This window comes from Magnolia sinica, chromosome 8 (genome assembly GCF_029962835.1).
Source record: "Magnolia sinica isolate HGM2019 chromosome 8, MsV1, whole genome shotgun sequence".
In the NCBI taxonomy this organism is placed as follows: Eukaryota; Viridiplantae; Streptophyta; class Magnoliopsida; order Magnoliales; family Magnoliaceae; genus Magnolia; species Magnolia sinica.
Window position 1 is genome coordinate 20,935,603 of NC_080580.1, and position 105,433 is coordinate 21,041,035.

Below are 105,433 nucleotides of genomic sequence, written 5' to 3' on the forward strand. Positions count from 1 at the left end.
CACACATATATATATTATATTTAATATAACATTATATATATATATATAACATATATTATACATAATACAATATTATATATATATATAACATATGATATTATATATATAATATAACATTATATCTATACATATAACATATATTATATGTAATATAATATTGTATATAAATATATATATACACACACACACACACATATATATATTATATTTAATATAACATTATATATATATATAACATATATTATACATAATACAATATTATATATATATATAACATATGATATTATATATATAATATAACATTATATCTATACATATAACATATATTATATGTAATATAATATTGTATATAAATATATATATACACATGCCAGCACACACATGCACCCATACACACACGCGCACACACACGCACGCAGCAACACACGCACACACGTACACAGTGGGCTCCACCGTCCAGGTGGACGGTGGAGATAAAACACTTACATCACTGTGGGCTCCATGTGGGGCCCACCATAATGTTTATATTTCATCCAACCCCTTGATAAGGCCAGTGGGCCTTAGATGAAGGGTGAAAATAAATTTCACCCTGATCCAAAACTTCTATGGGCCCAAAAAGGGGTTCCAACGGTAGACACTAATTCACACTGTTTCTTTTGATGTGGACCGCCCGAGTCTTGGATCGCCGATTTTTGGGGTGGGCCCATGTCGATAGTGGCCCACCCGATGAACGGGTTAGATGGCACATAAACGCCAGCAGTGGGGCCCACGCCTAGGCCGTGGGTGGTCGCCGATCAACGCCCGCCCGGACGCGGGCGCAGGCAGCGCCTGCACGCTGACAACAGCAGCAGTAGCTGCTTCTTTATATATATATTTTTTTTTGGTTTTTCAGAAAATCTTCAGATTTTGCAGGTGGGGTCCACATCCAGTGAATCCGCTCCGTCCATTGTTCTTCTATGGCTCACTACGAGCAAAACAAGTCCAATATTGGACATATTTCAATGTACAACCCATCAGGGAAGGTTTCGATGGTGAAAACCACCTTTTGGTAAGGTATGGCCCGCCTGAAGGTCTGATGGATCCCACCTCCTGGCTCAACGCCTAAAATCGTCTTAGGAAAGGAATGAACGGCACGGATTTAATACATACATCAAGGTGGGGCCTACATGAGTGGGCCACCCAAAGCCTTGAACCAAGCTAGCATTTGTGTTTTCCCCATTAAACGTCCAGCGTCCAGAGACGCTGGACGGTTTGCCCTACAAGGTGGCCTGCTCAGGTGGGCCACCACTGATGAATGGTGTGGGTAGTACACATATAAGGTGGGCCCCAATAAAATACATACTACATGGTGGGGTCCATTCAAGTGGGCCACATAACCTCATTAACATAAAAGAAAAAAAAATTAAAAATAAAAATAAAATAAATAAAATAAAAGGTAGAGAGATAGAGAGTGAGACCGTGTGATGGAGGGACCCCGGCACTATGGGCCCTCCCTTGCACTAAATCATACATCAAGTGGGTCCCATTTTATGTGGCCCATTAAAATTAAATCCAACGGTGGAGATCCCTTCTCCACCAAATTAAATGGTTTAGATGACCCTAAATATACAAGAAAATAAACATCATGATGGGGTCCATGGAGAATGGCCCCATCATGGAATGATCATGATGATCCAAGTGGGCCATCGGCCACATCTTAGGGTCCAAAGTGAGATCCAAACCATTGATCGGTTGGCCTCGCTTGGCCCATCTTAAAATATGAGAATCTACTCTATCAAGGCACCCACCACTTGATCTTCTTGCTCCCTAGGCTTCCTTGGCTCCTTGGGCTATCCTTTGATTGTGGAAGATGAGAAATGGATGGTTGAGATGAGAGATGAAGGGGTGGGAAAGGTGGACCTCACAAATGAAGTTTTCTCACCATGGGGGACTCATGGTGCTCTCTCTTGGATTTGGATTTTTCTTTTGAAAAAAAAAGAATAAGAGAGATAGTTGTAAAGGGAGGGAGAGAGAGAGAAAGAGATGGGTGATGGAGTGATGGGGGATGGTTTGGGTTGAAAATTGTGAAAAGGTGTATGGTTGTTGTTGAAATTTGGAAAAGAGGAGTGGTGAGGTGGAAAGAATGGTGGACTTTTGTAAAAGGTAGGGATGGGTTGATGTACTTGAGGTATGGGATGCTTTAATGGTTGATTGATGGGACTAATAGTAGAGATTCCCTCGAAATCCGCAACGCGCGGTGTTTCTTCGGAATAAACGCTGATCGGCATCTTCTTGCCTGGTTATCGGTTCGGTGCGCAAGTCACGGCGTTGGAACCGCGGCGACGACGCGGTCGCTATGATATAACTTTCGGACCAAGCCGACGTCGGTGCGCGGGACCTGGCTTAGGATCGTGCGCAAATACCGAATACGGTGCGAAGGTTGCCGGAATTTGACCGGAAGGACCGCGGAAGCTAACAAAATGGTACGGATTAGGAAAGTATCAATAGAGCTCATAAGCATTAAGTTTATGATTACAAACTATTTACTAAATTCAATGCATAGGGATTATGAAAAAAAAGAAAAAAAGACAGCCTTGTAAGCTATTTCTATGCTTGTGATGAGAGTTCACTCCTAGAACACTATTTGAGATATCATTAATGAATGATTCTGCATTCCTATTTCACAACAGCGCGTACACATGAATGCAACGGGATGGAAGTTTTAAATAGGGAAGCCTTTTATAAGACATTATAAAGGGATACAGTGATTATAGGAATGCTTCATTGGCACTTATAAGTTTCTTTAATTAAAACACCAAGTTGAGTTACAAGTGTTTGTAATACATGGAAGGGATTATATCGTTAGTTGTTAGTTTATGTATGATCCGTACCAGTCGTTTATTAAATCTGAGTATAATGATGACTTGCTTGCTTAGATTATAGTTGAGAATAGTTTTAAAATCATGTTCACTTTAAAGTATTTTTTCATGTCAGATCCAAGGTGAGTCATTTTCAAATTTCTACCGGTTTATGAAATCAATTTTGTGAATAAAAATAAAAAATGTGATAATTTACATATGGACTAAGTGAAGAATGTTAGAATTGAACTCTTCTAGGAGTGAGCCACATTCATACGTAGGGGAATTGGGTCAGGTTCATGGGTCTACCATTTTAAAACCGATTAAAAATATAGTAAGCTCAAGTCAAGTCAGGCCCACCAACCAAACTCGGCTTTAGATTGGCCTCGTCGGGTTGGCTCATGTCCATTAATTTAACTCTATTAACAATGTTATATAGAATATACCAACTGTTGCACTCCAATTCAATTAAATTGGACCACTTACGCGGCCGAGTGTCTAGATTGGATACACGTGTGTGTGAGTAGAATGCACAAGCGTGATAGAGTTTACTTAAGGGTTGATCAAATTGTTGGTGTCCCCCCTTTACCGAGACAGATAAATTAGAGATTGGGATCAAAGATTTAGAGTCCTTCTAGCCAACAATATTGCACTCCATTCAGGCTACTAGTGAAAGGAAACGAAGCTAATTCTTCCAAATGAGTTCTTTTTGCCTCGTGACAATAGATGTGAGGATATGGCCTTAAGGACTTATTCTTTCACTAACACTTTAAATTTAAAACACTTTTCAAATAAACAAAGATACATATTCAAATTGAATAAGATAAAAATATTACCGATTTCATTAGATATTGTAAAATAATATTCATTACCACCGACAACTTGTACGACAACCAAATAAATAAACGAAAATGAAAATAGATAAATACCTGATATGCCTATTGAAATAGACGATTCGAGGTGAGTGTAATCAACTAAAATTAAACTTAGAAAGAAGATCACGATCTACAACTTAAGGTTGCAGAAAAACTATTCTACTCCTAAGGTATTATAGTGGAAGCCGCTAGGCAGTAACTAAATTAAGCTAAGCTATGATAAGAAACATAAATAAAAGATAGACTAATGCGTTTGGCATAAGGTTTCGAGCTCTTCTTTAATTGCTTATTTTATAAATCATTGAGGCAATGAAACTCGCACTAAGATTTCTTTATTGCTTCTGAATTTTTTGCACTCACGTCTTTGGCTTTTTGGATAAAAAAGTCTTTTCGAAAAATCTGAAAACTCTCAGTTAGGAAGGACTTCGAAAAGTTTGCAGATGAAAATTTTCAAATTTTCACTCTTATATGTAGATACTTCCCTATATGACTCGTACTACCTAAAAGAACATCTTTCCTTAAAATCCATCACAACCATTCATCAAAGCAACTTGGTTTAGATCACTCAGTTCATGACTGTTGGAGTGGTATTTGATACCTACTATAGATATGTTATCGGCGATGGACTAGATCCGCCAGGTTAAGATCTCCCATCCTTTTGGTTCTAATGGGGCCACGATTATTGGATCGGATCACCCCATGTGACCTTTAGGTAATCTCTTTGTTTCTTCTTGATCCCCTTGATGAGTGGTCTAGACCTGTCCAATACTAATCTATTACCAGACATATCATATCCTTCTTTGAGCATGTCGCTAGTTCTTTCTATTCTCATTGGGGCATGGTTGTGGACCCAATTCGGATTATGTATATGTTTCTCTTGATTCAGGTCTGAGTTGTGGCTGAGTTCGCTTGGTCATTAATTCAATCTAAGGAAACTTTTTGAACACTATAATTTTTCAAAGCATCTCTGGAAAACTCTCTTTGGAAGGACCGTAAGAGATGATCTCATTGAAAGAATCATTGCCAGATTTATAATAATATCTGTTCTCTTGGTGGGTCTCTTATAAACATGGTAAACATGTTGCATTACTAATGAACATGATAATCTTGGCCACATGGCATATGATGATTCGTTCCCCTAAAGGGAAGTATAAGAACCTGTGCTTTCAGGTTTACAACAAAATGCATATTGCCCAGGGAAACACAAACAAAGAGTATGTTTTATGCCAATTACAATTATGTGGTGTGGCTTATGATTGGCCCATGTTAGGGCAACAAAAATGGGTGTAAACACTGACTATATATCACCAGGCACAAAGTGTTAGAAAGAGAAAAACTTGGGTGCTATCTAATCCATCCATCAAGTGGTCCCGGTCATGTAAATGGTTTAATTTTACCTGGACACCCTGCTCCACCTCAACAGGAAGCCAATGTGAGTCACTTAATGGTTACACAATCGGATCGGATTCGGGGCCCCAGAGACTCAACAAGACCCGAACCGATCAACTTAGGTACAGGTGCTCCAGGACCCGACCCGTTTACTGCCCCGGTGGAATGTTACACTCACAAATGTAAAGGTTACAAATGTCCTCCGACGAGAAATTTCTGCATCATTGGCCATCTGCTACCAGACCAATATTCTATATCACCGAACCCTGAACCCGTGGTCATATGGACGCCGATTGCCTGCCACCTCAAAGTTCAAAGCTAGGTGGGTCCACCGTGAAGTTTGTGAGAAATCCACTCCGTCCATGACATGAGCCCAAAAATGAGATAAATACAAAACTCTAGTGGGCCACTTAACACAAAACAGTCAGAATTGAACGTCCACTGTTGAAACATTCTTGAGGCCACATAGAAGTTTTGAATAAAGCTAATATTTTTATAATTTCCAACTCATTTCAGTAGGAATGACCTCGCGAACGATTTGGATGGCACATAAACATCACGCTGGAACCAGGGAGGTTTCAGTAGTAGGCATTTCCCTGGGAGACGGATTGGCTACTCCCCCTGACGCCAGCCCCTTGGCTAGTGGTCGGTGCTCTGTGGGCCCCACCATGATTTATGTGTTTCATCTATTTTAACATATCATTCTATGGCTTGATACAAAATATTATAGGGATATAAATCTTAGGTGGACCACACCACAGGAAAACAATAATGATTAGATATCCACCATTAAAATCATCCTAAGGCCCATTGTACTGTTTATTTGACATCCAATCTTTTGATTAGGTCTACAGACTCCTCAGATGAAGGGAAACAATAAATATCAGCTTGATCCAAAACTTTTAAGCCCCCAAAACGTTTTTAATGGTCAACGTTTATTCAACACTGTTTCCTATAACGTGGTCCACTTGAGATTGCTATATACCACATATTTTCTTTCGTACTGTAAAATGATCTATAAAGATATATGTACGGTATGGATGAAACACATACATCATGGTGGGGCCCACAGAACACCGACCACCAGCCATTGGCCGGTGGCAGGGCGAGTAGCCAATCCGTTTCCATTTCCCCGCCCACTTTATCCACACCGTCCATTCATTTTTACACATCATTTGAAAAATTTATTCCATAAATGAGGCAGATCAAAGTCTTAGGTAGACCACAGATTAGAAAAACAGTAGTGATTGAACGTTTACCATTAAAAACCTCTTAAGTTAGACTGTAATCCTTGTTTATATCATGTCATACGGACCTGGATGAAGGCAAAAACCAAGTACCAGCTTGATACAAAACTTTTGTAGCCTGGATGACTTTTTAATGGTGATAGTTCAATCAAGACTATGTGGCCCACTTGAGATTTTAATCTACCTCAGTTTTGGGTTCTTATCATAAAATTATCTGGAAAAATTGATGGACGGCATGGATGAGACAGACACATACATCATGTTGGGGTCCACAGATCACCGACCACTAGCCATTGGCTAGTGTCAGGTGGAGTAGCCAATCCGTTTCCGTCATTTTGGGGCTCATGTCCGCACATGAGCCAGCAAAACGAATGGACGGAGTGGATTTCTCACAAACATTAGGGTAGGCCCCACCTAGCTTCTGACGGCAGAAACTTCCGGTGTCGCAGGCAATCCGCGTCCATACGATCATCTCCCGGTACGGACGACTCCGGGAGGAGCTCTATACTACGAGAAGATTGGTAATCTCTCATCCCAGCAGAAGAATGGTGCAGATTCATGTGAACCAGACCCCAGAAGAGCAGTTCCTCTATGAGTGCCCATGCACTTCCAGAATCGATTCCCTCACACGCGATATCACCCAAATCTACAACCTTCAATCCAAAATCCAACGCCTCGTTCTGCGAGTGGAAGAACGATTGCTCGCAAATAGCAAAGGTATGGTGCTTCTACTACCTATCTCATTCTGTACACCCCATTATTTCTTTTCTATGCGGATGAACTGTATTTGTACTAATTTAATGCGATTTTAGGATTAAAAGAATAATGGGTTTTTTTTTTTTTTTTTTTTTTTTTTGTGAATCTGTGTTAGAATGAAGAAAATGGTTATTAGATATATTTCTAGTAGTCAATGATCCAGTATAATTGGGTAAATTCTTCTATGAGAGCCAGATGGGCCCACCTACCTTCATGATTGGCCGTTGGATTGGGGAGGACCACTGTAGTGGACTTCACATGGTCCTAAAATCACCATGGTTGGATGATCAATGAACAATGATATCCAATTAAGGGAGTTATTTGATACTCTGGCAGCGGCACTTGGAAATTGTATTTTGGCATACACTAATTTGAATTAAACCAAGTAAGTTGTGGAATCTACGGTCGCTAAGACAGTCCCAAAATCAGATTGGTTGAACAGTCATAACCTCTTATTCAGGGTCGTTTGTTCGTTGAAATAGGACGGTTGGGTGTTTTTAATTTAAAAGTGGACAATCAATGTTCACCCATCAAACAAGCTTAATTTTTGGTTCATGGTACATCTAAACTAGGATCCATGCTTTGGAAAGTTTATTTTGAATTACTACTATGCCGGATATGCAATTTCTAAGAGCCACTGCCTGAGTATCAAAGTTTTTGTCATATAAGGGCATGCAAAATTGACAGTAAGGCCGTTTTTGCTAATAACTTCCATTTTTCATGGCCTTAATTAAATGGTTCTGATCATCACATCATGGTGATTTTGAATCCAATCTTCTGTGGGTGATTTACCTACTAGGTAGCTTTCTTTGAGATAGTTGACAATCTGGCGTGATGGGTTTCAAATGTGTCGTCTCTTAGGAAACATTAGCCCAACTATGGTGACCCATAGCACATGCAAACTGGAAAGGTTTTTTTTTTTTTCAAAAGCTATAGGTGAAGACATCCTTTATAAGCCTTTCCCACTTTTTTTGTGAACTTTCCATGTGCGATTAGCTTTCCCACAAGGAAAGGCCAAAGCAAGACTTGAAGTTGTTTTGTAAACTGGAACAAAACATGAAAAATACCAAGGCAACTTTATAGTTTTGAAATACACTAACAATAAGTTGGACGCTTGTTTTGGAGGATTTTGGTAGTGGATTATGATAAGATGAATTCATAGAGGATCATTACTCTTATGTTTACTCCTCTACTAGATATATATGTTTCCATTTAGAGTTTATAGGATGAGATGGATGAGTGGTAAAATAAGAAAGGATAGAATTAGAAACTATTGCATTCAGAGGAACTTTGGATTAGCACTAAAGATGAGGGGAAGTAGACTAGATGGTTATGGCCATATGCAATGGAGACAAAAAACTGCACCAGTTAGGAGTGAGCTTTAAAAGGGCAAGGCCCAAAAGGATGTGAGTGGAGGTAGTAAGAAAAGACTTGAGGACTATGGTTTTAACTGAGGACATGATCCATGAAAGAGCGGAATGGTGGAACACTATTTGTGTAGCTGACTCCAATTAGTTGATAAGGCCTAGATGATGATGATGGTGATTTAAAGTTTATAGGATCATCGATCCGAGGATATGCGTTGTATACTCAAGCTTTTAGTTTGTACAATTGAGTCCCATGGTTGAGTGACCCAAGACACACTGGTCTGTTGGGCTCCATTGCAGAAGGATTTTGCCCCAAAATTCTTGCTAGGATAATCCTATCCTTTCAATCGTCACATGTAAAAAGAAATTTTCTTTTTTCTTTTTTCTATCAACAATTTGAAATAGAAAGTTAAATGGAGAAATAAAGCAACAGCTTATGTTTAACTAAAAAGTGGCCCAGGGTCAATGGCTATGATCTTCCAATCTGGAAGACTTTTGGGGTACTGTTGGTACATGGCACTGTGCATTAGACAAACAATCTGGATCACTGAATTATGGCTCCACTTTGGTGTTGTATTGGTGATACATAAAAATATGCATTGTATCACTAGATCCAAAAATCGATATGTTTAGGAGGATTATATTTAAACTGTGAAATCAAGGATTTTGTTATGAGTAAGGACATGAAGAATGATGTACATTGCTGTTAAAACTAAAATAAAATAAAATTTTAAAAAATAAAAATTATGAACATCAAATAGAGAAAACTAATGATTTGTGTAGTTTGATTTAAAGGGATTTCCTATTGAAAGGGTGGAAGTGTAAAAAGAGGAAGGAGGCCTAGTGTTAGAAGAGTAAAAAATGGGCCTTGATTGCTAAACAGTGGCGGGGGTTCTGATTTGAGTGTGAAGCCCTTGGAGATTGTTAATTGCTAGTAAATATGGGGAAAGGAGAGGTTGGGTTCCAGAGATTGTGGTAAGAAGGAGAGGATCTTTCATCTGCAATGTTATTTCAAAATATGGGGTGAGTCAATAGCTGTTAGTGAAGTTTCTGTAAAAGAGTGAGGTTCAAGAAGCAAGAATGGCTCAAACAATCTTCACAATTGATGTAGAGCGGGTCGCGGATAGTTTCATGGCCAAGATGGATTAGAAAAGGCCCGATCGACGACAGAAGTGATCCAGACTGTCAGACCTTAGATCGGGCGTATCTCGCAATCCAGAATGAGTTATCGGGCGTAAAATGTATGATTTTGGGGTAGAACAAGCTACTTTAGCCACCCAACCTGGCTACGCCGGGTTGTGCTAGCCGGATTTGCAAAATACCCCCGGATTGACGGTCATTTCCCTATTTTAATTCCGTTTTTACTATAAATAGTAAGTTTTAGTTTGATTATAACTCTTCATCCGTTGGGCTTTAGGAGTTGCGCCCAACACGAAAAGAGCTTAGAATAATTAGGAGAACAGCTTGGCGAAGCCAAATAGGACACTTACTATTTTTGGCCGAAAACCTTGCGCACTAGTAGACATCACAACCGTCTAGTTTACTATTTATAGTAAGTTGCGAATTCTAGGAGTTTTAGTTATAGTCAGTGTTCGAGTTGTCGATATCGCTACAAGTTTCGCTGGCCGGAGATAAAGATATAATATTGTTATCGCCAATAATATCGTCGATAACCGGAAATGCAGGAAAAAAGGGGGAAACATGGAGAAAATGGTGGAATTTTTCAGTGAAACTTTAGGACATGCCTAAATACACATATTTACATATCCAGGAATGAAAAAATTGCAAAAAGAATGCATTAAATAATAAGTTTCCTTTTAACGGGGGCCAAAAGGCATGCGTTGTAGTAAGAAATCACTCAAATAGTAACCAAAATGAGTTTTTATAATACAAATGCAAGCTTATAGATTTTTATTTGCCTCATTCTTTGGTTCATACCCTAAAATGATATCTAAAAATGGATGGACGGTGTGGATATAACGCATACATCATAGTAGGGCGCACAGAACTTGGTGACGTCACTTTAGTAGCCGACTCGCTACTCGACATGACAATATCTAATCTGCGTCCGTGTACACCGGCGATTTCGTGCCGAAAAGGATAGGCTACTCCCCCTACCACTAGCCTGGTGGGTGGTGGTCGGTGCTCTATGGGCCCCACCATGATGTATGTGTTTCATCCTTGTCATTCATACATTTTTACAGATCATTTTAGGGATTTATACAAAAAAATGAGAGGGATATAAATCTCAGGTGGACCACACCATGGGCAAACAATAGTGATTGGATATACACCATTAAAATCCCCCTAAGACCTACTGTACTGTTTATTTGACATCCAATCTATTGATTAGGTCATACGGACCTAGGTGAAGGATAAAAACAAAGATCAGCTTCATCCAAAACTTTTATGGCCCCAAAAAAGTTTTTAATGGTCGACGTTCATTCAAAACTGTTTTTGTAATGTGGTCCACTTGAGATTGGGATATACTTCATTTTTGGTCTGATACAATAACATGATCTAAAAAAATAGATGGACGGCATGGATGAAACATGTACATCATGGTGGGGTCCACAAGGCACTGACCACCAGCCATTGGCTGGTGGCAGTGGGAGTAGCTAATCCGATTCCGTGCCAAAGGAAGCGGACTGCGTACTGAGTAACTCTAAGCGTACTGAGTAAACTCTGTGGGCCCCATCGTCGTTCATGCGTTGTATTAACTCTGTCCATACATTTTATCATATAATTTTAGGTCTTTAATCAAAAAATTAATCATAACCAAAGCTCAAATAGACCACACCACTTAAAACAGCGTGAATTGAAGTCTACCGTTGAAAAGTTATTGGGGGCCCACAAAAGTTTTAGATTAAGATGATATTTGTGTTTTCCCTTCATCCATGTCTGTGTGATCTTATGAAAAGTTTGGATGACAAATAAATATCACTGGGGGCCTTAGAAAGGCTTCAACGGTGGAAATCAATACTTCCATTGTTTCCTTTGATATGGTCTACTTGAGATTTTGATATACTTTGATTTTGGGCTCAACCCTTAAAATGATCTAAAAAAAACGGATGGACGGCGTGGATAGACCACATGAATTTAGAGTGGGCCCAATAGAGTTTACTGAGTACCATAAGAGCGTACTTAGTACACATCCATGCGGGAAGGCTTTTGCAGGAATTTCCTGCGCTGGGATGCTTAGGTGGGGCCCAACATGATATTTCCAAAAAATCCACCCCATCCATCCATTTTTCTAGATCATTTTAGGACTTGATACCAAGCATCAGGTGAATCCAAAACTAAAGTGGGCCATACAAGAAGGAAAACTGTAGAAAGAGTTTGCTACCCTTTAAACCTTCCCAGGCTCCACCTTGATGTTTATATGCCATCCAAACCGTTTATAAGTTCATTCCCATTGAGATGAAGTGAAAACACAAAAAGTTTAGCCTGATACGAAACTTTTGTGGTTACATGAATGTTTAAACGATGGTCACCAATCTTCACTGTTTCCTCTCCTGTGACCCACTCGAGTTTTGGATACACTTGGTTTTTGGGCTTATGTCCTAAAATGATCTGAAAAAACGGATGGACAGGGTGGATTTTTCAAAAAATATCATGGTAGACCCCACCTAAGCATCCCAGTATGCTAAGGGTGTGCGTACGCAATCCACTTATTTGAAATGGATGTGGATTAGCTATTGGCGCGTAGTGACTAAGTTACGTCACCGAGTTATGTGGGTCCCACCATGATGTATGTTGTGTATCCACACCGTCCATACATATGGAGGTACCATTTTAGGGCATTAGCCAAAGAATGGGTCAGATCCAAATCTCGAGTGGACCCTACCACAAAAAATAGTGGACAAAGTGATGCCTACCACAAAAAACTTATAAGGGCTACAGAAGTTTTCAATCAAGATGATATTTGTTAATAACCTTATTTAATGTCACTGTTAACTTATGAACATGTTGGATCTTAAATAAAATAGTCCACTGGACCTTAGGAAGGTTTCAACGGTACGGTCACTCTCTCCACAGTTTTCTGTGGTGGGGTTCACTAAAGCTTTTGATCTACCTCATTCCTTGGATCATTCCATAAAATGATCTCTCCAACTGGATGGACCGTGTGGATACAACACACATATCATGGTGGGACCCACAGAACTTGGAAACGTTTCAAAGTTATTAGTCGCACGATTAACCTACGTGTACCTAATCTGCGTCCCCTTAAAATAGGTTAAAAATCGAAAATCCTTCCCCAAATTCCTCCGAAACCGAAAATCCCTCCCCCTCATTACCAAAATTTCAAAAATTTCTATGAGCCTCTAGATTTTTGTAGCCCTGCCAACGGGTTTCGGGGCTGGCAAATCGGAGAAGTCGCCATTTAAGGATCTTGACGGAAAATGCAATTTTTTTTTGGGGATTTCTCTCTTCAAATCGATCAAAGTGGGAAAAAAAACAGGTATTTTCTTCTTCTTCTTCTTCTTTTTTCTTGGATTTCGACGATTTTATCGCCGAAAACTTGGTAAAATGGGGTAGTTGGCCGTCGATATCTAGAAAATATCAGAAAATTGACATTATTGGCAATATCTGGAAGAGAAATGAAAAATTGGGTTTCGGTTTCGCTAAGCCAGTGATACCGATATTATCGGCGACAATTCAATATCGTCGCCGATAATTTAAACACTGGTTATAGTTTGCTTCTAATTTCTCTCCCATTACTTGGTAGCCCTTTTTAAATGGCTGTGAACTCATTATTTTCAATCATCAATGAAATTGTGAATTTATTAGAATTTATTTCTATTCTTCTTGCTTTCTTTCCTCGTGGATTCGAGAAGTTTCTGTGAGGAGTCCAGAGAAGCTCCGTAGATTCGGAGTAATTATCCTTGAGGAAGACGATGATCGACCTCATCACGTTCATCCCTGCTTCAATTAGTATCAAAGCGAGGATTCCCCTTGGGCCGATGACAAACAACGAAGGTATGAGCCAAAATCCTATGGACGATGATCCAAAGATTCGTTGTCTTGCGGGAAGAATAAAAGCTTTCCACCGAGAGAGTCAGTTGATCATGTAAGGGCTGCAGGCAACCCTCGACCGTCTTGCGGATGCGCTACTTCCACCCCGAGCCCTAGACGGTGCTCCACCGCTCGTGGTTGCTGTATGACACAACCCCGATTTCCGTAGAGCACTACCAGTGGCAAACCATAGGGCTACACCAAATGATTCAAGTTCTAGCGACGATGACCTTAATGAAGGCTTTGCCCAACGACCAATCCATGGAGGCGATCATCTAGATCGTGCTGAAAGAGACTATCGAGGTAAGGCTGAACTTCCTAGTTTTAATGGTTTATTACGCATAGAAGATTTCCTCGATTGACTAGTCGAAGTAGAGAGATATTTTGATTACATGGACGTGCTAGATCATAAAAAGGTAAAATTGGTAGCATTTAAATTAAAATCTGGTGCTTCTGCATGGTGGGAGCAATTACAACTCTCACGTGCCGGTCGGAACAAGGTGCCCATCTCATCATAGCCACAGATGAGACGCCTTCTTCGATCATGATTCCTCTCCAGTGATTATGAGCAGATATTATTCCAGTAATACTAGAATTGCCGACAAGGAAATTGAACCGTCACAGATTACACTGAAGAATTCCAGTGGTTGGCAACACGAAATGATCTGTCAGAATCTAAGTCACAGAAGGTGGCACGATTTATAGGAGGGTTACAATCGACAATTCAGGATCGAGTTCAGATGCACCCGGTCGGGACCGTGGATGAAGCAGTTCAGTTGGCAGGTAGGGCAGAAACACAGCTTGTAGGAGTCTCGAATCGGCCTTATCCTTTAACTCGACCCCCCATAACAGGCCCTGCGCAGGATCCAGTGTTGGCATGATGAAAAGAACCAGTAGGAGAATGTCTTCAACCTCCCGCGATCGCAAATTGTGATATTGGAAGCGGCTCGTCTAGGCCTCAACGAGTAGCACCCACAACGACGGGCCCAAGTAGGATTCTAATTCCTTACGTTCGGCCAAGGTCAAACAATGTTTACCACTATGGCCAGCCGGGCCACTTATCAAACACTCGTCCTCAATGTCCTGCAACACACTTGGCCATAAACGAAGGGGGCACTGAAGGTGAGGCCGCAGAGGAAGACCCTGGCTTTGATGAACATGAGCAAGCCACTGAGGAAGAAGCATATGACGATGAGTTGGTGGTCCAGGATCGCGGCGAATCTCTAGTTGTGAGGCGATTACTGTATACCCCACGGAAGGAATTACATCCACAACGACACAATATATTCCATACGCGGTGCACTGTCAACGGAAAGGTCTGTGATATGATCATAGACAATGGTAGTAGCGAGAACATCGTCTTGAGAGTGATGGTGGACAAGTTGCAGCTACCAACGACAAAACATCCTTCCCCATACTCAATTGGCTGGATAAAAAAGATAAACGAGACCAAGGTAACTGAACAATGCGTTGTTTTGTTTTCAATTTGCAAAAATTATAGGGATCAAATACTTTGTGACGTGGTCGATATGGAAGCATGCCATATGTTATTCGGTCGATCCTGACAGTCGGACCATGATGTGACTCATTGAGGATGAGATAATGTCTCCGTATTCGTCAAGAATAGTCGAAAAATAATCCTTGTCCCTATGGCACCAGAGAACCACTCTGAAGCCTCTAAAGTGGAGGGAAGTTCTCTCCTGATCATTTGGGATTTCATGGAGGAATCCAAGGAGACCGGTGAGGTATATGCCGTAGTAGTGAAGGGCGAGGAATCAGAACCCTCAAACATTCCTCCAAGTTTAAGACTATTGTTAAACGAATTCAGAGAAGTCTGGCCTAAAGATTTACCTGATGGATTGCTCCCCATGAGGGACATCCAACATCACATAGACCTCGTCCCTGAGGCTAGCTTGCCCAACTACCCTCATTATCGGTTGAGTCCGAAAGAGTGTGAGATACTTCAGGGGCGAGTGGAGGAATTGATCTGAAGGGTCTCTTGAGAGAGAGTTGAGCTCATGTGCCGTACCAGCATTATTAATGCTAAAAAAAAGATGAAAGCTGGCGCATGTGTGTTGACAGCCGGGTAATCAACAAAATTGCCATCAAATATCGGTTCTCAATACCGCCCTTGGACGACATGCTCGATATGCTAGAAGGGGCCAAAGTATTCTCAAAACTAGACTTAAAGAGTGAGTATCATTAGATTCATATCCAACCCAATGATGAGTGAAAAACGACATTCAAGATCAAGGAAGGGTTGTATGAGTGGCTGGTCATGCCCTTCGGTCTATCAAACGCATCAAGTACTTTTATATGTTTGATGAATCAAGTTCTAATACCATTCACTGTCCGATTTGTGATAGTATATTTTGATGACAAACTGATATATAGCCAGGATGAGACGGAGCACAAGAAACATCTTAGGCAGGTGCTGTAGGTCCTACAAATTAACAAGTTGTACCTCAACTTGAAGAAGTGTAGCTTTTTAACGGACAACCTGTTGTTCCAAGGATTTGTGGTAACATCCACGGGCATCCGTGTGGACGATGAAAAGGTGCGAGCCATTAGGGAATGACTGATCCTAACAAACATTCATGAGGTGAGGAGTTTTCACGAGTTGGCAACCTTCTATCGTCGATTTGTGGGAAATTTTAGCACAATAGTTGCGCCTATTACAAATTGCATGAAAAAAGGACCGTTTCAGTGGACCGATGAAGTCGACAAGAGCTTTCATGAGATCAAGCATCGTTTGTCCATAACATCGGTCTTGGTGCTTTTTAATTTCGACAAGCTGTTTGAGGTTGAGTGTGATACTTCATATGTCGAAATTGGAGGACTATTATCACAAGAAGGCAAGCTGATTACCTTCTACTGCGAGAAGCTCAACGAAGCCTGAAAGAAGTGGTCGATGTATGAGCTTGAGTTGTATGCAGTTGTTCAGGCGCTGCGACATTGGCAACATTATCTGATTCAAAGAGAGTTTGTTCTGTACACTGACCATCAAGCATTAAAGTTTATTAATAGTCAGACTAACGTGAATCGTGTGCATGCTAGATGGGTTGTGTTTTTACAGGAATTCACGTTCGTTCTGAAGCAAAAGACAGGGCAGCAGAATAAGGTGGCTGATGCATTTAGCTATCATGCATCACTACTTGTTACAATGAACAATGAGGTGGTCGGCTTCGATTGTCTCAAGGAGCTGTATGCCAAGAACGAGGACTATAAAGATTCTTGGATGAAGTGCCAAGAAGGTCATCCCAATGACCTTCATATATAGGACGGTTTCCTCTTTAAAGGGAATCGATTGTGCATCCCCCAAAGTTCTCTAAAGGAGCAGATTATTCAGGAGCTACATGGAGGTGGCCTCGGTGGACACCTTGGGCGAGACAAGACGCGAGCTCTTGTGGAAGAGCGGTATTATTGGCTCTAATTGGTACGTGATGTGGGAAAAGCCTTGCAACGTTGTCATGTTTGTCAGACTTCCAAGAGGCAATCTTAAAATATGGGCCTCTACACTTTGTTACCTGTGCCTAATGGTCCTTGAGAGGATTTATCTATGGACTTTGTGCTTGGTCTCCCACGAACACAACGTGGCATGGATTCTGTGTTCGTGGTGGTAGTTGTTTCTCCAAGATGACGCACTTTATCCCATGCAAGAAGACCCTCGATGCTACACATGTAGCGAATCTATTCTTTAGGGAGGTCGTGCGGCTACATGAGGTCCCCAAGACCATTACTTCTGATCGTGACACGAAATTCATTAGCCACTTTTGGCGGACTTTGTGGACTCTATTCGATACACGACTTCAATTCAGTGGCGCCTGCCACCCACAGACTGATGGGCAGATTGAAGTTGTGAATCGTACGTTGGGAAACCTCCTTCGCTGTATTCTAGGAGAAAAACTGAAGCAATGAGATTTGACCTTGTCTCAAGCAGAGTTTGCATTCAACAACATGGTGAATCGCTCGACAAGAAAATCACTGTTCCAGATCATTTACGGACAAGTGTCTCGCCACACACTTGACTTGATTCCTCTGCCCAATCTCCCAGGCATGAGCATTGTAGCAGAACATATGACAGACAGGATCATGGGCATTCATGCGGAGGTGTAGGCCAAGTTACATGGCTCGAACGAGAAGTACAAAGAACAAGCGGACAAGCATCGGCGACAAAAAAGTGTTTGAGGTGGGCAACCACGTTATGGTCTATCTGTGCAAAGAGAGATTTTCGACCAGAACGTACAACAAATTGAAGAATAAGAAGATTGGACCGGTATCAATCATCCGAAAGATCAATGACAACGCTTACGTTGTTGATCTTCCAGATGACATGGCGATCTCATAGACTTTCAACGTCGCGAACCCGACCGAGTATCATGAACCAGAGCAGGACAAGAACTCGAGGACGGGTTCTTTTGAAGTGAAGGGGACTGATGTAGAGCGGGTTGCGGACAGTTTCATGGCCAAGATGGATCAGAAAAGGCCCGGTCGACGACAGAAGTGATCCAGACCGTCAGACCTTAGATTGGGCGTATCTCACAATCCGGAATGAGTTATCGGGCGTAAAATATATGATTTCGGGGTAGAACAAGCTACTTTAGCCACCCAACCCGGCTATTGCGGGTTGCGCAAGCTGGATTTACGAAATACCCCTGGATCGACGGTCGTTTCCCTATTTTAATTCCGTTTTTACTATAAATAGTAAGTTTTAGTTTGATTATAACTCTTCATCCGTTGGGCTTTAGGAGTTGCGCCCAACGCGAAAAGAGCTTAGAATAATTAGGAGAACAGCTTGGTGAAGCCAAATAGGACACTTACTATTTTTGGTTGAAAACCTTGCGCACTAGTAGACATCATGACCATTTATAAATAGTAAGTTTACTATTTATATTAAGTTGCGAATTCTAGAAGTTTTAGTTATAGTTTGCTTCTGATTTCTCTCCCATTGCTTGGTATCCCTATTTAAAGGGTTGTGAACTTGTTATTTTCAATCATTAATCAAATTACAAATTTATTAGAATTTATTTCTATTCTTCTTGCTTTCTTTCCTCGTGGATTCGAGAAGTCTCTGTGAGGAGTCCAGAGAAGCTCTGTGGATTCGGAGTAATTATCCTTGAGGAAGATGGTGATCGACCTCATGTTCATCCTTGCGTCAACAGTGGACCCCACATGAAATTTGCACCCCTTGATTTTATTGTTAAAAAAGAAAAACATTAGCCTCTATCTTGAGAATAGTGTTGGAAATGCAGTGGTAAATAATTATTACCAATTTACATGTATTTACCATAGTGAATTAGAAAACAAACAGCCCCTAAGTGATACATCATTATCTCCAAGGGTACCACAAGAATACTTAATATATGCATCCTGTCACACTCAAATACACGTCAACGCATGCACACTGAAGATTGTGTACTCTGACACCTTCAAATATGGGCCAAATTTTTACAACTGTCCTTTTTTATGAGCCATAGATCAGATGGCTAGCACCCTCAAACCAATGTGCTTCTTTGCAATTATAAGCTATCCATTGCGAGCTCTATTGAATAGATGTTTCAAGATGGTGATTTGGGCCTACTTTCTTTCCCTGCTCCTTCTTGACTGTCCATTCTCCTGCTATTGATCAAATGGCTGCAATCATCCAATCACACTGATTTGTGCACCATGGCTTGCCCCTATTGGTACGAAACTACGAATGAATGGATTGTCTAGATCAACCAGTTGCTATTCCACGTCTCTTAAAAGCTTATGAGGACATTGGTAATGTCTCCATGAAGTTGATTTTAGCATTTCCATATGCATACATATACATACATACATAGATCAACCAGTTGCTATTCCACGTGTCCCTTAAAGATTCTGAGGACATTGGTAATGTCTCCATGAAGTTGGTTTTAGCATTTCCACACACACACACACACACACACACACACACACACACAGTGGTCACTTGCACAGTCCAATATATGGGTCTGAACCATCCATTAAGTCCAAAACAATTCTCATGGGTTACCATGAAAAAGTCACACTTATCGGATGATCCAATCCATCCTTGATTTGGTCTTACTTTTTGTAGCCTTCACTTTTCCATGCCATGGATGAGATGGCTAGGGTGGTTTAACAAAAGTGATTCTTCATAATCATAGGCTATCCATGATGGTCCCCAACTATTAGATCTAACAAATTGTTGATTGGACCCATTGTTTTAAATATCGACGATATCGGCCGATATATCCCACGATATATCTTGTATCCCATTAGTGCGATATGAAATGCACTAGTGCGATATATCCCACATGTTCGATCTAGTGAGCATTTTCAAATTTCCATGCTCTTATTTTCTGTAATTCATGTTAAATTTGTGTCAAATTGTTACAAATTCATGATTTTTCATGTTCTGCATGAAAAATCATGGATTGTGAGCTTCAATTTCGAGATTTGAAGGAGAAGGGCCGAGTTGTGAAAAATTGAAAAAAAAAATCAAAATTTAAAAATTTCTCGCGAATCATTTGCAATCTTTGTGTTCAAACATCACATTAAAAATGTTTGTAACCTAATCTAGTGATTCTTCTTTTGCTTTTGAATGTATTGCTTGTGTTTCCACATTTCTTACATTTATAAATTATATGAATAGATCGAATATTTTTGCATCAATTCAGTTAGATAACACAGAGATTAGGACCCCATACAAAGAAAACCTATTATGTGTACTTGTTTTTTTGTAATGTTTTGATTTATAAGTGTGTATTCATGTCTTTTTTAACAATCACCGAAGTTTCATCGAAAAATTCAACCAATTTCCCGATGTTTCCCCATGTTTCAAACAACAACGATACATTACACAATACAACTGATATATCCCATGCGGTAACCGATACATATCTGTATCTCAAGAATTCAACACATAATGCGATACCGATATTTTGAACACTGATTAGACCTATTTTTGTGTAAACAATCTTGATCATCCATGAGGCTAGTGATCAGATGGTTATTAATGTCATGTCAGTGCGATATTTACATGGTTGCCCATGAAACGTGTGTGGGAACCTAATAGACTGTCTAGATCAATTGCTTGAACTAAGTATCCCTAAAAAAAATTGTTGTCTCCTACAGATTTTGTACCTACCTTTCTAATAAATTCATCAAATGCAAATAAAGGGATATTAATAGATATAAAAAATAGAAATAAAGATAAATGGTAGCTTCAAGTCAATGTTTGATTGATGGACAGATGGACAGCAGAGAGTGTGTTTTTTCCCTTTTGGTATTGTATGTAGCTCCTATAGCATTATAGGTGTCATTTCTTGGTTTCCAGTACATTGGTTGCTTGAGGAGCTCATTCTTGATCACTAAAAGAATAATGCATTGCTTATAGCGTGCATTTTTTTTTTCCTCTCCTCTCTCTCTCTCTCTCTCTCTCTCTCTCTCTCTCTCTCTCTCTCTGTGAACATGCTATTTCATCTTTGCGTACTATATGTTTCTTTTTAATTTTAATTTTTTTCAGTGAAAGGACCATTCAACAGAAACAATGGACTGAATGCATTATATTTATTTTCAGATTGCCTTCCAGATGCTGCAATAGCTCTAAAGAGAGCCTTATCAGAAGCTAAGACTTATGTGTCAAAGGTTATGTTGGAGTCCTATGTTTTTTTTTAAAAATTTCAGTAGCTTATTGCATCTTGAAGAAGCATAGCTTGAAATACTTTAGGTCTATATTTATTCTGTTTTTTTCTGTTCAGGGCTTGGATTCTTACCAAACAATGTTGTTATCTAAAACAAAAATGTTGTTATCTATAAGGTATTATATGTTGGGGCGCTCTCACAGTGGCACGGATACTACCATAGCCTCACAGTGGTACAGGCGAGATGTGGCACCCACATGATCTTTCACACCATCCAACCCATTTATCTGATGTGCTGCCTCAAGAAACTCCTAAGGCACGGTACTCATCCCAATTCAAAACCAAAGTGGGCCACAAAAAAAGGAAAAAAGATAAGAGGGAACGCCAACCCTTGAGAAAACAGCCTGCTTTTTGGCCTGATCCTTCATCTGGCAGAGATGAAGGGTGTGAATGGACTGGATTCTATAAATAGAAAACAGCAGGCCGCACACTCTAGTCAATGGTTTCCCTCTCAGCATGTTCCATGTGCTATGGCCCAACTGAGTTTTGGATCGGGCTGATGTTCGGGGGCTGGGGGTTTTTTGAGGTGACATCTGATGGACAGAGATTGTATTCTGTGAACACATCACTAGGCCCCACATCTGGCAGGTACCACCATAAGGTTATGGTGGTACCAGTACCATTGGAGGTTGTGTGTGTGTGTGTGTGTGTATATATATATATATATATAGGGAAATGGTTCTATGAAGTCGACCTCATGGGAACTTCCCATGAGGTCGAGCTGTGTGGGCCCTACCATGATGTGTGTCGAACATCTATACAGTGCATTTGATGGGTCCCCTTTTGGTTATGAGATATCCCAAAAATCAGCCATATATGGAACTTAGGTGGGCCATACCATCTAAAACCATGTGAAGACATGCCTAAAACATGCCTAAAACATATAAAAGCACTTGGTTGTGCCCGCCTGATTTTTGGATGCAGCTGAAAGTTGGTCTGACCTTTCATCCAAGTGGGACACACACAATGGATGGGCTGGGTTTGTGAACCACATCTTGGTGGGGCCCAATTAATGATTATGAATGTTTTAATGGGAGGGTAACCTCTCTCAACTGTTGTATGTGGTGTGGCCCACCCAAGTCATAGATTGACTTGATTTTTAAGCCCATGGCCCACCATAGAATGTTGCATCTGACTGATGAGGTAGATGTTCGACACACATCACGGTGGGCCCCACACAGCTCGACCTCATAGGAGGTTCCCATGAGATCGACCTCATAGAACCATTTCCCATATATATAAATATATTTATATATATTACACACACACACACACACACACACCTCACATGGGCACTCGAACCCATGATCTCGGTGTTGAAATGCACTTCGTCTACCATTGAACCATTGGTTGTGTCACACCCCAGACTCGGTGACCGGACTCACAAGGAATCCGATAGCCAGTTCCGGCAGCAATAGCCTCCGTAGTACCCCGTTTTCGGTTACTGGCTTAGGTTCCAATCCTGGGATCCCACAAGGAGGATTTCCATAGCATAAATCTAATTTGATGGAGCATACCCAAGATCATAACACAGTAATCTTAGAAAGTAACCATAGCGCATTGCAAAATCCACTAGAAATTTAAACTTTTATAGGTACATAAGGCTCAAAAGGAAATACATAAGGTAAGAAAGGAAGAGAAAAGTTTGCAACGGGTCCTCAGCACGCTCCAATCCAATGTCCCACCGCTACTGCGTTGACCTAGGATCACCTGCATGCATCAATCGTGTATAAGCTTATAGAAAGCTTAGAGGGCGGTGAAGGTGTGTGACAATGGTGCTCAGAAGAAGATAGGGGAGAATGAATGTAGAAGGAAATATGAATGATACCAATGCCACTAGCCGTACTGAGGCTAAGTTATGAATGCAGTAAGTCGTACCGAGGCTATGCAATGCAATACATGAGTATTGGACGCCATACCGAGGTGATACAGCATAAGGTTTATACAGCTGATGCCAATGCAATGCGAAGTAATGCTAGTCCTCATATCCAATCCACATATCAAGTACAGTTCCATCATAAGGAATCCACCGGGGTCAAGTATGCTGCAGGATGACTGCCGCTCTCCAAGACCCGCACAGTCAAACAAGCGTAGGAGACCTCACTACCCACCTGTGGATAGCTAATCACTAGCGAGACTCGACGGTAGCGACCCATTTCACCAGCTGGTCAAACTCAGCCTAGCTATGCCCCCTCACTCAGGCGGGTAAGGCCAAACCCCATCTCAACCGACCTCGCAATAGTAGGAGTCGTGGCCTAACGGTATAAGGCACTCGGGCGCTCATGATTTCCACTCAGTCTCGGCATTGAGGCGTCTCCTCGGTACCGTGAAGGTTTAGGGCGTGTTTGGATCGCAGGCCCACTTCGTATTGCATTGTTTTATTATTAAAAAATACAATATCGGTCGTTTGAAATGGATTTGAAATCCGCTGTTGTACGTGGCGGGCGATTACAGTGCCGAACCAGAATAGCCTAGACATGCGTTATGTACGTACAGTACCAAGACATCGGGCAGTGCAGCGCTCACATTGCATTGCACCGCCTTTGTAAAGAGAGAAGACCTTCGTCCGCAGCATGCTTTGCTGGTCCATCTCTCCTTCCTGCTCCCTCGTTCTTCTTCTCCGTCTATCTCAACCCTCTTGCGACAGACTTGGATGTCATTACGGCCATATCTGAGATGTAGAGGCAGTTGTTAGCATCGTCTTCTTCGCTTACGTTGAAGATGGGATGTCTTCATTTTAGGTTGATTCTGCCATATATCTCCTTCACTCGCCAAAAATAGCTTACCCTAAGGGCAGAAGTGAAAGAAGGTATATGATTTTCTTCCCACTATACATTCTGGGACAACAGGTGATCATCGTTTTAAATTGATCGTATCCATCCTTTCATTGATGGATACCGTTTCTTTCCGTGTACCCTCTTTTAGAGAAGGGCCTATAGAAGCAGACAGATTGATCCTTATAATCTATGTTACATCCAGGATAGGCCTAATATTGGGTGTCATACTGTATGTTAGGTTGATTGACAGTTTGGATGAAACACATACATCGTGATGAGGCCTATATATCTACGACCTAAAATCAATGGTGAAATGAGATTATGTTGTAGACGAGGTCCATACCTTGTATTGTATGTGGTCTGCTTAACCGTTCATTTCAGTTCGATCCTTCAACAAATAGTGAATAAGCATATATCAACTGATTACATTTCCAAAGCTAGTCCTTCCCAAACAATCTGTTCGTCAACGAAAAGGGCGCTTAATACAGTCTAGATCCGCCGTTGTACATCTGCGGTATTGAATTACAATGCAATACAGCCCTATACGCGTATCCAAACATGCCCTTATGGTTTGTGGTTGGATGCCTTGGGGCAATGGTGGTTGAATGTCCCCATTCGGACCCCTCTAGGTCCATTTGTATCTAAGTATGGTTGAATGCCCACCTTAGTCTCTTGTTAGGCCCATCTCTATATTATTTAGGCCCGTAGCTTGTATGTTTAGTCTCGTGGGCTACCCCAGGTAAATGGGCCTCCACTAGAGGTTGTTTTCCTTATGAGGAATTTGTCAAGTACTTAGACCCTTCATGGTTAGGTAGAGAGTTCATCTTCACCTCATTGGCACCCCTATTCATCTTTATGGCCCACTCCCATACGCATCATATGCATTGTTGGTTGAAGAATGATTGGCCATGGTTGTACCATTGTGTAGGACATTTTGGTATCTCCCCGAGGGATGGAGTTTTCTCCTCTGGAGCACGATAGATGCTTGGGATAGATGCATGGGTGATTGTGTGATTCATGCATCTAGCATTGCATCGCATGTGGATATTCGCCCTTGCTTCATCAGGGCCGTAGCCTCCACAGATATATCGTGGATGGCCGTGTGTGGACACCGAAAATGATACTTGAGCATTTGGGATGCATAGGATGTCCCTGGGTGAAAGCCCCTAAGGGCGTGTTTGGATTCGCATATAGGGTTGTATTGCATTGTTATTCAATACCGCAGATGTACAATGGCGGATGTAGACTATATCGAGCGCCCTCTTCGTTGACGAACAGATTGTTTGGGAAGGACTGGCTTTGGAAATGTAATCAGTTGATATATGCATATTAACTGTTTGTTGAAGGATCGAACTGAAATGAACAAGGTATGGACCTCGTCTACGACATAATCTCATTTCACCATTGATTTTAGGTCGTAGCTATGTGGGCCTCATCACGATGTATGTGTTTCATCCAAACCGTCAATCAACCTATATTGATTAACATACAGTATGACACCCAATATTAGGCCTATCCTGGATGTAACATAGATTATAAGGATCAATCTGTTTGCTTCTATAGGCCCTTCTCCAAAAGAAGGTACACGGAGAGAAACGGTATCCATCAATGAAAGGATGGATACGATCGATTTAAAACGATGATCACCTGTTGTCCAAGAATATATAGTGGGAAGAAAATCATATACCTTCTTTCACTTCTGCCCTTAGGGTAAGCTATTTTGGGCAAGAGAATAAGGAGATTTATGGCAGGATCAACCTAAGATGAAGACATCCCATCTTCAACGTAAGCGAAGAAGACGATGCTAACAACTGCCTCTACGTCTCAGATATGGCCGTAATGACATCCAAGTCTGTCGCAAGAGGGTTGAGATAGACGGAGAAGAAGAACGAGGGCGCAAGAAGGAGAGATGGACCAGCGAAGCACGCTACAGACGAAGGTCTTCTCTCTTTATAGAGGCGGTGCAGTGCAATGTGGGCGCTGCACTGCCCGATGTCTTGTTACTATACGTACATAATGTGTGTCCAGGCTATTCTGGTTTGGCGCTGTAATCACCCGCCACGTATAACGGCGGATTTCAAATCCATTTCAAATGATCGATATTGTATTTTTTAATAATAAAACAATGCAATACGAAGTGGGCCTGCGATCCAAACACGCCCTAATCTACAAGGCCCAAGGCCCACATCCAATCCATGTACATAAGTCCATATAAAGCATTAAGAACTATGGGTCCAATCCATTCATACCACCATGGGCCAAAGGAAGGGAATCAAGGCCTAAAGCCCAAGTTCCAATGGCCATCAAATCCATGCATTTAGTTGGACTGAATGGGCAGCCCATGAGCACAAAAACATGGCCCAAAAATAAATCTAAGTTGGGTGAAATGGGCCTCACTATATCAGCCCAATAACTAGCAATTTAAGTGGGCAACCAAGGGCCCAATACCACCCTTATCTCAGCCCATAAGTCCATCAAAATGGTGGAAGTCAGCCTAACATATGGTTGGGCCATGCTGGGACATTCCAGCCCACACTAGGCCCACTAGGAAGTCCCAAAATCTGGTCTAAGTTTGGATCCCACAATGATCATCAATGGTGGCCCAAACATGCATTAATTAAACCGAAGAAATACTAAATATAAGGGAGCAATAATTATCCAAATTTCCTTAATATGATGGGCCCCAACATCTAATACAATTTCAGCCCAAAAACAGTGTTTATTTGAGGCCCTTGCTGGACTTTCAGCCCACCCAACTTCTTGGGCCTGCTGAAGTCTAAAACTTGTATAAATAGGTGGGGAATTAATCCCATAAGGGCCAGCAACATTCATAGGGGGCCCCACCAAATTAGAAATAGGGGTTTTGCCATAAAACTGAGTGGGCATGCTGCTGGACTGCAGGTCCAACAGTAGCCCAAAAAGGCAGGGGCATCCTAGGACTGGGCGGTCCAAGGCCATGGACGGCCTGGGCCAAACACATACAACAAGGTGGGCTCCTCACGTTCCAAGTGGGCCCCACAGGGGACGTTCACCTAGGGTGGACCCTTCCCACATGGGCCACCCATGGATGGGACGGCTGGGATAAAACACATACACATGGTGGGCCTATGGGCTAGGGACGGCCAGCCAGGTTGGACCTCCGCCGGCTGTGTAATATCATAAAGTGGGCCCCAAAAATCATGAACAAAGCCCCAATGGGGTGGGCCCAAAACTGCTGCAAACACAAAGAGGACATCAAGGTTGGAAGAAAATTTCAGCAATGGAGTGGGTCCAGGGCCTCTATAATTCTTGAAATTGAAGGCCAAGGTCCCTCATCATGTCTACAACAAGATGGAACCCAGAAAGATGGTCCACCTTCATCAAAATAATTTATGAGTTAAGGTTTTCTTGAGGTAATGTTGCTGGACTGCATAGCAGAAAAATCTGGCAGTCCATCATGTTGGCCCACCCTTTTGGAGGCTCAAATGGAGTCAGTTGGGGCTGAAATTTGGTATGCTCATAGGTGGGATATATACCTTTAAGAATCATATATTATATGGTATCAATCACCCTATCAAAAATCCAAAAATCAGGCCCCAAGATGGCCCAAAAATCTGTCCAGATAGTTCTGAACAGCAACATATATCTGATTTAAATAAATTATAAACACTATTTAAAAGGGGATTTAACCCCATAAAATCATGGTTTGGTCCACCCTAGTGGGCCCCATAAACTTCCAGACCATCCCCATCATAAAAACACCTTTGCATGTACCCCATTTAGGAGGATTTTGGGGCCACACGTCCAAGGGTGGACTGCCATGGGCGTCCTCCCACTTTGGACGGTCTGGATTTTGTTGGTCCACAAGGTGGGCCACACACTCATGATCAGAGATGAATTAACAAGAAAAGAAAAAGAATACAGCCACAAGGGAGGGGTCTCTGCCTCATTGAGGCCCTTCCCTTCATCATACATGCATACACATTTCACTATCATAAGATGTACAAGATCTACATGATCAAGGCTATCTACTTGGGATCTATGGTGGAGATGCAATCTCCACCAAGGATCAAGGGTCTAGATGACCCAAAGATCCCTGATCTAAGGAAGAAAAATGCATGAAGGGATCCATGGGGAATGGTCCCTTGCATGCAACATGCATGCAATGTATGATGGGCTATAAGCCACATCCATGGAGACTTGGGGCCACTACCACTACTTGATGGGCCCCACAAGCTCCAACATGAGAAGAAAGATGAAGAATAAGAAAGAAAATAAAGAAATCTGAAATTTGCAATGCATGTACACCCACTTAAGCAATCAAGCTCCAAAGTCAGACCATCTTCATCTACAAGCTCTAAGGAAAGTGGATCTATGGTTGAGATGAGTTGAAGAAGGTAGGGTTGAGAGGTATTTGGGGTAGCAAAGGCTGGAAATAAGGGGGAGGTGGTACGTTGGAAGGTTAACAAAGGGAGAGGAGAAGGAGAGTTAGAGAGAAATGAGAAGGAAATGGAGGTTATGAGGGGTTGTAGGAGAGTAATCATTGCTCTCTCTAAAAGAGAGCTCTTTGGTTAGAGAAAGCACTCATTAGCTAAGGAGATACAAACAATGCTCATAGGGTAGGGTAGGTTTGTAGCTATAGGGTTGTATGACATCATCCACTACATGGGGAAACGTGTGGAGCTAGGGTGGGGTCCACCATCCACACATCAATGGTCCATATCGAGCGTGGCCCATAACTTGTGATGTATACGTTGGATTCACGCACGAGACGCGATGTTGGAATCGTGGCGCCGATGCAGACACAATGGCATAAGTTTCGGGTCGATCCGAGTCGGGTCATCGCGATCGGACTTAAGGATGACTGCAAATACTATCCGTAGGTCGTGGGTCGCCAGGATTCGACCAGTAGGACCGCGAGACCTAAAGGAACGGCGTGTACACTTGGGTTAGGGTCTTAAGGTCTCCCCATCAACAAAGAAATTATCCTCGAAATTTACCAAATCCAGGACAAAAAAAGAATGCAGAAACACTATCATATATATCAATTAACAATCATAAGAGAAGGCAATGTATAGAATCATAAAACAATCAAGCATCAAATAAATGGGGATAACGCTATCTAATCTCGGCCTCGCGTTCCCAAGACACCTCAGCCTCGGAATGATGACCCCACTACACCTTCACCAGGGGAATGACCTTGGTCCTGAGAACCTGCTCCTTCTGATCAAGGATACGAATCGGCTGCTCGATATAGGAAGCATCCTCATGGACCTCAAGGGGCTGCCAATCAATCACTGGAATGATGTCCGACCCACAGTTCCTCAACATAGATACATGGAACACATCGTGGATCCCGAACGACTTTGAAGGCAAGGCAAGCCTGTAGGCCACAGCGCCCACGCGCTCGGTAATCTCGAAAGGTCCAATGAAGCTCGGGGCAAGCTTGCCCTTCGCTCCAAATCGAACCACGCCCTTCATAGGCGAGACCTTGAGATATACCATGTCCCCGACTGCAAACTCGAGAGGTCGACGCTGATGATCAGCAAAACTCTTCTATCGGCTCTGAGCTGTGCGCATCCTCTGCCTGATAATATCCACAACCTCTGATGTCAGCTGCACAAGCTCGGGACTTAGGAGACGACGCTCTCCAACCTCAGTCCAACAGCTAGGAGATCTGCACAGTCTACCATATAGTGCCTTAAAAGGAGCTATGCCGATAATCGCTTGATAATTGTTGTTGTACGCAAACTCTGCAAGGTGCAAATGCTCGTCCCAACTACCCGCAAAGTCAATCACATAGGCTCTGGGCATATCCTCAAGGATCTGATTGATCCTTTCGGTCTGCCTATCCGTCTACGGATGATAAGCGGTACTGAGATGCAAAGTGGACCACATCGCTTGCTGGAAACTCCTTCAAAACTGAGATGTAAATCTAGGTCTCGGTCAGATATGATCGAAACCGGAATGCCGTGCAGTCTCACTATCTCCTCGATGAATACCTTCGCAAGCCGGTCCATAGTTTAGGACGCACGCATCAGAATGAAGTGTGCCGACTTCGTCAGTCGATCGATGATAACCCAGATGACATCGTGACCGCACTGAGTCCTCGACAAACCCATGATGAAATCTGTCGACACATGCTCCCACTTCCAAACTGGAACGTTCAACGGCTGTAAGGGACTAAGGGGTCTTTGGTAATCGGCCTTGACACGCTGGTAAGTGTCACACTTGGCCACGAAGCTAGCAACCTAGCGTTTCATCCCCGACCAAAAGTACTGCCTCCTCATATCTCTGTAATCTTCGTGGAGCCCGGGTGGATGGTAAGTCTTGATCGGTGTGCCTCGGTCATTAGATCACTACGCAACTCTGGCACATCCGGGACACACAATCGGCCTCTGAAGTGTAATCCACCGTCGGAACCAATCTGCCTGTCTGACTGCTCCACGGATGTTGCCTCTGCTCGATACTCCTGAATTTCTGGGGTTATCTTGTAAATGATGGGGTTAAGCAGGTGATTCCACTATCCTCGGGTCCACTAATTAGATTATGGCATGGTGGCATGAAGGAAAGAAAGATGAAGTCGTTTCTGCAGGCCTCTAGGCAATATCGGGAGAACTTAATGGTAGGTTTTTTGAGAATAAGTGGTGCTAAGCGTCTAAGGTTGTCTTCAAAGTGAATAAATTAATGTTGGATTGGCATCGACTCCTACGCTATTGGGGGACAGCCATGGGGTTGTCATGGGGAATTTTCGGGGTTCGGCCTCTTTACTGTTCTTGTATGATGCCTTGTCATCTGTTTGTATAACTTTACTTTTTCAATCGAATCCTTGAAAAAAAAAAAGAAACGAAAGGAAGCGTGATGATTGATTTCCATGCAAAAGTTTTATTCCAAACATCTGATTGAGGTCGTGGAGGATATGGATATTGACAAAGTCTTAGGGCTCAACAATTTCTCTATAGCTTTCTTTAAAGCGTGCTGAGATGTATTGATGAAGGATCTGATGAAGGATCTGATGAAGCATTTGCTACTCTCGAACCATCATATGTGCCATCAGGCCTCATGGCTGACGGCTGAGCGCGTCCGCCACCACGTTCGCCTTACCCGGGTGGTACTGAAGGTCGAAGTCATAATCCTTCAACAATTCCATCCATCGCCTCTGTCGCATGTTCAACTCGGACTGCGAAAACAAATACTTCAAGCTCTTATGGTCCGAAAAGAAGAGTTCGAACCTAACCCCATAGAGATAATGCTTCCACAGCTTCAGTGTGAAGACAATTGCTGCTAGCTCTAGATCATGGATGGGGTAGTTCAACTCGTGAACCTTGAGCTGCGGGAGGCATACGCCATAGGCTTCCCGTGCTGTATCAGGACAGCACTCAAGCTAACTCTGGAGGCATCAGTAAACACAACACAACCACCACCCCCATCAGGAAGAGTGAGGACAGGAGCGGACTTGAGGCGGTCCTTCAACTCCATAAATGCCTCATCGCATGCGTCATTCTAGACAAACTCAGCGCCCTTCCGCGTCAACCGGGTCAGCGGTGCTACAATACGGGAGAAACCCTCGATGAATCATCGATGGTATCTCGCCAGACCAAGGAAGCTACGGAACTTGGACGCGTTCGTGGGCTGGCCCCATTGACGCAGTACATCAACCTTCGAGAGGTCCATAGCGACACCCTCTCTCGTCACTACGTGACCGAGGAACTTCACCTCATCTTGCCAGAACTCGCACTTCTCCAGCTTCGCATACAGCTGGTGGGCACGGAGGGTCTCAAGCACAATTTGCAAATGCATCACATGGTCCTCCCGAGTCCTCGAATATACCAGAATATCATCAATAAACACCATCACAAACTGATCGAGGAAGGGTCGGAAGACCTTGTTTATCAGCTGCATAAACACGGCGGGCGCATTGGTCAGTCCGAACGACATGACCAGAAACTCAAAGTGACCATAGCGCGTCTGAAATGCTGTCTTCGGAATGTCCTCTCGGACCCGAATCTGATGGTAACCGGAGCGCAAGTCTATCTTGGAAAAGAATTGAGTACCTTGCAGCTGGTCAAACAAATCATCTATCCAGGGAAGCAGGTATCGGTTCTTAATAGTGACCCTGTTGAGCTCGCGGTAATCCATACAGAGCCTCAACGAGCCATCCTTCTTCACGAACAATACCGGGGCTTCCCATGGTGAACTGCTGGGATGAATAAAACCCAAATCCTGGAGCTCATCCAACTGCTGCAGTTCCCGCAACCCCATCGGTGCCATCCGGTAGGGGGCCTTCGAGATCGGTGCGGTACCGGGTACCAAATCAATCTGAAACTCAAACGGCCGATGCGGTGGCAAACCCGGGATCTCCTGGAACACATCCGGGAACTCGCAAATTACTGGCAGCTGCTCAATACACCTTGCCACACTCCTCGACAATACAAGCCAACAAACTGGACAACAACTCTCCTCTGGGCTCGGCAACGAACTGGAATACTGGCAAGCCGGGAATATGAAACGTGACTGTCCTCGCGGCAGAGTCCAAGATAGCATTGTACTCGATAAGTCAGTCCATACTCAGGATGACATTAAACTCCACCATCGGAAACACTAACAAATCGGCGGGCAAGATCATATCGCCAACCAAAACCGGGCAAGAAGGGCAACGACGGCTCAAAACAACGGACTTCCCCAATGGAGTCAAAACGGCCCAAGCCTCAAATGCGAACTCCGACGGAATACCGGTCGATCGGCAAAACTCCTCGGCCACGAAGGAATGGGAAGCGCCATAATCAAACAGAACATGAACAATACAAGAAGAAACAAGGAGAATACCCTCAACAACTCCACCAGTAGAAGACTGCGGGTCCTGGCCCTGCGCCTGCTGCGTGGAATAGAATTTGCCCTGAGGTGGCAAAGGAAGCAAGCCTGAAGACTGTGGATCCTAATTCTGCACCTGCTGTGTGGCAATATATACTCAATCCAGGGACTGTGGGGGAGGTACATGTCCCCTCGGCTGTTGTCTTTGCTGCTGCTGCGGCCTCTGAGGTGGTCTGCCTGGTTGCCTCTGCTGCTGGGGAGGATGCCTAGGAGCGGGACTCTGATGCTATGCTCGTTGCCACTGAGGAGGATGGGGCGGGGGCAACTGCGGTGGCCTCTGCTGCTGCAAGGGAAGAGGGCACTCATGCCTCCGATGCCCTGTTTGCCCACATCCATAGCAAACACCAGAAAACGGCCCGGAGGAAGGAGCGGCTGGCTGCGTCGATGATGAAGCTGCTGACTGCGCTGCGGGCTGCCTAAACTCAAATTGGCCCCTCCACATCTGCTGACGGTGCTGTCGGGAGCTGCTAGAAGGTGCCCTCTTCTTCCAGTATCCGTCGGAACTCTGATCTCGGGTCCTCTCGGACATGGCCCAATCCTCCTCATATACCAACGCTCTGTGAACGACCTAATCAAACGTTGTCAAGCAATGTCCTACCACCCGACTGCGAAGAGCGGGACGCAAGCCGCTCACAAAACGGCGAACCTTCCGCTTCTCATTGTCGACGAGGTAGGAAGCAAAAAGGGAAAGCGCTACAAAACAGGCCTCATATTGGGACATCGTCATATCACCCTGAACTAGGGTCTCAAACTCAATCGCCCTCTGCTCTTGAACATGCTTGGGAAAGAACTTCTGGTCAAAACGATCCGCGAAGTCCTTCTAGGTCCAAATAAAACCTGGTCCGGTCATCCTCGATATTGATGACCACTAATGTCGGGCCTCGCCCTGCAGAAGGAAAGTGGCTAACGAGACTCTCTGCTTGCTCGGACACTGCATGGTGTCGAATATCTGTTGAAGTGATAAAGTTCCTTGATATACATTGATACACCACACTTTAACAGCTTAAGCTTTTGGAGTAAATGGTTGTTTGACAATATCCTCTCCACCTCAGTGCGCCACAACTCGGCGGCAGAAGGGTCGGGCTCACCCATGAACATCGGGGGATCATGCTGTCGGAACTCGCGGAATATCACGCTCGCTTGTAGCTGGTTAGACTGCTTAGGATCCTCAGGGACAGGCTGACGGGATTGAAGGGCAGCAGTGACGGCCTACATCATCTGCTGAAAATGCTCAATCCCTATGGGAACCGCTGGGAAAACAGGGGCGGCACTAGCCTCAGGTGGAGGCACAAGAGTGGCAGGAGCCTCAGGAATTGGAATAGCAGGCTCAGGTGGGGGAACAGGTGCCACTGGGGGTGGAATCACAACCTCAGGTATAGGGTCCACAACGGGTGGAGCAGGATGTGCTTGGGTCGATCGGGTCGCAGGAGTAGAATGAGAACCATGGCTATGGGCACCACGGCCATGGGCGCCTCACTTAGGCGGCATCGCCTACAAAATAGCAAGGACGATGGGTGCAAAGGGATTAGAATCTTACAGGCTCAACGGAATGAAGGGAATGCTCTCGGGACATGACTTGTCCTAAGCTCGTAGCAGATATGCAATGTTAACTCAAGTCATTCCGAGATTACTTGGTATGCTCTGATACTAACTCCTGTCACGCCCCAGACTCGGTAATCGGACTCACAAGGAATTTGATAGCCGGTTCTGGCCGCAACAGCCTCCGTATTACCCCGTTCTCGGTTCCTGGCTCAGGTTCTGATCCTGGGATCCCACAAGGAGGATTTTCATAGCATAAATCTAATCCGATGGAGCATACCCAAGATCATAACACAGTAATCTTAGAAAGTAACCATAGGAACGCATTGGAAAATCCACTAGAAATTTAAACTTTTACAGGTACATAAGGCTCAAAAGGAAATACATAAGAAAGGAAGAGAAAAGTTTGCAATGGGTCCTCAGCACACTCCAATCTAATGCCCCACCGCTACTACGTTGACCTAGGATCTCCTGCACGCATCAATCGTGCATAAGCTTATAGAAAGCTTAGAGGGTGGTGAAGGTGTGTGACAATGGTACTCAGAAGAAGACGGGAGAATGTAGAAGGAAATATGAATGATACCAATGCCACAAGCCGTACGGAGGCTAAGCTATGAATGCAGTAAGCCGTACCGAGGCTATGCAATGCAATACATGAGTACTGGATGCCATACCGAGGCGATGCAACATAAGGCTTATACAGCCGATGCCAATGCAATGCGAAGTAATGCCAGTCCTCATATCCAATCCACATATCAAGTACAGTTCCATTATAAAGAATCCATCGGGGTCAAGTATACTGCAGGATGACTACCGCTCTCTAAGACCCGCACAGTCAAACGAGCATAGGAGACCTCACTACCTGCCTGTGGACAACCAATCACTAGCGAGGCTCGATGGTAGCGGACCCATTTCACGATCTGGTCAGACTCAGCCTAGTTATGCCCCCTTACTCAGGTGGGTAAGGCCAAACCCCATCTCAACCGACCTCGCAACAGTGGGAGTCGTGGGCTAACGGTATAAGGCACTTGGGCGCTCATGATTTTCACTCGGTCTCGGCGTTGCGGTGTCTCCTCGGTACTGTAAAGATTTAGGGGCTTTCACCCAGGGACATTTTATGCACCCCAAATGCTTAAGTATCATTCTGGTGTCTACACACGGCCATCCACGATATATTTGTGGAGGCTACGGCCCTGATTAAGAAAGGGCAAATATCCACATGCTATGCAATGCTAGATGCATGAATTACACAATCACACATGCGTCAATCCCAAGCATCTATCGTGCTCCAGAGGGGAAAACTCCATCCCTCGGGGAGATACCAACATGTCCTACACAATGGTACAGCCATGACCAATCATTCCTCAACCAAGCATGCGTATGATGCGTATGGGAGTGGGCCATGAAGATGAATAGGGGTGCCAATGAGGTAAAGATGAACTCTCTACGTAACCATGAAGGGTCTAGGTACTTAACCAATTCCTTATAAGGAATACAACCTCTAGTGGGGGCCCATTTACCTGGGGTAGCCCACGAGATTAAGCATACAAGCTACGGGCCTAAATAATATAGAGATGGGGCCTAGCAAAAGACTAAGGTGGGCATTGAACCACACTTAGATACAAATGGGCCTAGAGGGGTCCAAATGGGGACATTCATCCACCATTGTCCCAAGGCATCCAACCACAAACCATAAGCTACAAGGCCCATGGCCCACATCCAATCCATGTACATAAGTCCATATAAAGCATTAAGAACTATGGGTCCAATCCATCCATAACAACATGGGTCAAAGGAAGGGAATCAAGGCCCAAAGCCCAAGTTCCAATGGCCATCAAATCCATGCATTTAGTTGGACTGAATGGGCAGCCCATGAGCACGAAAACATAGCCCAAAAATAAATCTAAGTTGGGTGAAATGGGGCCCCACTACATCAGCCCAATAACTAGCAATTTAAGTGGGCAACCAAGGGCCCAATACCACCCTTATCTCAGCCCATAAGTCCATCAAAATGGTGGAAGTCAGCCTAACCTATGGCTGGGCCAAGCTGGGACGTTCCAGCCCACACTGGGCCCACTAGGAAGTCCCAAAATCTGGTCTAAGTTTGGATCCCACAATGATCATCAATGGTGGCCCAAATATGCATTAATTAAACCGAAGAAAATACTAAATATAAGGGAGCAATAATTACCCAAATTTCCTCAATATGGTGGGCCTCACATCTAATACAATTTCAGCCCAAAAACAGTGTTTATTTGAGGCCCTTGCTGGACTTTTAGCCCACCCAACTTCTTAGGCCTGCTGAAGTCCAAAACTTGTATAAATAGGTGGGGAATTAATCCTATAAGGGCTGACAACATTCATAGGGGGCCCCACTAGATTAGAAATAGGGGTTTTGCCATAAAACTGAGTGGGCCTGCTACTGGACTGCAGGTCCAGCAGTAGCCCAAAAGGGCAAGGGCGTCCCAGGCCTGGGCAGTCCAAGGCCATGGACGGCCTGGGCCAAACACATACAACAAGGTGGGCTCCTCACGTTCCAAGTGGGCCCCACAGGGGACGTCCACCTAGGGTGGACCCACCCCACGTGGGCCTATGGGCTAGGGACGGCCAGCCAAGTTGGACATTCGCCAGCTGGACGTCCAGCAAGGCTCTCTGGTCCAGCCTGTTGGCCTCTCTAACATGGCCCAATGGGCCTCCATGATATCATAAAGTGGGCCCCAAAAATCATGAACAAAGCCCCAATGGGCTGGGCCCAAAACTGCTGCATACACAGAGGAGAGCAAGGTTGAAAGAAAATTCAGCAATGCATGTTGTTGTCCTGAATTTGGGCACTCCAATGGAGTGGGTCCAGGGCCTCGATAATTCTTGAAATTGAGGGCTAAGGTCCCTCATCATGTCTACAACAAGATGGAACCCACAAAGATGATCCACCTTCATCAAAATAATTTATGAATTAAGGTTTTCTTGAGGTAATGTTGCTAGACTGCTCAGTAGAAAAATCTGGCAGTCCATCATGTTGGCCCACCCTTTTGGAGGCTTAAATGGGGTCAGTTGGGGCTGAAATTTGGTATACTCATAGGTGGGATATATACCTTCAAGTATCATATATTATATGGTATCAATCACCCTATCAAAAATCCATAAATCAGGCCCCAAGATGGCCCAAAAATCTGTCTAGACAGTTCTGGACAGCAACATATATCTGATTTAGATAAATTATAAACACTATTTGAAAGGGGATTTAACCCCATAAAATCATGGTTTGGTCCACCCTAGTGGGCTCCACAAATTTCCAGACCATCCCCACCATAAAAACACCTTTGCATGTACCCCATTTAGGAGGATTTTGGGGCCACACGTCCAAGGGTGGACTGCCATGGGCGTCCTCCCACTTTGGACGGTCTGGATTTTGTTGGTCCACAAGGTGGGCCACACACTCATGATCAGAGATGAATTAACAAGAAAAGAAGAAGAATACGACCATAAGGGAGGGGTTCGCCTCATTGAGGCCCCTCCCTTCGTCATACATGCATACACATTTCACTATCATAAGATGTATAAGATCTACATGATCAAGGCTATCTACTTGGGATCTATGGTGGAGATGCAATCTCCACCAAGGATCAAGGGTCTATATGACCCAAAGATCCCTGATTTAAGGAAGAAAAAGGCATGAAGGGATCCATGGAGAATGGTCCCTTGCATGCAATGTAGGATGGGCTACAAGCCACATCCATGGAGACGTGGGGCCACCACCATCACTTGATGGGCCCCACAAGCTCCAACATGAGAAGAAAGATGAAGAATAAGAAAGAAAATAAAGAAATCTGAAATTTATAATGCATGTACACCCACATAAGCAATCAAGCTCCAAAGTTACACTATCTTCATCTACAAGCTCTAAGGAAAGTGGATCTATGGTTGAGATGAGTTGAAGAAGGTGGGATTGGGAGGTATTTGGGGTAGTAAGGGCTGGAAATAAGGCGGAGGTGGGATGTTGGAAGGTTAGCAAAGGGAGAGGAGGAGAGTTAGAGAGAAATGAGAAGGAAATGGAGGTTAGGAGGGGTTGTAGGAGAGTAATCATTGCTCTCTCTAAAAGAGAGCTCCTTAGTTAGAGAAAACACTCGTTAGCTAGGGAGATACAAACAATGCTCATAGGGTAGGGTAGGCTTGTAGTTATAGGGTTGTAGGTTTTCTAGAAACTCTAAACATAGGCATGACATTATCCACTATATGGGGAAACGTGTGGAACTTGGGTGGGGTCCACCATCCATACATCAATGGTCCATATCGAGCATGGCCCATAACTTGTGATGTACACGTCGGATTCACGCATGGGACGCGGCGTTGGAACCACGACGCCGATGCGGACGTAATGACATAGGTTTCGGGTTGATCCGAGTTGGGTCAACGTGACCGGACTTAAGGATGACCGCAAACACTATCCGTAGGGTGCGGGATGCCGGAATTCGACCGGTAGGACCGGGGGATCTAAAGAAAAGACGTGCACACTTGGGTTAGGGTCTTATAGCCAGCCCACGAACGCGGCCGAGATCCGTAGCTTCTTTGGTCTGGCTAGTTACTATCGACGATTCATCGAGTGTTTCTCCCGTATTGCAGCACTGCTGACTCGGTTGACGCGAAAGGGCGCTGAGTTTGTTTGGAGTGACGCATGCGAGGAGTCATTTATGGAGTTGAAGGACCGCCTCACATCCGCTCCTGTCCTCACTCTTCTTGATGAGGGTGATGGTTTTGTTGTGTTTACCGATGCCTCCAGAGTTGGCTTGGGTGCTGTCTTGATGCAGCACAGGAAGCCTGTGGCGTATGCCTTGCACTAGCTCAAGGTCCACAAGTTAAACTACCCCACCCATGATCTGGAGCTAGTAATAGTTATCTTCGTACTGAAGGTGTGGAGGCATTATCTCTATGGGGTTAGGTTCGAGCTCTTTTTGGACCATAAGAGCTTGAAGTATTTGTTTTCGTAGTCCGAGTCGAACATGCGACAGTGGCGATGGATGGAATTGTTGAAGGATTTTGACTTGACCTTTAGTACCACCCGGGTAAGGAGAACGTGGTGGGGGACGCGATCAGGCATCAGCCATGAGGCCTGGTGGCATAGATGATGGTTTGAGAGTGGCAGATGCTCAAGGATGTTTCGGAGTTCGACTTTGAGTTCGGTCTGCATTCTTCCATGTTTCAGCTTTCGAGGTTGTCGATTCAACCCTCTTTGGTTGCTAGGGTGATCGAGGCTCAGCAGACGGACGAGTTACTTGAGTCGAAGATCGAAATGCCGTGGAGCGATCTCACTATCTCCTCGATGCAAACCTTGGTTCCGATGGTCCGGGACATTACGCATAGGAATGAGTGTGCCGATTGTCCCGGACGTGCCAGAGTTGCGTCGTGATCTGATGAGCGAGGTACAACGATCGAGATTTACCATCCACCCGAGCTCCACGAAGATGTACAGAGATATGAGGAGGCAGTACTTTTGGTCGGGGATGAAACGCCAGATTGCTAGCTTCGTGGCCGAGTGTGACACTTGCCAGCGTGTCAAGGAAGCTAGCAATCTAGCATTTCATCCCCGACCAAAAATACTTCCTGGTCCCTTGCAGCCGTTGAGCGTTCCAGTTTGGAAGTGGGAGCATGTGTCGACAGATTTCATCATGGGTTTGTCGAGTACTCAGTGCGGTCACGATGCCATCTGGGTTGTCGTCGATCGACTGACGAAGTCAGCACACTTCATCGTGTCCTATGGATTGGCTTGCGAAGTGTAATTCCACCGTGGAGACCAATGAGAGCGCACGCAAGATTTACGCCTCTCTCGGTAGTTTTGGAGGAGTTATCTTGTATGATGGGGTTAAGTAGGTGATCCCACTCTCCATCTCAGTACCACTAATCATCCGCAGATGGCATGGTGGCATGAAGGAAAGCAAGGGTCAACCGGATCCTTGAGGATATACTCGAGAACTGTGTGATTAACTGCGGGTAGGTTGGAGAGTGAGTGTTTGCGTTTAAGGTTGTGCTTACAAAGTGAATAAATTATGGACTATTGGCATCGACTTCCTATTGGAGGACAGCCATCATGGTAGGAATTTTCGTGGTAGATCTCTTTTGTTCGAGGTTGGTATGATGCGTCTTGTCATCTGTCCCGAGCTTGTGCACAGACATCGAGCTGTGGATATTATCCTTGAAAAAAGAAAGAAAGGAATGCGCACGGCTCGAGCCGATACAAAGAGTTTTATGATCATCGGCGTCGACCTCTCGAGTTTGAGGTCGTGGAGGATATGGTGATAAAGTCTTCAGGGTCTCGCTTTCTTATAAAGCGTGGTTCGATTTGGATGAAGATCTGTTGCAAGCTTGCCTCTCGAACCATTCATATGTGAGCCTCGTGGATTGATCGAGCGCGTCCGCTGTGGCCACGCTTCGCCTTGCCTTCGAAAGTCGAAGTCATAATCGGGATTCAACAATGTGTCCATCCATGTATCTCGCATGTTGAGGAAGTGTGGGTCGGACAGCTCTTATGGTCCGAAAAGAGCTCGGATTGATTGACAACCCCTTGAGGTCCGTGAGGACTCTTGCTAGCTCCTATATCCTATATCGAGTAGCCGATTTACATCCTTGATCGGAATGCGTAGGTTCTCGGGACCAAGGTCATTCCCCTAGTGAAGGTGTAGTGGGGTCAATATGGATTGTTAAGATTTCCAAATCGAGCGATTCAACGGATACACGCTCATAAATGCCTCATTTGATGCCAGATTGGGTTGAGTTTTTGTCATATAAAAGTAGCTTTTCTTATGATTGCTGATTGATATATATGATTATGTTTTTGCATTCCTTTGTCCTAGATTTGGTAAATTTCCAGGACGAAATTTCTTTGTAGGTGGGGAGAGCTGTAAGACCTTAACCCAAGTGTGCACGCCGTTCCTTTAGGTCCCGCGGTCCTATCGGTCGAATCCCTATGACCCGCGGCATACGGATAGTGTTTGCGGTCATCCTTAAGTCCGGTCATGTTGACCCGACTCGGATCGACCCGAAACCTATGCCATTGAGTCCACATTGGCGCCGCGGTTTCAACGCCGCGTCCCGTGCGTGAATCCGACGTGTACATCACAAGTTATGGGCAACACTTGATATGGACCATTGATATGTGGATGGTGGACCCCACCCTAGCTCCACACGTTTCCCCATGTAGTGGATGATGTCATGCCTATGTTTAGGGTTTGTAGAAAATGTACAACCCTATAGATACAAGCCTACCCTACCTTATGAGCATTGTTTGTATCTCCCTAGCTAATGCGTGCTTTCTTTAACCAAGGATTTCTCTTTTAGAGAGAGCAATGATTACTCTCCTACAACCCCTCCTAACTTCCATTTCCTTCTCATTTCTCTCTAACTCTCCTTCTCCTCTCCCTTTGCTAACCTTCCAACGTCCCACCTCCCTCTTATTTTCAGCCCCTTGCTACCCCAAATACCTCCCAATCCCACCTTCAACTCATCTCAACCATAGATCCACTTTTCCTAGAGCTTGTAGATGAAGATGGTGTAACTTTGGAGCTTGATTGCTTAGGTGGGTGTACATGCATTGTAAATTTCAGATTTCTTTATTTTCTTTCTTATTCTTCATCTTTCTTCCCATGTTGGAGCTTGTGGGGCCCATCAAGTGATGGTGGTGGCCCCAAGTCTCCATAGATGTGGCTTGTAGCCTATCCTACATTGCATGCGAGGAACCATTCTCCATGGATCCCTTCATGCCTTTTTCTTTCACAGATCCCAAGTAGATAGCCTTGATCATGTAGATCTTGTACATCTTAATATAGTGAAATGTGTATGCATGTATGATGAAGGGAAGGGCCTCAATGAGGCGGAGACCCCTCCCTTGTGGCCGTATTCTTCTTCTTTTCTTGTTAATTCATCTCTGATAATGAGTGTGTGGCCCACCTTGTGGACCAACAAAATCCAGACCGTCCAAAGTGGGAGGTCGCCCATGGCAGTCCACCCTTGGACGTGTGGCCCCAAAATCCTTCTAAATGGGGTACATGCAAAGGTGTTTTTATTGTGGGGATGGTATAGAAGTTTGTGGGGCCTACTAGGGTGGACCAAACCATGATTTTATCGGGTTAAATCCCCTTTTAAGTAGTATTTATAATTTATTTAAATCAGATATATGTTGCTGTCCAGAATTGTCTGGACAGATTTTTGGGCCATCTTGGGGCCTGTTTTTTTTAAATTTTTGATAGGGTGATTGATACCATATAATATATGATTCTTGCAAGTGTATATCCCACCTATGAGCATACCAAATTTCAGCCCCAACTGACCCCATTTGAGCCACTAAAAGGGTGGGCCAACATGGTGGACTGTCAGATTTTTCTGTTGTGCAGTCCAACAACATTACCTCAAGAAAACCTTAATTCATAAATTATTTTGATGAAGATGAACCATCTTTCTGGGTTTCATCTTGTTGTAGACATGATGAGGGACCTTGGCCCTTAATATCAAGAATTATAGAGGCCTTGGACCCACTCCATTGGAGTGCCCAAATTTAGGACACAAACATGCATTGCTGAAATTTTCTTCCAACCTTGCTGTCCTCTTTGTGTTTGTAGCAGTTTTGGGCCCAGCCCATTGGGGCTTTGTGCATGATTTTTGGGGCCCACTTTATGATATCATGGAGGCCCATTGGGCCATGTTAGTGGGGCCAACAGGTTGGACCAGAGAGCCTTGCTGGACGTCTAGTTGGCGGACGTCCAACCTGGCTGGCCGTCCCTAGCCCATAGGCCCACCATGTGTTTGTGTTTTATCCCAGCCGTCCCATCCATGGGTGGCCCACGTGGGGAGGGTCCACCCTAGGTGGACGTCCCCTGTGGGGCCCACTTGGAACGTGAGGAGCCCACCTTGTTGTATGTGTTTGGCCCAAGCCGTCCATGGCCTTGGACCGCCCAGGCATGGGACGCCCTTGCCCTTTTGGGCTACTGCTGGACCTGCAGTCCAGCAGCAGGCCCACTCAGTTTTATGGCAAAACCCCTATTTCTAATCTGGTGGGGCCCCCTATGAATGTTGCCAGCCCCTATAGGATTAATTCCCCACCTATTTAGACAAGTTTTGGACTTCAGCAGGCCCAAGAAGTTGGGTGGGCTGAAAGTCCAGCAAGGGCCTCAAATAAACACTGTTTTTGGGCTGAAATTGTATTAGATGTGGGGCCCACCATATTGAGGAAATTTGGGTAATTATTGCTCCCTTATATTTAGTATTTTCTTCGGTTTAATTAATGCATGTTTGGGCCACCATTGATGATCATTGTGGGATCCAAACTTAGACCAGATTTTGGGACTTCCTAGTGGGCCCAGTGTGGGCTAGAACATCCCAGCTTGGCCCAGCCATATGTTGGGCTGACTTCCACCATTTTGATGGACTTATGGGCTGAGATAAGGGTGGTATTGGGCCCTTGGTTGCCCACTTAAATTGCTAGTTATTGGGCTGATGTAGTGGGGCCCCATTTCACCCAACTTAGATTTATTTTTGGGCTATGTTTTTGTGCTCATGGGCTGCCCATTCAGTCCAACTAAATGCATGGATTTGATGGCCATTGGAACTTGGGCTTTGGGCCTTGATTCCCTTCCTTTGGCCCATGTTGTTATGGATGGATTGGACCCATAGTTCTTAATGCTTTATATGGACTTATGTACATGGATTGGATGTGGGCCTTGGGCCTTGTAGCTTATAGTTCGTAGTTGGATGCCTTGGGGCAATGATGGTTGAATGTCCCCATTTGGACCCCTCTAGGCCCATTTGTATCTAAGTGTGGTTGAATGCCCACGTTAGTCTTTTGCTAGGCCCATCTCTATATTATTTAGGCCCGTAACTTGTATGCTTAGTCTCGTGGGCTACTCTAGGTAAATGGGCCCCCACTAGAGGTTGTATTCCTTATGAGGAATTGGTTAAGTACCTAGACCCTTCATGGTTAGGTAGAGAGTTCATCTTCACCTCATTGGCACCCCTATTCATCTTCATGGCCCACTCCCATACGCATCATATGCATGCTTGGTTGAGGAATGATTAGCCATGGTTGTACCATTGTGTAGGACATGTTAGTATCTCCCCGAGGGATGGAGTTTTCCCCTCTGAAGCACGATGGATGCTTGGGATCGATGCATGGGTGATTGTGTGATTCATGCATCTAGCATTGCATAGCATGTGGATATTCGTCCTTGCTTCATTAGGGCCGTAGCCTCCATAGAAATATCGTGGATGGTCGTGTGTGGACACCGGAAATGATACTTGAGCATTTGGGGCGCATAAGATGTCCCTGGGTGAAAGCCCTTAAACCTTCACGGTACTGAGGAGACGCCTCAACGCAGAGACCGAGTGGAAATCATGAGCACCTGAGTGCCTTATACCGTTAGGCCACGACTCCCACTATTGCAAGGTTAGTTGAGATGGGGTTTGGCCTTACCCGCCTGAGTGAGGGGGCATAGCTATGCTGAGTCTGATCAGTTCGTGAAATGGGTCCGCTACCATCGAGCCTCGCTAGTGTTTGGCTGTCCACAGGCAGGTAGTGAGGTCTCCTACGCTCGTTTTACTGTGCGGGTCTTGGAGAGTGGAAGTCATCCTGCAGTGTGTTTGACCCCAGTAGATTCCTTATGATGGAACTGTACTTGATATGTGGATTGGATATGAGGACTGGCATTACTTCACATTGCATTGGCATCGGCTGTATAAGCCTTATGTTGCATCGCCTCGGTATGGCGTCCAGTACTCATGTATTGCATTACATAGCCTCGGTACAACTTATTGCATTCATAACTTAGCCTCGGGACAGCTAGTGGTATTGGTATCATTCATATTTCCTTCTACATTCTCCCCTATCTTCTTCTGAGCACCATTGTCACACACCTTCACCGCCCTCTAAGCTTTCTATAAGCTTTTGCACGATTGATGCGAGCAGGTGATCCTAGGTCGGCGTAGTAGCGGTGGGGCAGTGGATTGGAGCGTGCTAAGGACCGGTTGCAGACTTTTCTCTTCCTTTCTTACCTTATGTATTTCCTTTTGAGCCTTATGTACCTGTAAAAGTTTAAATTTCTAGTGGATTTTGCAACGTGTTTCTATGGTTACTTTCTGAGATTACTGTGTTGTGATCTTGGGTATGCTCCATCGGATTAGATTTATGCTTTGGAAATCCTCCTTGTGGGATCCCAGGATTGGAACCTGAGCTAGGAACCGAGAATGGGGTACTACGGAGGCTGTTGCGGCCGGAACCGGCCATCGAATTCATTGTGAGTCCGGTCACTGAGTTTGAGGCGTGACAGGGTTGGAATCCCGAGCACGCTCCTTATTTGCTTATATGATACTTGATTGAAAGAAATGACATTTTTGCTCTAGTCAGCAATATCACAGGTGGGGTATTCCCTTTTGTAACCAAAGCTGTGGATCTGGTGGCTCCATCGTTGCATGGGCCATATGCCCTAATATCTCATAGCTGACAGATGAGAATGGACAATTGCCACCAATGGTTCACATTTAATGGAGGTCCAATTGGACATCGTGATGTCTCCCATCCATCATGGGGCCCACCATGTGAATGATTTGTATCACCAGAGGGGGGGTCCCACATGTATCTATTGGGCTGAGTGAATCTCTCAATCAAACATTGTGTCTCCTCATTTTCTCTATGTATCAACCTATCTCTCTGTGTATTATGCATTATGTATCACACAACCAACTGTTAAAATTCCGTGCATCTTATTTCAGGACCAGGTTCTACATAAAAAGCCCTTATCGCCTCATGTCTTGAAAGATCATATTCAAAACATAGAAAGGGAAATCATGATTAATCAGTCAGTGGCTTTCCTAGACTCTGATTTATTACAACAGCTCTCCTTAGGTAAGTCTACTACTCCAACACTGGTTCATGCAGTCAATTTCTACAAAGTATAATGGAATTATAGTGATTCACATGTATGCTCTTGATTTTGATTGGCACATCATGTGAACTATTAGGTCATATTTGGATACTCGTATTTCAAGGGAAAGAAAAGAAAACCTAATGATTAGGCAATGATCATTTCCATGAGCACTATTGAGACATGGATTTCATTTTTAGGGGTCTTGTTTGGATAACAAGTGGAAATCTCATATTTGTGAGACAACTATCACTTGATTTCTTATGCCAAAGAATCCAAACTATGGAAAAGTGCAATGATTTCTTTGTGCAATTCTCCCTTTTCTTTGCTATCCAAACATCTCAAACTGGCACATCAGTGGAAAACCTTTTCCATTTCCATTGATTTCCATCGAATTGGTGACATCCAAGCATGCCCTTAAGGCTTAATTTCTTGTGGTTTTGAGATGTTTTCCTCAATAGATGTATCTTCTTCTTCATCATCAATGACTATTTTTTAGCCATTCTTTTGATTGATTACTTATTTATCCATTTTATGTATTCTCGGTAGAGGGTATTTTGCCTATAAATGAAGTGTTCATTGTCATGGGAACTGTCTCTGGTATGGTTGATATGATCATTGCTGCGAGGATATGCAGCATTCTCAGGCTTCGATTATGTACAAGTAGGGCCCATGGATGGGAGCATCCTAACCCTTTGTTGTCTACAAATAGATAGTTAAGAAAAAAAATTAAAATAGTTTAGTTGAAAAAATGTGAAAATTGGAGGTTATTGAGGATGGGTCTACCTATGTTGAGGTCCTGTAGATGAATGGTTTAGATTATTGAAACATGGGCCCCACTTGTATCGATTCAAGGCTTGAGGATACTATACATATCCACTTGCCAAGGATATAGTTCCTCATTGGATCCGGTCTTAATCGTATGTTGGGGGGTTTCACAAAGCATCTCTCATGGCCCACTCTCAGATCACCATTATTTTTATCGTATTGTCATCTTTTCCAATCCAAGAGGAATGTTCACAAACATGAAGCTAAATGGACTGTGAGCTACCATCCACCTTGCTAGACATGCCAACATGTCTTGTGTACAACATTTAAGCCACCCAACAAGTAGCCCCATTGGCCACATCAAAGATCGCTTTGATGAGAATATCACGTCACATACACCCTTACGTACGTATCAAAGGAGGAGGCGAGCCGCGCCAATTTCCCTATGGCTAGGCGAGTACCCATGATCGTGCTAAAGACCCCATGTGCATGTGCGAGCATCTGGAAGACCCCACACTGGGAAGATGCACATGAGCTGCTTTATTGAGTGATCCAGACGATTGGATAGGAGGGATGCGACGATCGGGCCATTGGATCACATGGATCACATGATCAGGCCATTGATCGTTGATCGTCCACATCAGTTTTAGACTTTATCATATTTTAGGATTTAGTTTTTGATTATTTTATATTTGGACACATTATGAGTGTTTTAGTTGATTTTATTTAGACTAGGGCTATTTTCGTTAAAATTCACAAGACGGGGATTTTTGTAATTTTTGAAACTTCTTGAATCTATAAAAAGAGGGGCGTGTGTGACCTCTCTCCCATTGGATTTTGTAATTAAAAAAAGAAGAGAAAAGCTCTTGCTCTCTTCTTTCATTTTCATGCGATTTGAAGATACTTCCATACGATTTGTAAGGAAGATTGGTGCAAGGCTAATCTTCATCAATGGAGGTGGGAGGTCTCCATCTATCCTCACATCATTTTCTCTTTTCTCTCTCATTCAGGTATTTTCTTTAGATTCTTAATTCTCCCATCCCAAATCTTCTTTCTCCCAAACCTAACTTTTCCATACTCATCCACAATCCAAACCCTAACCGACCTAAACCCATCCTCCCACACCACACATGTGACCATACAACTACACATGTGAGTCTGATGCAGGTCAAGGAAATTAAACATGATATGCAAAAAAAATTCAGGCTTAAGATCATACTAAATTAGAAACAATCACACAAAATTCCACATCCCACACAAAAGTTCAAACACTCAATCAAGGGGAATCTTACGCGGATCCAGGCCTACACTTGTTAGGGCCGGATCAATTAAAATTATAGACCAAACAAGAATCAAAGGAAGGTAAATTCATCTACACATGCACAGAAATAATTCCCCTAATCCAAGGGATTCAGAAATTTCAACTCGGGGAACCCTAAGGTTGAAGAAAGGGCATAAAATTGGGGATTTGAGTAATTTAGGGTTAGGTTTAGGGATTTTGGGTGAAAGAGGAGTGAAAGAGAGGAGAGACGAACTAGAGAAATACCGTACGTGTGGATAGCAACAATGGTCCAGACGCACATGCGTGTGATCCTGACTACACGTGTGTGGGGCCCACTATTCAGAAAAAGGCCACCTTGGCCTTGGTCGGCCATGGATGGATTCCAAAACCCCCAAATCTCAACTCGATCTGACGCACGGTTTGTGTGTGGTGCTCTGTCGAAGTTTCAGCCCTCCTGCAGGGTCAGATTCTAGAAATTTGCTGTAAAGAGAAAAACAGCTGCAATAGAGGATGAATTTGAAGCGTAGATGATTGTAGGAGAAGAGAAATATGGATGGAAGGTGGAAGCGAGTCGGAATAGGTGTGGCTTGGCACCACTCTAGTAAGCCCTTCGAGGAAGGGAGAGTTTCGCACTCAATTGAATCTCCACAACTCAGAAATTTAGAGCAGAAAAACACAACAATTTTATTAATTTTCATTGAATCAAAAAGTTACAAGGGGTGCCTATTTATAAGAAAACCCCATACCCCAAAACTCGCGCCATGTGCGCAACCTATTACTTAGCGATAAAGTAAACAAAAATAAAAACTAATCAAAGAAATCTAAACTGTCAATGATATTCTAAATAACATTAATAAGCAAAATCTAAAATATGAGATTAATCAGACTAGTGGGCCATGATCATGAGATCCTATGATGAGCTTTATTTGACTCTCGGGCCCATTCTAACAAACCAAACTCAATCTTCTAACTAGGAGGCCTTCCCTGGATATCGTCATCGAGCCAGATCAACGGTGGGGCCCTTCTCCTTACGTACGTGCCGTTGGGTGGGGGCGTGCTTGTGTGCGGGTGATGTCCCCATCAAGTCTCCCCGACTGTGAAGATTTCGCCACTGGCGAAACAAAACTCCTGAACTGCTACAAGATGTCAGGATCAAGTCTCTGAAGTTCTTTCTCAGTGAACCACGTGTTGTTTGAAGCTGGGCGTGACTTCCATTTAACCAGGTACTTCTGAAACCCGCCGTCTGACGTTGAGACTATCTGATGGTCCAGAATATCCTCTATTTCCTCTTTGAGTGTGAGATGGTTAGGTATGGGAGGTAGAGGCTGAGAAGAAAGGTCGGGAAGAAGCCATGGATCAAGGGATAAATCTGGGGAATCAGGATGGGTGGGCGAAGGGCCGGACAAACTATCAACGGTCCCCTGAAAAGTAACTAGATCCTCCACATTGAATGCGGAACTAATTCCCATGGAATATGGAAGATCTGCCTCATACACATTAAGACCGTTTCGTTTTATAATTTTGAAGGGTCCAGCGCTACGCGTGTGTAATTTACGAATGACATCCTGAGGATACTGCTTGGGCCTAATGCGGACCATCACAGAGTCCCCAATATTGAATTCCTTGAAACGTTTATGCTAGTCTGCAGAAAATTTATAATGTTCATTACTAGTAGTGATCTTTCTCCTGATTTCTTAATGCAATGAATGAATGTGATGCGCAAAAGACTCTGCAGACTCTGATGGCGTATGGGACAGACATAGGGACAAGATCAATAGGCTTCCTAGGCTTATAACTAGTAACGACTTCAAAAGGACTTGGACTTGTGAACCTATTGACAAAACTATTGTATGCGAACTCGGCTTTGGGTAGTACGGCGTCCCATGTCCTAGTGTGCTCCCCCATTAAACATCTGAGCAAACTCCCTAGGCTCCTATTGACCACCTCAGTCCGACCATTGGTCTGAGGTGGTAGGCAGAAGAAAATTGGAGCTTAGTATTCATTATGTGTCTTAGTGTTTTCCAAAAGTAACTAATGAATCGCACGTCACAATTAGACACTATGGTTTTTGGTAACCCATGCAGTTTGACGACCTCACTAAAGAACAGCTTGGCAACATGAGATGCGTCGGAGGTCTTAGAACAAGGAATGAAGTGGGCCATTTTAGAAAAACGGTCCACGACAACAAATATGGAATCGTGTTTCCGAATAGTCTTGGGGAGTCCAAGCACGAAGTCCATACTGATGTCCCGCCAAGGGATGAATGGAACTGGTAAAGGTGTGTATAATCCTGTATTTTGTTTCTTCTGCTTTGCTAGTTGCAAGTACAAATTTGCCCTATAATTTTGGCCATGTCTCGCTTGAGGCGTGGCCAATGAAACCTATCCTCTACTAGGACAATGGTCTTGTCTCGACTGAAATGACCTGCGACCCCCCTTGAATGTAACTCCTAGACCAGAAAATCACGGAGGGAGGTGTGTGGTATACACAAGCGGTCACTCCTAAATAAATACCCGTCTAAAATCAAGTACTCACTACTAGCTCCTGACTGACTTTCTAACAATGACGCGTACATAACTCCAAAATCTGGATAGTGAGAATAATCTTCTTTGATGCGCTCGAGGCCCGTAACTTCGACACTCATGGAATTGAGTAACACGACTCGACGACTCAACGCATTGGCAGGCTTATTCTCTACACCGGCCTTGTGCTTAAGCACAAAAGTGTACTCTTGAAGGAATTGAACCCACTTGGCGTGCCTAGGGTTTAATTTCTTCTGAGAGTTCAGATATCTCAAGGCCTTATGATTTGAGAATAAGATGAATTCTTGCGGCAATAGGTAATGACGCCAATGACGCAGTGATTGCACTACCGTATATAACTCTTTGTCATAGGTGGAATATTTTTGTTTCGCCTCATTCAGTTTCTCACTAAAAAAGGCGCCAGGGTGCCCTTTTGACTAAGTACTCCTCCTATGCCAATTGCTGACGCATCACATGCGACTTCAAAAGCTTTTGAAAAATTCGGAAGTCGCGTGACTGGAGCTTCGGTCATCTTGATCTTTATCTCCTTGAAGGCCATTGAGGCTGCCTTTGTCTATTAAAACTCTCCCTTTTTTATGCAATCCGTGATGGGAGCCATAATGGAACTGAAACCTCGAATGAACCGCCTATAGAAGGTGGCTAAGCCGTGAAAGCTGCGCACCTCATGAATATTGCGGGGTTCAGGCCAATTGACGATGGCCTTGACCTTCTCGGGATCTGCCGATACGCCCTCAGCTGACACAATAAAATTTAAGAAGATAACACTACTAGACAAAAATGCACACTTCTTTAGGTTGGCATACAATTTCTCGGCTTTAAGGATCCCACAAACTTGCCTCAAATGGTTCAGGTGCTGTTCCTTGGTCATGCTATAAATCAAGATATCATCAAAGTATACGACCAGGAACTTCCCCATGAAGGGCCTCAACACTTGAGTCATCACACGCATGAAAGTGCTTGGAGCGTTAGTTAGCCCAAAATGCATAACTAGCCACCTGTATAGCCCATCTATCATCTTGAAGGCTGTCTTCCACTCATCACTAGGGCGTACACGGATTTGGTGATAGCCACTTTTGAGTTGAATTTTCGAGAAGATAATAGCATTGGCCATCATATCTAACATGTTATCAAGATGCGGTATGAGAAACCGATACTTGACTGTGATTTTGTTGATGACCTTACTATCAACACACATCCTCCATGTGTCATCCTTCTTAGGTGTAAGAAGGGTGGGCACGATTCACGGGCTCATGCTCTCTCGAATGAAACCCTTCTCTAGGAGTTCGTCAATCTGCCTCTTTAACTTAGCGTGCTCCTTTGGGTTCATTCCGTAATGAGAGAGGTTTGGCAGAGTCGCCTCAAGGATTAAATCAATAGCATGCTGTATATCCCTCATAGGGGGAAGCTCATTCGGTAGATCATTAGGAAAGACATCGCGAAACTCATGCACTACCTGAACGGCCTCAATGGGTAACTCTACACTAACCTCTGGTACACTCTCCCTAGCCACAAGGGCGTATATCTGCCTCCATTTCTCGCTCAAAGTCTTTGACATTTAGAATATGGAGAGGCTTGGGCTTGGACTTCGACTCTAATTCTTTCGAGCCGCTCACACCACTCTGTGTGGTAGACTCCTTTCTAGTCGTGTTCTTGGGTGACAGTGGATTTAGCTTGACCTTCTTGCCCTCAAATCAGAATGTACACACATTTGAACGACCAAATATGGTGACATCCTTATCATAGAGCCACGGTTTGCCTAGAATGAGGCCAACATCCATGGGAACAACATCACACCAAAGTGTCTTTATATGATCCAAACTAAATAGGAATAAGAGAACGGTGCGAGACTGGAATGGAAGTTTCATTAACCTAGGATACTCTATAGGGTTGAGGATGGGCTTCCAGCTTTAAACCCAAACGGCTCACAGTGCTAGTCGATGCCACGTTGGCACAACTACCACTATCTACGTTCATCTTACAGCTTTTTTCCCCACATTTTGCATAAGTATAGAAGATCGTGTTGCGGCGCCAATCGTCAGTATTCTTGGCTTGAGCAAAGGCGCAACTGCAAGGGTCGCAGACTCTTGCGCTCTTTCTTCCTCATCACTAGGGGTTTCTGCTGGCTCATACTCTTTCTTCTCACCATCACTTTCTGGGGACACTATTTCTACTTGCCCATTAATAAGGAATACCTTGGTGCCCTCTTTTGTGCCACACTGGTGGGTAAAGTGACAAAACCCTTGACATCTAAAACACATAGTCGCATTACTTTTGCGCGAGCTAGACCCGACAATTTCTTTACCCTTATCATCCTTGGGCCTGGGCTGAAAATTGTTGGAAGGTTTGTTTTGGTACTCAATGTTAGGTTTAGCCCCAGAGGGGTTGTTGGCCTTAGCACTAGAATCGCGAAAGTCAAACCGCCTTCACACAGATGCTTTGAGGTATTGCTCGACATTTAACGCTACTTGATACAATTGTTCAATAGTGTTTATGTTTTTGGTGAGCAATTCTCTCCTAATGTTAGGACGGAGGCTCGTTTTAAAACGAGCAAGGGTAAGCACGGGGTCCTCATCAACCTCGTAATAGGTCAAGTACTCTTCGAACTTCTCAATATACTTAGCAACACTCATGGAACCCTGTCAAAGAGATTGTCATTCCTTAATCAATCGTAAGCGATAAGAGAAATGGAAGTACTTCTCCTTAAGCGTTTCTTTCATTTCTCCCCAATGGACTATTGGGAGCTCCCTCGCTCTTTCTTTCTTTCGCCCAACCATCTCCCAAAACTTCTTTGCCTGGCCCACAGGCTTCATCTTGGCGGATCAGACTCGATGAGCATCCAACATGTCATACCACTCAAAATAGTGGTCAATATCCGCCAACCAATCTAAAAAGATTTTAGGGTCCAAGTGGTCATCAAACGTAGGGACATCTACTCTAACTTCCTTGAAGAGTTGCACATCTGGGTCATATTGGTCATGATGTCCCTCGCAGTGTGGGTGCACAGGTGCGCGCCCATGACCAAGTCCTTGGTCTAATCTCTAGACCACCTGCCTAAGATCGGGCATCTTCCCCAATGGTGGGGTTTGCCTCGAGGGAAGTCTCTAGTTGGGTAACGTGCACATTAAGTTGCTCAAGCCGTTGGTCCATACGTTGTTCCAGACACTTACCTAAAGACTCAACCTGCTGGGTTAACTTGTTCACTGATTCTTGTAGTTGCTCCATGTTTAGTGTAGGGTGCAAGCCAAAACCACGACCTGTATGTGTGGGCATACAATCGCTACTCCACCTAAGGACCTTTTACGTCGACCATATGCAACTAAATGGGACAAAATGATCTTATGAGACTCTATATGAGGGAAACTACTCAATGCTACCAAAATCCAGCAATATAGTTGTCGAAATAAGGGGATAATAGAAAGTTACAGCAATGTGAATTGCTAACTTCCTAATATCAGAAATTTCAGCAACTAATATCAAGAACTACGGACTTCTAAACAGCTATATGATGAAAATGGATGCATGATGGACATAAACAAACTAACCCTAAACATGCAATGCATTCCCCTTTAAGAACCCTATGCTCTGATACCAAATTTGATGCAGGACATGGAAATTAAACATGATATGCAAAAAAAAATTCAGGCTTAAGATCATACTAAATTAGAAACAATCATACAAAATTCCACATCCCACACAAACGTTCAAACACTCAATCAAGGGGAATCTTACGCAGATCCAGGCCTACACATGCTAGGGCCGGATTAATCAAAATTATAGACCAAACAAGAATCAAAGGAAGGTAAATTCATCTACACATGCACAAAATTAATTCCCCCAATCCAAGGGATTCATAAATTTCAACTCAGGGAACCTTAAAGTTGAAGAAAGGGCATAAAATTGAGGATTTGAGTAATTTAGGGTTAGGTTTAGGGATTTTGGGTGAAAGAGGAGTGAAAGAGAGGAGAGAGATGAACCGGAGAAGTACCACACGTGTGGACAACAGCAATGACCCAGACGCACGTGCGTGTGATACCGGCCACACGTGTGTGGGGCCCACTATTCAGAAAAAGGCCACCTTGGCCCTAGTTGGCCAGGGATGGACTCTAAAACTCCCAAATCTCAATTTGATCTGACGCACGGTTTGTGCGTGGTGCTCTGCCAAAGTTTCAGCCCTCCTGCAGGGCTAGATTCTGGAAATCTGCTGTAGAGAGAAAAATAGCTGCAATAGAGGATGAATTTGAAGCGTAGATGATTGTAGGAGAAGAGAAATATGGATGGAAGAAGGTGGAGCGAATCGGGATAGGTGTGGCTTCGCACCACGGTAGTCAGCCCTTCGAGGAAGGAAGGGTTTTGCACCTAATTGAATCTCCACAACTCAGAAATTTGAGGAGCAGAAAAACACAACAATTTTATTAATCCTCATTGAATCAAAAAGTTACAAGGGGTGCCTATTTATAAGAAAACCCATACCCTAAAACTCGCGGCATGTGCTTAACCTATTACTTGGCGATGAAGTAAACAAAAATAAAAACTAATCAAAAAAATCTAAACCGTCCATGATATTCTAAATAACATTAATAAGCAAAACCTAAAATATGAGATTAATCAGACTAGTGGGCTACAATCATGAAATCCCATGATGGGCTTTATTTGACTCTTGGGCCCACTCTAACGAACTACAACTCAGTCTTCTAACTGGGAGACCCTCCCTGGACGTCGTCATCGAGCTAGATCGACGGTGGGGTCCTCCTTGTGTATGTGCGTTGGGGGGGGGTGCGTGATGTCTCCATCAGAATCCCTCATGCCCCTTTTGGTTTCCCACCATCATTATATCAAAACCCCATTCATCCATCCCCGAAACCCTAACCCTAAACTTAAAATTCCTAATTTTCCTACTTTCTCGAACCCTAATTTTCACCCTAGGTTGTATTAGGTTTCATATTTTGAAATAGACTATACCCTATGCTAATTGGATATCCCTACATCCATTAGATCTTAGTTTCTTTTTTATTTAATGATCTTGCATTACAATGTTGGTAGTTTAGGCTAGGATTATACATGGTTTTCTTTTGATTTTCATGATATTTGTGATGATTATAGCGATGTTTGTGCTTTTTTGTTAAATATTTTAATTCATCTATTTGATCTCACATGTTACTTAGTTCATGCATCAGTCCCGCATCACACTTATATATATATATATATATATATATATGATAAGTTACTGAAATTTTATTAAAAAGGCGCCAAAAGGCAACAAATAATACAAAAAACAGACAGCCCACCAAACTTGACAAACAGAGAAACAAAAAGCCCCTACAACCCACATAACATTAACCCCACTCTCGGACAAAGCCCCACGATCTCCCAACAATTCAGTCAACACTGACTGATATTGTGGAAGTATCTTCCGTTTCTCTCCTCCCAACTTGCCCACAGCCCAGCCACCAAAAACCTTTTAACTCATTTTCCATGGAAATGCCGTGCCAAGCCATTAGCATATCTCTTAGAGATCGTGGAATAACCCACTGGACCTCGAATCTGGCGAGGGCATGGACCCACAATTTGTATGCAAATGAACAATAGATAAATAGGTGATTGATTGATTCGGAGTTGACCATGCATTAAAAACACACATTGGGAAGACACATCCCTCTTTTTGAAGATTATCCACAGTTAAGACTCTTCTTCTCCCCACAAGCCAGCAAAAAGCTGCTACTTTGGGAAGGGCTGCATAGGACCAAATGATCTTGGCGTTCTTGGCTTCCCCATCTGCATCAGACTTAGCAAGCACAGCATAAAAATATCTAACTGAAAATCACCCTGATGGCTCGTTTTTCCACACCATACTGTCACTTTCCCCACTGATCAGGCTATACAACTGAATGAGAGCTAGGAGCGAGGCTAATTCCATTGTTTCTTCGTCCGAAAGAAAAAAGATCCAACTGCAGAGATCACTTGGCTCAAAAGATCAGGACTATCCTCATTAGGTGGACCGCATTATATGAAAACAATAGACAGCCAGCAGTCTAATTTGGCAGAAGTGTGTGGCCTTCCCCATGAGTGGATCATCCTGGTTTTTGTGCCAGGTGATCTGCATTGTGGGGCCACCTTTTGGATGGCTCGGATGTTTTATGCACGTGTGCAAAAGTGAATGGTATTGAAGCTCCTATGTTTGTTGTCTTCATTGTATTTCATACATCAACTTCCCATTCCCACTTCTTAGAAATAAATCTTATCAGCATTTTAAGATCTGTCCAGACCTTGACCGGCAATTCCTCACTTCCCTCTTGACCAACTTGGGCCACATCCTTTTTTTTTTTCTTTTTTCTTTTTCTTTTTGTTTTTTTTTTTAAAAAACACCGATCAGCAACATGGGCCACATCTGTTGATCCTGCATATGGAGAATTTTTATTTATTTATTTATTTTTGTCTTTCCAGACGTTCTTTCATGTGCTTTCTCTAACATAGTTTGAGGAAAAATTAGATGGTCCTTGACGTGAGGATATGCATAGTATTCTCCGGTTTTCAATTTGTACAGGAGGTGACTACAATTAGGTGATGCAGGCTGTTCGTCTAATGTGAGACAGTCTTGGGGCTTTTCTCAGTTGAATGTGACCATTGCTATACTTCTGTCCTTAACCATCTATTTGCAGGCCATAATTGAATGGTTAGGATCGTCCTCTCAAGGAAATTTCTGGAGCATGGTCCATCCACCGTGGGCCTGAACAGACCAATTGTATGCATCACTGAACTGTGGGTGTAACTTTTACTACCTGAAACAATGTTTATTGTCCGATACTGATAGGCATTGCCCTATACGTACCAGTTTCATCCATGGACAATATGGATGTATTGGCCCATATCAGCCCGAAAAATGGCTATATGGGGTGATAACAGTGCCATAACGGTGGTGAACGATACGATACCCAATTTAAACCTTGAACTGAAAACCAAGGACACTGCATATCGTGGCGTCAAGGGTCCTGCTATTGCTCTTTGTAGAGGGATTTTATCATACTTGGCCTGAGGATTACTTAGTGGCCTCAGTATTCAATCAGAAATGGGACTGTCATTTTGGTGATCCAAATCTCTGACATCCCCTCTTCTTGCCTTAGTTTCAGCTATGAAATAATTACTTGTCATTATTTGGGTGCTCATTCAAGTACCATACGATTTTTTATTTTTATTTTTATTTTTCTTATTTTTCTTATTTTTTTTTTAAACCCTTGCCTTAGACTGCATTTGACTCAGCAATTTCAAGAGCAGAGAAAAATAATCACTGGTTTTGGATATATTTTTCCCTTAATGGAGTTTCCAGAAACCCCAAAATGGGGCTCTTTTATGTTGTAGTTCATATCCATCGACCAGTATCATTTCATAATTTATGGATATTCTATTGAGAGTAGAATCTGAGTAATCATGGATGTTTTCTACAACTGTTACAAGGTCCGACAACAAAGCGCTGTGGGGCCCAAATCTGAGCAATCATGATGTACCTGTGAAATCCACTCCATCCATTGGTTTCGCCAGTTCATGTTATGATGATAGCCCAAAAATTAGGAAGATCCAAGACTAGAGTGGGCCACACCCCAGGAAACAGTGGGGAGGGAAATGCCCACCATTGAAATCTTATTGGGGCTCACCGGGATGTTTATGTGCCATCCAACTTGTTCATAAGGTGATTCTCACCAGGATGAAGGGAAAGCAAAATATCAGGCTGATAAAAAACTTTTGTGGACCCCAATAAGGTTTCAGTGGTGGGTGTTTAGTCCCCACCGTTTCTTGTGCTGTGGCCCACCTGAGTCTTGGATATGGTTAATTTTTGGGCTCTTGTCGTAACCGAAGCTGATGAAACTGATGGATGGAGTGGATTTCACACAGACATCGTGGTGGGTCCTACAGAGCTTTGTGTTGCAGGAACTTCCTCTAACAGATATTGCAGGAAACTCGCATCCAATAATCACGATATTTTTTCTCACAGCCTGAGTCAAACACGGCATTCATGTGTGCAAACTAATTTTCAGATGTTCCAGATACAGACCTCCTGCATGAAGATATTACTCAGCTTTGGTGGGCCGGGAAAGAGCTCATGAGGGACAAACAACTATGTGATTATGTTGGAAAAAATGAGAAAACAAAGGTACCATTATTTCATGTATGATAAAAATCCATGCATCCTTAGTGGCAGACCTCTTACATTATTTGATATCATTGATGACAGATTGTAGTCAGGTTGCACCCACCTGGGTCAGGTCGGACACAACACTCTGTAAGTAGTTAATGCCTGTGATTTATCCAGTTTGTTAGAAATACAACGGAATAAGACAAGCATGCGCGCATGCGCTTATTTTAATGTCTGAATACACCTCCATGGATGGTAAGTTACCATCCACCCCTAGCACATGTTCCGACGTGTCACATGTGTATGACATCCAAGCCGTGCAAAAGGTGGGCCTGTATGAATATCATCTGGTGTGAAAATTAACCTGGTCCACTCCTCAGGTGAGCCACATTGTAGAGCAACAATGGACGGTTTCAATTAGAGCATTAGACCTGCTGACGGTCCTCATTTGGTGATCATGTGTGGCCCTCCAGACGAGTCGACTGATATTTTGCACCAGTTGATTTTCATTGGGGGGGTGGTTTGTATGGAACGTGTATCAGGTGGACAATAATGTACTCTTGAAAGGTCCATGTCATCATTCATACATACATGTGTTTTGTATGTGAGCTGATTCAATGCCTCGAGACTCTAGAGGCACAAACTCCACATTGCTTAATGTACACATGGCATTCATGGGCAATATCCAGACTATAGATTCAGCAGGTTTAATATCAGACAGGCCAAGAAGAAAAAATAAATTCTAACCATTTATCAGTGTTTTACGAAAGGACTCTGGAAGAAATGGCTCACATTCAATAAGAGAAAAGGTTGATTTTAGATGGTTAGGATTATCCTATCAAGGCAATTTTCAGTTAGTGGTCAATCAATACTGGACCCTATGTGATGAGTAGTCCAGATCTTGTCCACGCATGCCATGTGTACAGTAATCAATATGTAGGCATTGTAACTCCTGTGCCTCAAAACCCAAAAACACTGTAAGCTGCTATCTGAACAATGCTTGTCGTACCATTTTAGTAGCATGTGGGTGTTCCTGTATATCTCCACTATCTGATTCTACGTTTAACTGCTTTTCCTTTGTCTATTTCATTTCCTGTATCAGTAAAGCGATTCCAATAACCTGGAAGCAACTGCGATAATGCATTACCCAAAAGAGCCAAAGGCACACTCCACTCAAACATCGCATGCAATCTCTTGGTGTCGGCACCATGTGCCGCATCTCCAAGCATACTGTCTTGTACTCTGCATGCATCTCCCCACTCATTACCTGCTAAAATGGTACTATGAGGTCGAGCTTGGGCCCCACCGTGATGTATGTCGGACATTTGAACCATGCATCAGATGCACCCTCCCATAATGGGATGTGGATTGCGTGGTGACCTTGCCACCGCTAACTTCCATGGTGGCAGGACTCTGTGGGGCCCACTGCGATGTATGTGTTTTTTCCATGCCATCCATCTGTTTTTCCAGCTCATTTTAGGCCGTGACCCCGAAATTGAAACATATCCAAGGCTCACGTGGACCACACTACAAGAAACAGTGGGGATTGAATGCCTACTGTTGAAAACTTCTTGGAGGCCACAAAATTTGTGGATCAAGCTGATTTATGTGTTTTCCCTCCATCTAGGTCTGTGTGACCTGAACAGGTTGGATGACAAATAAACATCACCGTGGGCCCCAGGAAGGTTTTTATAGTGGTTGTTCAATCCCCACTGTTTTCTATGGTTTGGTCCACTTGAGCCTGGATATGCTTCAATTTTGGGCTCATGGCCTACAATGAGCTGGCAAAACGGATGGACGGTGTTGATAACACACATATGTCATGGCAGGCTCCATAGAGTCCTGCCACGATGGAGGTTGGGGGCGGCAGGGTCACCACACAATCTGCGTCCCCATCATGAGCCATGGGCCCATAAATCAAGCCGATCCATGATGTAGGTGGGCTACACCACAAGCAATGTATTCAAAATCAGTTACGTAACCATAACGGCCCGTTATGGGGTCGAAATGGCCGTTACAGGAAAAACAGGCCGTAAAGGCCCTATAACAGTTTTTTCAAAAAAATAAAAAATAAAAAAATTGTGGCCATAACGGCCAATGTAATGGCCCATATCATAACGGTAACAGTGGTGGCTGTTACGGCCACCGTTACTGTTTTGGAATGCGTTGACCACAAAAAATAGTTGAGAGTGGAAGATCACCCATTAAAACCTTCTTGATTGTTTGTGGAGCCCACCGAGATGTGGTTCAAATATCCAGCCCATCATCATGTGCATCCCGATTGTAAAAAATTAGGCCATACCAAAAATCAGGTGGGCCCCACCAAGTGATTTTAGATGTTTTAGGCATGATTTTGTATGTTCCAAATGGTGTGGCCCACTTGAGTTTCGGATACAGCTCATATTTGAGACATCCCTTAACCTGGAGGGGACCCATCAGATGCACGGTTCAAAATGTCCAACACACATCATGGTGGGGCCCATATTAGTTCAACCTTATGGAAAACTCCCATGAGGTCGACCTCATAGTACCTTTTCCCACTATATGCTTTCTTTTCTTTTTGTATGGGAAAGCCTAAGAGAAGACTGTACCCACACTCTTGAATGCACCATTGGTTAACCAAAAAGATTTCAAACATCTGCAACAGCTGAAGTTGTTTTCTTGTGGGATCCTTGTCTATATATGAATTCACCCTCTGAATGGGATTCTGAAAATAAGTGTAAAACCAAATACTTGAAAGCTTTGCCAAGCCCACAAGCATGTACAAGTCAGCTATTGCACATATGCGAGCATGGTGCAAAATCGAAACCATCCATCAGAAGGGTACCACTATGTAGATTCCATCCCAAGAATCAGGGTGGTCCACTGGTCAGGTGGGACCACAATCAACTGAACTAATGTACAGTTGTGAAAAAAAAATAAAAAATCAGCTGAAGTTTTCTAACCCAGCAACTTGTTTCTAAAATCATCACACACCTGCTGAATGTGCCTAACTTTATCATTGGGAACTAACATCTACATGGTGAGGTCCACCTGATGGTTTGCTTGGATATTTCACCTGTCTGCCATGCTGGCCTGTGTGCATTAGCTGGCTTGTACAAAGCGTGTGGGCTTAGAAAAGTTCATGTTTACATCAGGTCATTGTCCACTGCATGTGTGAAAGAAAGAAATGGAATGTGATCACGAGTCTGTTTACTATATACAGGACTAGACTATGCTGTGCCGTTTCTGCCAACCCCCAAGTTGTGGCAACACAACCAGCACATATCGCACGCCAATCACGGCCGTCCAAATAGTTGGCGACATTGTGGGTGGAGCATATAGCCCAAAAATCATGCCGATGGGGGGATAATAACTGCTTGATTTTGCCTGTTGAATATGGACTGTTGAGCACTTTCTAGCTGTCCATTTGATGACCCAAAATTGGATATTTAGGATCGCCTGATTGCCGACATTTTTTAGCTATGCTCATCGACATTGGGATGTAATTCGGACAGTTTGAATTGTCTTGCATGTATTCCGTTGAATAGTAGATGAATTTTCACAACTTTGTTGTCTGTGGCAAATCATACATTGCAATCTCCTTACTCTGGGCCAGAAGTTTGTGAGCTACCGGTTTTCAGTTTGGCAAGTCAGGGCCATTATTCAGTCATCCAAACCGCTAATATGGCGGACCTCACTATGATTGCTCCACCCAACAAATAGACAGCTAAAAAAGAAAATTCTGCAATGGTTCACATTCAACCAAAAAGAAAAAAAGAACCAAATATTCTGTCTATGATGCTTCAATCTGGGGTAGTTTTTGTGCATGGGTCATCCGCTGTGAGCCTCATCATGTCAATGCCTCAGATCACTGCCCAAAACTTTACTTTCTAGCACTGTATAAATTCCTAGATTGCAAGTTTCATAATGTCCTTCTGCTGTATGTTACTTGAAATATCCATGCAGGACTAGAAAGAGGTTATGAAAAGGGCCTACAGGAGAAAGTAGCCAAGGAATCTGCTGTCTCCCCCTTCCTGTTTTTTTTTTTCTTCACCGCTTGTAAATTACCCCTTCTTTACTGGAAGGACCTGCAGTGGAATAAAGTGTTAGAAGATGACAAGGTCCTTGCTGAAAAGCTCTGGTACTCCAAACAAATGCTAAAAGCCATATCGGCAGCCCAGAATCGTGGCGCACATGTGTACAGCCATATTCCATAACAGTATCGGCCAGCTAGCTGGCCGGTTTTATACATGCTTTATCAGCCGTTACAAGATATTATGAAACTGGTGAGGATTTCAAATTTGTATTCATTTTTTGTTTTGGACATGTATTTGATGGTCCAACTGTCCATTGTTTGATAAAAATGTTCTGTTGGGATGTGTTAGCTTCATCTGTTGAAAGTCGACCGAATAAGTATTAATTGTACACAAATCAAGCATGATTTGGTGGATTAGGGGGGAAGTGGATTGTGTCCTGCTCATGGCTGGACAGAAATCGGTCCAGGCAAGACCTCTGTGGGACCCAACATGATGTATGGGTTTTATCCACATCGTTCATCCATTTTTTTCAGATTATTTTATGGTGGGATTCCAAAAAAATGTGGTAGGTCCAAGGCTCAAGTGGACCACACCATGTTGATAATGACGCCCATAGTTGAAACCTTCCTAGGGCCCACTGTGATGTTTATTTGCCATCAAACCTGTTCATAAGTTCACAGAAACATGGATGAAGTGAAAACACAAATGTCAGCTTGATTAAAAAATTCTGTGGCCCCACAACAAGTTTTCAAATATATGAGTTCAATACGTGGTCCACTTGAGCCTTAAATCTTCCACACTTTTGGGCTCAAAAGTCTAAAATGATCTGAAAAAATAGATGAACGGTGTGGATAAAACCATACATCATGGTGCGCGGTTGCTAAAATTAAATATAAATATAAATAAGATTTAAAAAAAAAAAATGAAAATAAGTGATTGGTTTAGCTCTTATTCCAATATTTCCTGAAATGGTACACCCCTATTCTATTCATCAAATTCCACCCAAAATTTGTATTTTAATCATGAAAATAGGCCGAGAATAAGAGAATTTAAAATTAAAAATATTCAAAATAAAAATTTTGTATTTTAATCATTAAAATAGGCCTAGATGTAGATTCAAATTAGCATCTAAGTTTCGTCTATGATTGAAATGAATAAAGAAGTGGAAAAATAAAAGAAATTAAAAAAAAATAATCAAAATGAGTTATTTATGATTGTATCAGCATGTAACAGTTGTATTGGCCCCATGATGGTGTTGATATGTCCTGGTACGGTCCACTTTTTTCATAACGGTCCGTGTGACTGGATTTGCCTTATAAATGGGCCAGGTGATGTTCATGATCAGAACCAACTAATGGTCGGCTTAGATTCTTTACATGTGTGCCATGTTGGCAGATGTGCTGTGTGGGGATATTCATTTGTGTTCCTACAAATTCTACTTTAAAATATCAGGAAGAGTAAAATTGAAATGCCACTATCATCTTTCCTGACATACCCACATGCTTCATTGCTGGTTTTCATTGAAGCAATGCCACAAATGTATGTAGGTGTGTTTTGAGTTTTGGAATAATAGGACATGAAAAATCTAATGGTGGATATTTATTTATGAAATGTTGTTGAATTTTGTTCTGGTAATCGACATGAGGACAGACAAAACGGTTCTAATCAATGTATTTCCAACCATAGCCAAATGATTGTGATATTTGAACAGCGTCTTGGAAATGGTCCATGGTGTGATGTCCACATCATTGATCTGGACTGTCCGTTTTATTTAGCCAATTTGTATGGACCACCATGAATAATCCATCTGATCAATAACATGCAAAATGGATGGTTGAGATTGTTTATAGAAAGATAGATCCAATTATTCATCTGAAGTATCTGTCAGTGAGACTCATCTTGGGTTTCTTGTGGTTCAAATGAATCACTTTGATAAGATGTCATCTGTTCGATTGGGTTGACTCAGCTCGATTGGGTCTCGGATTTGTGTTTTTAAATGTTGAGCCCGGGGTGCAATCTATTGATATGGTGGACCTTACATGCAATGACTATTTTCAATCAGATGATACTAGCCATCTGCTGAAGATGGACAATTGAAAACAACGGTTGGCATTTGACTGGGCCCAAATGGGTGAGCTGAGATAATCTGTTTTCCATCACATGGGGACCTACTATATGAAGGATTCAGATTGCCAGATGGTGGGCCCCACATATACTGTTTGATGGGCACAGCTGATGCTGGACTGGTCATTGTATATTTTCTCATCACTGAGTTTATAGGGAGTGGATTAGGTGTTACCAGAGTGACAGCTTAGTGGGTGTTTCCCTTACTGTGGGGCCTACCTTGATGGTGTGTTGTATATCCATGCCGTCCATCCGTTTATCCAGACCATTTTAGGATGTGGTGCCAAAAATTAATCAGATCCAAATCTCAGGTGGACCACACCACAGGAAACAGTGGTGATTGAGTCCTTTACCATTAAAATTTCCAAAGGGCCTATCGTTCGTAATATTTATTTACCATCCAGCGTATTGATTATGTCAAGAAGACCTGGATGAAGGGAAAATACAAAGATCAGCTTGAGCCAAGACTTTTGTGGCACATAAAAAGTTTTTAATGGTCATTTATCACTGTTTCTAGTGGTATAGTCCACTTGAGATTTGGATCTTCCGAAGGTTTTGGATCACATTCTAAAATGAGATGGAAAAATAAATGGACAGTATGGATATACAAAAATTACATCAAGGTGGCCCACACGGTTGCGCTAACACCCACTAAGGTGTTACATTACATGGATAATCGCTAATCCGCTTGGTGTTTACACCTCTGAGAAAAAAATCAGCACAACCTGTTGAGTCAACTTAATCAAAATCATTAAGATTTAATAAAAACTCAATACAATTAAGACTCAAATACAATATATATCAAAAAGGTCATTACGTAAAGGTAACGATGACAACCATTACATATTATTACAACGGCAAACAACTATTATAGAAAAAATGACCCAATCGATGCACTTAAAGGTTGTAATATCTCTAGAATAATATGTTATGGGGCAAATATCGGCTTTATGACTTATTTTTAAAAAAAAATTTATTTTATGTTACAGAGTAAATATAGGTTTTTCAAGTTTTTTTTTTTTTTTAATAATAAAAAGTCTATAACAGCTGTTATTGTGACCCGTGTCCCAGAGTAAAAGTAACGGTGGTGGCTGTTATAACTACTTATGCTATTATGGAATACCTTGACCAAAAAGAAAAAAGAAAAAACTGAGTTACTCAACTTGTCCCGACTCAACTCGAATTCATGAGTTTTAAAAGTATGGTTTATGAGACACCTACACCTACCTAACAAACCTCTTTTTTAAGTCCAATCAGTTAAATGATCATCAGTAGAACAATCATCTTCTTCAAGTGATTATTATTCCATTTCTAATAGAGATGTGATGTAAGCAAAAACAAAAGAAACCCACATATATTAATGGAAGGAAGAAAAAGCAATCCTTGTTTTATATGGACACAAACAGCGTAAGTGCCAAACAGCATTAGTATGGCTTTTGTTTTGTTTTAGCTTTGCTTTCTCGCTACTCTTGTCAACCCTTTCACTGACATGCTTACTTAGTTTATGGTTTTGGTTTTCCACCTTTGCAAAAACCAAAAGTGATTTTAGATGAATGGCTGTTTGTCTGCACTCAAATTCAAGAAAATCATATTTTCTTTTAAGTGGGTTTCATCCAAACATTATTAAGAGCTGTAGAGGCAGACAAGTTGATTTTTCTAATCACTGTCGTTATCCATGTCTTCATTATTTATAATTTCTCCAACAAAGTGGTATTATATGGTCCTTGGCCCCATTAATCCGTTTCGAGTGATCCTAACCGTCTGATTGTAGCCAACAGGTCACATTTCAGTGGATGGTCAGTTGCAATGGTTGGGATCATCCGAATCAAGAGATACTTGGGGCATCTCTCTAATCTACAACAATGGTCGGCCGTGAACCGTTTGGATCATTGAAAGGTCAGTCCACATGTACAGGTTTGCTTGATGGACCGCCATTCATTTTTAAAACATATGTTTTTCTTTTGTATAATGTGGGATTGGTTTTAAAAACCTCACATTGCTAGTTAAAGTATATCCTGAAATGGAGATGGCCCACTTGCATCAGGGACAGCTAAGCCACAGAGATCTTTCCATTTTTACATGGGTGATTATAGATTCTATCTCCTTTAATCAAGTCTCTTCTCTTTGGTTGTTGTGTTAGAACCATTCCTGATTGAAATATCATGGTGATAGTAAAATGAATTTACAAGTGAAAACCATCAATCGGGTCATGTGGACCATCTAACCTTTATAGAGATTATATTAACAACTAATGCTGGAAAAGGATTCTCTGTTAAAGCATTTCTTATGCTCATCATTGTATCCAGCATGGTATATGTGGCATCCATGTATTGGATGTGGGCCACTCATCAGGTCGGCCCCACTGCCATAGCCCAAATATTGAACTCTTGAAAGCTGGGGGCGGGGATTAGGTGAGCCAGGGGTAACAGCTTAGTGGGTGAGACCCTGACTGTGGGCCCCCCCTCAATGTGTGTTGTAAATCTACGCTATCCATCCGTTTTGTTGGATTATCTTAGGGCATGGTCCTGAAAACTGAGGCAGATACAAATCTCAGGTGGATCACACACCAGGGATTGAATTCCCTATATTAAAAACTTCCTAGAGCCACCTTGTATGTGTTGTATATCCACTCTGTCTATTAATTTTGCCAGTTCACTTTAGGCATGGTCCAAACAATGAGGCATATCCAAATCTCGGGTGAATCACATGACAGGAAAATACTGGTGATTGGGTGCCCACGGTTAACAACTTCATAGAGCCCACTGTAATGTTTATTTGCCATCTCAAAAGTGGTTTCACTTAAGAATCACATACACAAATGCGATATAAAAGGCGGATATCATTCGAAAGATACGTTATCAAGGTACAACACGTGTAACTTTTAATGGACACAGAAAGCTTCCTAAGTTCAGCCGATGCTACATTTTCCCCAATATAAAATATGCACAATATGGCCACTCCAAATTAGAAATAAATCCACATAAAAATAATAAAAAATTGGGACAAATTGATGATTTTTCGGAGGCAATAAAAAATAGAAGTAAATAATGAAAAGCCCAACCATAATTAAATGCAAATCATATGCCATGACAATATACATCGAGGAATCCATATCCTACTAGACATGATCGCTATGTCATCAAAGATTTACAAGGAAACTACAACATGGCCATTGCCTCTCAAAAGTATATAAAAGTGGCACTTGACGGAGAGTTTGGGGGCCTCACCACACGCAATTAATGACGCGGGGGAGGACGTGATGAGGTCGATCACCGTCTTTGTCAATCGATAAACACCTTGAACCCATGAGGCACTTTTGAATCCAGAAGAAGTTTCTCAAATTCACGAGAGAAATAAAAGAACTTTTAAGAAAAGTTATTAATAAAATTATTGATACCGAAAAAAAAGAATAAAAAAGAAAAAGAAAAAAAGAAGAAGAAGAGAGTTTAGCATGCTTAAATAACCTTAAACAAATCCTAAAATCATAAGTCATAATCAAATTAGGAAATAAATTCTAAAAAAATGGTAAAATTTTATCATTTGTCGACCTATTGAGTTAACAAGTCGAAACAATAAAAAAGTGTCCAGATATTTAAACTAAAAATTTTGTGATTTTCAATTTATCAACCTGATCTGTTGACCTATCGAACAATATTTTGACCCATCTAAATTGATAGAAATCAGCTAGCAAGCAATTTTGAATTTCTAGTAGAATTTTGACTTGTTGAAACTATGCTAAATTTTCTTGATTATTTCTTGGGCTTCTTTCGATGTATGTGTGTTTGGTATGTACTTGATTCTCGTTGTACATCAATCAATCTCTTTACATGCAACACTGCCTATCTTTAGTTTTGCTTCTTAACTTGGACGCTCCACTTCTTTCCAACCATGTGACAGTAAGTCCAAAGCCCCTTAAATTACCTTAGATTTGTTGCTATCTAGCGCAATTACTGTAGTACACCCTATGAGTAGCTTAAATATCAATGACCACCGTTGTTAAATCTCTTATCAGTGAGTTTTTATTTAGTAGACCATCAGTTATATCTTGCTGACTTCACACCACAATTGTCTTACGATCGTTTGATCTTTTTCCACTATTGTATTTTGCGAGCACAAGCAGCCTTAGGTATCTATTGTCTTCTCCGCTTTCAGTATTTATTTCCACTATTTATGTTGCTCTAACATCCAAATTAAAAGGTAAAATTTTAAATTCCTTATCTCAAGGTAAAAAAATATCATTTCCAAGGATCGATTCTTCCCTTCTTAAATCACTGTAACAATTGGATGTTGAATTGATTCGAATCAAATTAGACTTAAAAATGTTTGATCATAATTCGGCTAGCTTGGCACATGGGTTTAATTGATTTGAATCAGATGCGACTCTAAAATGTCACCCAGTATTCCTACTCACACATGTTTGACGAAATTCATGCACTTAATAACACACGTGACCATTCAAATTGAACAAAAACACCTCTAAGCAATTTTTGCGTGTGCTATAATACATCAACAATGCTGCCTACCTGATGGATGGTTCAAATCATATTATAGACATGGCTGTTCGGTGCTTAATGCAGCGTTATTTGATCGGTGGTGGAGAGAGAGTTTTAGTGCTGGGATGAGTCAGTCCTTTTCTTCTTTTTTTTTTTGTTGGGTACTCAAAAATTGTAAATTTGGCACACGTGTAACTCAAATTAAACCGTCCAAAAATTGGACCCCCACTGTAGATAGGTCATGAACCGAAAACTAGATTGATTGCTTGATCCTAGCATCTGATTAATGAACATTTGTTTGCTGAATTTTGGACCGTTAGCTATTTTTCATGTTGACGGTCCATCAGATATCCACAAATTGGCTACTTGCTTGTTCATGGACCATCTATCGTGGGTCGCATGATTTGGACAATTTAACTGAGTTATATGTATGCCACGTGTACAATCTTTGTCTTCATGAGTATGAACCATCACACATGTATCCAAGCTTCCGTCCATCTGTGTACGAGCTAGTCTTGCTGCCAAAAGACCCACTAATTTATGGGTAGACTACGAAGTGGAAACTATTGCCTAATGGCATGCAATCTGGATCGTCCAAAATAGCAGCCCCTTTTTAAAATGGTCGTAGCTGAAAACCAAACTGATCAGACTGTGCTAAACCATCTGATTTCATCTGTTGACTTTGGACAGCTGATGTTTTTCTTTTTACAGTACATTTGAGAGACTAGAGGATAGTTTGCTCCATCCACAAGAGGGAGCATGTTTTAGACGGTTCGGATTAGAAGATGATTTTGCCACAATTAAGTAGTGGCAAACGCACATTGTAGTGCAGCTGAGTAATCTAGTGTGGATCATAATTATAAACTGTGTCTGGAAGATAAATGATTCAGTGCTGCAAGAGCACTGTAGTTATAGTGCTCCTACTTGCACAGGGACGACTGGAAAATCGAGGCAGTCAATCTGGACCGTCCATTAGGTCTAGAACACATTCCATGTGCTGAAACTAGGATCACACCAAGCAGATTGATTTATAAGCATCTAATCAATTAGCCAATATAATGGACGGGCAGGATCATTTATATAAAATAAACCTAATCAACAAGTGAGCCAACTATTTTCTGAAGCACATCATGGATTGCATATGGTTCTAAACAATCACTTTATCAGGAAATCCTGACTATCCCATCCATGGATTGGAAAAAGAATGGCTGAGTTTTTTTTTTTCATGGTAAGCCCATGATGTGTGTGCAAGATCTAATGGACCATCAATATCAAGCAATTGGACTATGCAAGTAGTAGCACTATAAATTATAGTGGCATAGAGTACTAGAAATCTATCCTTGTGGAAAGGTGGACCATTTATCCTTGTGGAAAGGTGGGCCATATGAATATCTTTTTCAGCTCTTGTTCTTTCAATTAATTTTGTTTTCTTTCAATCTTGGGGCCAACAGCTTAAAAGCGTTTGCTTAAAAGGTCTCATGGACAGAATTCCCTCTTTTTCATGAAGAAGAAGCAGGAGAGAGAGAGAGAGAGAGAGAGAGAGAGAGAGAGAGAGAGCTGGTGAGAGTCCTCAGAATAGAAAATGAACTAAATATCATAAAAAAAAAAAATAATAATAATAATAAAAAAGCCCCATTGAAGATTAAAACAAAAGACCTGTAGAAGATAATAATAATAATAATAATAATAAGGGTAGGAGAGAGAGAGAGAGAGAGAGAGAGAGAGAGAGAGAGAGAGAGAGAGAGAGAGAGAGAGAGAGAGAGACCCACTGAGAGTCTTATTCCTCAAGATAGAAAATAAACTACATGTCGGAAAAAAAAAATTCCAAAAAAAAAAAAAAAAAGAGGGGAGAGAGAGGTCCAGTTGAGACTCCTAAAAATAGAAATTAAATAAACTATATATCAGAAAAAAATTCAAAAAAATTCTGAGAGAGAGAGAGAGAGAGAGAGAGAGAGAGAGAGAGAGAGAGAGAGAGAGAGAGAGAGATTATGTGGGCTATTTCCAAAGAGAGGCAAGAGGGTTTTATTTGAATTGAATAAAAAACCATACAAGAACCATCCATTTGTTTGATTTGAATAAAAACATACCAAAATTATAGTAATTGTAATAATAATAGAAGAAGAAGAAAAATCACATGTTCCAATCAAAATACTGAAATGCGTCTTTTTCCATATTCATCCTCTGCACATTCCTGGCCATTCCTGATTCTCAAAACTCCTAGAAGCAGATAATGAACCAAACCCAACATCACTTACACTCTTCCTTGTACAAAACAGCTGCTGTGATTGCTTACAATGAGCAATAGCCCCTTGGATTGAGCTTTCTACTTCTGAATTCACACTACTACTCCTTTTCAGCAACTGCATTCCATAAGACCCTTTTGAATTCTCACTTGAAACTGAGCAAGAAGAAGAAGAAGAAGAAGAAGAAGAAGAAGAAGAAGAAGAGGAGCTCGATGAAGACGACGATGTAGATTTAGTCCCTGAGTTCTGTTTGATCACACCTGAGAATGACCTTCTGTGGGTCCCAGCATCTTCGCCGCTGCTCATCTTCTCTTTCTCATTGGTCATGGCAGTCGCCGACGCTTGATATCTCTCTCTTTGAATTTGCCCAAATGGGCTCCTTTTCACCACCTTCACGTACTTATTCAAACACTCCTTGGCCTTGGAAACTGTATATTCATTGCTGTTTCTCGCTGCATCAGCACACGATTCATCTGAGCACCCGGACTTACTGAAAAGAGATCTGAAGTAGGCCCTTGATGCCTTGAGTTTCAGACTCAATGAGGATTGCTTGATCAGTTTGAGTTTCTTGGACCATGACTTCTTGGCGTGACCGTCCATGAAGCTGGTATTATCCGCGGAGGCGGCGCATTCGTAGAAATACTCTTCTGGGGAGAGCTCTCTACTCACGTTGCATGAATCGGCCGGCGATATGTTGCATGATTCAAATGGGGTTGTAAAAGCAGTTGGGGTGGTGTGAATTTCTTCAAAAGAGGGTGTGATTTGTTCATGGGAGGTGTTTGAGGTTTGTAGGAGCATCTGGACCATTTGTAAACGTGGAGGGAGGTGGAGAGGGAGGAGCTTGCCTTTGTAGAAGAGCTCATCAGCTGGGGAGGTGGTGGAGTCTATTTCAAGTGGGTTGGAGGACATTTGGAATTCAAATTCTCTGCTGGAATGTGGAGGGGAGATGGAGTAGCATAGGAAGGTGGTGGTGGAGCTGATGTCCATGTCTATGTACTCATCATCTGTTGCTTGATCACATTGAAAGAGGGGATTTCTAGCCATCTTATGTGATTAAAAGCTCTCTCTCTCTCTCTCTCTCTCTCTCTCTCTCTCTCTCTCTCTCTTCTGAAGGGGGTATGGAGAGATTGGTTTGAGAAAAAAAGAGGGGAGGAGGCATCCTTTAAAGTGGGGAAGGTGCCAAATGAGAAAAAGATTATAGGAATTGTCAGAAACATGGAGATTTTTGGATGAATCCAAATAACAGAAATCAGAAAATAATGGGGCTTTTCACTTAGGTCATGTGGGCCACAACCCTCCTCATGTGACCCATATCTTGGTTCTTTGTATTCTCTATCTTCTCTTTTTTATTTTTGAATTGATTTTGTGTGGCTCATCTCTAAGTGCTTTTCTCTTTTATATTACTTGAACTATGTACTGTACTGTTTTCTTGGGAGCCACCATCTTACCCTCCCCCATTGATAGATACACCCCCTTCTCTCGAATTTTGGTGATGCAATGGTATAAAGCTCTACTATTGTATTTTATATTTACTTCAATTATATGACCCAAAGTTTTAAATACTCAAAAAAACTCTACTCAACTGGACCACATTTTAGCAAGACCCGAGAAAAACTCATTCCAGTCACAATTGAGTCAAAACTCAAGAGAACTCGACCAGGACTTGGAAGAAAAAAAAAACACTCATAAAAAATCTCAAAAAACTCGAGCCACTGTTAGACTAAAATTGTGGAATTTAAGTGACTGATTTATACATCAATGATGAAGATCAGATAGATTATAATTATAAGCTAAAATGATTGTACCTTCTTGGAAAACCATTAGTATGTCCCTAGATCTTCTGCACCTTACATACGTAAGGAAACCGTTTTAAGAGATTGTGGTTTTGTATATGTTGGTGAGGGGATCAAGATCATAAATATTAGGGGACCACGGAAGCATATAGAGATGAATTAAGCCAAGTAATCCAATAGCAACAATCAATCACAATCATAAAGTCTCTGAATTTAATATGGAAAAATACTTTTAGGAAAAAATCACGGCACAAAGTAACATATATCACTATGAAAGTAGAAATTACAAGAGATAGAGAATACCCGATTCAAACAAACCGCGAATCTCCTCTTACAAGCCCTTGAAAACCCTGTGAATGAATTAGAAAGCTCTGAAATACACCTAATCCCGATTATACCCATATTTATAATAAAAAAATTAAATCCAGCAGATACGCAACTTAGTGTAACTCTGTGCATACGTTCGATGGAACCCTCGATACGACTTCGATGTTATCAATCCCACTTCGATTGCATCGAACTAACACCAAAACATTTCAATGATTAATCATGAAATTTTCAAATTTTTTAGATGACATCGAGCAAACCTTTGATGTCATTGAAACTAACTTCGATGGCATGGAATAACCTTTAATGGCATCGAGAAGGACACCAAAGTGTCCAGCGACCATCATGAGAAAAGTGTCTAGCGACCATCATGAGAAGGACATCAAACTATCATTAACAAGCATGTTGAATTACAAATTTAAGACATCAATAAAAAATAAAAATATAGATGATGGTGGGAAGAAGTTGAGCCTATCACAACTTGTTCCTTTCTCAAAATCCCACATGATTAAGAGTTTTATGTTTATCGAAATTGCTATGATAGAGAACACACCATGAGTATAATTGTCCCAGACCTACATGTAATAATCATGTACATAGTGGGGCCATCGGTATGCTTATCAAAGTTATTCAGTCATATGATCTAGCCCAATGATCATGTCGGGGCCAATCAAATAGAGATCTCACAGGTACAACTCAAATATTATTTATACTTTTAAATATTAAATATTACTGAAAGCTCGGGAAAGTTTTGGAGTCGACTCAACTCGACTGGTTTTTTTAGGCCAGTTTGAACTATGATCTGATACATATACTCTTTTGGTTTTTCTTTTCTTTTCTTTTTTTATTTTTTGAGATCCTCTACTTCTAGCCACTCTCTTGTTGATAGATACATCCTTTCTTACTACTTTTAGTGATACAATAGTACCAAATTTTATCATGATATTATCAAAATTTGAGAGAAAATGATGTAGTTATCAACTAGGTGGGTGTACATGTCAATTACATATCTTAAATTTCTGGTTTTGGAACATGCAGTGGGCTGTAAGAGCAAATCCCTAGGTTTGCTGTTAAGTGACAACTGGGGTAAATAAGCTCATTAGAATCAAGAAAAGAAGTAATCCAGTGCTCTAGTGGCACTATAAGTTTCGTGCCCCTCAAGTCGCATTGGGACACATGGACGGTCCAATTGATCAATCTGGACTGTTTATTAGGTCCAGAATCTCATTTTATGAGCCTAAAGGGTTTAGGGCTATCAAAGGTGTGTGTGTGTGTGTGTGCGTGTGTGTGTGAGAGAGAGAGAGAGAGAGAGAGAGAGAGAGAGAGAGAGAGAGAGAGAGACAGAGAGAGAGAGAGAGAGAGAGAGAGAGAGAGAGAGAGAGAGAGAGAGAGAGAGAGAGAGAGAGAGAGAGAGAGAGAGAGAGAGAGAGAGAGAGAGAGAGAGATCTCAATCATCTGAGCCATCTATTTGTTGAGGCCATCATGGATCGTTTATGGTTTTAAAGAGTCATTTTATCAGGCAATCCTCACTGTTCCATCTGCATCTGGAATGAGAGAATGGATGGCTAAAAAAAAAAAAAAACAGGCCAACTTATAAACCGGTTTAGATCATCTCATGTATTTTTATGGAAACGGATTGGCTACTCCTCGTGCCACCAGCCCCGTGGCTGATGGTCGGTGCTCTGTGGGCCCCACCATGATCAGAGGGATATAAATCTCAGGTGGACCCACCACAGGAAAACAATAGTGATAGGATATCCACCATTAAAATACTCCTAAGGCCCACTGTTTATTTGACATCCAATCTGTTGATTAGGTCATACAGACCAAGATGAAGGGAAAAAACAAATATCAGCTTGATCTAAAACTTTTATGGCCCCCAAAAAGTTTTTAATGGTAGAAGTTCATTCAACAATGTTTCGTAATGTGGTCCAATTGGGATATATCTCATTTTTGGTCTTATACCATAAAATGATCTATAAAAATAGATGGACGGCATGGATGAAACACATACATCATGGTCCGATTCCTATTTTTATGGGCTAGACTGTTGACAAATGTGAATGTGTGCACGCAAACGTAGTCTCCCTTAACAATTGTAAAAGATCTAGTCAGACATGAAGAACGGTTAAACTGAGGCCGGCTTCTTCAGCTAACGACAGAAATTAACCCCAAGGGCAAAATTCCTAAATGGATATAAATACAGTGCTACAGTACTGTATGCACGGCGATCTAACGGCCAATGGCAATCAAGCCTCTTTCGTTCTATTATTCTCCATAGACAACAATTTTTATTTTTTAAAATTTTTTAATTTTTATGATGATTGAAGGGATGGACGGTCCATATCAATCAATTGGATTGTCAACGTGTCTCCCAGCAACTAGGAGCACTGTTACACACTGGATTAAAAAATGTGGATGATACTCCCACAGTAGGGTTTTGTGTGTGTGTGTGGTTAAGATAGAATGAGATGAGTCGTAGTTGGTGGTGGCCCATAATCAGGAACGTTCGTCTGGTGGGCTTTACCATGGATTAGCCATACCTAAAAACTCCTATTAGTTGCACCATCCTAACCATGCTATTGATGTCCTGAAAATGAATGGTTGAAAAGAAAATTTCAGCAATGGTCCAAAATCAACGAGCAAAAGATCTTCGACAGGATGGATTGGATGGTGTTGAGCTATGCCTAATCCACTGTGGGGCCCTCTGGATGAACAGTCTGAAATGCTCTGGCCTCGGTCAGTCTCATCTTGTTTGGTTGTGAGATATGTCCACGTAGTACCACGGAGCGCTTAAGATGAGGAAAGATTCATTGCATTGCGTGTGCATAAAACATTCCGTATACAACATGTAGACTGAAATTTTGGTGTATTCTGTGTTTGCACCCATCCATCTAATCACTCCCAAGATGTCGCGTTGAGTAGGGCCCACCACCTAGTCCAAGTATGGATTTTCTCAGGTGGGCCCACTCCCACTATCCGATTGGTCAAAATCAAACGGTGGTCAAGAGTTCAGTCGGTAGGAATTTTTGGATAGGTAAATTTGTAATTATGAAAATTTAGAATTAAAATTAATTGTAAAAATAAATTTTAAAAATAAAAAATTTGAATAAGGGATAATTTAGAAATTTTATTTGATTTAAAGTGCAACGAAAGCCACTCGGCTTGAAATTGATTTGTCCTTCTTTAAATGATGTTCGTAATGCAACGAGAATACTAGACAATCAATCTCGAGGATATCCTGTCTCATCACATCGGCTCACTTGATGTACGAAAACTCGAACCATCACCGTGTATCTAATTCAAAAAATGAACTAGATGAACAAAAAGAAATTATTGCAGAGATTTGAAGTGAGAGAGAGAGGGTCGAAAGATTGAATTGATTATAAATTCGAAAGAAAAAAGTCACTTATATAAACTTCAAAGGTTGCCTCGAATGTGTATGCATACAACCCTGCCAACAGTCATGGCCATTAGGTTTTTTAAAGAAAAAAACTTTTCGTTCTGATTCTGTTCAGAAATACAAAACAAATAACCATTCTGTTTAACCGTAGCAAAATGAAAATTTTAAAAAGCAACAAAAATATTTTAGACTTGTAAGTATATTCGCTCACGCGCATCACACAACTCGGCACGTGGGCGTGTGGTTCATGACATAGATTGGGATTGATGGCATAACACCCCAAACAACTAAATTCACGTCCCTAAAAGGGGCCTAAACCCTATGCAAAATCTTATTCTTATAAACTCAAATTTATCTTATTGCCTATCCGATGCAGGATTAAACCCATACCATTATAAGACAAAATGCCTTTGTTGTTTTTTGAAAATTTGAAGAATATTTATTTCAAATTATTTAAAAATTATTTTTTTATTTATTTTGAAACACTAAAAAATACAACATAATCCAGCACCTATTTGTTTCGGTGGAGCTATGCATTTAAATGATCTTTTTTAATAAATCAGTACCTCATGAGTTGGGTTTTTGCATTTCAGTGCCTTTTTAATTGACTTACAAAAGGTACCTAAATAATTCAGTATTTTAGCATCAATTATTCTCTAATTTCTCTAATGTCAATCAGTTTAAAAGGTTTGCAATTTTGAAAATGAAGAAAATAATCTTAAAATCTTAAAGATTTAGACTGAAGAAAGGATTCAGTAACCTATTTCTTAGGCTAGAGCATCTACAGGGGTACTCCAATAAATGGATTGGATCTTGTACCAATGTTGTCACACTAACACATGTGCAGCGTGTACAAGAACTTTCTTGTGCGTGCACTATCAGTTATGGTACGTTCAACTCACATGGAGAGAACATGGGAGAGAGAATAAAGAAAGAGACCTGAGCATAAGGACTTCGGTAACTGCATTTGAACTACATGCAGAGAGACCACTTACTTTTTCTTTTCTTTTTTTCTCTATACCAGGGAACACTCGAGTTATAGATCTACCTCATTATTTGAGCCTAATTGCTAACACAAAAGATGTCGCCATGTGGATATTATATACTCGTTGTAACGGGAGACAGCCCTTATCTCACCTAATCGTGTTAACGCTTTCATGCAGCTCCACGCAAAGAAAAAGTGACAGGTGCTACCTTTAAAAAGGAATTAAAAGAACAAGAATATCATTGACTTGAATAACTACAACAAAGAAAAAACTCAAAGCTTTTTCCATCTCAACAAATAGTTGCAAGTGTGTAATGTCATGATAGAGTTTGATATATAGATGATACTGTTGAAAATCGGATGCCTCAAATCTATGCTAAATAGGAGCCATCGACCAGTCAACAACATGGATGACAAATGTAAAGATATCGAAAATATTTAATTTTTTGGCAAAACTCTTTGGACAGGTTTTTGAGTTTTCGATGTGTCGAAAACTCTAGTCAACAAGTCGACATGACCGATCAAAGTGTCTCGACTGATCGTCTCGACATGTTGATGGATTGCGCGGTTTTACATGTTTTTGTGTGATTTATTTTTATTTCCATTTTACCTTAAATATATGGGTGTAATTGAAATTTGGATTAAGTCTAGACGTGCTTAAGGGTCTAAGAGGATTTTGGAAAGAGAAAAAGTTAGGAATTTTCTCTTGGAGCTTTGAATCGGTAAAGTTTCATCTCTTATAACTTTGTTATTCATAGTTCATTGTCGCTTTGTACCGTAGTTTTTTATATTATTATTAAGGTTTTTTCATGTAAATTTGAAGTGTTCTCAATTGGATTTGCTTATACGATCGTGACTACTTTATTTGATTCCTCTCCGTGTGCTTATGTGATTGTGATTACTTTATTTGATTCCTCTCCGCGTGTTTACGCGAGTTCCAGTAGATATGCATGCATATAATACAACTAATTGTGCCTACTTGATGTGTGGAAAATAACTTACCGTGCAAGATATCCACCCGTCCATCAAGTGCATCACCCTTCATTGCCTTGATCTGAAAAATTAGGATGATTCAATGCTTGGTGGGCCACATCATAAATATATATCTAAAACCTCTAAATTTATGTTGTTTGGCCCACTTAATTCATTGACTACTGGTATTTTATGTAATTTTTTTTATAATGATGAAGCACATCTGATGATGACATATAAGCACCGTGGTGGCCTACACAACTAATGGTTGGCATCCTTTCCCAACCTTGCGTTATGGTGTGGTCCACTTTACCTGAGTTCTAGGTCATGATTTTTGGGTTCTGTGGTGAACATTAGGGAGCACAGTGATGAATGGGTTGATCTCGTGAAAGTTCCATCAACATGACTCTTGGTGTGTGTGAGGGACGCAAGAGGGGTTCATACAAAAACCCAAATAGTAAGGTACTAATTTGTAAAATTTCCAATAAATATTGTGAGGCCAGATTCAATGCAAAGCTTTGTGCATTAAGCTTAACTTGCAACATGATGTGTGGCAACATGATGCGTGGGGCCCGCTCTGATGTTTCATTGAAATCCAATCCGTCCACCATATGCATATGCACCCCATAGTATATATTCTCCTTGTTGCCTAAAAACTAAGGCCATTCCAAAAGACATTAGGCTCACACCATGTATTTTAGAGGGTTGGTTCTCCTAAGTTTTGCAATGGCCTATTTTTGGGATGTTCACTCATCCTGGTGGGCCACATCTTATGAATGGATTGGATGTCATATGTAAAATATGGTGGGGCCTACATAAAATCTGGCAGGTTTTTAACGGTGGGTCCCATCACAATTCCGGTCCAGGATGGATATTTTTGAGGCGTTTTCCATCGCCATCGACAACAAACAGATCAACTGTTTCGATTACCAAACAATGGGCCCCACTTGTCATAATCGAAACCACTTAAATACGTGGCCGCCATCATTGCATAGATACAGGGAATTTCTGAGAAGTGGGGCCTATGGTTCCGAGCGGTTGTGTACGCCATGGATGGAGACGCCTCAAAATATGACGGACGGCCAGATCCACTACAAAGCCTTTAAAGCTCGCTCAACCTATAATGTGATGTGTCCTCCACTAAGATGTGTGCATGACATCTGTGTAAGAACTCTATAGGGTGGGCCTTATTGATCAGCAGTCTGGATTATCCTATGGGTTGGATGGTATGTTTGGGTAAACCAGTGGACCCTTCTTCAATATGATTTGCGCAGTGTGTATGCGTAAGTATGCATATGGGGTGGAATGCTGTAACCACAGTACGCATTGGTTGTTTGAAGGCTACTAAGATGCTAACATGTGGAGCCATGGGGAGAGAGTTGTGATGGGATTCAAACTCTCTGCATCCCAGCCAATCTATAAAAGAAGGCTAGGTCTCTGATCCTACATCACAACATAGAAGTAAAAGTCACATCGATTCTTCTATTATACGGGTGTTAACGAGAAGAAGATCATAGCATTATATCTCTGGTATTATGCTTCAGAGGCATCCTCTAATGGTACAGGAGGTTCAGGTTTTATTAGGGCAAGATCTAATTGCAGGCAAACCAGAACAATTTCAATGGATTCCTTCCACTGAGCATAATTAGATCTATTCAGGGCAGGAACGTGATGTGTATGAGTTATAATCCCCACTGAAATGGAAGAGATATGTACTCACATTAGTAGATTATTTCATAAAATAATTCATGAATATAAACAAATATCAAGCAAAGATAGTCAATTCAGTTGCTAAAGGAAACATCAACTGAATCATTCAAGCTGAAGATGAGCCTAACCATCACATCCTGGTGAGAATCTGTTACATCATCATCATTCCTCATGTGGGAGGTAATGATAATATGTCAGTAAATCTCCTGAACATGAAGCTAAGTGATGTCAGCTATATAAATCTGAGATACTCAATACCTGTGGGTGAGATGACTCTTTCAACCTTACATCACCACCATCATTTACTTCGCCCGTTCATGTCCCGGCCAAACAGTGATTATTTGTGTTTTCGTCACCATCTGCATGAAACATGAACGCAACTGCATGCAATCCTCCTTATCCCAATTTCACAAGTCGGTACCAGTAAAATTTCCATCGATTGAGGTCACTATGGTGGCTAACATAATCGAATCCAATTCTACAAATATAGACTTAAGATCACGATTTATAATCCTCTCCTCAACGGATTACACCTAAATCAGTCTGATAAAACTTTCAAATAAGTTGGAATTGACTGTTAAAAATGAAGAACTTTAAAGGAAAAATGACGGTTGTGTTTCACTTTCCTCATTCTAAAAGATCTGTATCAACTCTTGCAAGATGGGTAATGGGCTAATAATAAAGCCAAATCAAGACTCTGTATGATTTGTCATCGTTAACGAGTATTATAAGTCTGACTCCTGATATTCACATGATAGATAATTAACATAGAATCATTCATATGAATGGTTAGATCCACACATTAGTGTCTACAGGATGGACATATCAGATTAGATTATTAATATCTATTGAAAATAATTTTGTGTTCATTAAAGTCTATCTAGTGAATAGGCTATATCGAATGACACATGCCTAAAAGTCATAAAGTATTCGATTTATGAATCCATAAAAGGTGTCATGCCTAAAGTAGATAAGATAAAAGCTTTCCTAACTGAAATGGAAAAACGATTCAAGAAATCAGATAAAGCTGAAGTAGGTTTTCTTTTGAACAAATTAACTTGCTCATCTTACGACGGAAAAGGAAACATCCGCAAATACATTGTAGAGCAGATCGAGGTTGTTTCTAAGATCCGCTCTCTAGGTCCTGTACTTACCGATGATCAACTGGTTCATTTAATCATAGACAACCTACCCCCTCAATACGGTACGTTCCATGTGAATTATAACACTCTAAGGGACAATTGGACATTGGACAAACTGATTACTCAGTGCGTTCAAGAGGAGGATAAGATCAGACAATCAAGTACAGTACAAAACATAAACATGGTAACCTCAGGACAAGAACAAGGACATGGGCATAGGCAGAAGGGGAAAAGGAAAAGGAACTAAGGTTCTAACAATGGATTCTCAGGTAACAATGGAAATCAATCTGGAAATGGATTGAAACACAAATGAGCCAAAGGCAATCCGTGCTTCTTTTACAATAAAACAAGTCATCTGAAAAAAGACTGCGAAAAGTATAAGAAATGACTCATAAAGAAATGTAATCATTCTGTTCTTGTCTGTTTTGAATCTAATCTAACCGATGTGTTGGCGGATTCTTAGTAGATAAATTCGGGAACTACTATTCACATATGCACTTCTATGAATATATGTATACAAGTGTAAATCCCTGAAGTACATATACAAACCAGGTCGTATGAAAGTGTTACTTAACAAAATTACAAGTATCAAGTTACATCATTTAAATTCCCAAAAATAATCCCATAATCCCGCGCATCAAAGACGAGGCTCACTAGAACCCGTCTCAAAACCGCATATAAGAGAAAGCACCTCATCATCATCCATCTCCCGCTCGGCCTCAGAAGTCGCATCCAATCTGCAACATCTGCAACTAAGACAGTCCGGTGGGTGTTTAACACCGCCTAACGTGGGAGTGAGTGATCAACTCAGTGGAACAATAAGGCACTGGTTAACATGTTATCAGTTCAATCAAATAGTAATGATAAAGCAGAAAATTAAATAAATCCTAAGTACTCTTGTTAATGCAAGGATGTATGCAGAATGATGCGTGCCCTCACGCGTACACCCTCAGCGTCTTCATCTTACGTTACGCATGACACGACCTCAAAGTGTGCCACATTTACAAAGCACATGCAAATGCGGTGCATGAATATAATTACCAACTTGTTATTAGTCCTTTTTCATATAGCAGGATTGGGAAGTTAAAGTACCTTCCTCATATCACCATCCAAACAGTGATCCATTCTAGGGTCGTCAATCCTAGGCATCTCATACGATCATATGGTTGAGTTCGTTGCAAACGACTCGTCACCAATCAATGCACGCCTATCATACCTTCATTACCACGGTTCGGCTCGTCACCTCCTTGCGGTATCCAGGGTATGCTCGAGGTCACTTCAAAGGGCTCATCACCAATCAATGTAGGCCGACAGCACGAATATAGTGTCCCATACCACCATAATCGGCTCACGAGTTTAGTTGCTCACTGGTCACTACGGGGAGGCTCGTCACCCCAGCGTAGGCCGACAGCTCGACCACGGTGTCCCATATCACCATGTCCGGCTCATGAGTCTTAGCAGATCAAGTACCATGGTTAATAGGATTTCACTGGTAAGTTCGGTACCCTAGATTCAAGCAGTAGCGTCCATACATGGTGAACATACATCGGACAATCGGGTTACTTGACGAACTCGACTAGCACGAGCGCACGTTGAGTTGAGCGACATAGAGTGCGCAAACACTCCGCGTGGCCAAACCACTGCCGACAACTCTAATACGACTCGGGTTCGTCTAATACGTCCTACGTGGCGAAAGCAACCTCAACCACGATCTTAAGGCAGATTACCGATTTCCTGGAATAATGCATAGTCCCAACTCCTTACACTACAACTGATATTCATATGGTTTGTAAAACAGTAATGGAACAACAATTTAAATCATGGTACGTAAGCACTTGAAGAGTATCGACTTAACATAAAAGTAAGCATAAGTAATGCTTGAAATTAAATAACATGGAATGTAACTTGCATAAAGGAAATCATACACATCAATAGGAGTGATGAGAATCACTTCTCAACGCCGCAATTAGTGTAATAAGTTACACTTTAGATCATTCAGGCATTTCTACAAACATTTAGAGTACATGATACAACATACATGACGTATGTTGAAAAACAAGCATTTGGACAATTCCTTTTACCAAGGAGTCGTCATACATACATCTAGCATACATACATGACAAATAATCATGGCAAACATAAGTGCATATTTTATACGTATACGGTACTTTATAAATACACAGAATACACAAATCTCAATATAACGCATGCATATCAGGAAAGCAACGTAAACACAACATTTGGCATGTGAAATCTCATCGATAACAAGAATAAATCACTAACTGGCATTGAAAGCCTTGAAAGCCATAACCTATACACTTAAATTCCGCACCTTAAGCAAGGAAAGAACACTAAATTGATTTAGACGAGTTGTCTTCGTCAACGGCGATAGAATACCCTAAAGCAAGGATAGAAATGAGTTACAACAACACCAAGACTAATCTAAGCTCTAACACAGGTTAGGGTTAGGTTAACTTACCCAAAGATGAACTCAGAATCGTCAGAATAACGATTCAAAGTGAAGGTTCAAGGATGTAGAAGAACAAGAAAGAATCCAAGATGATTCACCAACTTCTCTCTCACTATCTCTCTCTTTTCCACTCTCTTTCCAAGCTAGGGTTAGAAAAAATTCGTATGGAAAAGAGAGCTAGGGTTTAAGGACTATAAATAGGCCTCATATTGATGAAAATAGCACCAGGGTCAAGGTATACTTAAAGTATAACCAAAACCTGCCTCTTACGATCCAACAAAGCACTTCTGGTGGGCCAAAGACCACGAAAGGTCGGACTTAAGCTCACTGACCATGGATCTAGGTTAGGCTGAGTTTTCATTCCGACCGGCTCTTCAGATCAGCCGTGGCGGACCACACTCAATTCAACGGTCATGGGATCTCGATCAGGTCCACAAGCACAAGGATTTGCCTGGGCCACCTTCCCTGATCAGAGGGTGAAATTGGGTCAGAATCTGACGGTCAGATAGCTTAAAATCGTCGCGCAAGCAACACGACTCAGATTTCATAAAAGCTTACTAAATTTCTAACCGTTCTCACACTCTTAACTCCGAACTCAATCAAATCGACCCAGAACATCACATGGACTTGATTTTCGAGGTGATGATCATGCCCAACACGGTGACTACAACAGCCAAAGATCAATGCTATTGGACTTTCGACGCGCAGTCCAGGTCCGATCCAGATCTTCCAAAAATTTCCCAGAGCAATTGGATTTAGTGATGGATCCCAGATTTCAGAGTATCATAGCGCTAACTAATCTACAAGTTTTGAGCCATGCAAATACAATTTAAAGTGATTGATGCAGGTTTCACAAGCAATCAAGTATAGCGCTAATTACCCCAAAAATAACTACTTAAGGAAAGATTAGCACAAAAATTTCCAAGGTCGTTACATTCGATCAAGGCCACAAGTACACTGACATGTGTAGAGAAATTTTCCTGACCCAAGGGTGTAGTTGAGTCAGAATCTGACTGTCCGAAACCTTAAATTTGGCCTGCAGGTGTTGGCGGATTCTTAGTAGATAAATTCGGGAACTACTATTCACATATGCACTTCTATACAGGAATTACTACAGGTCAGGCCACCAACTGATGTAGAGTGCTCAGTATACGTAGGCAATGATGTCAAGGTAGACGTGGAGGCAATTGGAGTCTATAAACTTAAGTTAGAGTCTGGTTATTTTTTTAATTTAGTAAATATATTTTGTGTGCCTTCTATAAGGCATAATTTCGTTTCAAGTTCTTATTTGGATAAGTTCGGATATTCATTTCAATTTAAAAATAAAAGTTTTAGTATTTACTTTATTTCGATTAAAGTTGGCACCGGCTCTATAGTGAACAACTTATACCAGTTAGACTTGATTGTCTCGCACGTCTATAATATTAATGCCTTACATGAAAATAAAGTACGATCCAAGCGAAGGCTAGACTATCAGAATTCCTCCATGTTGTGGCACATGCGACTATATCATATATCTCGTGAGAGATTGGACAGACTTATGCGAGAAGGAATTCTCCATTTTCTAGACTTCTCCAACTATAAAGTGTGCATTGATTACATAAAAGGAAAACAAATCAGAACTAGAAAGAAATGTGCAACCAGGATTGTAGGTTTCTTATAGGTAATACATACGGACATTTGTAGATTATTCCCTACGACTTTATGGAGTGGACACAAATATTTTATTACCTTTATAGATGACTACTCTCGTTTTAGGTACCTTTACCTTATCAGTGAGAAATCGGATGCCTTGAATGCTTTTAAAATCTATAAGGCCAAAGTTGAAAATCAACTCGATAAAAGGATTAAAGTTGTCAAATCTAACCGTGCTGGTGAATACTATGACAGATATGACGAATCAGGACGTAATCTAGGGTCATTCGCTAGATACCTACAGGATTGTGGCATTGTCGCCCAGTACACTATGCCTGGTACTCCAAAGCAAAATGGTATACCTGAAAGGTGCAATCACACCCTTATGGATATGGTGCGAAGCATGGTTAGCAATTCGACATTGCCAAAATCTCTGTGGGGTGATGTGATCAAAATCACAGTTTATATTCTTAAAAGGGTGCCTGATTGCTTGCCTCTAAGTGCAGAGGTTCGTAAGTAGTATCCCGTGAATACAGGGTCGATCCCACAGGGAGATGAATTTGAGAAGAAAAAAATCAAATGCAAAACAAACTAAGTAATAAAAACTAAATTGATGATTTGATTTTGGGATTTTTGAATGGATGTAATTCAACTGAATAAAATAACACCCAAGCTTCAAAGTTCCACACATAGGTTAATGTTCCAAAATCATGATGACTTGGATAACACAACTAGGATCTGAGCACTATGGTCAGCCTAATCGAAAAATAAAACACTTTAAATATTTTAATAAATGATATAAAAGATTAGAAAATAATGGATTTGCACCATTGACATATATTCTCAAGCGCCAGTGATTTTAAGTATTCAATATCTATAGGATAATGAATATCAAAGAAATATAACAGGTTGAAAATATCTCCTATCTAGGAAATCTGATTGATTTAGGATAAGCTTATCCATCAATGTGGATCTCATATGATGGAAATATATGGATCTTACAAGAAGATAAAAAAACAAAACCTAAATAATAGATAATATGCATACACCATTTTTCTCATCATTAAAACAATCAAGCATCATAATCTTAAAGAAATAATAAACCCATGTGCTTCCCTTCTAGCTTGGGTTAGAAAGAACTTAGAAAAACATAATTAAATTGCAGAAATAAAAAACAACAAGAAAGAAAGAAGAAAAAAATACAAATAGAAAGGATCTAAAATAAAAAAAATAACTTATAAAGCTTTAATAAAACTAAAAACTCTTTAAAAAAAACTCCAAATATTGCTCTTGAATGCTTTGAATGATGTTTAAGAATGCCCTAAGAGGCCCTATTTATAAGTAGGGAACTCCAATTTTCGTACAAAGTTGAAAACCCTAGAAAACGCCTCAAATATACGTATTTTTCCAAAATAGACTTCTCGCTGCATAGTTCGTTTAAAACAGACTTCCTGCTGCGCAGTTTTTCAAAATAAACTTCACAGCTTCAAAATACACTTTTTTAGGACGATTTCAGGATTCTTCACTTCAAATCTTCGATTCTCTTCATTCCTCGCTTGGTTTTCTTGGATCTTTGGCATGTGAATTCTTCAATCTTGATCTCCTAAGATCCATCCCTTGCCTTGGTGATTTTTGAGCATCAAATTCTTACTTTAACACCATTTTTCAATCCAAGCTCTTAAATTCACCTTGCAACACATACATGAGTAAAATAGAATATTAAGATGATTTATGTTCATAAAATCAAGATATAAATGAGGAAAATTATGCAATATTTGAGTCTCAACACACTCCCTAACCAGCATTTTGCTAGTCCCGAGCAAAATAAGCGAAGAAAAATAAAAATAAGAATAAAAAATAATTCTAGAAACAAAATTAAAATGAAAATAAAATTCTAACTACACCACTTTCGCAAGTAATCTCGATTGCATTTAGCATATGCAACAAGCCTTTAAACCCCTAGGTTTCCCCTAGTGGACGAGTTATAGTCTCGTGAGGGTTTTCAGAAATGTTACCCACAAACATTGAAAATAAGAAAAATATTTCAACACTATAAAATTTATACAATTATGCCTCCATTCATCATATGAATTCCAAAACAAAACAATACTTACCCTAGATATGAAGTTAGCTAGAATCTTAATTTTCTAATCCATTACATCCTTGAGTTCAGAGACCTAATCAAAATTTAGAATAGTTATAACCCAATATCCTTAGGTGCTTCGTGACACTAGTCTAACTTTGAGAAATATGTATGTTCCATATCCTAACTCCTTTCAATCATCCCAAGAATATGAAATCTCTAGTTATCTCATTTTTTTCATGACATTTCTTCTTTTATCATCATATCCTCATTATTATAGACCACCCTTAGATGAAGATTCCCACCAGATTTGCTTCATAACCTAAGGTATCGTACTTGTAATGGTAACAATAATGGATACATAAGTATCCTTACTCTGGATTACTGACACGATTGTTATGGTCATTGCATTCATGCTATATAATAAAAATTCTTTTTTTCCATCACTCTTTTTTTTCCTTTAATATTCTCTCTTTTAAGCATATATCAATGGTACTAGTTTATTTAACCTTATTTGAATCAAAGTTTGTTATTCTAGTTCACATATCATATTCTTCACTTAGTTAGATAGGGTGTATTGCGAATTCAATACATAAAATTGCAACTCACTTTAAACTAGTGATTAGATAATTGAACTCAAGTCTATAATTTTTAGTTATTAGAATTCTGACTACTATCAACCTAGACTAAGTATTAATTTTGCATTTGGAATTCACAAAATATCATGTTCACATTCTTGTATAAAATTATTATTTTGAAAATGTTGAAATTTTTTTTTTTTCATAAACCTAAAAAAATAAACTTAAACCTAGCTGAAACTTAAAAATAATAAAAATAATAATAAAATAAACTGAAACAAAAAAAAACCTTCACATGGATGACTATTCACACCCCCAACCTAAAATCTATATTGTCTCCAATGTAATGATAATGTAATGTAGAGAATAATAAAAATAAAAGAAAGGGTGGATAATACCTATTATGAAAAACTCACCTGCTATGTGACACTAAAAAATTGAATATGATACAAATCCTACACAAATGCTCCGTCATACGAGGAGCATCAATCTGAATATTCTAGCTCATGAAGAGGGACGGACTCCTCTCCCAAATGAAAGTTTTCCACATAAGGCTTCAATCTCTGACCATTAACCTTGTACACATTGCCATTGCATGGATTCTCAATTTCAACAGCCCCATGAGTATAAACATTCTTCACAATGAAGGGTCCTGTCCATCTTGATCTTAACTTTTCCGAAAAGAACTGGAGACGAGAATTGTACAATAGGACATTTTGCTGAGGTTCAAAATTCTTCCTCAGGATATTTTTGTCATGAAAAACTTTGGTCATCTCTTTGAAGATTTTAGAATTTTATCGGAGTCCCTCCTCAGCTCCTCTAATTCATTCAACTCTAATTTCCTTTGTCCACTTGCTTGATCCATATCAAAGTTTAATTTCTTTATTGCCCAGTAGGCTCTATGTTCCAATTCCACAGGCAAGTGGCAAGCCTTCCCATACACCAATCTGTATAAAGACATTCCAATCGGGGTCTTATAAGCAGTCCTATAAGCCCATAAAGCGTCGGATAGTTTGAGGGATCAATCCTTCCTATCTGGCCTTATAGTTTTCTCTAAAGTGTGTTTGATTTTCCGATTAGAAATCTCAACTTGCCCACTCATTTGTGGGTGATATGGGGTGCTCACTTTATGCTTGATGGCATATTTCTTCATCAAAGCCTCAAATGTCCTATTGCAAAAGTGAGACCCACCATCACTAATGATAGCCTTTAGAGTTCCAAATCTAGAAAAAATATTTTTCTTTAGGAATCGTATGACCACTTTGTTGTCATTGGTCGTACTCAGAACTGCCTCAATCCACTTTGAAGCATAGTCCACATCAACTAATATATAAAGAAATCCAAAAGAAGATGGAAATAGACCCATAAAATCAATACCCCAACAATCAAATATCTCCAATGGTAAAATTGTGGATAAAGGCATCATGTTGCGTCGGGACACTTTTCCCAACCTTTGACATCTATCACAAGCAACACAGAAAGCATGGGTAGGCCAGTAAAAAGCACACTGTAAGATTTTTGCAGTAGTTTTCTTAGCAGAAAAATGGCCACCGCATGCTTCCATGTGGCAAAAAGAAATAACACTCTAAACTTCATCCTTTGGGACACACTGTCAAAAAATCTGATCAGTCCCATATTTATATAAATACTGGTCATCCCAAAAGAAGTTCCTAACCTCGGTTTCAAAATGCTTCCTATCTTGTGACTTCCAATGATATGAAATTTTTTCTATTACAAGATAGTTCACTATATCCACATACTAAGGTAATTTGGAGATCGTAAATAATTGTTCATCAAGGAATGTGTCCTAGATATGCATCTCTTCAGTGGAATCATCTAACACCAATCTGGAAAGGTGATCGGCTACTACGTTTTCTACTCCTTTCTTATCTTTTATCTCTAAGTTAAATTCTTAGAGTAGGAGGATTCATCTCAAAATTCTCAGCTTTACATCCTTCTTAGATAGCAAATATTTCAAAGCCGAGTGGTCCGTGAAAATGACCACTTTGGATCCCAGCAAGTATGACCTAAACTTATCTAAGGCAAAAACTACTGCAAGTAACTCCTTTTCAGTTGTTGAGTAATTCACTTGGGCCGAGTTTAAAGTTCTACTCGCATAGTGAATAACGTAGAGCCGTTTATCTTTCCTTTGGCCCAAAATAGCCCTTATAACATAATCACTTGCATCGCACATTAGTTCAAAAGGAAGTGTCCAATCTGGTGGACGCATGATAGGTGCAGTGGTAAGGGATGATTTAATTTTATTAAAGGCACTTGCACACTTATTTGTCCACTTAAATGGAACATCCTTTTGAAGAGGATTAGTCAAGGGGCCAGTAATGGCACTAAAGTCCTTGATGAATCTTCTATAAAAACCAGCATACCCTATAAGTGATCTAATATCTCTAACAGTTCGTGGGATAGATAGATTAACTATAATGTCGAGTTTTGAGCGATTTACCTCAATTCCATTTTTAGAGATAACATGGCCCAAAACAATTTCCTTTTGAACTATGAAATGACATTTTTTCCAATTTAAGACAAGGTGTTTCTCTTTATACCTAGACAAGACAAGAGATAAATTATTGAGGCATTCCTCAAAACTACTCCCAACTACAGAGAAGTCATCCATGAAAACCTCAAGAAACTTTTCACCATATTTTAAAAAAAAAATACTTAACATACACCGTTGGAAAGTTGTTGGGGCGTTACACAATCCAAATGGCACCTGTTTGAAAGCAAACGTGCCAAATGGATAAGTGAACGTGGTTTTCTCTTGGTCTTCCAGGGCTATCTCTATTTGGTTATATCCGGAATATCCATCAAGAAAACTATAGAAGGAGTGACCTGCTACCCTCTCTAAAACTTGATCAATGAATGGTAGAGGGAAATGGTCCTTCTTTGTGACCTGGTTCAATTTTCTATAGTCAATGTAAACATGTCAACCAATGGTGACAAGTGTTGGTATGAGTTCATTATTAGAATTCTGCACAACAGTTATTCCAGATTTCTTTGGGATTACTTGAGTTGGACTCACCCAAACACTATCGGATATTGGGTAGATGATTCCCACATCCAATAATTTGATCACCTCATTTTTTACAACTTCCATCATGTTTGGATTGAGATGCCTTTGAGGTTGTCTAATTGGTTTGGCGTCATCATCGATGTGAATCCGATGGGTGCATATGGAAGGGCTTATACCCTTGATGTCAGAAATAGTCTAGCCCAAGGCTCCTTTGTGGTCTCTTAGAACTTTCAACAATTTAATCTCTTGATCCTTGTTTAAAAATGAAGAGATCACCACAGGATAAGTTTTATTTTCACCTAAGTATACATACTTAAGCTCATTTGGTAGTGGTTTTAAATCAAGCTTTGGAACATTGGTTGGTGATGGCAGAGGTCGCGAGTCCTCGATAGATAGGATTTGAGTGCACGGTCTCCATTGGTACATACCAATGTCCTGGGTGGTAGTGCTCTCATTATCATCACAAATTTCAGCAAGCACTTTTTCTAAATCAGAATTTTTCAAGTCCCCAATGACTTGAATCAATTCCTCAGTCAGACTAGGTTCCAATTCCTCTTCTTCTATCAAGCAGTCCATGAAATTCAGCTCATGGATCTCATTATTATCAATGGGCTGCTTACATAGATTGAAAATATTTAGCTCTAGAGTCATGTTACCAAAAGACAAGTTCATCATTCCATTCCTGCAATTTATGATTGCATTTGAAGTTGCTAGGAATGGGCGGCCTAAAATGATGGGAACTTGAGCGCTAGCATTTACACATGGTTCAGTGTCTAGTACAATAAAATTCACGGGGAAGTAGAATTTCTCCACTTGGACTAGCACGTCCTCTAAAATTCCCCTTGGTACCTTAATAGAGCGGTCAGCGAGTTGGAGTGTAATCGTGGTTGGTTTAAGCTCGCCTAACCCCATTTGTTTGTAAACCGAATAAGGTACTAAGTTGACACTTGCACCCAAATCTAGCAAAGCATGCTCAATTTGAAAATTTTCAATAATACAAGGAATAGTGGGACTTCCCGGGTCTTTGTATTTGGGTACAACCCTTTGTTGAATGATAGCGCTCACTTTCTCAGTAAGGAAGGCCTTTTTGTGCACATTTAATTTCCTCTTTACAGTGCACAAGTCCTTGAGATATTTAGCATATGATGGAATTTGTCTAATGGCATCAAGTAGAGGAATATTGACAGTAACCTTTTGGAGCACATCCAACACCTCTTGATATTTCATGGGGACAGTTGGATTTCGAAGTCTAGATGGGAACGGAACTGGAGGCTCATATGACTTAGTCTCTTTATCCTTTTGCTGTTGCGGCTCTTGAACCATAGCCGGTTCATCATTTTCTTGAGACAGTGGCTCATCCTCCGGTATTTCTACCGGTTGCATTATCTTGTTATCGACCTCTTTTCCACTTCTCAAGGTAATGATGGCCTTAGCTTGTTCATGATGTAGCTCACTTGGATTTGAGTCTCCAATGAAATGTGTGTTTATAGGGTTTGACACAGGTTGAGAAGGAAGGGTGCCTTTTTCCCTAGCATTTAGTTGAGTATCAATCCTAGCCACTGCCATCTTTAATTTCTAATTTAATTGGATTAGAAACTGATTCATTTGAGCTTGAGAGTTCATGAATGCGGTCAATGCATCCTCCACAGATGATCGCTTTGGCGGGGGCACATATGGTGCATTGTTAGGTGCCCCAAAGAAGTTATTTTGTGGAGGCATTTGAGGTGCATTGGGCACATTAATTTGTGGTCCATTCCTCCAACTAAGATTAGGATGGTTACGCCAATTTGGATTGTACGTGTTTCCCATTAGTTGCATAACTGACCTTTGGTAATTATTTATAGCATTTGCTTGATCATGCTCATGCGTGATATTTTGTACAACTGAGATTATTGGACAATCCTTTGTGTCATGGTCTGTACCACCACAAATGCTACAAAAATTACCTAAGAAAGTGTTTGCTTTAACCATATCAACCTTCCTAATTTCCAAGGCTTCGACCTTTCTAGCCAATGCAGCGAATTTTGCATTAAGGTCGTCTTCCTCTCTTAGGACATACATTCCCGCTTTCTCTCTAGGAATGGGTCTAGTTTGGTCTGATTTAGCAGAGACATCCCATGTCTGCATATTCTCTGCTAACATATCTAAAAAATCTCAAGCCTCATTATGATCTTTGTCAAGAAAGGTTCCACCACACATCATCTCTATGAACTGACGGGTATCCATGGTGAGCCCCTTTCGGAAAGCATCAATCACATGCCATGGTTCATAACCATGATGTGGACAAGTAATTAGAATGTCTTTGAAGCGCTCCCAAGCTTGAAAAAATAGTTCATTCCCCTTTTGGGAGAATGACATGATTTCTTGTTTTAGTGCATTTGTTTTGTGCTCGGGAAAGAACTTTTTCAAAAACTCTCTACTTAAGGCTTGCCATGAAGTGATGGTATTAGGTCTTAGAGAGTTAAGTCATGCTTTAGCCCGATCCTTTAGAGAAAATGAGAATAACCTAAGCTTAAGTACATTCCTATTGCCATTGTTTACTTGTAACGTTGCAATTACTTCCTCAAAGTCCTTGAGGTGCAAGTAGGGACTTTAAGAATCTAAGCCATGAAATTTAGGAATTAATTGAATCACACCTGGTTTAAAATCAATGTTCCCTGTGTGAGCAGGGAACACTATGCAAGATGGTAAAGTTGATCTCTCAGGGTGTAAATGTTCACGTAAAGTCCGTGGTTGGTTTAACACATTCCTATGAACTTCATTTTCATCCTCAAGAGGAGGATTATTTTGATTTATAGTTGGATCTGGCAGATTTGGATTTGGATTATTAATTGGGTTTATCATGAAATCCAAGTGATGTTGAGTGCCTCTTCTAAGTGAATGATCAAGGCCTGGAACTAGTCCCCCTTCAGAGGAGAGTCGATTGTTTTGATCCCTACTCCAACGGGACATAAACCATCCACACCACACAACAAATACCACTAATTCAAATAGCAAGTATGATACTTAAAATAAAAATAAAAACTTAAATCAACAACCTGTGGGGCCAACCATGAGGGTTCGATCCACAAAGCAAAAATAAATTACAACTTAGGTGGCGGGGCCGACCATGAGGGTTCGATCCACAAAGCAAAATAAATCAACAACCTAGGTGGCGAGCCGACCATGAGGGTTCATCCACAAAGCAAAATAAATCAACAACTCAGGTGGCAGAGCCGACCATGAGGGTTCGATCCACAAAGCAAAATAAATCAACAACCCAGGTGGCGGGGCCGATCACGAGGTGGATCTACAAAGAAAAATAAATCAACAACCCAGGTGGCGAGCCGACCATGAGGGTTCGATCCACAAAGCAAAATAAAAAAATAAATAAAAGTAAAACTAATGCAAAAATTAAATTATGCTAATCTGGAAATTCATCGGATGATCTTTGTGATCAAACAAAAAACTATAGGACAACCATAGCACTTGGGTGATAAAATCCCAAGCGGGCAACCTTATGTCATAGTTAGTGCTTGAAAGACCCAATCAATTTATTTTCAAAGAAAAAGAAAAGAAGAAAGAAAATAAAATAAAATAAAATAAAATAAAATCTACGAGTATCCGGAGGGTTTAGAAGAAAACTTACCTTAGCTATCTTGCACAGATCTAATCTATCTCGATGTACTCACCGACAATGCCGCCAAAAACTTCGATTGCTTGCCTCCAAGTGCGAGAGGTTCATAAGTAATATCCCGTGAATACAGGTCGATCCCACAGGAGATGAATTGCGAGAAAAAAAAATCAAATGCAAAACAAACTAATTAATAAAAATTAATCGATGATTTGATTTTGGGATTTTTGAATGGATGTAATTCAACTGAATAAAAAACACCCAAGCTTCAAAGTTCCACACATAGGTTAATGTTCCAAAATCATGATGACTTGGATAACACAACTAGGATCTGAGCACTATGGTCAGCCTAATCGGAAAATAAAACACTTTAAATATTTTAATAAATGATATAAAAGATTAGAAAATAATGGATTTGCACCATTGACATATATTCTCAAGCGCCAGTGATTTTAAGTATTCAATATCTATAGGATAATGAATATCAAAGAAATATAACAGGTTGAGAACATCTCCTATCTAGGAAATCTGATTAATCTAGGGTAAGCCTATCCATCAATGTGGATCTCATATGATGGAAACATATGGATCTTACAAGAGGATAAAAAACAAAACCTAAATAATAGATAACATGCATACACCATTATTTTCATCATTAAAACAATCAATCATCATAATCTTAAAGAAATAATAAACCCATGTGCTTCCCTTCTAGCTTGGGCTAGAAGGAACTTAGAAAAACATAATTAAATTGCAGAAATAAAAAGCAACAAGAAAGAAAGAAGAAAAAAATACAAATAGAAAGGATCTAAAATAATAAAAAAACAACTTATAAAGCTTTAATAAAACTAAAAACTCTTATAAAAACTCCAAATATTGCTCTTGAATGCTTTGAATGATGTTTAAGAATGCCCTAGGAGGCCCTATTTATAAGTAGGGAACTCTAATTTTCGTACAAAGTTGAAAACCCTAGAAAATGCCTCAAATACACGTATTTTTCCAAAATAGACTTCTCGCTGCATAGTTCGTTTAAAACAGACTTCATGCTGCGCAGTTTTCTAAAATAAACTTCACAGCTTCATAATACACTTTTTTAGGACGATTTCAAGATTCTTCACTTCAAATCTTCGATTCTCTTTATTCCTCGCTTGGTTTTCTTGGATCTTTAACATATGAATTCTTCAATCTTGATCTCTTAAGATCCATCCCTTGCCCTTGTGATTCTTGAGCATCAAATCCATGCTTTTTAGTTCCCTTTTTCAATCCAAGCTCTTAAATTTACCTTGCAACATATACATGAGTAAAATATAACATTAAGCTGATTCATGTTCATAAAACCAAGATATAAATGGAGAAAATTATGCAATATTTGAGTCTTAACAGTGGCACAAACCTATGGTTGACATACCATGGCCATTGTTCCCTGCAGCGTGGCGCACCTGAATTGTGGATCTTGCTGAAATTTGACCTCAGAGTCCAGAATGAAGAATAGAAGCTGATGGACAGAGTGGATTTCAATATACAAAATGGTGGGGTCCATAGAGCTTAGGTATTTGTTGAGACTACGAATGCCAGATTCATTGAAGACACTAGAAACAGTGGGAACACGAATATTAGAAATTTTGTATTTGAGGAACAAAGGACTGTGACTTCAGTCATGGTCACTCAAGATCACGTGTATGAACTCTATAAAATGGGCCTTATTGATCAACGGTATGGATTATCGTATGGGTTGGACTGTATGTCTGGGTAAACTAGTGGACCCCACTTCAGTGTAGTTTGCGCAGTGTGTCTGCACAAGTATGCATATGGGGTGGAATGCTATAACTACAATACGCAGTGGTTCTTCGAAGACTACTAGGATGCTAACATGTGGAGTCGTGGGGAGAGAGTTGTGATGGGATTCAAACTCTCTGCACCCTAGCTAATTTATAAAAGAAGGCCAGGTCCCCGATCCTACACCACAACAAAGAAATAAAAGTACCATCGATTCTTCTATTATTCAGGTGTTAAGGAGAGGAAGATCATAGCATTATATTCTGGTATTCTGGTATTCTGCTTCTTCATCCATGGCATCTCAGACAGGTACGCCCTATTTCTCGTATTGATCATCATGTTCTATGCACAGTTAGGTTCGTGGGCCAATTCTGCATATCAGGTAAGTCCCACAATCTGGTATGTCCATCATGTGAGCCTTCTCATGTTCTTCTTGACCGTCAATCGAAAACTCAAGTGGGCCACAGCACTGGTAACATTAGGGATGGGACGCATGCTATTTAATAACTTTCTAGATTGTGTTCGGGCTGTTGTATCCTTCTTTCTTTTTTTTAAGCTTGTGGGTGAACTTATTAGAAAATGATACTTGTCAATGATAAGAGTTTAAAGTACGTCTAATATCTTTAAGAATATTCTGAGCATGTGCTATGGAATTACAGTGGACACTAATCAAGGTGTTATACGTCATTTATAGATGGAGCGTGACCTAGAAACTTAAAAGCAGGACATGGTCGAGAGAAAAGCAATGCTAAAGCAGTTATCGAAACAGATGTCCAAGAAGAATCTAGAAAACAGAGTGGTGCCGAAACAATTACTATAATCATAAGATGTGAGAAGAATCATATAAATTGCTATCTCAAGAAGATATATAAATCACAGATGATTTCAATGAAGCAAAACGTCTTATATTAACCCACTGAAACGAATCAAATTTATTCATCAATCATTCTTTATGTTCTTAGCATAAACCATTTTTTACATTCCTTAGCCCAACCGATAGTCTAATCTTATATTAGTAATAACAGTAATTCAGTAGTCATAATTTTTAGCTGTAATTTGAGTATACGTTCATACACTAGACTATTTCTACTGAAATAAAAGTAGTACTCTTGGAAAGATACTTTGCAGTTACTCCCTGGGTTAATTGTAAGTATTTACTTTTTGTGGTTTAGTTTTTATGTCTTTTCGTACAGAAGTCAAGGTACAAGCCATTTTTGGATGATGAACCCTACCCTTCGATAATTGCTCGATCATTTTAAACAACATCTGCAAGTGGCTAAATATTTGACCAGTCTTCTCAAATCTCAGTCATATATTGTTAATTCTAACGTATGTGCCTATTGTGGCACTTGGGGTCAAAGTTGTTCGGTTGGAATCAAGCTGCACAATCGGTACTGGCATGCCCATAAATATAACACATAATTAACCGAATTTGAAACAAAAAGGTAAAATTTTTTGGCACGCCCGATGAGACACCTAATTTGGTAAATATACTAGTATGACATAGGCGTGATTAATTAATCCAATTTCAGAAATATGAGTTAAAATGTTATCCGAAACTCCTTTAGGGTTAACGATCTCGTGGCACCTTCTACACTACCTTCACTTAGGGAGATGCAGGTGCAATTAGCACCTGAACTCCTGAGTTCACCTTCAAACCCAATGTTGAATCCTCTAATTCAGGATGGGGCATCCACTTCTCAAAGCAACCCCTTTTGAGACGATATCGGTTGGGTTACGCAACATGCAGTTGGGAATCCAGCATATTGCGGAGCAAGGAATACCTCAAGCTTAGAAAGTATGAGCTTGGGTAGAATAATCAATAATTCAGCTAGAAACCTTCAATAGGTGAATAGCGAGTCAGACCAAGAACTTGAATCGAATTATGACTATTCTTCCCGAAAGGGCGCCTACTACACCTCGACTGAATGTTGAGGGTAGTTCTGCTGGAAACTTGTTGCCAATATTATTGGTACCTTCCCCACCATAGACTACACATCCTGCTCCAACACAAGGCATATGAACTATGCCTTCGTCCGTTGAATTCAGGTGACCTGGGCAAGAGGCCAAGAACTTCATTCCTGAAACTTGAAATGAATGCTTGGGAGCACCCTCTTCCTAGGAATCTACTTTATCATAGGGGACAATACCTAATAGGTCCATATCCACCACCAATGGTTGGACCTCAACACATGGTCGTGATCAAATTATGCAATTGGTTCAAGAGGTAGCAGGCCAAGTGCTTTACCACACTACTACCCTGTTGTACGACAAGCCTTATCCTAAATGGATCGACCGATAATATCTATTACCTAGAAACTATCAACTAGATTTTACACTTTTCACTAGTAAGACTACTTAATCAACTATAGAGCATATACGTCGATTTACCATGCAATGTGGTGAATTGGCTAATAGTGGTTATCATAAATTACAATTATTTTGTCATTCCTTAATGACAATGGCCCTTACTTGGTATTTCAATTTGTTACCAAACTCCATCCAAATCTAACAAGAGATGGATGAGAAATTCAACGCCCATTTATTCTACAAGGACATGGAGATGTTTATATGGCCAATCTTGTATGTTTCAAGCAATTACCCGATGAATCGTTCAAAAACTATATCGTCTGGTTCAAGAGAGCAAAGAGTTGATGCAAGGTAGTCACGATAAATTTTAAGTTTGTGCACCTCCGCCTAGAATGGTTTGGAGTATAAACTCCGTAAAAAATTTATTTGGATAGAGTTTGTAGATTTATTAATTTAGTTTCCTGAATTGAAGCTCTATTTCAAGAAGTACCATTATAAAAGAACTCATCAGTTAAATTATATTACAATGATCTTCATTACAAGATGACTGTGGTCCAGATAATGACCAAGAAGTCATTTATGCGTTCAACATTAGTTAAAACTGATGCTAGTGCGCTGACCACACTGAAAATTCATAATTTTCTGGTCGCGTGGCATATTTAAGCTCTGGATCGGCCTGATTTTTAGCATCACATGAAGGGCACACGTGATCAATGGGTTGGATGTCATACAAACATCACATTGGCCCACATGGCATTGTAATTTAAGACTAGCATACAAAGCTTTGGAATTTATTTGGGGATGACATCAACGGTCCAGATTTACGATTCAGAATTTAAAAAAAAAAATTCACAACCGTCCGCATTCAAATGACATGGTCAGATCCTCTAATCTGGCAGATCTTTTCAGAAATTCTCCCACCATTTTCTAGAGTGGTAACTCTCCCCACCAGACATGTGATTTGGCACACGTATATGTCAATCCAGACCGTGCAAATCATGGGCACATTGTGATTGAATGATGGCCTGAGAATCACACTAATCGTTCGATCGTGACCACAGGTTTCTCCCTTCAAGTTCTGACCACTAGCCATTTCTTTTTAACCATCCATTTGATAACCAACTACTGAGCGGTTAGGATTGCCTAACTGGTGTATTAAATAATGTAGAATAATATTATTAAAATTGAAACGTGGTGTGTGGACCACCCAATCCAGCCATTATGTGCGTCGGCTGATTTTCTCCTTGGATTCCAAAATCAAGCAAATCGAAAACTTGGGACAATACGAAAACCTCTAAAATCGCCTAGTGTGGCCCAATTGAGTTTTAGAATGGCCTGATTTTTAGGATTTGCATTCATTCTTGCAGGGGTCATTCTTTGAATGGATTGGATGAGAAATAAAAAAAAATATAGTAGGTCACAAACACAATTTGGAAGGTTTTAACGGTGGGTGTCTACATCAAAACTGCTCCAGTGGTGTGACCCACCTGCGGCTTTTATAGAAGTGATTTTTGGTTTATAAGGTGAAATTTAAGGGAAACATCTTATGGACGGATTGGATGTGGTCCCTACATCACCGTAGGCCCCACACACTGCGTTGCACAATAAGCTTACTCTCTACAAACATAGAGAGGATATCCGGCCACATAAAATTCTAGAAAATTCCAGAGAGGCAAGATAGTGCATCAACATGAGTGTCCTCAAAAGGATGGCCCACCAGCCCTTGTCAGATGAAATATCCCACCGTTTGTTTTTTTTAATCTAAAAGAGTAAAAATTATATGATACTCTACGGTGTATCATACACATGCACAAACTACAGTACACGTGTCATACACGTCCTCAATCTGGACAATCCTAATTGTACGCCCACTATAAATGAGCCACAGCCCCAGAACCACACTGATCAAACGATCCCAAATCTCCCACTCAGGCCTCAAGTGGACCATTAAAAATAAAAAGGGTCAATGGTCCAAATTCAACGGTTAAATATCATTTGATAGTCCAATCATAGATATTTTTGGCTATGATCCCTCCACAACGATGGCCTGGATTTGGACAATGTGGGACATGTATGGTGAATGAGTGCATGTGTTTTATACTCCATGCTCTTCCAGAGTACCATATTATGAGAAGAAAATGAAATACTTTCTCCAACGCCCACAACGTCTCTGCATGTAAATTTGAATTTGAATTAAGCCCATTTCTCAAAATCTGGTTTTCTGTGCTTCCACAATAACAAGAGAGAAATGTTCACATACAACCTTTGTATGTGAATATTCACGTTCACCACTTTCTTTCAAGTAAACATGTTACTAGGTTTTAACATCTGAGCCGTTTAAAAGGTGGGCCAGGCCTTAGATATTATTACATGCTCACAAATGGAAAAATGCAACAATTAGGTGGGCCACACCCGTTCACTGAATCTAACCATCGTATATCTGTTGATTTTCATATTTTAGTTGAAAATAGATATATCGTTCTGGTTTTCGGTCCATGTGATCTTTTTGTGGAAAACGAAGCGTAACAACCATGCATTAAAATCATCCCATTACATATAATAATCTTCTGTGTTATAACGCTTTTTCTGTAATTTATTACCATATGTGGATAACTTCGTGGGAAGCGGATTGCCTGTGACCCGGGGCTGTGTGGGGCCCAAAAAGATGTAAGTGATAAATCCACTCCGTCCATCTGTTTTGAAAACCTACATTAGGATGAGTTTCTAACAATCAGGCAGATCCAAAACTCATGTGGGTCTTACCACATGAAAAAGTGGGAACGGAAATGTCCACCGTTGAAACCTTCCTGGAGATGACCATGGTGTTTATACGCCATCCAAACCGTTCATAGGGATATTACTACTCAGATAAACTGTGGGCAGAAATATTATCCTGATACAAAACTTCTATTACTCCTGGACATTCAATCCCCACTATTTCGTGTGGTATGACCCACGTGACTATTGGATCTGCCTGATTTTTAGATTCTTGTCTTATTGCGATCTTGAAAAACAGATGGATGGAGTGAATTTGTCACGGACATCTCTGTGGCCACCACATAACCCCAGGTACAACAATATCTCTATGCCGGATTCCAGTTCATGTTTAAGAGATATTCTTAAGGAAGACATTTTAAATAGGGTCGTTACAATTTAAAGAATTTAAAAATGTGTATGCTTAACAATGAGTGACGAAGATTTCAGAGGCAAATGCTACTCAAGGGTTAATAAGATTCAATCCTCTTCTAGGCTTGTGCCCAGCGCAAAGAAGAGATTGTACGATGCTCTGCAAGGTCCACCATGTCATACATGTAAAATCTACTCCGTTAATTAGGTAAGAATTATTTTTTGAATCATCTATACAAAATATCAGTTCCATAAAATACTTCTAATGACCCCACCAATTAGAACAATGTAAAATTACTACCAAAACCGTTAGGTTCACTTGATGTGGCTCTCTTAACTTTTTTAATAGGCTAATTATTACATATTATCTTCATCTTGGTGAGTTAGACTTGACTAACAGGTTTGATGAAAGATACGTGACGTGGTAGCTCACACATAAGCCTATGGTTGGCATCTCATTCACATATTCCTTAAAACCAAACATTCGGAATCGATTCTACACTTAAAACATAAATCCTATAGAATTGAATGTTTTATGCATTACTAAATTTGGCCCTCTCTCTCTCTCTCTCTCTCTCTCTCTCTCTCTCTCTCTCTCTCTCTCTTTTGCTCTCTCTCTCTCTCTCTCTCTTTTGCTCTCTTTCTATCCCCTTCTGGACTCCACCTCCCTTGCTCATGCCATGCCCATAGCATTAGTTAGACAAAAACTAAGGTGTTCGTGCCACTATTTTTGAAAACATAAGGAATTTGTTTAGTGGAAAAGATTTGATGGTAATTATTTCAAAACAATACTTTGTGGGCGTTACAATCGTACATAAGCAACAGAGAAATTGTCCCATAATCCAACCCCTCGGCAAAATGCGGGAACCTCTCCCGGATGCAACACCACGGACTAAGCTACCGGATCCTGAGGCCTCGGCCTAACACTACATCACTCAAGTCCTCCGGTTTCACCCTAAGGGCCTATTTGGGAGCGAATCCCATGAGATTAAGAGGGATGGGATGGTAAAATCCGAGATATGCCAAATGAGCCAAACATACCCGATGAACTTGTCCCGTGATATAAGGCAAACCCATGGATCTTAAACTAATCTACCCGACATCACCATCATTACTTTAAAATTGATCTCATCCCTCCTAATCCCGCTCAATCATGCTTGGGACGTGTTTGGTTGGATGGATTGGAAGGATTGGAAGGTTAAATCCCGGATATGTCGGGCGTGCCAAGCAGACTCGGTGAACTTGTCCGGATATAGCAATCCCATGGATCTTAAACCAATCCACCGACACCACCATCATTACCTTAAAATCCATCCCATCCCTCCTAATCCCATGGGATCAGTCCGGCCAAACAGGCCCTTAGACTCTAGGGATTCATGTGTTTTCAATATAAGGGGGAGAAATGGTGGAATGGTAAAATCCCGGGATATGCCAAATGAGCCAAGCAGACCGTATGAACTTGTCCCGGGATATAGCAAACCCATGGATCTTAAACCAATCCACCGACATCACCATCATTACCTTAAAATTGATCCCATCCCTCCTAATCCTGTTCAATTGTGGCAAAACCATCTGAAACTGAGAAGCGAATGCTTACTAGAGATTTATGCAATATAGATGCGGAATGGAATACTATTGGAAATGCGCTTGCCTCAAAGTTTTTGTTACCCAGGTAAAGAATCCTTCATAAGATATTCATTTCGAATATCTATCCTCGTTCTGATAACAAAATCGAACTCACTATGTTCATGACCCACATTCACATCCACATATGTATGTACTATGTATGTGTTGTATTAGACTCATAAGTCCATATATGCCTAGATCACTGCAACCAAGTATGCCTGTATTAGACTCACATGTATTGTGTATGTGCTGTATTAGACTCACATGTCCATGTATGCCTGGATTGTAGTTACATGTCCATGTATGCTTGGATTACACCTACAACCATTTGTATGTTTTGTATATACCAGGATTAGATCCTCACATCTATGTATTTATGTATGTATGTGTGCATTGGACTAGACCCAAAGAGGCAAGAAACAAGTGAATGAGACCCATATCCATTATCTACTTGTCTGTATATGTATGTATGTATGTATGTATTGGATTGGATTGGATTGGATTCCATTATGTATTTGTCTATGTATGTATGTATGTATGCATGTATGTATATACTGGATACATGTAGATTGGATTGGACCCTAATCCATTTTCTATGTAGGTACTGAAATAGGCTCACATCCATATTATGTGTGCATGTATGTATGTATGAGATTAGACCCACATCCAATTTTGTATGTATCTATGTATGTATTCTTTCGACTAGAGCTATAAATATGTATCTATCTATTGGATTAAACTGATTAGAGCCACATCCATGTGATGTATGTATGAGATACCATTGCTATGTATAAATGTATGTGCTGGATTTGAAGCACATCCTTATATAAGTATACCTCTACTTACCGAATTGGACTGTAACTGCACATCTTAGAACATGACTCAATACACTTATTTATTGTGTGACATTTCAATTTGTGCAAGTGGGGCCCATGAGTGCTCTAATCACTAAGTTCTTCCTCCCGTATACAGTGTGCTAGGAAATTTGGGAGGAGAGTAATAATCATATTTACAATGA

The 105,433-nt window shown here is 41.2% G+C and overlaps 2 protein-coding genes and 1 non-coding gene across 8 annotated transcripts; 2 read left to right on the forward strand and 1 right to left on the reverse strand.

Annotated features, from left to right (window-relative positions):
* Positions 1-6,648: 6,648 nt before the first annotated feature.
* LOC131253056 (uncharacterized) lies at positions 6,649-63,331 on the forward strand. Of its 6 annotated transcripts, none has more exons than XR_009174817.1 (7): positions 6,660-7,065; positions 21,052-21,119; positions 46,090-46,222; positions 58,862-58,977; positions 59,059-59,106; positions 60,062-61,676; positions 62,165-63,331. XR_009174817.1 is itself a non-coding variant. In XM_058253877.1 (6 exons), exons 1-6 carry the CDS (start codon positions 6,894-6,896, stop codon positions 59,412-59,414), a joined length of 612 nt encoding a protein of 203 aa, XP_058109860.1. In that variant the 5' UTR covers positions 6,649-6,893; the 3' UTR covers positions 59,415-59,699. The 6 variants fall into 6 exon arrangements, 4 of the variants coding, with proteins under 4 accessions (XP_058109860.1, XP_058109861.1, XP_058109862.1 ...); XR_009174818.1 differs by having other exon boundaries at positions 60,062-61,622; XM_058253877.1 differs by lacking the exons at positions 60,062-61,676; positions 62,165-63,331 and adding an exon at positions 59,340-59,699 and having other exon boundaries at positions 6,649-7,065.
* Positions 63,332-71,732: 8,401 nt separating this feature from the next.
* On the reverse strand, positions 71,733-72,990 carry LOC131253901 (probable membrane-associated kinase regulator 4). Its single transcript, XM_058255012.1, has one exon. The coding sequence runs from the start codon at positions 72,880-72,882 to the stop codon at positions 71,770-71,772; it is 1,113 nt and encodes a 370-aa protein (XP_058110995.1). The 5' UTR covers positions 72,883-72,990; the 3' UTR covers positions 71,733-71,769.
* A 21,243-nt stretch (positions 72,991-94,233) lies between these two features.
* On the forward strand, positions 94,234-94,340 carry LOC131254545 (small nucleolar RNA R71). The gene has a single exon (XR_009175662.1). It is a non-coding gene; the product is annotated as a small nucleolar RNA R71 (small nucleolar RNA).
* Positions 94,341-105,433: the final 11,093 nt, after the last annotated feature.

Coding starts and splice junctions, on each gene's coding strand:
- LOC131253901 (XM_058255012.1), bottom strand. CDS start 72,882: ATGGCTAGAAATCCCCTCTTTCAATGTGATCAAGCAACAGATGATGAG.
- LOC131253056 (XM_058253877.1), top strand. CDS start 6,894: ATGGTGCAGATTCATGTGAACCAGACCCCAGAAGAGCAGTTCCTCTAT. Junction 46,223..58,861: donor ATTACAACAGCTCTCCTTAG/GTAAGTCTACTA, acceptor ACTAATTTTCAG/ATGTTCCAGATACAGACCTC. Junction 58,978..59,058: donor GAAAAAATGAGAAAACAAAG/GTACCATTATTT, acceptor CATTGATGACAG/ATTGTAGTCAGGTTGCACCC.